Source organism: Juglans microcarpa x Juglans regia, chromosome 3D (assembly GCF_004785595.1).
Source record: "Juglans microcarpa x Juglans regia isolate MS1-56 chromosome 3D, Jm3101_v1.0, whole genome shotgun sequence".
Lineage (NCBI taxonomy): Eukaryota > Viridiplantae > Streptophyta > Magnoliopsida > Fagales > Juglandaceae > Juglans > Juglans microcarpa x Juglans regia.
Window position 1 is genome coordinate 4,928,060 of NC_054598.1, and position 139,663 is coordinate 5,067,722.

Sequence of the window (139,663 nt, forward strand, 5' to 3'; positions counted from 1 at the left end):
TGTTTAAAAATCATTTTCGTTGGATCATTTTCTGTGACCCAAGATGTGAGGATTGGACCTCATTTCTTTCCATCCATTTTTTCTTTCCCTCTTTTTCTTTCTTCTCCTTTTCTTTTCTCCCACTTCTCCCCCTGCTTCCCGCCCGCGCACGTCCCTCTCTCCCTCTTCCCGTGCATCGTTCACCAGCTCGCCGCCGTGTGCCACCGTCCAGCGTCACAGCCCACCACCATAGCTTTCCCTCCCGCCGGTCATCATCCCCCACCAAGCTCGGCCCCTATCTCGCCGGCGTTCTCCTCTACGCACGGCTTGAAGCCGCGGCATTCCTTGAGCTTGCGCGCCGCCGTCGCGCCACCTCCGGCCACCATTTCTTCACCACTTCATCCTCGACCTCATAACAACCCAAAGCACCCATCCTTAACTCTGATCCGCCACTTGTGAAGTACATCCATCAATATCTCTGTTTTGGATATTTTTAGCCTAAAACCGCCTCCTACGCCGCCACCCACGACAAACCACCACCACCACTAGCTTCACCGACATCCCTAAGCCCTATCCTATTAATTTCGGGTCTTAGTTTGTCTCCATTCAAAAATGAGTTTTTGAGACCCACGGCCACAGTGTATTTTACACTGTTACGTTGCTGTGTCGCCACCTTTTGCACCTCCGTGATCATTCAGAAATTATTATATAGCACTGTAAGTATTTTTTCAAAGAACTTTCATGATTTAAATGTATTTTTGCACTAACTCATTTTATCTGTGAACTGGTTGGTTATGCCGGACTGAGTCTGAGGAGTTCGGGAGTCGAATGGATTGTGGACTGAGTTGTTGTGTGTTTGGTTTGCATTGTTGGTTGTTGTTATGGCGTTGTTCATGTACATGACATATTGCACGCATGATCATGTTTGTAAATGAGACTGAGTTTTCGTGTATATATATTCATGTTCATGTGTTTATTGAAAATTGAGTTTTCATGTGTTTATTTGAAAATTAGATTTTCATGTAAAATGATTTGAGTATGTTTGAAATGATTGGATTGACTGATTTGAGAAAAAGGAAAAGAGACTGTAGAGATGGTGGTAAGCAGGAATGGTGGTAGAGTCCCGTCTGCGATTCCCGCCTACGGTGCACGCGGTAGGGATGGTGGTAAGCAGGGATGGTGGTTGTGTCCCGCCTATGATTTTCGCCTACAGTGCATGCGGTAGGGATGGTGGTAAGCAGGGATGGTGGTAGAATCCTGCCTACAGTGCTCTGACAAGTATTCACTGTATGTGATAAGTATTCATTGTGTAGAAAGGAACTGTAGGGATGGTGGTAAGCATGGATGGTGGTAGAGTTCCGCCTGCGATTCCCGCCTACGGTGCACGCGGTAGGGATGGTGGTATAGTCCCACCTGCGATTCCGCCTTCAATGTCCTATAAATGGTTGATTTTTGTGTGAATCATTTTCTGGGAAAATGACGGATTATATTTTTGGGCCAAATTGAGATTTTGGCGTGTGTTGCAAAATAATCATTTTCGGGAAAAATGAGGTTTTGGGATCTGTTTGTTAGTTGCATTAATGCGTTTTTATCCCGAGAGTTATTTGGATTATTACTTACCTGTGGTACTATTTTATAGTATTGCAGATTTCGATGCAGATGTGGATGACAAGCCTTAGCTTGGCTCCGTTGGAGGAGTGATCTGGGATTGCTCTCGTATATCGTGATTTATTTTATCAATTATTATTGTGCACTTTTACATGTTGCACACACTTGAGCACATTTCGTTGGGATGCGTGACCCTTGTTGTCATCATCCTGATGTCACGATTCCCGTGTTTTTGTACGTGGGAGTCAGGGCGTCACAGGTGGTATCAGAGCAGTTCGACTCTGGGTAAAACCACATGTCTTATACGTGTAGTACCAGAAAATTTTAAAGTTGTGATTTGAAATTATTTTGTTGGAAATATATTATTTTAATTGGTTTATTTATTTTATTGTACTTTACTTGTTTGTTTATTTATTTTATTTTATGTTATTTTATTTTATTTAGTTATTTTATTTTATGGCAGGCTATTTTACTTGTTTCAATTATTTTCTTGTGTACTACTTATTTGTTTTATTCATTTTGTCTTATGATATTTTATTTTGTTGGTTTTATTTTATTTTATTTTTTTTTTATATTGATGTATTTTAATTTATTTTACTATAATTATATTTTAGTTTGTTTTATGCTGATAGTGGGGTTAAGGGTTACGCTATGGCAGGAAGATGGTACAACCAAGAAGGCAAGCTAATGAGCCCGATGATGAATTACCGAGGGGTGATAGAAATTATGCCATGGTGAGGGCATTGAATAGGATGACGGAGTTCCTTCAACAGAATTTTCGTCTACCGCAAGGAGAGCAGATTAGGGTGGTGCAAGCCGGGTGTACCTATGAGCGTTTCTTGGCACATAGGACTCCTGCCTTCACGGGCGAAGAGGATCCACTTCAAGCTGGGAGGTGGATTGAAAACCTCAAAAGGACATTCGAAGTCTGTGGTTGTACAGAGGCCCAAAAGGTGTTGTATGAGAGTTACCTGTTGCAAGGTGAAGAAGCTAATTTGTGGAAGACTAAGCGGGAACTCCTAGAGATGGAGTTGGGATCTTTGGCGGCTGTGTCTTGGCAGCGCTTCAAGAAAGAGTTCGACGACCGCTTCTTCCTTATTTTTGCGAGACGGCAGAAGGCGCGGGAATTCAATAACTTGGTCCAAGGGGAGATGACTGTCGAGCAATATGCCAGGAAATTTATAGAGCTTGGGCGATTTGTGTCTCATTTGATAGCCACTGAAGAGTTGTGGGCCGAACGTTTCCAGAAAGGGTTGCGCCCTCGGATCCGCAGACAAGTCGCGTGCCTGCAAATCCAGAACTTTCAGAGGTTGGTTGAGGTGGCCTGTATTGCCGAGCGAGAGCGAGGTGCTGTGGTAGGCTCCCCTTCGGGTAAGAAGCGACTGAACGTTGATGATGAAAGGAGCAGCTCCGGGTCGCCGCAGAAGTTCGTGCAGAGGATCGGGTCTCGATCGCAGGCAGCCTTGGGTGTACGTATTGGGGGTCGAGCTCCAGTTTGTGGCAGATGTAATAGAACCCACGAGGGCGAGTGCCGTCAGGGTTGGAACCAGTTCTTTGAGTGCGGTCAGACGGGGCACTTTGCTCGTGAGTGCCCTAATTGGACCCAAGGGAATCAGAGTGGTCATCGCGGTGGTAGAAGTAATCAGAGGCAATTAGGTCAGGCTCGGATGTACGCGTTGACTCCTGGTAGTGCTGGCGACTAGGTTCCAGAGACTCAGGACGCTGGAGTTATGGCAGGTACGGGATGGTGGTTATGTCCCGCCTGTGATTCCCGCCTACGGTGCACGTGGTAGGGATGGTGGTAAGCAGGGATGGTGGTATAGTCCCGCCTATGATTCCCGCCTACAGTGTCCGATAAATGATTGATTTTTGTGTGAATCATTTTCTGGAAAAATGACAGATTATATCTTTAGGCCAAATTGGAATTTTGGCGTGTGTTGTAAAATAATCATTTTCAGGGAAAATGAGGTTTTGGGATCTGTTTTTTGGTTGCATTAATGCATTTTTATCCCGAGAGTTATTTGGATTATTACTTACCTGTGGTACCATTTTATGGTATCGCAGATTTTGATGCAGATGTGGATGACGAGCCTTAGCTTGGCTCAGTTGGAGGAGTGATCTGGGATTACTCCTGTATATCGCGATATTTTTTATCAATTATTTATGTATTTACCTTTGTAATATATTTTGGGATGACTGTATAAGTTTTTAAAGGTAATTTGTTTTGAATATTTGTATTTAAACTTCTGGTACTTAGATGACTTATTTATATTATCCGTTACGATTTTTATTGTGCACTTTTGCATGTTGCACACACTTGAGCACATTTCGTTGTGATACGTGACCCATGTTGTCATCATCCTGATGTCACGATTCCCGTGTTTTTGTACGTGGGAGTCGGGGCGTCACAGAGGAAGCATATTGTTAAGAGGCAGTCTATGAGACTTGGCTGTCCAATTTGGACCATCGGGACCAACAAATAGATTGCGCATTGCAGTCTTTGTTGGAGCCCCCATGCCTTTATATGGATATAAAGGTTTTTCCACCTCAAGTAGATCAAATAAGTCTCTTAAAACAGCAAGAGAAACATCAATTTGAGTTCCCCAAACAATAGACGTAATGCTATGCTCATCCAGTTTGAAGTGAGCAATGTTCGAATAGAACTCGCGGACAACTTCAATACAAGGAGTGGGAGATGGATAAGTAAGGTTCTCCCAGCCTCTCTCAGTAAATATTCTTTGGATGAGTTTAAAATCATCCGAAGGAAAATCATTAATACTTACCTTCCTCTCACCCAACACTGGTCTTTTAGAAAAAGTAGTGCGATATGCATTTTCAGCATCATTTGAAATAAAACGAGCAGTAGTGGCTTCAGTAGGTGCAGGCATGGGTGGAGAAGAATGAGTTGAGGTTTCTCTTGACTGATGTGGATCTGCCACAGGTTCATCCTTATTTGAGGAGGTGGAGTTCTTAGTTGGCACTGGGGGTGTGAGTTTTTGGCGCTTAGCACGTTCTTTGAATCTCATCTGAAGTATAAAATCAACTAAGTCAAAAATATAGCTCTAAATAGCAACTCTAGGTTGATTCAGAAATTTTCACAAACACGTGGTGTGCTCCCATGAAAATCAGAAATCAACAAGTTTGGAATCCCACACACAACAATCCTCAATACATGTAAAAAATACTCTCAAATGAGTAATCAGAGCAACAACTAGGTAGATTAAACAAAATATCCCAAACTACACAAATCCAAACTTCACAACCCAATCTCCAGAGATATATGTAGAACCGTAGGTTTAGAGAGATAAATGAATTCTAATTTTAGATAGAAATCTGACCTTGATACTAAAAGGAATTGACTGAGTCAAGAGGCACTAAACTGATAAGATGAGATGCCAAATTTCTACGTTTGTTAGAGAAGTGAGGGAGATGTCGTGAAGGAGTATGGTTTCGACGGAGAGAACTATGCCGTGTGTGAATATGCATTTGGCTGTTTGACTAAATATCTTAGTCACTTTAAGAGACTTGATGCTGAGCATGTGCTTTTTAAGTAAAAATGTTAAGACTCCAAGTAACTAACACAGAGTCCCCTGAAGCAGACCAGCACCCAAAACTCACCCAAGAGAAACTATTTTATTTTTATTCTTATTTAATATTTTTTTTAAAAGAAATCTAAAAACATAAAAACATAATATATAAACAAAATGACGGTTTCTTTTTTATTGTAAAAAAATGAATAATGAGATAAGTAACATGCTTAATATTACTCATAGTTTAACCATAGTGTGGTCCAAAAAAAATTAGCATTCGCACACACTCATTTGCAACAATTACTTATGAATGTTCACTCCTCATAAGATCATCAATTTCAAAGTTCAAGTGAGTGTGTGAGTGAGTAACCTTATATCATAGTACTTTTATAACTTCTTTCTTCAATATTCACTTAGATGCTCACAAGATTTTGTTATTCACCTCAAAAGTCAAACTTTATGCTAAGGCCTAGATACATGAGTAATCCCTCCAAACACTAGTTTGTACAATCACCTTTTTTGTGTTCATGTTTATTGCGCATCTTTTTCCATAATGATTAGAGCAATGATTCTTTTTATAAGAACTTAAGATGGTAAATCCGTGTAGGATGTTTGTCTTTTTCTGCAATGATTTATCACTGACTTTTTCTATATGGATCAACTCTTAGTGTTTGGCAAGAGGAGAGCTTTTTATTAATGTACTAGGTTCAACTAATATTAATCAATTTAGGGCATGAACTCCCTCTTTTATGAGCATCTCAATATCCAATGTATATTTTGATAAAAATATGCATACATACAAGTTTCTCACAGTGTTTTGTAAGTGAACTTTGTCAAGATGACTCATAGGGTTAGTATTCATGAAGTGTACTGCACAAAGAAGAAAGTGCATGAGTTCAAAAAATTTTCAAGTAATACTACACATGTTCAGACTTGGAGTTTATCAATCATGTTCCTTAAGAAATAAGAATACCTTAAAAAAATGTTTTTTTTTAAAAAAAAAAAAAAATCCTAAACTAATCTGATAAGATGTTACTTACTTGATATCACATACGCCAATGGCTTTCCTTAAGAACTCAAACTTTAGACTATCTAAAGGTTTAGTAAATAAGTCAGCCAATTGATGTCTGTAGACACATGTTCTAAGGATACTATTTTAGACTCAACTAAGTCTCTTATAAAATGATGTCTAATATCAATGTGCTTAGTTCTAGAGTGTTGGACATGATTTTTTGAAATATTTATAGCACTAGAGTTATCACAATAGATTGTCATGGTATCTTGAGGAAAATCATAGTCATCAAACATCTTTTTCATCCATAAAAGCTGTGTACAACAACTCCCTGCAGCTATATATTCGGCTTCAGCAGTGGATAAAGAAATTGAATTTTGTTTTTTACTCATCCAAGTTAAAAGGTTCTCACCTACATAAAAACATCCACCCGTAGTACTCTTCCTATCATCAGCATTCCCAGCCCAATTAGCATCCGAATAACCAACAAGTGTTAGATTAGTGTCTTTTGAATACCATATCCCATAATCAACCGTAGCATTAAGATATTTTATGATTCTTTTCACTGATGTAAGATGAGATTCTTTCAGATTAGTCTGAAATCTAGCACACACACCAACACTAAAAGCTATGTCGGGTCTACTTGCTGTGATATATAAAAGACTTCCTATCACGCTTCTATAAAGTGTGGAATCAATGTTTTTACCTGTAGAATCATTGCTGATTTTTATTGAAGTACTCATAGGCGTGTGAGCATTACTTTTTCCTTCCATTCCAAACTTCTTAACAAGATTTCTTGCATATTTAGATTGTGAGATAAAAATTCCTTCTTTACTTTGTTTTACTTGAATGCCCAAGAAAAAATTCAACTCACCAATCATGCTCATCTCAAATTCAAATTTCATTTCATTTGCAAAGTCATGCGCAAGAGACTCTAGTGTTGCTCCAAAGACAATATCATCAACATAAATTTGAGAAATTAAAAGTTGTTTACCTGATCTTCTTATGAAGAGTCCTATCAGCTTGTCCTCTAATGAAATTATTCTCAAGTAAGTAAGTTGTTAACCTTTCATACCAAGCACGAGGAGCTTGTTTCAATCCATAGAGAGCCTTTTTTAACCTGTACACATAATCAGGATAAAGATGATTAGTAAACCCTTTAGGTTGTTCAACATATACCTCTTCATGTAAAAGTCCATTTAGAAATGCATTTTTGACATCCATTTGATATAATTTGAAGTCTAGATGACATGCAAGTGCAAGTAAAATGCGAACAGATTCCAAACGAGCCACAGGAGCAAATGTTTCATCAAAATCAATTCTTTCTACTTGTGTGTAACCTTGTGCAACTAACCTTGCTTTATTCCTCACAATAGTGCCATGTTCATCAAATTTGTTCTTGAAAATTCACTTAGTCCTTATAATATTGCAATTTTCTGGTTTAAGAACTAACTTCCATACATCATTTCTAGTAAATTGATGAAGTTCTTCATGCATTGCATTGACCCAACTTTCATCATTCAATGCTTCCTCCTTCTTGGGTTCAACCTGTGACAAATAACACACAAAAGAAACTTGATTTAGTACTCTTTTTCTAAATCTCATACCTTCATCTAAATCACCAAGAATATTTTCATTTGAATGATTTTGAGTAATTCTAGAAGAAGGTTATTTTTTTGGTGAAATTTGTGGTGTTTCTTCTGCATCTTGCTCTTGAGAGTCTTCTTCAACAGCTTGTACCACTTCCTTCATATTTTCAAGTTCCTGCATGGTGGTTTCAGCTGAAATATCATCCACAACAACATTAATTGATTCCATAATAGTTTTTGTCCGTAAGTTGTAAACTCTATAAGCCTTACTATTTGAAGAATATCCTAAAAACACTCATTCATCACTTTTGCTTTCAAATTTATGAGTGTTTTCTCGATCTCTCAAAATATAACATGTGCTACCAAAAACCCTAAAATATTTTACCGTGGGCTTTTTATTTTTCCACAAACCATAAGGTGTATATTTGGTGCCTGGTCTTAGAACCACTCGATTCAGAATGTGATTTGCTGTATTTATAGCTTCTCCCCAAAAGTATAATGCCATCTTCTTGTTGCTCAACATGGTTCAAGCCATCTCTTGAATTACTCTATTTTTCCTTTCCACCACTCTATTTTGTTGTGGAGTAATGGGTGCAAAAAATTCTTAATGTATACCCTGTTCATCACAAAAATTAGTGAAATTAGTATTTTCAAACTCTCTACCATGATCACTACGTATTCTAGAGATAGAAACTTCCTTTTCAATTTGTAGTTTCTTGAACAACTTTTTGGCAAGATCAAAAGTTTCAGATTTTTCTCTCAATAAAATGGTCCATGTAAATCTTGAGAAGTCATCCACAATTACCATAATATATTTCTTTCCATCAAGACTATCGGTTTTTGTTGGACCCATCAAGTCCATATGCAATAATTCAAGTGGCCGAGAGGTAAGTATGTGAGTAATTTTCTGATGTTGAACTCTAGTTTGCTTTCCTTCTTGACATGCTCTACACACTATTTTCTTGGCTTTGATGGCTTTAGGTAGTCTATCTACAGCTTCTCTTTTTGAAATTTTAGATAGATCTCTAAAATTAATGTGTCCAAGACGTTGATGCCATAATTCAGTTTCATCAAGTAAGGTTCTATGCACTTCAACTTTGAACTTGAAAAGACTCTATAGCAATTATCTGAGGTTCTAGTATCCTTCAAAATCCATTCTCCAGCTTGATTGTATACATTACACTCATCCTTTGAAAACTGCACAGAAAGATTATCATCACAAAACTGACTAATGCTGAGTAAATTTTCTTTAAGACCATTAACAAATGAGACATTATGTAGAAAGGTAAACTAGATATTTCAATACTCCCTTTCCCTTCTAAAACATCTTTGCTCCTATCTCCAAAGATCACTGTGCCTCTAGCAGTTTGTTCAACTTTCTTGAATAAGGATTTGTCTCCATACATGTGTCTGGAACAAGCACTGTCAATGTACCATAGGCAGTCTTCCATTGATTTAAGTGTTGTGTGAGCAACAAAGCACATAGCATTTTCTTTAATTACCCATTTTAACTTTGGTGCTGACTTGTTCTTTTCATTCTTATTACTTTGAATGCTCTTGTTTTTTAAGCAAAAATCAGCTAATTCATCGAGTTTAATACTTAAAGAAGTTTATCTGTTGATTCATCCCATCAACTTGATCTTCTAGACTCTTCCCTCTCCCTTTTGTATTTATTTTACTTTTCATTTTCTGCATTTGATAAAAGTTAAAACAGTGTGGTCTTATATGACCAATAACTCCACAATTATGACAAAGTAGGAATAAATTAATCATCATATTTACCTTTCATCATTCTCGTGGCTGATTTATCATGTAGATTTGTTGAAAATACTGGTTTAGGTAAATGATGATTTTGAATATTTTTATCTTGATATCCTTTAACAAAAACTATACCTTTAGAGGTAGTGACAGCGGATGATGAGGCTAGTTTTTCTTTCCTTTTTGAAGTCGTATATCCTAGACCAATTCTGTCATTACTTACCTTCTAAAAACTCAACATCTCTTCTAATTTCTGTGTTGCTGACTTTTGCTTGCTCTCTTGAAATTTTTCAACTTCTTTTTCCAGCGCATCCTTTTGATCATTTAATCTAGATATCTCAACATCAGCAATTTTTAGTGCCTCCGAGAGATTTCTTTTCTCATTCTCCACAGTAGTAAGTCTATTGTACAGCTTCTTGTTGAGTTTCTTCAGTTTGACTACTTCTTCACATACATCATTATATGCTTCTTGTATGCTCAAATCCTGATCAGTTTCGACAAGTGCTACATCTGAATCACTAAACACACTTTCACTTTTAGATTTTGTTAGTTCAACCTCAATCAAATCCTTCACAATAGTGAAAAAAGACATAAAAGATTTTTCATTATCAAATGATGAATTTTCAGACTTAGAACTGTCACTTAGTGTGACATTCAATGCTTTTCCTTTACTTTTTCTGAAATTTGGGCATTCAATTTTTATATGACCATACCCCGAACATTCATGACACTTCACTTTGTCCTTTTTTTCAATTTTATTTTTTTCCAATTTTCAGATTCATTTTTTTTTTATCAAAAAACTATTTTCCTCGTTTTAGTTTACTACTATCTTTTTTATTAAACATGAATTTTCTGAACTTCCTTGCAATGAGGGCTATTTCCTCATTATTTAGACTTTCTTCATCTGAAGAATCCTCATGATTTTCTTTTATAGTTTTTAAGGCAATATACTTACATTTTCTTGCTTGAGGAAGTGAAGACTCATATGTTTGTAAAGACCCGACCAGCTCTTATACCTTTATTACATCCAAGTCTTTACTCTCTTCAATAACAGTGACTTTAGGCCAAAATCTTTTAGGTAAGGACCTCAGAATCTTCCTTACAATTCTTGAATCTTCAACTTTTTCTCCGAGATTAAATCTGGAATTAACAATGTCATTTAATTTAGCATAAAACTCATAAAAACTTTCATCTTCCAGCATCTTAATCTCTTCAAACTTAAAGGTTAATCATTGTAGTTTTGAATTTTTCACAATTTTTGTTCCTTCATGCGTAACCTCCAGAATATCCCATGCTATTTTAGCAACCTCACACATGGATATTCTCTTAAATTCTTTAGGAGATACAGCCATGAATATAGCATTCAGTCCGTTGTTGTTCCAGTTCCAGTTGCTGATTTCATCTTTTGTCCAAGCGTCAATACTTGTTGGTTTAGTCCATCCTTTTTCAACAGAACGCCACGCTCGTTCATCCAATGATTTGAGAAAAGCTCGCATATGTACTTTCCAATATGCATAATTTTCACCATTGACGTGCGGTGGGGCAGTCAAGGATGACATATTGCAGGGGCAATCACACTCGAATGAATGAACCACGCTCTGATGCCAATTGAAATTCCCAAAGTACTCCTAAATCACCTATCAAATTACTTGAACAAATTGGTTAGATCTCAATAGTATGAATGTTGAAATAAATCAAATATTGTGATCAGCACAATGATTGGTTTCGAAGGGAAACCCTTTAAAGAACTCTTTAAAGGTAAAACCCTACGGGATAGCCAAACCCAGGAAAGTCAATTTTATTATTTGAAAATCAATTATAAGTATTCATCAATTACAAAATCTTTGCAACTTGATTCTCTTACTTGTCAAGACAAACGACCCGTTTGTCTTCTACCGCGATAGCAGCCAGAACCTCTGGAGATCTTCAAATATTGCCTTTCCTCCTAGAACTCTAGAGGCTGAAATCCAATCACTTGATCCTCTACACTTGAAGCACGATCACACTAAAGGAGAGATGAAAAAAATCAAAGTGAAAATTATCAAGATAATTTTCCCTTCATAAGCACACGAACATGTATCTGAATGATCCTTAATCCAACTCCTTAAATGAGTTATAAAACCGAATCCCTTTAAATATTAGATCTGGAAAGAGTCCCAGTTGAAGTAGGATTCTGCTGACACGTAAATTCAGTTGTGAGAACGTTTCTTGACGGATTGCTAACACTTCACAATAATTCTTCTCTGTAGTTACTGATCTGTGTTCAGCTTCTGTTCTGGATAATTTCAGATCTTTTTGAATTCAAATTTCACATTATTGACTTATCTAACCAACCTTAAAGACTTCTAGATAAATTTAATATTGTTCAAGATAAAGTCAACAATTATTTTACATTCATTCAAATTCAAACTTATAATGATAAGGTAAACCTTATCATTTAGTCATGTAATCTAGCCAACTTTAGCATTTACAATTTGGATGATTTTATTGCTTAATTTATCATTCTCAGATCACTTTCCCAGAGTGGGAACTCGGATGATTTTAATGACTGATTTCCTAAACGCCATCTAATCAGATGTAAATCTCAACTGGTTCATAGATCATCACACTGCAAACTGTAGATTATATATATATATATATATTATATATTACATGAAATGATCACCTTGGCCTTCATAGATTAACATTATTCTACTAGCTAGGCTCATGCGTCCCAGTATTGTTTATTAGGACTAAAACAACCACACATCAGATACATAATAAATTCTAAATCGACATGGGTTTTGGAACCCAGACAAGATTATCTGCAGGGAAGAAATGGCACACGTTGGGCGTCCCTGGCTTAATCCCAAGCACGCGAAATGACGCATGATCATGGCTCCAGCGAGAGGTGTCCGTGTGGCAAACAGTAACAGCTTCCACCATGTCTCCATTCTCACCACCAAGGGCAACCTTAAACACCTTGGTCTCTTTTGCTTGGCTGTGGCAATAGAAAACTGCGTACGGGTAGGGCATATTATGACATGCTACCATCTTGGGAGCTGGGATTTCCTCGGGCATTTTCAGGAAAGTGTAGTTTTGGAAAAGGGTGTTTGATTTGGTGAGGTGGGAAGTGGTCAGAACTTGGAAATGGGAATTCGACCCCAGTATCCCACGTGTAAAATCAAGTAGGGATTCCATGGAAGTGGCACAGATTTTGGTCTCTCCTTTGATGGGTTCAGTCTCACATTGTCGGAGGGTATATTCCATGGATTTGGCTTGGGGAGAGTCTGGAGAGAATGAAAAGAACTCAAGAATGTTTGGAAGTTGTTTTAATGAGAAGGGAATGGAGTCGGCTTCTTCTCTAGGCAGCAAGCGAGGAGAAGTTGAAAAATCTCGCTTACGGAAATATATAGGCATTGTTTCTCCAACCATTTGATCCTTCATGGTGAAGAAGACCTTTGAGGAAGGGTCCATGTCATCCATGTGGGAAGAAGGATGAGCATGAACATGCTCTCTCTGTGTTCCTTGATCTTGATCATGAATATCATGGTCTTGCTTAACGGGATGATCATCCATTGCATGAATCTCTTCTGAGTGTTTTCTGGTTAATTCCCGGACACCACTTCCATGAACACACTGCAGAAAATTTAGTGACATAAAACTGAAGTGCTCAACTATATACCAAACTTCTAATCAAAGATCTACTACAAATTAATATTGTGACTATCAATCAGTCATCTTTTTTATTGTAAAAAGAATCAAGCCTAATGTTCTAGATTACCATAAAGATTAGTAGATGGATCAAGAAGAGGCTCCAAGATGCAAACCCAATACCCATCTTTCTTCTTTGCTGAAAAATCTGAAATTTTTGCTTCTCTTTTTCCTATGGAAGAGAGATAATTAATTAGAACCATCAATGCTTATTTTAAGAGCAGAACAGAAGCTTCACATAATAAAACGTAAAACACAGTTAGCATAATTCTTGAAAAATTCAGATAATCCTCTTACCTTCTCAGAAACCAGCAATTAAAGTAATCAAGGAACAAATGAAAGAAGGACGAGTTGGGGTGAAAGTGAAACCTTTGTTAAAGAAATATTGTCCTCTTTTGCTAGCCAGGATACAATATTTAATATGAATTCGAAAACGTGATTTTAGTTGAGCATAGCTCGAGATCCTTTACACAAAGTTGCTGAAAAAGTGTAAAAAAAAATTATTTCATTTTTAGTAGGATCCACATTTTACAAATGATTTTGTAGGATTTGTATTTTTAAAAATTGTACCTAACATTAATCTTAGTTAAAGATTCAAAAACAAATTTGAAAAAGCGGAAAATGGCAAATAAGAGTGGGAGATATTGGCTCATGACTTGTCTTTTCAAAATGAGAAATAATTTATATAAAAGAAATTATAGTTGCAATTGTGACTGCGTAAACGTCGTGTAATCATTTTAAAAAAAATGAATAAATACGGGATTTACATGAAAAGAAATTAAATTTTTAATAGTAGACCCCTCTTTTTTAACGTGACTGTATGTCGTTTGTACACTTTATAACTATATATAGTATTAATCTAAAAAAAACTATTTTCTCTAATGAAACTCACAGAAAAAAAATCAGAAAATACTCCTTCCAAAATTAAAGTGTGATAAGGATGATGATAACAAAGTTGGGTGCTCGCTTTAGTCAAACTTCATTCATTCTTATCCCAAAGTCCATCAAATTTACCAAGCGAGCACCCAACTTTGTTGCCATGGGTTTTGTTATCGAATTGGACCCAGTGATTACCAAGTGGTGTTTTGGGTAATCAGTGCAATATTGACCATGACGAGAATGTTATGGAATAAAAAGAGGACATCAAGAATTATAATGGAGGAAATTACCAAGTGATAGAATTAAAGGAGCATGATAAAGGTATATTGACTGATTGGTTTCTTACTAATCGTCTTATTTATTAACCATTTTAGAGAGGTTACAACTTTCGAGTCACCTGCATTTGTGTGTTATAACCTCATCTTTCAGATCCATCCTTAATTGGGAGAAATCATCCATCCATCAAAAGAACTCTTAATTCATAATTGAATCCCATGATTAAAAAAAAAAATCCAATGATTAATATTTATATTGATTTTTTTTTTTGTTGCTTGGTGTCCCTTGGGAAAATTCTAACAACAGATAATTTGAGGAAGTGCAGTATAATTTGCTTGGACTAGTGTTATTTGTGCGAGAAAGATAATGGATAGTTTGTTTTTGCATTTCAAAGACACTTTAAGATGAGATTTTCAGCAAGTCAAACTTGAGTGATGCCCAAGGTAGGGGTGTGCAACCGAATCCAGATATTCTGCCATAACTAAATCCAGATCCAGATTCTAAAAACTAGGTGGTTATCCGCCTAGATTAATCAGGAAATAATCCGGGCGGATAACCGGATTCACTCCGGATTTGAATCCGAATATTCGGATTTTTTTCCTTTTTTTGGCTATAAATTCATATATCCAGATTGTAACCAAATTTAATCCAGATTTATTCATATTTTTTTAAATAAAAAAACTGTTTAAAATTTAAAAAATATTTCTATAGCACTTTTTTTTTAAAAAAAAAAAAATTATGATATCATGTTTAAATTGTACAGATTTTTTTTAAAAATAATTTAAACACTTTTAAAAGTTTTTTAAAATAAATAAATAAAAATGTAAAATAAATAATATTGTTGTTACATCACAATACAAAATATTAATTTACAAATAATAAAATAAATAATAATATATCATAACTAATTAGACTAATACAGAAAATAAATAATTTTAAAATTTGAAAAAATTAAATTATTTTTTGTGTGTTTTTTTTTAAATAAGACCTGGTTACGAATAACCGGTTACATAACCAGATCTGTAATCGGGCCCATACCGGATCCGAGTTCATCTTACCCACATGGGTCCAATTCGGACAGATTACTGCCTAGAAAAAAATGGGGCCCAATTGCACACCCCTAGCCTAAGAGAGTGGTAGAACTCTTGGTAATAATTGCATTGCTAACATTTAGAAGATGATTTCTCTATGCTTAATGTGGTGTCAATAGCCAGAAAGGAATAGATACTATGTGATGATAGAGATCGCTCATTGAGAGAGAGTTTGACTTTCCCTCTAAAATTATTGTATTGAAAGGAGATAATTTAAAACATTTTTCTTTCAGACTACTAATTCTTAGTTCATAGGCCATAGCTTGTATTTAAGTGTTTCCACTTATATACTTCCTATATACTTGGACTATGCCTATTTACTTTGCATTAATAAAATCTCTTATTAGTTATAAAGAAAAAGATTAATATTTAAATCTTATAAAGACAGTTATATCCCTATTGTATTACTCGAGATGAAGATAATACTACCCGCTGAACCGACTTGGCACCTTGAAATCATTCCAAGATTTAAAAGATCCAAGACACCCCTTTTTCTCTTGGGATGGGGAGGGGAGGAGGGGGTGCATTCAGATGATTGCTTTTTATTAGATAAAATGCAGACATCAATACAATGTTTGAGCATTCTGTGGGAAGCCATAGACTAGCTGACGAATGGTAATAACCTTCAGAGTTTTTACTGCCAAGAATAACCACCATAAATAATGTAACTTGATGAAATAAAGCAGTACTTGCACAAAGGCAACAAACAACCACATCCAACTAACATTAGTGGACCAATTTGTTTCACACAAACTATTGTACAGCATATATAACCTCATACATGCCAACAAGGATGGCTTAATGGAACCAAATTGTTTCCAGAACTTCTAAAGATAATTTATTTTTACTGGAAAAAAATTGGGCCATGTATTTAGCATTCACAACCAGTTGACCGCTGCTGACTGCTGCTTGCAACATCGATGGTGTCTGGCAAGTATCTAATTCACAGTGTGGAAAATCCCCACCGGAAGAACAAGGATCCAAAGAGAAATTAGTATCCTATGTAATTGTCTAGAAAAATATGTTACGATCTAAACAACAGCAGAATAAGTACAATTTGAAGTGTTCAATGTTGGTAATCATGTGATCCTTGAAATAAGTACAATTTGAAGTGTTCAATGTTGGTAATCATGTGATCCTTGAAATAAGTACAATTTGCAAAGGTACCATTCTGATTGCAACAAATTGAAACTATAACGACTGAATTAAAATCACCATTTGGAATGAAGATATCATTTGTCCATATAGATTTCCTTTATTGATTTCTGATAGCTGATCTGCTATGTTTTGTTAGTCGTGTTTTATTGGCAGCTAGTTTCACTGCTTGTGATACTGTTACTACCGATTTGCAGATCTTTGGCATTTACAGTTTGGTTGAATGAAAATTCTTAATACTGCAAAGAAAATGGGTGTCATGCAAAACCAGTTTTGACCATTTAGGAGGTCCTTGAAGTTTTTATTTGAAATTTTATAATGGTAAAGGAACAACTAAAGTACTAAACCGAGGGTGACTAATAGGATGGATCTGCAAGTGCCCACCATAATAAAAAATGACCAAACAATGAGAAAACTGTTGTAAATAATTTTTAAGGGATGTTTTCTGGAGGCCACATAATCACTATGCAGCAAATATCTTAACCCCAAAAATATGTAGCAAATAAATGTTCCGACCAATTCTCACAAACTAATTTTGTCAGCATATCGAATCTAAGAGGAAACAGAGAGGCCAATGATATGATAAAAGAACATTTCTAAATAATATGAAGGACAAAAACTGGAGAATGTGCAAGTGAATATAGAGAGCTTGTTTTTTATGCTTACATCTCTTCCTCTTCACCACTCTTCAGGGCATTCTTAGCTATGCACTGGAAGGCTTCTTCCACATTAATACCCTCCTTGGCAGATGTCTCAAAGTATGGAATATTTCCTTTTGATGCACACCAGGCTCGAGCCTTTTTCTCTGAAACCTGGAAAATTAACAAAAGGCTACATGTTGAATTCGAGCAAAGGTATCAAAATCACATGAGAGAGAAAAACGGAAAGGGAAAACAAAATTTCCAGGAAATACATACCACTCTACTATTGCCACCATCTACATCAACCTTGTTTCCTAGAACAACAAATGGGAAATTTTCCGGATCTGAAGGACTTGCCTGCAGAAGGTTTCTCATATGATTTCAACTTTGTCTTTCATTTAAGAAACCGCAGGACAGTTTGTGAAGGACATAAATTTTCAAAAAATTTACTCCAACAAATGGATACCTGAATAAGGAATTCTTCCCTCCAGTTGTTAAGGTTGTCAAACGACTTCATTGAATTAACATCATACACAAGAACACAGCAATCAGCACCCCGATAGAAAGCAACACCAAGGCTTTGAAATCTTTCCTGCCCAGCTGTATCCCAGATCTGTCAATGACAAAAGAATGCACAGTAAATCCTCTCATTGAAGAAGCACCTAAAGATTAACCAAGCGATATCTATGCTGGAAGCCAAACTACGAACATATTTGCACTCTGGAGAAAGTATATTATTGAATGTGATACAAAATTTCTTTCTGTTTGCATCAAATTATCATTTATAAAATTGGAATTTATGTATTGACCTATTGTACCATAAATGAGTGAAAAATGAACTCAGAAATTGCAGTCATAATCAGAAAATACTAGAAAACTAACCGTATTTTCAATTGATTGGAAAGTTTTTTAGTTATTTGTCACCAAACAAGTTTAAAAAGCATATTCAAAGCAACAGTATCAGTTCACACAGAAATGGTTTTTTTTTTTTTTTTTTTTTTATAAGTGTTCACACAGAAATGTACAGGTGATGAATCCAGTTTTTACACCAATAAGTAGAAACAATAGATACATGATGTAGATACATAATGTGATACCCCATATGATATGGATAAGAGTAGGTGGTGTATGGGATCCCACATTGCTTGGTAAGGAGAAGTTCTTGCTCTTTGTAACGCCCGGGGACTTCCGATAAAATTGGAACAATACAAAGAAGATTAGCATGACCCCTACGCAAGGATGACACGCACAAATCGAGAAATTGTCCAAATTTTTTAATTGTGATACCCCATATGATATGGATAAGAGTAGGTGGTGTATGAGATCCCACATTGCTTGGGAAGGAGAAGTTCTTGTTCTTTATAAGGTTCCAATGAGGCTCCAATTGTATCATTAACTAGTCCTTTTGGAGTATAGACCATGTGGTTTGGGCCTTCCATTGGGGCGTTACAAATGGTATCAAAGCCTATCCCAACCAGAAATGTGGGACTTGAGCTGTGCCACCTATAATGGACAGGCCCTACGAGGACATCGGGAATTTAAGGGGGGTAGATTGTGATACCCTATATGATATGGATAAGAGTAGTTAGTGTATGGGATCCCACATTACTTGGGAATAAGAAGTTTTTGCTCTTTATAAAGTTCCAATGGGGCTCTAATTGTATCATTGACTAGTCTTTTTGGAGTATAAGTCATGGGATTTGGGCCTTCCATTGGAGCGTCACACATAACCAACCACTATTCATCTTTTCTTTCTCCAAGTTATTTTTGCTTTTAGTCAGACATTTTTTTATAAGTAGAGCTTAGTCACCCAAGTGAGAAGCAAAATATTGAACAAATGACAAAGAACGGCAATGCAGACATAATCATGATAAATAATTAGGAATTCCCAAAATTAAGACGTTAAAACTAAACAAATCCAACTCAAAAAAATATACAAGAACAAAAATGAGCGTGTAGGAAAATAGAGACTTCCTCCTATTTAAAAAAGTTAATGACATAATCAGTATATCTGGAACCTGTAAGGTGAAAAGCCTATCTTCAAAGTGCACTTCTTTTGTCAAAAAATCGGCTCCAATTGTTGCCTTGTATTGATTGCTAAACTTCCTATTTACATATCTGTTAGAAATATGTCAAGGAAAAAAAACAGCACTAAAATCCCGTAGAAGAGACAGCTTTTCTCTAAGCTATAACACATTATCTATATGAAATGTGAAACGCAAAAGAAAATCTCAAATAGCTGATTTAATTTTCCAGCGCACAAGGATACTGATTCATCAAGGAGGTCTTTCCTACCCTGTCAAACACAGATTAAAGAAACTCTATTAAGTTAATTGTCGTAAACAACTTGAACGAGAGATCCAAGTTTGAATAACAAAGCTTATAGAGTCCATTGAAGCTGACTAAAAATACAAGACTAAACTAAAAATTGCTCAATTCGAATTTCCATAACTAATAAAAAAGGATAAATAGATTTACTTTGGCCTCAAAATGCCATAAGAACAGTATTTAAAACCTCCAACTAGATCGAACTTAATTTAAGCAAGCAATCGAATTCGTCAGCAGAGTACCAAAAAATTCCTACTGTTCCAGATCAGTCCGTGCAAAATAAGCAAGATCTCGACAAAGATCAGACAAACATCTCCGTCTAAAACCCTAGAATAGAAAAAATCAAAGCTCGCACGCACACGAATATATAGATGCATATAAATTGTGTGTGTGTGTGTGTGTGTGTGTGTGTGTGTGAGAGAGAGAGAGAGAGAGAGAGGGAGGGAGACCCGCTGTCGCCGAGGATGATGACCTTCAAGAGGGTTCTTCTACGGGAAGGCATCGTGCGTTTATGGGATCGGATTCGATCAGAGAAAGAGAGTTTAGGGGGCTTTTACGAAGAAGACTGAAGGTCGGTCTCTCTCTCTCTCTCTGTGCGAGCGTCTGGACGCTATAATTCTCGGCTGGTCGGAGCTTATTCGGCTCTCCCTTCGAATAATTCCTATTTTCTTAATTAATTAATTTATTGTTAGCTTTGTTTTAGTTTCATTTTAGAACAGAAGATTACACAAACCCCCATCATGTGCAGCACAATGCAAGACCAGTGCCTCATGCCAGCTCATTTCTACAAGTACTCACTGTATCAAAGTTGTATAATATTAATAATAGTATTAATTTCATAAATTACTCTATCTCTTAAACAAAAAACCTGACTTCTTCCCATTTTTTCTAGCTAATAATAGCGTATAATTGTCGATAGAGATTCCCTAAAATTATCAACGCTGTATTCTTTTCATTATTAAGATTCAATATGAACACAATCATTTACAACTCCGCAATAAAATATTAAATCTTTATTTTAATGTACTAAAATGTAAGTAATAGTCAACAATTTTTTTTAAAATATAATATTTTACGATATTGATGTTGTTTGAAATGGTATATTAGATTATGAGATTAATAATCAATAATTTCATAAAATTAAATTTATAAACTAATGTGGTACGTTTTTGTATTCAATTTATTTATTTTTTAAGATGTTTTTTCATTTTGTAGTGATTTGCAAATAAAATGCTTAACTCATCCTCTTTTTGTACATGTTTAAAAAAAAATTTGAGTTTATTCTTTTTAAATTATTTCAAATTTGCTATTTATTATTCATATAATAAATATTTGATAAAAGAAAAAAATAATAAAAATTAAAAAAACAAATGTAGAATGTGGAATGTAAAGAAGTTGTGAAGATTTATTCATATATATATTACCATTTCTTTTCTTTTTTTTTGAACTCCCTCGTTAATGATAAATTTTAAATCACCACCCCTCTCTACAAATCTCTTTAATTGCAAGCATTTCCGGGTCTACAGATCATTGGTTACTAACCGATCAATAAAAAGGAAAACCACCTTAAAAACAACGAAATTTGGTTTTAAAAAAGGAATATAATTAGTTAAAGAACAAAGTAAATTATAGTTAACGATGATTCCTATTTCCTACAACACAACGCTCGTTAACACATATATGACGCATTATAACAACCTTTGTCAATTCCCTTAAGCTCACATGAGAAGCATCATTGCATTTTATTTTTATTTTTTATAAAAAATGTTAGTCCTACCGAGAATACTCGCTGTGAATGGTTACCGAGAATACTCAAAAATAATTTTATGAATATTTTTAATATTTAAGAAATTTAATAATATGTTTACAAAAAATTACAGGTTCGGTTAGATGAGAATTATCGGTGGACATATATACCTATTTCGTTTTTATTAAGTAATGCTACTCATCATTTCAACTTCTATCATCTTTTTATCATATTATGATGTTGTATTAAGTAATTGAAAATTATTTATTATAATTTATTTATAAATTTATCATCTAATATTATATTATAGAATAATATGAATTGAGATGATAAATAAATTTTTTCTTTAAAAAATGGATCGAAATTATAAAGATGTTAGAATTGGTCATGGCATAATTTGTTAGGCCATTTGCAGGTATAGAGCAGGAAAATGTTCAAACGAATACAGTAATTCACCGGTTTTGAATGGGTCAAATTAAATATTGTCCTAATTAATTAACTCTTAACCGGATAATAAACAAATACATCAAACAACTGATCTTGACCAGGAACGACAGCTGGTCCTGACAGTACAGCAACAAAAAAAGTTTAAGCTTTTGTTTTTTTGTTTGTTTTAACAGAAGAGGAAGGTAATTTCTTTCCAAGATTGACCATGACATGACATTTTTACTAGCAATAGATAAATAAAGAAATAAATAATCATTTGTTTTAGATGCAAATAGCGTGCATATATTGGTAACATATCAATCCGGTCTAGTAATTTGTTTTGTTTTTTTATTTTTTAATAACAAATAATATTTTCAGCCATAAAATATTTAAACTTCACATATTCTTTTGAGAGGGGTGAGTAAATATAGAACTTATATAAAAATATTAATTTTTTATTAATAAATCTTATTTAAAAAAAAATATGTGACACTTACCCGATCCATATATCTAGCATTACTCTAATTTCTCCGAGATCAACGAATTTATTAATCCTTATCCCAAAAACAATAATTCGGCACAAAAATAGCAAAGACAAGAATCCTTAATTTGCTTAAAAATAGAAACCAGTACAGAAGGTTCCCTAGTCAGTAGGAGGCCGTGATCAGGGGAGGAATGGAACTATTACCATGCAACGTCATTTTTCTATCCTCCCTTCGATCAGAATGCTCCTGCCCTTCTCCCTCAGGTACGTGGCCTCCTTCTTCTTTTTTCTCTCTCCATCTTTCTTTTTGTGGAAAACATAACCTAAGTTGCTGGAAGTAAATTATATTCATGACCAATGACTTCGATTAAATTATATATCGTTGTTTCTTCCAAGGCTAGGATGATGCTGTTTTATGTTATTCAGGGTATTGGAGTACTTTCATATAATTGGCTTCGTTAATCAATTTTCTTTTGTTTTCTTCGCTAATGAATATTTGATTCAGAGGTCATCCATCGTTTGGAGGAGCGGTGGGGTTTAACAGGCACCTTTTGAGGATAATTTAGGTTGAAGACTCAAAACAAATGGCTTCTGAATCCTTGCCAGCGCCAACAAATTCTCCACCTGCACCAGATACTCCTCCTCCTTCGTTATCATCACCCCCACCAGCTTCATCACCCCCACCACCAACGTCGACGTCGTCGCCGCCACCATCTTTACCAGTACCTCCAGTACCACCAGCCTCGTCACCGCCGCCGTCTAAGGAATCTCCACCACCACCAACAGCAACATCCCCACCACCTCAGAATTCACCTTCGCCACCACCCCCTCAAGATTCCAACTCTTCTCCTCCTCCCCCTTCCTCTTCTGGAACACCTTCACCTCCTCCTCCTTCGTCCAATGGAGGAGGTGGTAATGATGATTTGCCTTCTCCACCGCCACCGCACAACGCATCTAGTCATTCATCGCCCTCACCTCCCTTGCAACAACTCTCACCACCAAGTCGATCGTCACCAAACTCCTCGTCTGGTTCTGATACGTCGACATCTACAGCTGGTTCATCTTCACAGTCGACGACACTTCCTTTAATAATTGGAGTTGCGGCTGGGGCAGGGTTGTTAATGCTTCTCATCATAATTGCTCTATACTTTTCATGCACTAGAAAGAAGAAGAAACGAGATCAACATCAATACTACCCTTCCCATCCAACCAAAGGTATGTATTTGATGTTATAATTCTTTTTAAGTCATTTTCTGCTAAATTTTTTATGAGCTAGGAATGATATTCCTAACAACTCTTTTATAATCTAATCTATTTCACAACCAATTAATTAGGTAAGCATATGTTACATTGTTACTTCAATTTATTTTCAATTTTATAAAACTACCCTTATCTAATATAAAGCTGTAATCGAAATAGTCGATTCTTAAAACTAAAGACATATTTTTGCGGTTATGGCTAAAACTAGGTTTTTTATAATTTGATCAGCTAGCTGTTTGCCATCTCAATTCTCTTTCGAGTGATGCTATGAACAAGTCCCAAATGTATAAGTTTTGAACAAGTCTTTTGTAAAAAAGAAAATCTAACCAAGAAAAAGTGAGTTTTTTCACACTTTTTTTTATGGTAGAATCCACTTTTTTTATAAAAAAACTCATGCAAGACTTGTATATTTGGGACGTGTATATATTATTATTCTTCCCTTTAACTTGAAGTCTCGCGATTTTAGTGTTTATAAATAAAAGGTAGAAGATAAAATAAGGTAATGAACAAATATTCATGTTCTCTTGCGATTATATTTTTATGTGCAGTAGTGAAAACTGATAAGAAAGGCATGTAATATAGAAAAGAGTGTAAAACTAAGGTATTAGTTGATCATGAATTGTAGCTTAACTAGTATATCTCCCCCTATAGTAATAAAGGTGACGGTGGGGTTGAAGGGGTTTAATTCCCACATAGATGCCCTTTATTTGTAAATTAAACACTAACGCGGTTTTTTAGTACGGTCAGTGATCTTGAGAATGCAGGGAGGATTATCGATTTATCCATTACATGCTTTTCTTTTCTATTTATTGTTTATGCTATTATTTATTTATTAAAAGAAAAAAGTAAAGCACTCGAGAGGGATAATCACTTGCGAAAATGAAATTAATAGACTAGCCAGATCATACATATTAAATCATGTAATGTCTTCTTTAATTTATATGATATTTTTATATTCTAATCAATGACGACTCGTCTAAGCTTTCATCAGAATTTTACGTCAAAAACCAAGTCAAAAAACTCAAGAAAAAGAACTTCTGGAATATCATGTGCAGGCGGCGAATATTACACGGATTCCAGATGGAACAACGGACCTGAACCCAATAATGGTCATATTAATGTTAATATACCTCCACCAGTTTCACCTTCACAGCCGCAGCCGCCGGTCAATAGTGGTGACCTTAGCTCCAACTCTGGTGGTACTACTGCCTTGCCACCCCCACACCCTAACGTGGCTCTTGGGTTCGGAAAGAGCACCTTCACCTATGAAGAGCTAGCTGCTGCAACTGCGGGCTTCTCTCAAGCTAACATATTGGGTCAAGGAGGGTTCGGTTACGTGCATAAAGGGGTGTTGCCAAACGGAAAGGAAATTGCGGTGAAAAGTCTCAAAGCCGGCAGCGGGCAAGGAGAGCGCGAGTTCCAAGCCGAGGTTGAGATTATTAGTCGTGTCCATCATCGCCACCTTGTGTCACTTGTTGGGTATTGTATTGCAGGAGGAGGGAGAAGGATGTTGGTCTATGAATATCTTCCCAATAAAACCCTTGAATTCCACCTTCATGGTATGTTTTGTACTCTCATGATTGTCCCATGTTGCTTAAAATATCATAAGCAGAATTTTATTATTAGAAATACAATGTGCTCACGAGTGCATTGATGAGTTTTTGAGATTTTACACACAATTAATCTATATTTGATGCATTGCCCAGGAAACACAATGTGCACCTTGTCATTTCAAATGACTTGATCGTACTTTGTTGAAATAATTTGCAGGAAAAGATCGTCCAACCATGGACTGGTCTACCAGGCTAAAGATCGCAATGGGATCAGCCAAAGGGCTTGCATACCTGCATGAAGACTGTTAGTGATTTTTAAATAAATTTCTCTCTCTCTCTCTCACTCACTCACACTCGACTTATAATAATTTGTTTGATATTTGTAGGTCACCCTCGCATCATTCATCGGGATATTAAAGGTGCAAATATTCTACTTGACTGCAGTTTTGAAGCCAAGGTATGTGCAATATTATTATTATATATCATAAGATGCATGCAATTATACCTTATAATATGTATAAAATTCGTCTGCAAACAAATAAGAAAAGGCTTATAATGAAGATTGTTCATGTTAATTACATCTTCAATTTCTTCTGCGTATTTAGGTGGCTGATTTCGGGTTGGCAAAGCTAAATCAAGACAACTTCACTCATGTGTCTACTCGCGTCATGGGAACATTTGGGTACGTAATAAGAACTAATTATAAGTTTCCTTTCGTGCTAGCTATCAATATAAGAAAATAATTTATTAAAGATCTACATATTCATTTTAATTGGAAAATGAAATTTGATGGGAAGTGTTTATTTGGGTTAACATTTATTTAATAAATGCAGGTACTTGGCTCCTGAGTATGCATCAAGCGGCAAGCTAACCGAAAAATCTGATGTTTTCTCATTTGGTGTTATGCTTTTGGAACTGATAACTGGACGGCGTCCTGTGGATCCCTCTGGTGACTTGGAGGACAGCTTAGTAGATTGGGTTTGAATACTCGCTTTGAACACTCCATTTAATTTCATTTTCATTTGCTCTTTATACAAGACGTACGTACGTTATATTGTAATGGAATGACAAATCTAATTAATCGCTTGATTCGTGAATCAACAGGCTAGACCTCTTTGTGCGCGGGCAATAGAGGAGGGGAACTACGACAAGCTGGTGGATCCACGCTTGGATAACAATTATGCCCCCCATGAGATGGCACGAATGGTGGCATGTGCTGGTGCAAGTGTTAGGCATTCTGCTGGAAGGCGACCCAAAATGAGCCAGGTATAGGAATATTGCCAATTACGATGGTCCATTATAACAAATATCACCTAATAAAAAGAGCAAAAGTGTAACGAGTAGAAGATATTTCGTACTTGATGTGGTATAGTTTTGAAATTAACTTTTATTAAAAGGAATACTGGGATGGATCATGAGGTATTTTATATATGGAACAGATTGTACGTGCCTTGGAAGGTGATGTCTCACTGGATGACTTGAACGAGGTGATGAAACCTGGCCAAAGTTCCAACTTTGGCTCTAGTAGCTCCGAGTATGATGCCAGCTTGTACAGCGCTAACATGAAGAAGTTTAGGAAGATGGCATTGGATAGCCAGGAATATGGAAGCAGTGAATATGGAGCCACAAGCGAATATGGGCTCAACCCATCGTCCACGAGCAGTAGTGATAACTCTCAGGAGTTGAGCAGGAAAGCGAGCCGGAAGTAAGGTCACTCATGAGCAAACTCATACTACCTCTCCAAAACAAGAGATCATGAGAACTTATCCTTTTTCGGAGCAGGAACTTATGATCTTTAGGTTACAAGTATATGCCACTCGACCTGTTAAGACGATCGTAAAGTGGCAAAACTGTGCTCGCAGTCGCGTTACGGCATTTAACATTGTCGTCCAATATATCTTGAGTGGTGCTCATGAGTGGTACGGTAAAGTCGTTTAATTAGGATGTCAACTTGTATTGCAACTTGTATTGCAACTAGCATTGCTGTGTTTTCTTAATTAATTGAGACGATCCTTGATCGATTTATGCTGTATAGTGCTTTTGGGATTTGAGAGTATATATTATTAATATATGTGTTCTAGTACTAATGTTTATATATATGTTATATGTTTGGATGTAGCTTATTAATTTCAAAAATTCTACATTAAGTCATTTTTGCATGTTCTTTATAGACTCCACTAATATGATTAGTTGTGTCATTTTTTTTTAATATAAATAACTGTTTTGGTCAATAATATTAGTTGAGTATATAAAGAATACATAAAAGTAACTATATATAGTAAAACTCAATTAATTTATCTACAAAGATATATAAAATCTTTGCACGCCATAAATGTGGTTCCAAATTTAACATAATGAGAGCAATATTAATCTTTATCCATTTGAATTAATATATGTAGATATAGATATATCACACAAGTTACTCTATTTGTAGAGAAAATTCTTTTCATCGGCTATTATTTACTATCTTACACCCCACACTCTATGGAAAAAAAATTATAGGTATCAAATGTAAAAATAAATAGTGACTGATGTATAGAATTTTTCATTTGTGGATCTATATAGAAATACTCACAGTGAGAGAAGAGTGTTCATGCTAGCCATCATCAAGGTATCTCACATGACACGACCACGCAATAGAGAATTACAACTCTAACCATGAGCTTAACGAATGATGACATTTTAAAAGCAAAATGTAAATCTTTTTATAATTTTGTTTATGTAAAGTCTTTATTAACATTTATGTACTGAATTAAAAATATGTGAAAAAAAAATTACCTTGATATGTCATATTGAAAGGTCATTAATTATTTTAATTAGGTAAGATCACATGCTAAGATAATATCCTAGTTAGCCAAAAGGTAGATCAGTAATACTTCTCGTAACACCATCAACATAATACCTACCCACGTAATATTATTGATATAACATATATCTTTAATCATTACTCGCATGTAAATGTCAAAAAATGAACTACCCAAAATGTTGATTTCTTGTAAGAATAATTCTATTTATCATTCTCACACATCATACATCATATTTTTTTTAATTTTTTTTTAATTTTTCCTATAAAAAATATGCAGTGTATGAATGATAAGTAGAACAATTCAATTATTTTAACAAGAATAAAATAAATTAAAAAATAATTTTAAAATATGTAAAATATGTGGTATGAGATGATTAATAGCATCTCTTCTTGTAAAATGACACCATGAGACATTTTCAGACTTTGGATAAATATGGGCCGGTCTATCAAAGGAGGACAATACAGTCATTTCAATTCTAGAAACATTGTGCTCTTCCATGCTGTTGGATCTTCGAAGGTATTTTCTCCCATGGCCCATGGGATTGCCGCATGGGTTCTCCGTTTTTTCGAAATTAAGGGTTTGTTTGTTTTTAGAGATGAAATGAGATGAGATGAATTGAAATTAAAATTAAAAAATTAAATAAAATATTGTTAGAATATATTTTTTAATATTATTTTTGTTTTGGGATTTGAAAAAATTGAATTGTTTATTTTATTTTGTGTGGAGATTTAAAAAAATTCTAATAATGAGGTGAGATGAGATGAAATATTTTCTGAAAACAAACGAGACCTAAACTATTATCCATGACGTGCAACACTTCAATTAGGTGAGTACATTATACTTTAAGTACTCTATTGCCCGCAGGAGATCCTCGCCCAATAATAGCAGTCTCGCCTTTGTGCGTTAGACAACATCGTCTTCTCGTTCACCTCCGAGCCCTCTTCAAAAACTAATATCAGTGCTCTCGTGTGTGTGGTGTATATATATATAGAGAGAGAGAGACAGAGGGAGAGGGAGAGGGAGAGAGAGTAGAGCTCTGATTGTTCCTTCAATATCTCAGAAATTCATAAAATTCAGTGATGGCCCAGCCGCTAGTGAAGAAGGACGATGATCGTGACGACGAAGGTATTTCTTGCACTGCTTCAAATACATGTTCTCCCCAATTGATAATCAAGTTTAATTTTTCTGTATTTTTTTATAAAAATTCTTTCAATTTTGTATGCTATAACGGCCAGATCAGTATTTAGGTTCCAGATCCGTTCGTACATTGCTACTTTGTTTCAATCACAAATCTGTTTTGTGTGTAGTTTTTTCGATCTGGCTTAGTCTTAGTTGATCTGATTACTTTCATTTGGTTTTAGATTTTGTTGATTTATCGCCTCGCTTAAATCGCGATTTGCGTCGTGAAAATTTACCATTGTTACGTTCGTTCACTCTGATGCTGATGGTTTAGTAATTTAGATCTTGTAACTTCACCATTAATTGGGTGCGATTCAATTCCAAATGCGTTCGTTCTTGTAAATTACAAGTTCATAAAGGAACCATTGATGCTTATTCTGTAATACATTGGTTGCAGCGGACTACTCTCCGTTTCTGGGGATTGAGAAGGGTGCCGTTCTACAGGAAGCTAGGGTTTTCAATGACCCTCAGCTAGATCCTAGGAGATGCTCTCAGGTTTTTCCTTTGCACGGCCAACCTCTTTATCTACATTTTTAAATTTCTTCTTTTTGGGTCAGGAAATGATTCTAAATAGTTTTGGGTTGTATGGTTTTCAGGTTATAACAAAGCTTTTGTACCTGCTTAATCAGGGGGAGACATTCACAAAGGTCCCGTTTCTTCTTTTTATAATTGTTTCTTGGTTTTTATTCCTCTGAAGTCCGTGCTTCTTTTACACGTGGGCAATTTAGAATATCTGTATCTTTTCACCGACTTTTTTTGGGGGTTGAATATATAGATTGAATTGAATTATACAATTGTGTGCTTGAACCTTTTCTGACGATTTGTACATAGAATTTATAGATTGAAGCCACAGAAGTCTTCTTTGCTGTGACGAAGCTTTTCCAATCAAGAGATATAGGGTTAAGGAGAATGGTGTATTTGATGATAAAGGAGCTTTCTCCTTCTGCAGATGAGGTTACTCTCCCTACAGATTTATTTCAGTTACTTCATGTTACACCCTTGTGTTTAAGAATAGGCACTAACAGGTTTATCACTTTTCTATGAAAAGGTGATTATTGTCACAAGCTCCCTTATGAAGGACATGACTAGCAAGACCGACATGTATCGGGCAAATGCTATTCGTGTGCTTTGCCGGATAACAGAAGGAACCCTTCTGACCCAAATTGAGCGTTACTTGAAACAAGCAATTGTTGATAAAAATCCAGTTGTTGCAAGTGCAGCCTTAGTTAGTGGGATTCATTTGCTCCAGGTATCATTGCATTTTTCCTAGCCTTCATTTTTATATGGATTTTTTTATCCTACATTGTACTCCAAATTTTATTTTGGACAGACAAACCCAGAAATTGTGAAGAGGTGGAGTAATGAGGTTCAAGAAGCAGTTCAATCAAGGGCAGCCCTTGTACAATTTCATGCTTTGGCCTTGCTCCATCAGGTATGCTGGATTTTTTTGTTTGATTAAAACCAAATTTTAATGATTTGTTCACAATTTTATCAGAGGAAATACTTGCTTTATAGTTGTGCAAGATGTGTATCATATACTGCCTATTTACGAGAATCGTTCGTTTTCCTATTAGCTTTTTGTTTTTTTTCCGTCGAAATTTAAGTTCATTTGATAAATGGTTGGAGTTATGAATTTTTAGATTTTTATTTGTTTGTGCATGTCTAGAGCAGATATGTGCCAGTGTTAAATGCTTTTTTCATTGTTGTCTTTGGACTCTATAGGCATGGCCTTTTTCATGATTACTATTTCTGACCTTTAAGACCCAATAGGTGTTGATAACCATTCAAACTTGCAGATCAGACAGAATGATCGGCTAGCTGTAAGCAAGTTGGTTACCAGCTTGACAAAAGGAACCGTTCGTTCTCCTTTGGCCCAAAGCCTTTTGATTCGTTATACTAGTCAGGTGTGTATCTGCTCTATCATATAGTTCACTGTAAGGGTTACTTTTTTTGTGTTTCATCTTTGTTAAGTGTTCTGTGTCTAGGTTATTCGTGAGTCAGCCACAAACATACAGACAGGGGATCGTCCTTTCTATGATTTTCTTGAGGGTTGTTTGCGCCACAAGGCAGAAATGGTGATTTTTGAGGCTGCCAGAGCAATCACAGAACTCAGTGGAGTTACAACTAGAGAACTAACTCCTGCAATTACCGTTCTTCAGCTCTTTTTAAGCTCTTCCAAGCCAGTGTTGAGATTTGCTGCTGTCCGGACTTTGAATAAGGTTAACTGCTTTTCTATACTACTACAAATTGTTCTTCTGCACTATTAAAATATTATGCTTTTTCTCTAATTTATTTTTGTTTATTGTTTCGATAAGTAATATATTTTTGTTGATAAAGTGAATGCAAAAATACTGACTTGCTGCATTGGGAGGCGGTGGTGTTTTTATGTGTGGTTTTATTGGTGGAATACCATAGTATCTGTAAAAGATACTTGAACCTCCATTCTGATATTAATCAGCTGGAAGAGACGTAGATATTTGATAATGAGACATACCAATCTTGCTTTTCTCATCATGTATAACATTTCTATGGTGTTAAACCTGTTGGATCCCTTTCCTCAATGCAAGATTTTAAGCTTACTTATCAAAAAAATATTTTAAGCTTGAAATTTTCTCAGGTGGCAATGACACATCCAATGGCTGTCACTAACTGCAACATTGATATGGAGAGTTTAATTTCTGATCAGAACAGAAGCATTGCCACACTTGCCATCACCACACTTTTGAAGACAGGAAATGAGTCAAGTGTGGATCGTCTGATGAAGCAGATAACAAATTTCATGTCAGATATTGCCGATGAGTTCAAAATTGTTGTTGTTGAAGCCATAAGATCTCTGTGTTTGAAGTTTCCGCTGAAGTACAGATCTCTGTGGGTGATATGTTAACTTGCTTTATGTTACTTTTGGGAAATTTGTGTTTTATTTTATGCATCTTTTCTATGGACATTCCGCTCTGCCTCTTTCTTCAGTAATATGGACCTTTTCTTTTTCTTAAAGGATGAACTTCCTAAGCAATATTCTTAGAGAGGAGGGTGGGTTTGAATACAAAAAGGCAATCATAGATTCGATTGTTATCCTCATAAGAGATATCCCTGAAGCAAAAGAGAGTGGGTTGCTTCATCTCTGCGAATTTATTGAAGATTGTGAATTCACCTATCTTTCCACACAGGTGGCGTTTTACTCCAGTTTTCATCTGCTGCACAATGTGCTCTTGACTTTTCTTTGTTCGTCCTCTCACTTAAGAAAATTATGTTTGATCTTACATTTATTAGATTCTCCACTTCCTGGGGATTGAAGGGCCAAAAACCTCAGATCCTAGCAAATATATACGGTACGTATACAACCGAGTGCATCTTGAAAATGCAACTGTTCGGGCGAGTGCTGTGAGCACATTGGCAAAGTTTGGTGCTATGGTTGATTCATTGAAGGTAACGTTCAACTTTTCTTTTGCTCATAAACAACTTTTTTATTTTTTTTTTATGTCGGGGAACCTCTCCAAGGTAGGGAGGGCCCTTCGGATCCACCCCTGCAGAGTAAATCCTGGTCCTGTGTAACACACCCTCGAAAGTTTCCCTACACGGAACTGGTTAAATCGCTGGTTTTTCACTAGTGGGTGTGGCCCCAAAGGATTGTTTGCACCCATGAGGTGTTGAACCTTGGACCTTGAAGGGAGTGATACCCCAAGACCAAGGCCTTCACCACTTGGGCCAACCCCTTGGGGTTGCTCATAAACAACTTATATTGGTTGGAATGTTACATATGTTTTTTTTATAAGGAATGTTACAGACGTATGTTTGAAATATTCATTTCGGTCTTTGTTTCAGCCTCGCATTTTTGTGCTGTTGAGACGATGTCTTTTTGACAGCGATGATGAGGTGAGTTATCTAATATATTTTAATTCCCTAGGTTTTGCTTTATTGTGGTCATCTCCAACTTGTTTGTATGAACATTCATAGGTGTTTTATCAGTCTTGTTTTCTTCATTCGTTATTTGTGCTAATAAATATCAATATAGTCTCTATGTCAATTTCTTCGTCCCTTTTTACCTCGCCAAAAATTAAAGTCTGTTCTATCTCATTTCGTACCATATCAACTCTTTCAAAACTTTTATCAAGCGTCTATGTATGTTGCTTTTTCTGCAGGTTCGTGATAGGGCAACACTCTATCTGAATACTCTTGGTGGTGATGGTTCAGTTGTTGAAACCGACAAAGATGTGAAGGAATTCCTCTTTGGATCACTGGATCTCCCACTTGTCAATTTGGAGACAAGTTTGAAAAATTATGTATGACTTCTCCAGTTGCTTTTTGCTTTCTGTGCTGATAAATTTCACCATAATATCAAAATTTAATGCGTTTAATATGTATACAGGAGCCTTCAGAAGAACCTTTTGACATTAGTTCTGTGCCCAGGGAAGTTAAGACCCAGCCACTTGCCGAGAAGAAGGGCCCAAGTAAAAAGCCAACAGGGCTGGCTGCTCCACCGACTGCCCCTGTATCCACTGTTGATGCTTATGAAAAGCTGCTTTCCTCTATTCCGGAGTTTGCGGACTTTGGGAAGCTTTTCAAGGTACCATGACCTGATGTTTTTTTTATCAATTATTTACAGTATTTGTTCCAGGGTTTCTGGTTGGCAATTATGCGCTTTTATTGTTCTTACCAGTCTTCAGCACCTGTGGAGCTTACAGAAGCTGAAACAGAATACTCAGTGAATGCCGTAAAGCATATCTTTGATGGGCATGTTGTGTTCCAGTACAACTGCACCAATACAATTCCTGAGCAATTACTAGAACACGTAATGGCCATTTTATTGAAAGCAGAAGTTCATATCAATCCTACTTGAGACTTCCTTTGTAATTATTTCTGCTCGTGCCAGGTCACTGTTGTTGTGGATGCTTCAGAAGCAGAGGAATTCTCTCAAGTTATATCCAAGCCTCTCAAATCCCTCCCTTATGACACACCTGGACAGATCTTTGTGGCATTTGAGAAGCCTGAAGGTGTCCCAGCTGTGGGAAAATTTTCAAACATGTTGAGGTTCACTGTTAAAGAGGTACTAGTATTCCCTTTATCTTCATGAAAATGCTCTCTCTCTCTCTCTCTCTCTAGCCCTCCATCCATTTCTTGTTGCTTTTTGGCAGCTGTTACTGTTGATCTCTACTCTCAATATCTGACTTAAGTTTGTTTTAAACAGAACCACTTGCACATTATCTAAGTTTGTTTTCATCCATATATTCTTAAATGGCATCTTCCGAAAGATAAAAACACAAAGTTTATTGCATGTCTCAGAGAAATGGAATAACTTCTAAGCAAGTGTGAAAGATAAGGGGTATCTGGAGTTTATGCTAATCATTAGCATATCCTACTTGGCTTTCATATCTTACATATTTGATGATCCTACCAGGTTGATCCAACCACTGGTGAGGCAGAGGATGATGGAGTTGAAGATGAATACCAGCTAGAGGACCTGGAGGTTGTAGCAGCTGATTACATGTTGAAAGTGGGGGTCTCAAATTTCCGAAATGCGTGGGAAAGCATGGGTGCAGATTGTGAGAGGGTAGATGAATATGGCCTTGGTCCAAGGGAGAGCTTGGCTGAAGCTGCAAGTGCTGTGATCAGCCTTCTTGGCCTGCAGCCCTGTGAGGTATGTAAATTGTTTGGATTTTGTACTTGCAAAACTTGCCAATGGTGGTATACTTTAAGTATGCAGATATAGTCATTATTATGAGATTACTTGATTATATGAGTTTAGACTGATAGGCTGAAACTTCTGTTTTTGGGAGCTTGCTAGAGGACATATATGTACCCTACTAATGGATCAAATGACAACTTCATGTTCATGTGAAAGTTCTTTGTTTATTTTTGGTTCTTAATTTGCATTTGGTTTATTAGACAGCATCATGATGAAGTTGCGAGTTTTACCCACTTATGGTGGTGCCACATCTTCAGAACATGGGTAGGCAAATAATAAAATCTAATGGCCATCCAGCTTTAACTAGCTTGTCTTAAAGTTGGCTAAAATTTTGCTTTCCCTGCAGTCCCATCAGGGTGTAAGTCTGCCCCTTAAGAAAGGAAAAGTTTGTACTAAAGCGTGTTATATTATGAGCTTAGTTGACTGCAATTTCTCTGGAAGCTGATTTAATAATCTTCCATTTATTTCTGGTGTTGTTCAGGGCACGGAGGTTGTCCCAAGCAATTCGAGATCACACACTTGTCTGTTATCCGGTGTATATATAGGCAATGTGAGGGTTCTTGTGCGCATATCTTTTGGTATTGATGGTCCGAAGGAAGTCGCAATGAAACTGGCTGTCAGATCTGAGGATGAAACCGTCAGTGATGCCATTCACGAGATTGTGGCAAGCGGCTAGAATGGTATTGAGGAATGCTTCACTCGACGCTTCCTTGTAGTTTTTTTTTTTATCCTCCCGGGAATTGAGATTAGAGGTGGATTGTTGCAAACAGATTACTTGTAGAGGAGAATTTGAAGAAACACTAGGTTTTAAAGTTAAGCTTGCTGGGATATTCATTTGCACCATTTTGAGCATTTTCCGCGATTATCATGTCAGGCTCATTGGATGAAGAATTTTGAGGCACTGTATACGTTTAATCTCTGCGTGTAATACTTAAATTCTTTGAATGTTGTACTCAAACCGAATGCTGCAAATTGAATTTTTTGTGTTGAGATGGAAATTCTGAGCCTCTTATTCTCTTTACACGTCTATATAGGGAGGGGGGCCAGATTCCTCAGGCCGTATTGAATGTATTTCTCAGCAAGAGTGATCCTTGCACTTCTTTGTTAATTCAATTCTCTTCGCCCTCTGCGTCACCCACTTCGATGAATGTATTAGGAACTTCAACCATATTTTCTTCATGATCATCCGTGCCGCGGGCACGGCTATCATCATATAACCACGTCTTCGTTACTCCAACCGATCTCGGTCTGACTTGAGCGCCCCTTCGAATTCAGTTTCTGCAAGATTCGTTCCTCCACCCGATCCACTTTGATGCACGTACTCTTTCATTTTTCAAAAAAATTCTTTTAGAATTCTCCATTTGGATTGAGAAACCATTTCAAATCATTTTATCTCATCATTAGAACTTTCTCAAATTTTCACACAAAACAAAATAAACAATTCAACTTTTTTAAATCTTAATTCATCTTACTAAAACTATCTCAACTCATCTTATTATCCAAACGAGAACTTAGGGATCGTATCCCATGCAAAACTAAACATTGACGTTTCTTGTAATGCATGGATTTATAGAAGTTCTATGCAGGTTCCCTCAGACAATAACAATTTATGAATAACAATTTGGTATTTATCTACACAAGAACCAGGACCACATCAAGTACAAATTGTTATTTGCCTGAAGCGGTTTTGACGGATTTTCAGACTGCCAAAATTGGCAGCGAGATTTCACATATTGCTTCCCAGCATCCAAAGGAAAGAACATATATAAATGATTGAATGTACGGTACACCACCCATCAGCAATTATGGTTTAATGAATTGTCAGTTTTATGCAGCCTGCAGATAAAAATATGTACCTCCAGCTCAAGTTCTCAAGCCAAATATTTTTCTTTTTTCTCCAATATTCCAACTGTCAGTTTTTATGAATTACAATGAACATTACAGGATTATGGTTTCTCAAACCCTACCAACATACTGGAAATACAAACGCATTTTAGCAAAAAGATGCAATGCTAAGACGGCTATGAAAACCGTATGGAAGTTAACCTTTTCTCTTCAATCAGATTACCCTCCTATGCCCTCCAAAAGCCCATATCTGACACAGTGTAACGAAAAATGACTCAAATTTTATTTAATCACAGCCAAGACAAATGAATATAAGTGAAGGAAAACTATCCTCACTAAATAAAATGTAAAATACTCCCTACTTAAAGAAAGGAACGCACTAGAACAACCATTGAAAACAGGAATGATCAAATTTTAGTACATGGCAAGAGTAGACTGCATGAGATCATCATTACTTATTGTTTAAATTATTTAATTTCATGTAGCATAGAACTAGAGCAAGTATACACAAGCTTGTAGAATTTTCTTTACCTTGTTTTTAACATGTTTATGGATTAGATATAGAAAGTAGAAAATGAAGTATTAAACCATCTACTAGTCAATATTAGTTAGCAAACATGGTTCTTGAATTATATCCAGGAAATCTAGAGGTCCAACATGTAAAAAATAAACAATTCCACGTGGCATCGAACAGCAGATCAAAAGGGATGGCTTTGTAGATTCGATTCCAGAATCAAAAGAGAAACTTTGAATCGCATGCTTCATTTTTTTCCCTTTTTCATTTGCATGTATTTATGGAGTACAAGGTGAGCTGAGCCAAAAAGATTAACAATACATTGGAAACAAAGGATAAGTTCTCTCATGCTGTCCTGCACATTATGCAGTCAAAATAAAAGATAACACAAGCCAGGTTTAGATGCAGACTAACCTTTAGGTTTGTGTCCAAACTTCCAGTACATAAGGCACTTCCATCAGCTGATAAACCCAAACAGCTTATCCGGGCCTCATGTGAGTTTTGCAGAGATCCCAAGTTCAAAACCACCTACCGCAAAATGAGTGATTAGATCCAATTAATTATTCAATTATTGAGCCCTGCCATATCATTTCACACTCCCATACACAAACCTGCACGCTTACAAATTTTTGTTTGTTGCGTGTTGTTTTAGGCTTTTGTGGGGGGGGGGGGGGGGGGGGGGGGGCAGGTCTAGTCAATTCTTAAGCACCACTAAAGTAATTTATTTTTTAGTACTTATTAAAAAAAAGTAATTTATTTTTAGTTTCTGCTGGACAGGTAACTTTGTAAAAAGGGCTAAAGTAGAAAACTCAGATCCTACATTCTTAGCAATTCTGAACACACATGGCCAAGGTTGAAATATGACCAGCCAAAAGAAAACAAATACCTTTGCCAATAAGGTGTCCCACACATAGCAATCACCATTCGAATATCCGGCAAAGAGAAGTCTTCCTGATATGGAGAATACAATGGAGGTCACATGTGGGACATCATTATCACCATGCTGCTGATAGTATACTTGGAGTTGGTGCCCAGTTCTGATATCAAATAACCTGCAAGTTCCATCATCTGAGCCAGTTCCAAATCTGTTGCCATCTGGAAAGAATCTTACAGTGTTCACATCCCCCTCATGTCCATGAAATGTCCGTACTGCTCGACTTGCAACACGAGTGTCCCACAATCGGGCAGTTGCATCACAGGAACCAGATACAAACATTCTTGAGTTTGATCCATTAATTGAGACGCTGAGAATCCAAAAGACTAACGAATTTAAAGAAAACTGACAGTGGATCATTTTTGGTAGGTAAATATAACTCAGTACCGAGACACATGGCAAATTCACATGAAGCATTTTTTTTTAGAAGTACATGAAGCAAATTCTTAGAGCTCAGTTTACAGAGTAATCGACTTACACAGATGCATCAAGTTTCGAAGCTTTGAAAATTATTTTAAAATATTATCTCATTCTATAATAGGATGAGAACAAAATCCTTTCTTTACCATTGTTTATACCTATAAAAAAAAGGATAGGGTGAGAACACAAATTAGCTTGACTGCATTTGCAAAATCACCTATACCTTAGTACATCTGCAGTGTGTCCAGACTGAAATTCACCTCCAAAAACAGAAGTTCTAAGCCCTGTAGTAATATCCCATAAAATGCATGTGTGATCGCCAGAACTGGTGATTAAGTGAGTGTCCTCGTCTGGTACATACTGACAGGACGAAACATACCCCTTATGCCCACTAAGCATTCTCGACACCGGTAGATTTCCATCCTTGTCCATGGGGGAATTAAGGTTAAAGATAGAGCAGACACTATCAAGACCACCACAGGCCACAGACTGACCAGTCGGTGAGAAAGCACAAGTCATCACCCATGCACAAGGTAGTTTTATTGCATGAGTCTTCTGGCTTGTTAAGGCATTCCACACTATCAACCGACCATCTTGAGATGCACTGACGATTCGATTCTTCTCAGGAGTCCAATCCAATGAATACACCTGCAAGTTTTTTAATCAGATTTATAGAAGTCGTGATTATAAATTCTGATCAACCCCATCTTCTTGAAGTGGCATCACAACATAGCAATCTATACATAAAACATGTATTCTTACTCAGAAAGGCCAAATATAATGTCACTAGAAATTAACCAATTGTAACTAGCAAAAAAGCATTGTGGGTAGCAGTTCGAAACTGGACAAAGGGTCATAAACGAAAAACCAATAGCAGAACTCTGAGTCACCAGAAAAATAAAAAGAATCATTAAATTGTCAAAGGACAGAAGCTACTACCATGCAGCTTCAAGGGTTGACATGTATGCATTACAGCCTATGTTATCACTATTATTGCATCATATCTTCTATATGAAAATACCAAATGCCCATCTCTTGTACCATGGTATCTCGCAACGCCCTCTCTAAGAAACCAACCAATGTCCGTGTGTGTGTGGGCCTAGGCTCGAGGGCTTTTCAATTTCTTGGCTTTCCAAGGGCCACTGTTAACATCCCACTTTGATGTCCATCAAGGAGCTCCAGACTTTCCTCTTTAATACATTCTACCACAGGATGACAGCCACTTTATCTCTCTAACTTTAGTTTCCAGGATTTTATTGCTCCTCTCTTACACACTTACTGATGTGCCCCCATTCTGCTTGTTGATAAAACTTATCTTACTTATCAAAATAAATAGATAAGTGTATTAGTTGACTGATGTCGTGTCTGGTGGTAGAACTGTTAGCATGCTGGAAGGGGCGTGGTAGTAATTATCATGGTGGGGCATTGTGGAAATGATCTCGTTTTGCTTGATGTAGGATCACAGTTCCAAAAATAATACAAGGACCTTCAAGGATCTCAAGAATTTCTTTTTTTTTATGCACTATTCCATTGGATGCTGGCCAATTTGTGTCTTTCTAGTTTCAGTTTTCAGGATTTTCTTCGTCTCCTCTTTCTCTGACTAACGCCAGCTGTATATACCCCCATGTTACCACATACCTCTTTTTGTCGATCGTTAATCAAATATATCTTACCTATAAAAAAAGTTACATTTTTTATTTGAACATGTAAGCAAGCATCACAAAATGCGAGTATGATACAGCAACGCACCATCTTTCATTGGATTCAATTACAAGTCACAAAAACGTTCAAATTATATTTGTTTATAAGTAAAATTCTCAAATAACAATATGCGCTTGCCACAATTTAAAGATTAATTTTCCAAATCATAATTATCAAACATTGAGAATATAAGTATCTTACCGACTTCCCATCAATGAGCTAACACAATCCCGTTTTGAACACCTATTTTCATTCTCATAACACTTTTAGAAACAAAAAGTCACGATGAAGAAGTTCTAGCAATCAGATGTCTACTATTATGACCCAAAATCATTTCCTTTACTAGACATATTTGCCCATTTACCAAATAGCTTGAACTTCTTTTGATAGATATACTCATCATTTTCAGCAAAAAAGTAGACCAAAATAAATAAATAAATAAAACGAGTATATAAATACACACTTGAAAAACCTAGAATACCTTGCCTGTATGACCCTGCAGTGTTCTACAGCAAACCAGATCCGTGGGTCCGAAGCTGACCGGGGTCCTACCCTGCGACCTCGCGTACCCCGCAACTGCGAAATTCGCCACCAAAACCAAACAGATCCGAGAAATACCGAACTCCGAAAAATCCGAACCCCAAAAACTAAAGAATAAAAAAAAAACAAATTTTGCAAGATTCCACATACCGTCCGTGTCAAGCAGAGAGAGCCGCTTCTGCTTAAGGCGCTCTCTGAGAGAGTTCACCGTCTCCATGGCCGCCACGTGGCGCTCTTTGAGCTCCGCAACGGACATTCTTTCAGTTAAAAAAGAAAAACTTACTAACAAAAAAAAGCCATTTTAAGATTACCCGATTTGAGCCCTAGCGTTCGTTGGGTGTTGAGAAAATGGAATTTTGGGAAATTCAGGAAAGGTTCGGAGGGAGACTGAGACTGTATTAGGGCTTTGATTGGGGAAGATTTTAGAACACAGAAAGTATGTCGAACAACGTTGGAGTAGATCTGTACCAGAGAGAGAGAGAGAGAGAGAGAGAGAGAGTTGATGGAGTCTGAAGAATTCTCAGATGGCAGGAGAAGCTGACTGACGTAAGGCCGCCGGACCCATTTGGGTTCCACGTGTCGTTCACCTTAGACGTGGTGGGCACTTGGATAGTTGGATGTGGACACGCTGTCACTTGTGCCTTGTATGGGTCGTATAGGTCATATCTGGGACTTCTTCCTTTTTCTTTTTCGTTTTTTATACGCTATCTATTTTTATAGAACACAATTGGACAGCAATTAAAAAATAATAATTGTGTATTGTGAATTCATTTATACGGATAAAAGATTATTGTATAAAAGAAGAAAACTTGATGAAATTAAAAAGCTAATATAAGAAGGATAAATCATTTTACTTATTAAAGTCATTGCATTACGTGGAATATCAGAGTATTATAATACTTAAAACTGGTTGTGTGAACGCTGTTGCGTGATTTTTTTTTCCTTACGTTTTTGTATTTTTTTTATATATTTAATGATGTAATTGATCAAAATAATTATTTTATATTAAAAAGTGATATAATTAATTACATTAATAAAATACACAAAAAACACATAAAATTGACTGCATATAAATTTTCTTTTCTTTATTTGTTAATACGGTAGTTATTGACGAATTTTTCTGGAATTGAGATATTTTATACTGTCTAATTCAGCTAATCTTACACGAGTATTAAATTATTATTTCATGCAATACCATATTATTATTTCATGCAATATCATATTATTATATGTATCAAGCTGCTCACTTTTTAAATTTTTATAAATGTAGGAATACAAAAGGAAGAGACGGATTCCAAAAACCCTTTACATATATTTGACTAATATTAAATACAGTCATGTTTTATATATCAAGTATTCTTTTTTTAAAAGAGTAAGATTCATTGTTACAAAATTAATTTTTATATATATAGATTTTATATTTACTCATTTTTTTAAAATAAATATATAATATTAACATACTTTGTAATTAAAAATATCATTTATCTACAAAGATATGGTGTGGTAATAAAAACAAATAACCGAGCAACGTATCTAATAAATTGAATCGAATCCATATTTTTTAATGGAGTCAAGGAGGAGACTGCTAAAGAAACAATCTTATATTCTGATTGATAAGACATTTCAAACATGGTAGTTGGCCGCAATCGAAGAGGATACACTACGTTTAACTATTCCAAAGTTGTTGAAGGAGATTTTTATACCAAGAGTACTCTCATTCAAAAATTAAATTTATTGAGTATTTAATTATTAGAGAGTAAAATATATTTATAATAGATTAGTTAAAACCCACTTTGTAAGTTGGGTAGCCATAAAGACAACGTTCCTTTCAGATTCGAAACCCATCATATTTTGTTATTGACGCGGATCAGCAAATGGGATGGACAGAATCAATATTTGATTCCACACGCTTATTATTGCTTTGGCCTTGCAAGCCGAGATATAATAATTAGAGCAATGTTAAATACAGTTACGGATTCATTTCTTTTAAAAAAAATTCTGAATTTTAATATTAAATAATTAATTTTCTAATGTAATTCATTTTTCTAGAAAACAGAATGCGGACTGTAAATATAATTTCACTGATAAATATTGGTTTACACAGCCTCCAGATTACTCCATAGGACCCAGTCCACTGGCATGTTTCAACAAGATTGGAAGCCCAGTTTTCTTAAGATATTGTCTTTTAGTAGTATAATTTCGATTATTAAGTAACTATATATCAATTTTGTTTGGGTAGAGGTAGACCTATCCAATCAACGGCTTAATTTATAGATTCCAACATTTCTGAGTTGATATTGTATGTGTTATCAGAGCCATTCAGAGATCGCGCAAAGATGATGGCTCTCATAGTTGGCAACTAGTTATTTATTTCATTCGAATAAAAATGGGAAAAATTCCGTTGCCGGGAATCGAACCCGGGTCTCCTGGGTGAAAGCCAGATATCCTAACCGCTGGACGACAACGGATTACGAGCTATTTTGTTAAATATGTATTATTTACTAAAACTTGTCTGTGATAACGACACCTTCTTTCCGACGCCTTTCTTGGGCCGTTCAGATCCAGAAGGCTTTTTGACGGATTCTTTTCCACGAAAGAAGGCTGCATTTGGAACCCAAATCGAGCAACTCGATTAATACCCAAAAGCGAATACAACCCGATTAGACCAACCGAACCCAATCACAAATCCTCCATAGAAAGCAACAGAGATGGGGATAAGAAAAATGTTATTTATTATCTTCACACTACACATCAATATGTAATTTATCATTTTTATTATTCTATTTAAATGCACATATTAAACTATTAATATGCGTGTGTTTAAATAGAAGAATAAAAAATGACAAATCACGTATTAATATGTGGTATAAAGGATGATCAGTAGAAATCTTCGTCGATGAATTAATAATGACTCCCGTGAAAAATACTCATGTTAAGAAACGCAATAAAATCATTGGATTTTTTAAGCATAGTTCTCATATAAGTGTGTGTAGATGGACTTGGACTTGGATGTGTAAAGTCGTTGAAGATTGGGAAAAATTGAGCTCATGGGAGTAATCATGGACTATAATACGATACGAATTTATCCAACCAAACATAAGTTATATATGATATTAAGCACTACTTCATAATAAGATGATGAAGATTAAAACTTACAAGTACGATAAGAAAGATCAGAATTACAACTCCATGATCACAGTAGGAAATAGATCAAAATAAGTAGTAATAGTAGCACACTGACATATCATTCGCAAACATTTTACGTTTATTTTCTTGGTATCTAGGATTCTAACTCGTGAGATCATTACGCTGCTTTTCAGGTACATGCATCAACCAGGATAATTGCAAGCATTGTAACCTACAGTCAGAGAGAGAGAGAGAGATTAAAAATAACAAAGCTTGGTAATAGATGCACGATTAATGAATATTGGAAACGAGCTTACTAGGACTAATGGATGTGAGGGTTGCCGTCTGTGAGAAATCGCAGTTCCATGGATTCTTCCCAGCAGTTTGGTAATAGAGATTCATGGCATAGGAAGCATGTGAAAATAATGTGTTCGGTTCAAAGCAGGCGCCTCCTGGTTGGATCGGCCTGCAATCAATACCTTGGCTACAGGAATAGTCAAGATTTGCCTTCAGTTGAGCATCAGAAACGCCAGCCTTGGGAACGCACCAGAAGCTTGTTCCTGTTGTTTTTGGTGATGGAATCACTTGGGTTGGCGATGGAGTCTGATGATGATGATCAGGACATGAGACAAGAACTCGAACCAATATTAATATTGTTACTATATATATATATAGTCTCACCTCGCTACTTTTCTTTGAAAGGCCAACATCATAGATCATGGTAAGATCAGGCAGCTTGTAAAGTCCAAAAGATCGTTCAGAGGGCGGTCCTGGTTTTAAATTCTCATCATACAGAGCAAAGATATATGTATCCACTGATTTTCCAGGCATTAAAGGAGTCCCAGCCATTGATCTTAGGTGGGCAATCAAATTCCCATTGTAGGTCTTGGCATTCTCAACACTGGGTCCTGCTTCATTACTGTCCCCACTGTACGGCCAACCGGTCTCAGCAATCGTAATCTCAGTATCCTTGAAGCCCATCGCATTCAAAGCAGACCGTACAGCATCTAACTGCACATTTGTCATATTACCTATGATATAAAACAATATGCTTTCCAGGACAAGTTAAGAACAGAGAGAAATGATATTTTTAATTTTAAAATTTATAAATTTTGTGCTTTTTTTTTTTTGTAAAATTTATAAATATGAGTTTTACATTAAATTTTTTTTTTAACGATGAATTCTATTATTTTTTCAAAAACAGTGAGCAGATCTTTGACACTTGAGGATTGTATTTAACATTAATCTTTTAATAAATAAAAAAACAAACTAACCATAAGTGCACACAAAACCAAATTAAAAAGAGAGAGTACTATTTCAGTCGCAACAAAATTTTATAAAAATAAATTTATAAATTGACTTAATTTTAAATCTAAACAGTATATTAATAAATCTACTTAATAATAAAAATAATTTTATAATTTAATATATCGCATCAAATTAATTATATCATAAATATAACTTTACAGGATCTATACGTGGGAATTTCTGAAACTAAAAAAATAACATACAATATCTTTATCAAGTTGATGAAGCACTGTTTGTTCAGAATCATGTCAGGTTCCGAACAAATTTGCCACATTAATTATTAATTATTAACAAGAAAAATGACGTACCGAGTATCACATTAAGTACTAATACGACCTAGAGGCAAAATCTAATAAAGTCGGACTAATTTAGATTTAGTTTGGTTTCACATGAAATCTTTAATTAAAATCATTTCATTTTAATATCTAAACACTATTAATTTAAAATTTTTAACTTTTTCATCTAATCATTATAATTTTACTAAACTTTCAAATAAAACATAAAAAATAATTTAAAATTTTTAAATTTCAAAACAAAAATAATAATTTGAAAAAAAAGACGACTAATTAATGTATATATCATGGGGTATAGTCAAAAGATTGAGACGATTGGTGGAAAGAAAATGAGAACCACTACGAGGCTACGTTGGAGCAAATTACCCTCGTGTGTGGATAGGCATACGGGCAAGGACAAAAAGGTTACCATGTGTCCCATGATTGATTCAGAGGTCGACCTTACTACTGTGTAAAATTATACAATATATTATACAATAATATATTAAATAAAAAATATTTTTATAAAACATTTTATAAAAATAATATAATTTTACAAAAATATTCCACTTCTATAATATTGTTGTATAATATATTATATAATTTATTGTGTGTATATCATTATTCTACTGCTAAAACTCAGCTAGCACAGTAAAACTCACCTGAGCATCGAACATATTCACGTACGTGATTCCAGTTCCCGAGTCGGTCTGTCCTGAGTTGGGCTGGAACAGGCAGAACGCAAGCATTTCAGGCCTGGGATCGCTCTTGTAGGCGAAGAAAGGGTAGGGGTTGATGGCGAAGGGGGAGCCATTCTCCCTCTGGAACTCCAACAAGCCCCTCATGGTGTCCTGGTAGACGGGATTGAAAGAACCGGACGAGGGAGGGTAGGACCGAGACAACGCGGACATGGAGTGAACCGTCGATACCTTCACCTTACCGCCGAGTAAGACCGAGTTGAGGGCGTTCTGGACATTCTTCATGGCAGGAAGGAGCTGAGAGATCAAGTCCTGATCCGTGGAGGTTATGACCTCATTGCCCACGGTGATGAGGATGATGTTGCTGGCAGGGTAGTAGGGGAGGACGTACGAGTTAACCCACCGCATCGCTGCGTCGGGATTGGAGGCCAGCGCTGGAATCTCGCCGTTGGTGGCCCCGATAACTATACCGATGCCAGTGTTGGAGAGGGCCTTGATGATGGCGGGGTCGGCGCCGTAGAGCCTGATTTTTCCGACGGTGGTGGAGTTGAGGAGGTTCGCGGTGGCCGTAGGTGGTGGAAGGTTGTTGGCGACTTGGCCGTAGTTGATGCCAATGAATGGCTGGGACTCTGAAACACACACACACACACACACACACACGGAGGTGAATTAGAGGTTAAGAAGGATTCAGCACTTTGCCAGCAATAATAATTCTGAAATAAACCAAAAATTGTAGAAAATATGATAGTGTATGCGTGAGAGATCAGAGAACTAACCTGCGAAGTTGAAAGCGGAGAGGATGAAGAGGGAGAGATAGATCAGAAACAATGAAAGCAGTAAGAGCGTTGGCATGGCGGCACACAGTAATTCGTTATTATGACGACGAATGATAAGATTTGTTAGAAAGACGAAGATCAAGAGAAAGGGATTAGCCAATAATGAATTAGGGAGGAAGGTGGTGGAATGGGGTATAAATAGCGGTAGGATCGTCTGAGCAGAGGCCAATATCTTATATCAATATATAATTTTAATTCATAGTATTAAAAGTTTTAGAAAATCAATCTAATAAGTATTAAAATGATATGATGTAATAATAAAATTCTTCTTTTAACAAAATATTTCCTGTAAAAGCAGAATAAAGGAATTAAAGAAGCTGGGAGACCAAGGATAAGAAATGCATCACGCCAAGATTTTTATTCTAAATTAAATTAGTGAGAATAAAACGGCAGGTAAAGGTCACGGAAGTAGAAGGCCACATTTTTTCTTGTTAATTGTCAAAAGGAAAATGATAGGATTTATACCCTTTTACTATCTATTTATTATTATTTATTATTTGATTTTTTTTAATTATTTATTTTACTTAAATAATAAATTATAAATAATAAAAAAATAAATACACTATAAATAATAAATTAATAGATAATAAAACGATAGTAACCATATCACTATCATTGTCAAAATCCAGTCTCTTTACTGAAAAGTCCAAAACCCAACGTTGATCTTGACCAAGACCTAGTCGTCTCTACACTGAAATGTCCATAACCCACACAAATGAAGTCCAAATTTCGTGTATAACTAACAAGTGTTCGCCGTGAGCCAACTGCTGGAGGTAAGATTTGGAAATATGGAAAATGGAGTTTACATTCCCTTTACCAGAAGGCTCCTGATCAAGAAGATGATCATGATAATATTAATCATTATTATTAGTACTAGTAGGACGTTGCATCGATTGTCTCCAAAATCACCATGCATGCAATGCATATATGCACATTCGTTCTCGTTGCACTTCTCCTGCCGTTTATAAGTTCATCATGAATTGATCGATGTGATTTTCATTATCCTAAGTACTCTTTAATATATATATATATATATATATATATATATATATATATATAATAGGAGAAAAAGAAAAACCAAAAGGTAATATATATAGTAAATATAAACTGAGTTTAACCCAATGTTTTGAATACCGTACCGGATGTCGTACCGGTCAAGGCACTGGAATAAAATATTTCGGTACCAATACCATTTCGGGATAGTCGATATATGAATAAATTATATATATAAATATATATAAAAATTATATTCCAAAATAATAGTCTATATATAAATAAATTATATATAAATACATATATATAAATTATAAATAGTTTAGTCTGAATTGAGAGTTAAAAAATAAGCTTGTAGTTTGAAAAAAAAAAAAAAAAAAACACAGGCCGAAATATCGGCCGGTACCAGCCGAAATATAGGCCGGTACAGGCCGAAATTCAGCCCGGTACGACCGGTACCGGCCAGTACGGCCGGTATTTTAGCTGGTACGGAACATGTATAGTACCTGTACCGGCCGGACGGCTGAAACGAAAAATTTTGATCGAAGAATTCATATTCAATGTGACTTGAAGAATATATATTACGAAATATTGGTAATGGTATACATTAATTTATATTCCATTCCAGTGTGTGTATATAAAATATTTATGTGTGTATATATATATATATATATAATCACAATCCATTTTTTTTATTTTTTAAAATAATTAATTATATGTAAACGGTGTTGTTTTGTCAATAGATAAAATAAGAATTGTTCAAATTTTCTTATAGTGTATTAAAGAAAATATGAATACATTTTGACCCAGTCTATTTATAAGTTGTAGCCGTTCCATCCCTCAGGCTTCGTGACTGATCAAACTCATCTAGAAAGTCGAAGGTCTAACTAATTTTATTTTATTTTTAGCAAAAGAACAGAATGCAGAGTAGAAATTTCTGCAAATTTCTGCATCTGAACTTTTTACTCTACGTGCAGTTATTTTATTTTATTTTACGTGATGTTATTTTTACGTATTATTTGTGTACTTTATTAATATGATTGATTGCGTCATTTTTTTTAATATAAAATAATTATTTTATCTAATTACATCAGTAAAATATACAAAAAAGAAGTAAAAATAATTATATATCGTAGAACTCATTATAAAATATTGTTGAATCGAGAAAATAATTATTCTATATTTGTCAATATATACAAGGGCTCCCAGAATAGTTAATGTACACTATAAAACAAATGCTTCACCGGCCATTAATCTTTATGAACTAATTAGGAGTTCCCTTGAATCAGACAGATTCAAAACACGAAGAAACCTAGCTAAGAAATTACTAGAGCTAGCTAGCTAGCTAGCTAAAAACCGTGGAGATAGATGGTTGAGATCACTAGAAATTATTAAAAGTAGGGAAGTTTCCAGCAACGACGACCTCATGTAGGGCATTGCTAATTCAATGGTAACAAGTTTCCAACACCATTTGGCATAAACGACGAATTAAGGGTGAAGAAGACTCGGGCTAGATTCTTCTAATTGCATGGGTCTCTCTTTTATCTCAAATAAAATGGCCCGATTATTTAATAAAAGTCCTGGTCGTCTTCTGGAAAATGCATTAAAAATTACTTGTATCTCACAATCAACCATCGTAATCCAATATCGAATCAATATTTAATTTATCATTTTTTTCGCATTTACTACCAATCTGCCCTGCCCACTATGCGTTGGGAAAATGGTTAGTAACAAACGTCGGACGGGAGTGTGAATAATAAATAATGCATACCTACTAAAGAAGACTTCATTTTTGAATCAACGACCGACCCCGTGTACGAACAAGACTTCCAATTTCTAAGTCACCGCCCACCCTCGTTATTTCCAGATGAAAAATGACCGAATTAAATAAAATAAAAACAACAAGTTGGGCAATTACTTTTGAGATAAATGGAATAAATAAAAGTACTGGAAAATGTTTGGTAATTAAGTCTGAACAATCTTTGCTGAATTCAATAAAGTCCATATAGATATATTACTTTAAGATTCTTGTCCAAATTTTAAGATCTTATAATAAGAGAAACACAATCAAATGAGTCATAATATTTATTAACTATAAAATTTGTTCGGACAGCCATAAATACTGTAGTCTGGACAGAACTCCAAAGTCTAGAGAATTTAAATCCACTTATTACTGTAATAAATCATAGAAAATCCAAAACATGTGTAACACGCCGCTCTATCAGGGAGAAGAACAAGGCAAGGAAGTATGAGTTACGGGAGTTTGGAGTTAAAGAGTGTTGGCAGCAAGGGTTCTTCCAGAAGATACCTTTCTTAGTTATGAGATGGGTTTGCGTGGGCTGATATAAGAACATGCGCTAGAAGCAGTAAACATGGTCTGAGAAGAGAAGTAGAGATGATGGGCTTCGAATGAACCAAGGGCCCGATCCATATCTTACTTATAGCATTTTATTTTTTTAAGTCTATAACTGAACCCTCTAAGGGTAATCTTGTCTTTACACATTACTAGTATAACTCGAGTAGCAACGGCCTAAGAAAGCATCCAGAACCTGTTATTCAATTTGTTAGTCTGCCCATCTAAGATGCATGTCATTATCAATAATGAGAAATGTTATTATAATTTATAAGGACTTTACAGTATACACCATTCACATGGATTAATTTGATTTGTAAAATGTAAAATTTAAAATGTCTTCTATTTTTAAATTATGTCATATGAATGATATACGGTATAAAAGCAGTTATTAATCATTAATATGTTTGGTATATAAATAAAACGTACAAATTTTATGTCAAGCAAGCCTAATGGTACGAAAAAATGGTCAACTCAAGTCAATATAATATGTCCTTATATCTGCATGCAGCGAGATGTAAAATCAATATTGCGGAGGAACAATCCACCATGAATTCGTTGGAACATGCACCTCCGGTATTAATTTAGAAGAGTAACAGCTGCAATCGTGAATATGTAAGTACCGCATAATCACTTTAAAAAAAATGAATAAATACGAAATTTATATGAAAAAAAAATTAATTTTTTAATAGTATATTTAATTATTTTTCAAAATAACTACACGGCACTTGCGTACTCTATGGTTGTATGTAAGTAAGTTTACTCATTAATTTAACTCTCGCGATTACAGAAGGCAAAAAGAAATTTCGTTCGTATAAATTAAAGCAAATGACTACGAATAATTCCAATTAAAATACGTGTGCATCTGGCTACGTTGGATGTGAAGCGCTAGCTTTCTATATATCCATTTTACGTAACCAATATGTTTACATCCCCACAGTTTTAACGCTTCTTCAAATTCCAGGACAACGTACTCAGACAAATACAACATAAATGATTAAGAAATTCTGGCAAAGCAAAACCTTACAGCACAAAGGCAGGTTTGGAAACCTCAGAAAGAAACTCATTCAGATACAAACTTCGCAAAAGAATCTGGCAGAAATTAGTGGTTTGATGACCCAACAGCTTAGCAAACAGATCACGAATGTGTAAAACTATATACCAACTGCAATTAAATCAAGAGAACAAGAAATAGAAGCCGCCTGTCCATCCAAGGAAAAAAAATATAAGACATTGGGTCCCGAATTCGCAACTCAAACTGTTTCAATTAACCTCCAGAGTGAGAGACTGGAGTAGTTTCGAAGTGACCGTCTTTGAACACATGAATGAACTGTTGTGGCAACGCATGCTCTCCCTGTAACAGAACACAGGATAAGCCATTCAAAGTTAATTCGAGGAACTCAAAACTACTTTTTACTTCCCTTTCAGTTTTATTGAGACACTTAAAGTAGCATAGATGCCTCCTTTTCACTAGATGGTGTATTGAAAAGATACAAGGTGCTAGCAGACTACACAGTAATTAGTAACATAGTTCAGATACATTTCTATTTATGTTTTTTTTGCAGGCTATATAATATTTAGGCAAATAAAGCAAACATAGATTGTGAAGGATGTGTAGTAACTACTAATTTTAGTGCATCATAGCCTAGACTGATGGATACCAAGTTAATTAGACCCGGTGCTTAAGAGCAGTGTTTTTTCTCTAATGCCAGTTGACACCATACAAATATATACCGACTCTAGCATCCTATTACCTAACCTACATTCCAGTAATCCACACCGGCACCAGGGGGAAGGATGAAAAACTAGTGATTTTTTTAACATAATCAAGTCACCATTATTACTCATACCTCCTCTGCCTAGCATTAGTTCACCATGTATGAAAAGTCCTTTAGCAGGACCATCTCAAGAAATTTACTCCTATTAATTAATCATTCTGCTAACTACTTCTCAACCCTTAAACACCACCAATTTGACAACTAAACTCCTTAACAACGAGCCTATATTGACCAACAACCAATGCACCAGTGTCATTTCCCAGCACACTTGTGAAAAAGATTGGACAGTCTTTGGCAGAATATGTCAGATTTCAGATTTATTACATCATTCTAACTTTTCAAAATGTGAATTTGTGAGGTCAGACCAATTGATTGTTGGCCTTTGCCTTCATATTCAAAAGTCATCAGTGAACAGATAATACAAAATAAAAAATTAAATTTCTAAAAACTAGTGTCAGCACTACTCCAGGAGGCATGCATGGAGCAACGCATGCTTAATGTTAAATTCTTTTTGATTCATATAGAAGAATGCTTAATGTGCAATTTCACCATTCAAATAATGAAACCATGAAAGCACAGATCAATGCCAATCCTCAGCAGTCCAACAAACAGACAAACATCCACTTTAAAAACCAAATATCAAATACACACCAGCAATAGGCCAGTTCTACCAAACTCAGTCAAAATGAGAGAATAACTGCAGAGTCAAAAGCGAATAAGATTATGGGCCTGTTTGGGGTTGGGGTAGGAGTCTTAAAAAGTGTTTAAATAGCCTTAAAAGCTCTTAAATTAGTTGTTTGGGTATTACATATTAAAGCATTTTTTAATCTCAAATAAGCTAAAAAGTAAGTTTGAGAAAAAACATCTCAAATAAGCTAAAATGATGTTTTTTCTCAAACGTGCTTTTCCGGATAATGCGGAACATAATTCGAATTTTAAAAAGACTGTCAATGGGCGAAAATACCTATACAACTTTCAGATAATTAGAACTTTCAATACTTATAAAAAAAAAAAAAAAAAAAAAAAAAAAAAGAAAAAAAAAAGATAATTAAAACTTTCAAAGATATGGTCATAATTTTTAAAAAATAATTTTTACCTCATAAAGCACTTTTTAAATTTATTTTCAAACAAATGTAACATGTTTGAAAGTGCTTTAAACATATGGTTACCATACAGTAAATAACTTTTTAATAGTAGAACTTATTACTTAAGCTATAAGCTATATTTCCCACCACAATCCCAAACATGCACTATGTCTTAGGCATGGTATTCAACTAATAGATCACGAACCATGAACACCACCCCCCTTCAAGAATAAAAAAAGTATATCTATAAGCACATTGATAAGAAGAGTGAAAAGGGAGAAGAACAACCAAGCATACATTTAAGAAGTCACACACAAGCACAAACTCACACACGAGAAAAGAAACAAGGAAACATACCCAATCACCATCAGGCTCAGCACCTGGTACCAATACATTTATCTCACTTGACTTTGCTGTTGTTATAGATGCCCCAAGAGATTCCTTGCTTAAATACAATTGGCAGCCTGCTGTATTGTCAACTGAAATTGTTGGAGCTGAACCCTGTAATAGCCACAAGTAGGTAAAAAAAATCAGACCACATTACAAGTTTATGAATAAGGTATTGAGATCATCCTCAATCAAATTCTATTTTCTATGCCTAATTAGCATGAAATCTGGGACAATAACATCATCGGATTTTTCAATGAGACATCATAGAATCCTTTGTTTATTTTGGGCGTTTTATGGGGTGGGGATAAGAATACCTGGCATTGCACCTCAACACCATTGCAATTTACAATCTCACAAGCAGCTACGACATCCTGCATTTTCAAGAAACTTAACAATTTAATCAATAAACCTGATACACATTGCTTCCGTTACCCAAAAAGCTGTTTTTTTTTTTTTAAAATATCGTACTAACCGCAAATACAACTCCCATCTTAGTGCACTTGTCAACTGTTATATTGTTGACTTTCCCTGAAAATTGCCCAAATTATAATAAGTTCCCTTGTGACTTTCTAAATAGGTAATAAAAGGCATAAACATATTTCACAAGCCTGTAAGTCATAAAACTACCTTGAATCTGCAAGACAGAATCTTTGCATCCATACACATATACAGATTGTTTTGCATCACAGTCATCAATAATCAACTGTTTTTTCCCAATTTGATTCTCAACAACCCACCTGCCAGGAGATGCAAAATTGGTGAAAACAGAGAAATCACAGACTGGCACCAATTCCTTATATAAAGTGAAACGCTATTCTGAGGATGGGAACACTCACTTACGACCCATTTGAAGCTCTAACTTTGGTGGACCAGCTTTAGAAAAAGTAGGCGAGCTTGTACGACCTTTCTCACTAGCACCAACAACACCAGTTCTATCAGATCGGTTCTTTGTCTTCATATCATTGGTGACCTTTCTCAGACCTAGGATATCAAGAATCTAAATCATAACTTCCTTGAGTGGAGAGAGAGAGAGGGCCAAGAGAGGGGTTAAAATACACACCCGAAGTCACAGGCTTCCCTGAGCTAATTTCTTGAAAAACAGCAGCCATTCCTTCTTTTGGGCGTGATGATGAAGCCTGAGAAGATTCTGAACTGAAGAGAGAAGCTGGTGGAGGAGGAGGGGCAGGGGCTGCTGCTGTAGGAGCTTTTGGTGGAGCAGCAACAGGTTTTCCAGTAGGACTCCAAACTGGGCCCAAAGGATAGTTACTCTTAACATAATCTCTCAAGCCAGGTAAATACAGTTCCTTAATGGCTTTGGCCCACTCAACGTGATTTGGGTCTTTGCTTCTGTACTCTACAAGAATCTGACTTTCACAATGAGAAGTGTCAGCACCTAGCCACTGGTAACTTTAGCTCATAAATCCATTACATAACTTGCAATTCGATACCACAGGGAAGAATGTGTGCGGTTGGTTCATATAATTTTGGACCACGATGCATTACCCACAGTGCAATGGAAGTATAAGACAAATGAATGAAATAAAAAAAATTTACATGTTATATTTCTGTTCTTAATTCCTTTCCTCTGTAATGAAACAGTATATATCACTCGACACAGCAAAGATAATGTAAGAAACTAAAGAAGGATGGACTAATAATTTTCCTTCTGAGCATTATTTTGCTTACATGGCAGTTTATTATCCGTCCCCATCTGTTTCTACTTGACGAATAACATAATTAAGTAGTTCATGGTGGCACAAATTACTGGCTTCCCAAAAACATTAGATTACCTTGTTGTTGTAAAATTCAGCCATTTGCCAACTTTCTTCCACATGTGCAATCGGCATGCTCATACCTTAAAAGAAATCAGAGAGAGAATCGATGAACATTTCCATGAAATGAAATCATCTGCTTCTGGAAAACAAAAATAATCAAAATTTTCCATTACCACACTCTTTGCCAGAATATGCAATCCATGCCAAAGCCGAAAGACTGTCGGCAGCAGACTTCAAGTGGTTGAAGAAATCGGATCGCCTTCCTTCGGTTAATGCATTTGCTTTCATGATCACTTCATTCAATGGATGGAGAAATTCAGCCAACCCCTTAAGATCAGGTTTCTACAAAACGAGATGAAATCCATAAAACCGTGGCTGTTAACTCGTCAGCTGTAACGCTGAGAGGATATGAAAACTATAGAGCCACCTATCATTTTCTCCACAATTGTGAGGAGATATTAGTCTGAAATCAACACGGGAATCAAGCACTCACATCACCATAAGATTTCTACTTGTGTTCCTAGAAGGAAATGACCATATATATATCAACTATCAAATTACTGAACAAGATGGTAATATTCCACCGTGACCAACCATTAATCTCAAAAATTGATTTAGCTTTTCTAGATTAATATAAAAAGAAATCGCTGTGACTTTGCTTATGCTAATGTGGTTATTCTCAATGGGGTTTCTGGCCAGGTCACTGGCGTTCTAAAACTGATCGTGGTTTCACCCTGGACTTGGAGCCAATCAACTAGATTCATCAATGGTTTTATGAACACTCAACGAACCAGATCCGAGTATGAAAGATCTATACAACTATTTGCTTTTTACTAACCCGCTTGGTTAGAATATCAGAACTGTAGCGATTATGCCATCAGAGAGCACGAAGCAAAATCAAGTTCACTCATCTTGACCATCTCATTCTCGAGTATCAAAGCCGAGTGATTGAGCCGGTAATTCCATCAATGCTATAGGCTGATAATGATACAATTTGCAAAATACTGCCATTTCGTATGTACAAATCACGCACACCCATCCAATTATTTTCAGCGCCAAAAGCAACTAATCCAGATTGAAAATTTTGCATAATTCGTAATTCGTGGAGCAATACAGCCTTAGAAATGCATCAATAAAATTTCTCATTTATTAACAAGATAACGGACCTGAGTTTGTTTGGCCTTGATGAGAAGCTCCCTCTGAACATTAAAAGCTTCTTGCAGTACCTTGGTGACCTCCAACACCTGTCCCCCAATCTTCTCAGCAGCGCTCGAAACCCTACCCAAATACTGCCCAATCAGATCATCGAAAGCCACAATCGACGGATCCAACGGCGTTTCTCCGCCAATTTCAGTTGCACCTCTCGAGGTGAACCCGGTCGATAGCGCCTCCAGCCGAGCCACCGCAGACTCCAGCCGAGCTATCAGTTTATCCTCCATCACTCTCCCTCTATCTCTATTTCTCCCTTAGATTTTCTGTTCTAAACACAGACACAGTCTGCGTGAGGTAGAGCAAATATGGTGCGTGTGGTGGCTGTCAATTATGCTCCTTCTATTTGTCCCCCCCTTTTTTTTTTTTTGATAACCCCTTTTTTTAATATATATAATATATATATGAGACGCCGAAAGGAGAGAGAGAAATTGATATGGCGGTAGCGATCTGAGACTTCGGCGCGGGGGTTTAGGTTTAAAGGGAGACAGATTTAAGGTAGTGCAGGAGACACGTGTCGGTACGAGAGGGAATCTGGGAGATTCGTGCGCTGTGGAGCACGTCTAACACAGAAAACGGGACGGGGTTAAAGAGCGTAAGGGTTCCAATGATTTGGCGTGGAACCTAAGCTACAACCGTTTGATTTCTTTTCTTTCTTTTCTTTTTTTTTCTTTTGGTTGTGAATAGTTTTTTTTTTTTTTTTTTTATATTGTGAATAGTTAAATAAAAAAATGGCAAATGCTACCTCTTTGTATCAAATAAATAAATAAAAAATCCCATCGAGTACAGTTCAATGTAAAAATTTACACCAATCAGCAAAACTTGGAATTAAGATGCACGAATTGAGTTTATTGATGATAATTAGTGAATGGGAGGGAGATTTAAGTTTCGTTTAGAAGTTAAACTCATCATTATAACTTTTTCACATCTCAATATAAAATATAATAAATAATTTAATTTTTTAAATTTTAAAATAATAATAATATTAAAAAATAATATTTTAATAATAATTTATTAACTAAATTCAATTCAACATCTAAATGCAACCTTACTATTTAGTTATGGTGTAAACTGTAAAGTAACAAAATTCCCACTTTCATCATAAAGCTTGTTGTGCCGATGGATTATGCTCATCATGATTGCGATCGATGCTCTTTTGATGCCAATTGCTATGAGATTGTCGGTCGGTCGGTCGGTCCTCGGGCGTGAGACTTTTTCAATAAAAATGAGGCATGAACAATAGCGTATATGTGATGGAGAGATCCAATTAACACCAAGCTGTAGTTCACTTTTTTAAGAAATGCTCATTTCCTACATCATATATCAACTATATCAATATGTGTATTTAAATAAAATGATAAAAATAACAAATAATATATTGTATATTGATATATGATGTAGAGAATAATAAATATAATTTTTTTACTCGTTTCAAAAAGTTGCTTATGGCAGCCTGAAAGTTTTGGGGCCCAAACGAATCTCCATGGGCCTGACTATAGAGTTCTAGGCGGGCTCGGGCTTAGACCCCAACCATTGAAGACCCAGTCCGATCAATCCCACGAATTTGGTCCGCAATCACTGCCAGAGAAGCAAAACATGTGGGCGAGGAGAAGCACGCATGGCAGTTACTACGGTTGCATAGAGGTGGTTGCTTCAGCAAGAGGAATGAGCTACTTCAACAAACACCGACGCAAGAATAGCCAGGACAACAACAATGGTCTTGAGTCATTTTAAGGTAGTCGGTGACTGTACACCAATTTTCAGAGCATTTTGTGTTCATGGAAAAAGCAGCTACAAAAAAAAAAAAAAAAAAAAACTGTAAAAAAAAAAACTAAAAGGAATATTGTGTTTACGTTGCTTTTAGATTTTAAAAACACGGGAAAATTAACCTTTGAAGTTTGGGCAGACAGGCTTGTACAATGTACATATTTACCAGTGTCAGTGTAAAATTTCTACCATTCATCACTTGGAGGTTACCAGATTGAGCATAACAGAAATTCGGGTAAAAATAGATATCTATGCACATCCAAGACTTATCTTCGCTGTGAATTACTGTAAAATTTATAGTACAAAATAATCGGATCTCGGGCTAACATGACCATATCTTATATAGACAACGATCACCACCCCCACCATCCTTGGAAGGATGTGCAGTTTCAGTAGACACATCTCTGCAAGGAGGGGAAGGAAGGGGGTCTTTTTTTCTTAGCTCCTGCAGAAGATGAAACAAATAACTAATTAAGGTGAGCTGAAAAGGAAAATAATTAGAGTGGATGTATAACTCACACACCTCAGAGACTAAAAGATGTGTAGTGTAGAAAATGATCATCTCCATCTTGATTTATCTATATCACCAACCCGCCATTCTTGTATGTATGCTCAGTTTTAGTGGACAAATCTGCACCGGATGGGATGGGGTCTTTCTCCCGTGCCGATCGAATTTCCTTCAAAACAAGAAACAAACCAACTAGAGTCGATGCAAAGAAATATTCTTATCAAATATACAGGTTGCACATGCACTTGTATACAGAACAAGTCACATATTTTTATTAGCATGCCTAGTGGCACATTACAAGCTATTGGTTAGTTTAGTAATAAGCCTTGGTATGCGCGCTGTCTCTACCCCAAGTGCTGTGGTCCTCTAATACATGCACACCAATTCTATACTACTACTGAAATAAAGGAATCAGCGTCATAACTACGATGGTCATTGCACTAGTGTGGTCTTGTCATCTTGCTCGTGAAAGTAACACAAATAGCTTAATAAAATGGATGAACGATGTCCATCATCAATTCAACATAAAATTGTAAAATTAGGTGAAGATTGTAGATCTAGCACAAGGCTTACCGAACGAAAAGGGAAGTCATCTGCCTCGAGCATATGAACAATTTGCCCCATCTTGGGACGCTTGTTGATATCCAAGTCTATACACCGGAGACAAACCAGCAATGCCCGCTTTAAACCTCTGGGAGGGGGCTGAACCTCAATCAAGGGGTCCACAAGCTCTTCTCCACGACGACTTGCTACCATCCCTTTAAACCAATCAACCAAGTTCATCTGAAACAAATTTAGTAGAAACATGGTCATGACTTTTGACTGATGAAAATGTTAGACAAGGTTGCTGTAAGGATATCTTGGTTCACCTCTCCAGCTGGTCTTGAATAATCAATCGGGCTTCTTCCTGTAATTATCTCCATGAGTAAAACCCCAAAGCTATACACATCACTCCCTCACTAAGCATACCCGTGCTTGCATACTCGGGAGATACGTATCTGCAGAAAAAGTATGGTAACTTAGCCAATATTACAGGGTAAAATCCGGAACTGGTTCACGTCAAAATTTGATTCAGGAAGTATGACAGAGAACAAACCCAAAGGTCCCCATTACACGAGTAGTCACATAGCTTGCCTCTGATCCCAAGAGCTTGGCCAGTCCAAAATCCGACACTTTGGGGTTCCATTTTCTATCTAGAAGAATGTTACTGGATTTTACATCGCGATGTACGACTTTGGGTTCTAATCCTTCGTGCAAATAGGATAGCCTGAACGGAAATAAGCACCATAAAAAAGTTGATCCGTCATGGAAGAAACGAAATTAGTGAATAACATTGAACTAATTTGGATAACAGAACAGAAGTAGCATGATAGCGCATTAAATTCCATATTCTGTAAAATAACTGTCTTTGGTACACTGTCCCGAGCATTGGTATAAGGCCAATTGAAAGCCCACAGCTTTTTATGTTCGCTTTTGACCAGTTATAAGGAAATTCAACAGGAGAGCGGAGTATATACCCTTTTGCTGTGCCAATGGCAATCCTCATTCGAATATCCCAGGTCAGTGGGCTAACTGAGCCAACATCACCATGCAACCACTGCTCCAAATTGCCATTATCAACGTACTCGTACACAAGCATCCTGAATGGCCATTAGAAGTTCCCACAGAAAATCTTAGAGGGAAAATAACGGACTTTCCATCTCTTTTTCTTTTCAAAATAAGAGGATAGGGTCAAGTGGGCACATGGAAAGTACCTTTGCGCACCTTCAGCACAATAGCCGATTAGACCCACCAAGTTCTTATGCCTTACTTTCCCTATGGCTTCAACTTCCACCTTGAACTCCTTCTCTGCCTGACCCCTAAAACACATAACTCAGTGTCAATGACAACAATCCATATTTAAAGAATTTTCCAGTGCTGAGAAAAAAAGAAATTCATCGCCGAAATATAGGAAACAACGCTCAGCTACATTCATAAATGAACCAGCTTGCACCTGGTTTACACCAAATCGTAAAATCCTTTGTCACCTGGAAGCAACTAAAGAATTCAACAAAGCCTTCATATCAGTGTACTGTTTCACATTCTCGATTTTCTTTCAATTAAGTGAACAATTCAAAATTTCAAAGTGCAAAATTCGCTCGACGGTATCATTTCTTAGCTGCATGTTAATTATTATGTAATACGTATCAAATAGAAAGGAAAGTTCATTCCTTACACGAGTATTAACAATGAAAATAATAGAACTTTAAGAAAGTGACATTTTTTTAATAAGAAAGTAGCAATTATTGATAGTAAAATATAGATGAGAAAGAACAAAGCGGATAAAGAAATAAAGAACAAAGTAACCATTTACTTTTCCTAGCACTCCGCAACGAAGACAGCCTAGTACCGACACAGAACAAAACAGTCCAGATCGGAGGTGAACTGGTCGTAATTCATTTCCACTTGTTCTTTGTGCAAGCAAAGAAATTTGACTTCGACAAACAAAAAAAATATACTTATTTTAACAAAATGGTAAAAAACAAGAACGAGACAAAACGTACAGCTGGAACAATACTAAAATTTGGATCTAAGAAAAATAAAATAAACATGGAAGTTAAAAACCACGTTTTAGTAAAAAATAATTGAGAACGGGAACTTTAGCGATATAACTTGGATCTAAAACGCATAATAGAGCAGGGAGATGTGAGATTTTTTTCATGGAAAATTGATACAGAGAAAAAGAAAATAACTTCAACTACGGAAACATTAACTAATTTCCTATGAAACCAATAGGGCCTAAAAATCTAAGATTATACATACTTGTTGTTAAGAAGGTTCTTCACGGCCACCACCGACCCGTCCTGCAAGATTCCTCTGTAAACAATACCATAACCTCCCTCTCCGATCACGTTCTCCACGGCGAATCCACGTGTAGCCATCTCCAGCTCCTTCAAGCTGTACCAGCGGCCCCACCCGATGTTCTCAGGATCCACCGAAACGTCACTCCGGCTTCCCCCGGACACCTCACTCTCTCCACTCCTTTTTCCTCCTTTAATCTCAACCTCAACCTCCGGCTCTTTCAAATCCGCATTACTAATTTTGACCTCCGCCTTCTCATAATTGACTTCGCGATTCAAGGACTTGATCTCCACGATCTCCTTGGAGACCAGCGGTATTAGCCCCGAGCTATGCTTCACACGCATTTTGCGCTTCCGATATTTTTTGTTCAGAGAAAAATAGATAAAGATCACTAGGAAAACTGCGATCGCACAAAGCAAGAGAATTCCGATCACGAAGTACAGTTTCAGGCCGAGAAATGAGGTCTTGGAGTTGAGCTTGTGGGGGAGAGAGTCATCGGAGGCTTGGACTTCACCGGAAACCGACATTGTACCCTGCGAGGTGAAGCGTGTGCGTGGGCCTTGAAACTTTTCTCTGGAACGTGGGAGAAAAACTGCGAGATAACAGAGAGACGTTGATGTTTAAGAATGTTTGGTAGAAGGGAAATCATTCGATTTCTTCAGTTCTAAAATACTAGGCTTTAAGCGTTGAAAGGTTTCGAAGAGAGGGGTTTAACGGATACAAACTCCTAAGTAAAAGGTAGGCAAAAGAGTGACGGGAGACGTCGTTATTTTTTGGGTTTGCTCTGTTTGTACATTTACGTAAATGCCAGTGTGCGGTGGGTGACAGATGATATGGCCGTTTGATACTAAATTGACCAAAATAACCTGGAAGAATCAAGATTAGTGGAAAGCCGGCAATGTTAACGGTTAATGTTACTCGGTAGTCAAGCTGTGCAGATTAAGTAAGGGATTAATGCTAATACAAGTTTGAAAGATGAGCTGCTCCATTCATTAACTGTGAAGATGTTTGTTTAACAAAATTATCTTATTATTTATTTATAGGCATTGAAAAGCAAATATATATATATATGGGACTAAATATTAATTAATTATATGTATTTGCTACATTAAAAATATATGGGACAAAATTATCTTATTATTTATTTATAGGTATTTATTTATCGCTAAAAATAAGGCCACGAATTCGAGAAGAAGTCGATTAGAAATTAGTATCTTTTGAATATCTAGACAATGGGATCTTGCCAAGCGTGAATAGGTAGCAACAGCTAACATCTCATTGTCATCAAGTTCCCTAATTTGCAAGACAAAAAAATTCTTTGAGCATTGGAACGAGACATGTTCGAGGTTTAAAATTCTAGGATTGGAGTCTTAACTACCACTTTTTTTTTCAAGGTTAAATTTGTTTTGGGGTTGGGAGGAGTCAATGAGCCATTACTTAGAACACAATCTATCCAATATAAATCACTTCATATTTGAAGGAATCCATCTGTCTTGACCAGGTTGCACGTGCATGGCTCCCTCACTCGTGTATTTAGGTACATCGACATTGCTTAAATAGCCATAAGAAAGTGGGTAATAAGAGAAAACGAGGGAGGTTGAGTCCAAATATTATATCAGGAAGAGCTAATGAAATAAAATGAATACAGAATCAGAACTCGAGTTGACGTATGCTATAATTCCAAAACCGAACTCATTTTTGAATTTGGGATATGTCTGTTTGGATATAAAAATACTCTCAATTTATATATCTTATCTTATCATTATAATTTTTTCAAATTTTCATATAATAATTTAACATTTTCTAATCACAAAATAATATTAATATTAAAAAATAATATTTTATTCAATTCATCTAAAATTATTTCATCTCATCTTATTACCGATCCAATGATCTCCAATCTACAAATAATCCCACCAAAAATAGAAAAATATTTGGCTTTAGCTGGCAGTATCACTCGAGGGCTAATAGTAATTTACATAAAAAAAAAAAAAAAAAGGAGGTGACGTGTTGTTGGAATGGGACAAGGAGTGGGGACATCGACATTTATGAAAAATTTGAAAGATTCGTGAGTCTGCGTTCACTGAAATTATTGAAACATTCTGAATCTTGATGGAGAAGGAGCCTCTTGACGTGGATGCCTTTGTTTTTTGAGTTGGAAAAAATACTAGCAATGATCCTGACTCGTCTTGGCAATAAATATTTCAATCCAATCAGATTTTTAGGTTACGTGTATACCCACCACCCGGGTTCTTTCTATTTTCCCTCCCGTAATAGACACGAGGAACAGGGACAGTGATTAACCCCAAAAAAATCTGGTACGATCGGAAGTTACGTTGATATTGCCAGACTGATAGGAGTGATGTGTTCTTGGCGTGAACCGCTGGGCATTGGTATCTGGGACCCCAAAACGGTGGATATTTGGGACCATGCTCTATTTTTTGGTGCCATCGTGCACTCATAGCTGCTTCGACGTGGGAGACATCTTGATGCCCACCAGTGCTATTTGCTTTTTGGTTCTTTTCTCATTTCCTTAATTTTCTAAATTCAAGGTTTTTGTCTGTCTAGCTCATCATTTTCGGTTTTTGATTGACCATTGTTCCGTATTAATTTGTTTGTTGGCAGACCCAGAACGTGGCTTCATCATTCCACGTTGATTTTCTTGGTTTATCAACTATAACTTTCTGGCTTGACACGATCGTTGCAAGTAGTTTTCAAGATTATTATTAGCATGCGAATGATCAAGAGGGGGTCATATTCCCCTAAATCATGCATTGTTGGTGGACATTCAAGTAAGCGAAGTTCGCTTTGTGCGAGATTTGCCATCTTTTTGGTTCCCATGGACGAGGATTGCGCCTTTCATTTGGATCAATTGCTGGCCATAGAGATAAACCGCATCTTTTAGCCATGATTATGCTTTAATAAATAGTTCAAGAAACACCTTTCCTTAATATTTATTGTGGTCAAATGTAGATATTATCAACATCAAAACACTTTGTCGAACTAAGATCGTGTTTCAATTTTTACATATATAAGTTGTTTGGTAATTTCATAATTTAAGACTTTCTATAATCTAAAAAGAGATAAACACAATTCGTGAATATCTCCTAATCAACACTATCTGACAATACATGTGGATAATATGATGAGGATAGAATCCGCATATTGTATGTATATTGTCTCCAAATTGTTGAATTTGTCTAACGTGTATGATCTAGACTTCGCCTACTAGTTTGACCAAAAAGGGGTAAAAAAAAAAATTCAACGTATACACGTGTAATAAACACTAGTTTTTATAAATTTGTTGGATTTGAATGTTGAAGTGAGTTGAATTGAAATGATAAAATATTGTTAGAATATTATTTTTTAATATTATTTTTATTTTGAGATTTTAAAAAGTTGAATTGTTTATTATATTTTGTGTTGAAATTTGAAAATGTTGTAATGATGAGTTGAGAGGAATTAAGCATCCAAACGAAGCCCTAGAGAAATGTTTTAGCCACAATAAAAAATCTACACAACCTCCTACTATTCACACAACCTTCACGCACCACATTTTTTTTTTAATTTTTTTTCATCAAATATTTAATATATGAATAATGAATAGAAGAATTGAATTAATCTAAAAAGAATAAACTCAAAAAAAATATTAAAAATTTTAAAAAATGTAATGTGTAAAGGTTGGAGAGGTTGTATAGCATTGCTCACGTTCTTACATTCTGTAAATAAACTATCTTTGTCAAACTCGGCACTGTATATATTTTATGCTATAGCCCAGGCCCACCTACAAGCATTATTAGACTCAAGTCGGGCCTGGATAGTCTGTATTATATTTAAAGAAATTTTATTTACAATTTTAAAGGGGAGTCTGTATGGGCAATCTAATTGATGAATGAGAGTAAAAGAAAAAAATTATCATTTTAAAAGAAATATTATTATAATTTAAATTTTTTTAAAATATAATTATATAAATTTACATTAATAATTCTCAAATGAAAACTGTATATAAACTAAATCATTTATTTATTATGGGTGCATGTTAGTGGTATGTATCATGGGTTCGCACACAATCACGTTTTCAAGAATTTTCAAACCTTTCTTTCAAGAAAATGTACAATAGATTGTATATTCTCGTGAATAATTAAATGGTAGGACTACAGTTACCTACCGAGAATTCCTTCCTTGATCAGTGCATTTTTTTTTTTATGTATTTTTTTAATCTCCTTCAATATTTAAAAAAAATTACAATATCATTAAAAATACTAATTTAATCATTAAATAAAAAATAATTTGTCAGGACCGATCCCCAAAGTCCTTTATCGAGATATATAACATTTTTCATAATTAAATAATTCCTATAATATTTACAAATCCATAATAAATAGTGGTACAGTTATTATCTTCTTACTTATTTATTATTTATAATTTGTTTGAACTTTTTATTATTTTATTATTTTATTTTAATTATTTTTTAACATCTTTAATCATTAAAAAAATTAAAAAAATATATAATTTTATTAATAATTATTTTCTTAATTCAAAAATTAAATAAAATAATAATAATAAATGAGCAGAGGATAGTAACCTATCTTTATCCAACCTATAATAGTGTTTTCAAAGGGTTGGTCCACGTGATGGGTGGGCTGCTGAGGGCGATATCGTGTCAAATCATCAATTTCGATAATCAATGAAGGATTATCTTAACGAACAACTGTCCAGTGTCTAGACTGATCCATGCATGTCTAAATCCATAAACCTTATCCATCTGGCTGCCCAAAAGTCATACATTTCTATCGTAACCAAAGTTTCGAAGCATCACCTTATCAAGATAAGATTTCGTAAAAAAGAAATAAAGGAAAATCTCTGTAGTTGTTCATATGTTACAAAATACAATTATTCTCAGAGAAATACTTTGGTCCCGAATTCGGGACCCAAAAAATGTCCCAAATTGGATTTTTTTTTTTTTTTTTATCGAATGATTAAAAAAATATTTTTTAATGATATTAAAAATTTTTTATTTTTTTTAAATATTTATGATGATTAAAAAAATACATGAAAAATAAAAAAAAATTATACTATTCAAAACACTTTTTAGATCCCGAATTGAGAACATGTAACAGTACACTTATTCTTATGTTATTTAAATAGTTTATTATTATTCATAAATAATTTATTACTATTTATTATTTTTCACAAATTATTTTAGATATTTTTACATTTAAATAGAACGTTGGTGGAGTTTACACAATGACAAATATTATAAAAAGTTATTTGCTTCTTTTACTTGCGTTTGTGGTACACGAAAACGTTAAAAACGTTAGCAAGATGATAGATTAAGATTATTAACCTAGACAATTCTGTTGTACATTCACTAGGGTCATAATAATACATTTAGAATAGTTTTTAATTTTCTTTTTATTTCATATCATAATAGAAAAGATTTTGTTACTTGTGTATAAAAGGAAACCTTCCCATGCAATACAATTAGAATGAAATTCATGAAAAGTGCCTCTGTCAACATGGTATCAGAACTGCTCGACTAACGGTCTCCTTGATCCATGGCCATGCACACAGATACCTCTCCTTCTCTTCCTCTTCCAAGTTCCTCTGTCATTTCCTCTTTCTCACATGTTGTCACTACCAAGTTATTTACAGATAATTTTCTCTTATGAAAGGTTCAAATTTTAGCATACCTTAGAGGACAAAATCTCTATGGATACATTGATGGCTCACTTCCATGCCCTCCCAAAACTCTATTCTCTTCTTCAGATAGTTCATCCAAGCCAAATTAAGATTTTCTCATCTGGACTCGCACTGACCAATGGATTCTTAGTGTTCTTTTTTTTATCTATGTCGAACCTTGTTAAATGTCTTATCTGCTATAATCGCTCGAGAGCTATAGTTATCCCTTACTTCTATGTTTGACTCACATTCCCAAGCTAAAGAGTTTCAGATTCATTTTCAGCTCACTAATCTTTCCAGCGGAGACCAGTCTATCTCCAATTACTTTGGAAAGGTTCGATCCTCAGCTTATACACTAGCTTCCACTGGAAATCCTCTTCCAGATAAAGAAATTGTTACTTATTAACCTAGACAATTTTGTTATACATACACTAGGGTCATAATAGTACATTTTAGAATAGTTTTTATTTTTCCTTTCATTTCATACCATAGTAGAAAAGATTTTGTTACTTGTGTATAAAAGGGAACCTTCCCATGCAATACAATTAGGATGAAATTCATGAAAAAGTGCCTCAGTCAACAAAGATCTCCATATATGTTAAACATTCGGACGAACAATCGAATATTTAAATGCATTACTATTAATAAATGAGGGTTTTAGACAATTTGGACCTATACATTCTATTTATCCTAAATATTTAAATTAGGACAATGTTAGGGTGCACACCAAATGTGCATCATAAATATGCAATAAATGAATTTTTTGTTTTTCTTTTCTTTTTTTAAGCATTTTTTAAACATTCTTAATCGTTAAGAAAAAATAAAATATAAATATAAAGTCACCTATAGTCACTTCATTAACCATTCAGAAAAATAAAAAAATATAAGTGGACATATTTAAAAGTCATACTATTATTTTCCCTTAAATTATGCACCCTTTTTTTCCCAATTTCCATGGATGCAACATTTCTTTCTCCCTTATTTCTCTTTTATGGCCCATACATGTTTTTTTTTTTTTTTTTTTTTTTATGGTTTCATCACTGATTTTTTTTTTTTTTTGTAATGCTCTTCTCTTTAGCTCTTAATGAGAGTAGTCTCTATCTAGGAAAAAGAAATGGAAAATAGAAAATGTTTGTTGTCATCCAAATGTGTCCTCCAAAAATACTCCATGGTGTATTTTTATAATGTTTGAAAAAGTTATCGCTAGTAAATTTTGTATTTTTTTCTAACATTAAAAAAATAAAAAATAAAATCAAAATATACTAAGAATATTTTTGGAGGATATAGTTAGAGCATCACCCTTTTCAAGATAAATTCTTAATACAGTCTCAAATAGTGGTCTGCAAGTGCAAGCCCCGGCGTGGATGAAATGGATCGTTTCATTTAAGCCAAACACTACATCATCTCGCTATGGCAAAAACAAAAATCGATTTCTTCCTCCCCTTTCCCCTTTCCCCTTCCTCCTGAGCAACTAAACCCCCCCCCCCCCCCCCCCTTCCTCTCGAGATTGACAATCAGACTTCTCTCTTGACTAAAACTCACCATTCCTCTTGAGGATGACACATTCGTACCCGCCAATGGTGATTGTTCCCTTCGTCTGTCTCCAATATTAAACCCCGTCTGAGCCCTAACCAAGTCCCCTTCATGCGCTGTCCCCTTCCTTTATGCTAAAGATCCACCTTTTATCCCTTTCTCTGTGTCGTGAATAAAATCTGTAAGAGGTCGTCCCCTTCCTTTCTATTTTTGACTTGTTGAATATCTGAATCTTTGCACAGTTGTTCTTTTACTTTTTATTGTTTATTTCATTGGCACCCATTCTTTTTGGTAGCCAAAAATTGCACTTTCACATTCCTTTTTCTATTGTTTATGATTTTGGAATATTGATGCTTGTTGGTTGGGAGGGATGCCTTGTGCGACTTGGTAGTCAATAAATTTGTTCTCACTGTTCTACTACCAGATGTGAGAAAAAAAAAATGAATGTTTGATTATCTCTCTGGCTCTCTTTTATAATAGCCATTAATTTGATTTTCTATTCTTAATCACATTGATTCTTGTCTCTTGTGAAGATTAGTGCTTATGATTTCAAGTTGGGACTTGATATAGCCATTAATTTCCTTTTCTATTCTTAATCGCATTGATTCTTGTCTCTTGTGAAGATTAGTGCTTATGATCTCAAGTTGGGACTTGATATAGCCATTAATTTGATTTTCTCTTCTTATTTTCGATTGATTCTTGTCTCTTGTATAAATTTGTGGGTTGATTTTCAAAGATTATTGCTTATGATTTCAAGTTGGGACTTGATATAGCCATTAATTTCATTTTCTATTTTTACTTTGAATTGATTCTGGTCTCTCTTGTATAAATCTGTTGGATGATAATTGAGGAAAGCAAGCATGTTTCCTTTTCGCTAGCAACCATAAAGCTACACTACCCTCACAAGGCATATATCTGAAGTAATGTTACAGTGCCAATAAATTTGGTTGACAAGTTTTTGCTGATTAACAAACTTCCTGCTATTGATCATATGCTTTATCTTAAATTCTTTTAGTTTTAATTAACTAGATACCTGAGTAGTATGCTGCATAGGGGTCTTTTACTTTTGCTACTTAAAGGATATATCTTTTACTTTTGCTATATAGGGGTCTTTTACTTTTGTTATTTTAGTTTTGAGGGTATACTAATCGTTTACTAATTACTTGTTTCAATGGTGTTTGTATTTAATAAAGTGTAATGTCTTCATCGCAATCACATTCATCATCTTCTTTAGTTGATCATTATTTGAAAAAAGCTCCAATATGTTTATGTGAGTCGATTACATTATCAAAGTCTCGAACACATCAAGAAATCCAAAAAGACCTTTTTTTACTTGTCCAAAGTATAATAAAAAGGTCATCACTAACAACTTTTGCTTGTATACATTTAGTCTCTTACACTGTTAAAGTAATCTAGTAATTTTTTACAGCTGATTTTTACAAGTTGTTTGTTGCAGGAAAAGCCATACTGCAACTACTTTATATGGGCAAATTTTGAGAAGGAATTGAAAGTCCAGTTGCTAGAGAAAGAGAACTCTAGCAAAGAGATGAAAAACTGGAAAAGAGAGAGATTAAAGTCCAAATGAGAGAGAAAGAACTCCAATATGCAAGGGAATAGATCTGTAAAAGAGATGAGGACATCCAAAAGAGAGTGTTGATTCTTCTTAATGAACAAGAAGAGCTTCAAAGTCAAGTTAAAGATATTAGTTATGTATGCATGCTACTCTGCGTGTAGTGAGGACTTTCAATTATAATATCATGTTGTTTGTTACGATCAAGATCAATAGAAGATTAAATTTGTGTTAGAGACTTTTTGTATGTTAGTGTTTCAGTGTAGCTAGACTACTGACTTTTTGTATGTTGTTAAGTTTGCTAGTGTTTCAGTGTAGCCAGACTGGTGACTTGTAAACATTCTGCATTAATATGCAGTCTTATCAAAGTTGTAATATGCATTGTAACCAGACTTGTGATCCCTTCAATATAATGTGTAAAACTGAAGTATATATCTAACACTTCCAATTACTAATAAATTTGTATTTTTCATTAAAAAGCACAAAATAAGTACATTGCTTGTATAGTTATACAATTGATCCATTTGTCTGAAAATAAATAGAGTGTCAAATACAAACAACGACCACACATAGCGACCACAAATAACCGCCTTCAATACTGCCAACTTCTGATTGTCAATTGTTAAAAGAGGTATGATGTTCAAGATCCACCTGTAACTGGGTAAAAAAAAAATACACTTAAAATTATAAATAAAAATTGTCATACTTAAGTAAAAAAATTCATATATATGAACTATTGCATACTTCTGTAAGGACACTTTGTTGTGTGTTAGGAAGTAAGACCTCATTTGTTGATTCTGCAGTGCCACTCATGTTCAAGATCTCATATGTTGTTTTTGCAGCGCCCTTGTGTTCAAGACCTCTTCTATTGTTGCTGCAGTGCCACTTGTGTTCAATACATCTTCCAAAAGTTTGGTTGCCAACATTTCAACCACACAAAAAAGAATTAAATATAATTGGAAAACAAACTAAAAAAATTGTATGAGAAATAATGAGAATACGTTTTTTCTTTTCCTCTTGGCACTGGTTTTGGACTGTTTATTTTTAGTTTGTGACTTCCTTTTAACCTTTTCTATTGTAGGTGCCATCCTCTTCGATGGGGCTTCACTTTACCCCCACAATGCGAGAACTTTACTCTTTTTTGAAACTTCTAACTTCAACTTTATTGACCAAAGTAGGGCTATAGAGAAACCGACGGCACCGGCCGCCACCGACGCGAACCGACCAGCTGCGTCAGGAACCAGTCGGAGTGCAGTAGAAATTTCAAGAAACTGATGTTCAGCTTTTCGGTCACAGTTTGAAGCTGGACCGGACCGCTGAACCGACCGATATAATAAAATCTTTTTTTTTAATATACCTTTATCGAAACGACGTCGTTCCACTTAAGTTTAAGTGGAACAACGTTGTTTTAGTTAATAAGTATTATAACAGATGCTAGAAACGACGCCGTTTGGCATTAAATCAAACGGCGTCGTTTTATTAAGGACGTAAAAAAAAATAATAAGTCTGAAACGACGCCGTTCTACTTATTATTCTTCTTCTTCCTAAATTTTCTCCTGCAACTCTCTCTCTCCTCTGTAACTCTCTCTCTCTCCTATGCATCTCTCTCTCTCTCATTATTCTCTTAGTAGAACCTCCAAGGACCGACGCCGACCGAGAACCGTCAGAGAACTGCCTCAATCGGTGTCCTCCTCCACATCGACCGGTTACGGTCGGCGCCTCTCCCATTTTTCCAGACGTTGGTCGGCGTCGGTTTTGCCCAAAAACCGCGCCGACGATGTCGGTTTTCACCCTTAGACCAAAGTACTAGTATTCTCTAGTGCAGTTTAGGCCTTAGTTTTTGTGTAAAGCAAATTCATTGCTTATAACTTCTGCACCATATCCATTAAATCATCTTCATCTTCTGTTATATTTGTGGTGACTTCATAGCATAGCTTAATCAAAGCAGAGCACCTACCGACAACTGATTTACCACTCAAATCATCATAACTACTTCGAATTAAAGCATACCTACGTTTAATGTTTTTCCTCCACCGGTCCATAATGTACTTCAAAGGCACCAATTGGACATCCTTCATTGAGAAAATAATAAGAATATGTGTACATAAAATGCCTCTCATCTCAAATAGTTCACATATGCACTTCGTCCCACACTCATTTTCATTGAAGTATGCCCGGTATATAACTCGTTTGATGCATTCTTCAACTTGCAACTGATCATTAACTTGATATATCGAAATTGCTCATTCTGTCTTGGTGAGAATACAATAAGAATAAATAATCCTCATTACTTCGGATCGTACTTCCTTAAACTTAGTATTAATGTATAATTCCTAAAATTGCTTCTCCACGGGTAAATTGGTTATACATGAAATTAAGCAGTTGAATGAGTGAAAGTCCGCTGCAATCTCATTCTCTACTTTCTTCTTCAATGCATTGTCAAAATGATCGACGAACTCTTTTAATGTCATCCCTGAATGCACAAAACCATAAAAAAAATACATTAATGAGAACCCAATGCTCTCTCTCACTATATAGACTGTGAAGTCATGCATTATCATGCAAATTATACGTACCAATAAACACCTCCCAACACTTCTCAAGCTCTTTAGAAGTTTGGTAATCATAAACATATTTATGCAATGCACTCTTTAAACCACAACTATATTGTGAATGAGAATCCAACTTCTATGATAGTTTTCGCATGATGTGCCATAAACAAAATCTGTCTAGTATTCGGGAAAACTATTGCTATCACATTTTTCATGGCCCTGTCCTGGTCAGAGATGATAACTTTTGGAGCTCTCACATCCGTACATTTTAACTAAGTCTCAAATAACCCAATAAATGTGTCAGTATCTTCGCTTGAAATCAGACCTGCTCCAAAAAGTATAGATTGTCCATGGTGGTTCACTCCTACAAAAGGGGCAAATGACATGCCATATCTATTTGTTAGATATGTTGTATCAAATGTCACAACATGCTCAAAATATCCATATGTTGCTCTGCTACGTGCATCGGCCTAGAAAACATTATTTAATCTACCATTGTCATCCAAATCCATCAAGGAATAAAACCCATCATTCTTATACTGCATTCTCTCAACGTATTGACAAAGTGCATCAGCACTTCCTTTACCAAGCCCAAGGTGTCAGGACTTGTCAATATAATTCCGTGCATCTTTCTCAACAAATGAAAGCTTATCAAATCCACATGCCTCGACAATCAATGCACTGAAGCTTTTAGCCATACTTATGCCTACTTTGTCATTGATATCTAACTGTCTTTTTATAGACTCATCAATCTATCGAATACATCTAAAGAATCTTATCTTTCATGGACTCAGCCCATGGTTGTGTGCATTTTCAACAATTATTATACGCAATACTCCATCAAGCAAAATAGCATTAATCTTTGCTTTACCATCTGTCTTCGTAGTCGGACGTGGTTTAGAAACATTCATAGTGTAGTTTTTTGCCTTACCACCACGAGCACAGCCAAGTGTTAAATAACTAACACTCTCATCCTCTTTTCTCTTATTTCTCTGGGTCATTACACCAAACTCAATCTATTTTCCATATTGCTTATAGAAGTCCAACAATTCTTTCTCAATTTTAAATGAAATCTCTAGCCTTGGCTCCATAACACCATCATCATCATTTCCATGACTGCTCGGTGCTACTTCCTCAACCAGTGCATTATCAGCTTCCTGCAATATACCATAACACAGATCAGGACAAGGAAGGTATAAACCTAATGCACTAATTTGTGGTATACTTGTTGTTGTTCAATGAACTCATCTCCCACATTTGAGCTATCTTGACAAGTATTGATTTTAGAATAAAACAACGATCGCCCAATAGACAATATGGGTTCTATCATCTCCTTAGGATTACTTAAGCATCCCAGATAGAGAATTGGAGGAGCAAAAGGATATGGAATTGGTGGTCTAAATGGTACTCTCGTTGGCTGCTGTAATTTACAATAAAAAGTCATAAATGTAGCATTCACAAAGTGGATTTAAGCATATGAACTTCCGAATCATAAAGTTTATCACCTCGTTTCTCCATGGATAAGGGTCAGCATTTGGATAAGGAGCAAATGTGGGAAAAATGTAGGTGGCATCATTCTATAGTAACCATGCATATAACTATATGCTGACCAATTTGGATAAAATGGTCTTGGTATTTTCTGAAATAATATTGAATAATGATTTATCATCAAATTATAAATTACGCCAATAACATGACTTTTGGATGGGAAAAGAATACCTGAATGAATGTAGTAGTGATGGTTGGCCTTATAGCACTGCTGGTAGGCCTTGTAGCACTGCTAGTAGGCCTTGTACTTTCTTCTCCTTTCTCCATTGATTTTTTCACCAAAAATGGACACACCACTATTTAATATTTAATAATATTTAATAAGCGATGATCCAATCTCAAAAAAATAAATAATTGTGGATTTCAATCTACTAGAACTCGTGTTCTAATTTCTGTGGCACTTTGCATGTAATGTACTATTTGTTTCCTTATGGACCCATATGAATGAAAAAATGGTTGTTCTGGTTTTATGAGAACATGAATGTACATGTATGTTTATTTGTCATCCTCATTTCTGACCAAAGTCGTAGATTCAAAAGTTTCAATGTGCATATCACTGACTATTACTCAAGAAGCATATAACACTGCACTACTATGCTAAATCAACCTATTTTTGTGAGAGGGGACTCACATTTATCATCTAATATTATCATTATATAAATAAATATTGACCCGAAAAATTTGGATCCACACACATTGAGGTGTTTATTAAACATTTAGCAAAGTTTAATATTAAGCACATATAAATTTCAAACTTGGGCAAAAAAATATTCTTTAAGATTTGGGTCTATGTTATCTCTGATAGAAGTGGAGGAGCTGAGGACGATACAGATGGTAGAGGAGTTGAGCACGATGCCGATGTGGAGAAGCTAACCAAGACGCTGGAACTCGAACAATACTCCCCGTTGAAAAGAACCTCGCGTGGGCTGGGTTGGGTTGGTTCTACGTTAAAGATGGTAGTTGTGGAAGAGTTGAGGACAACGTTGGATTTCGATCGGCACAGAGTACAAGAGGTCACGCAAGCTGGGTGAGCGGCAAAATAAAATCGAATGGGTCCTTTCTCATATACGATTTGGGCAAATCAAATGGCTCATTCCCATATATGATTTCCAGACATTTTGGTCATTTGACATATGTTGATACGGACTAAAAGACAAACGATAGAGTATACTAGGCCTCCTTATAGGGACTATACCTGACACCTCTCCCATTTTCAAATGCTTTGTTGTAAGTGATATAAAGAAGGCTTAAACGAAAGGATACCATAAACTTGTCTCATTAAAATTATTAGAATTTTAAAAATTATATTAAGTTTTGATTTTTCATCTTTATTTACCTTTCCCATTAATAATATTTCTCTAAACACTTTTAAAAAAAAAAATAAAAAAATAGTATAATTGAGAAGAAAAAAGCTATTTTATCTCTCCACTTTATCCATTTCATTTGATTACTGATTAATTTTTTTTTTTTTACTTAATGATTAAAGAAATAATTTTAAATATATTAATATATATTTTTTTAAATATTTAAAAAAAAAAAAAAAAAAAAAAAAAGGTTACCTAGCGGTCAAGTTGGGGCGGCATAGATAGCCGCACCCAATTGAAAATAGAATCAATCGAACCCGCTTCGCCAAGACTGATCCACAACCCACCTGCCCATGACCCCACCATCCATCCCCCGCAATCAGTTTTTCCAATTCAAGATAACGCCGTTCCTCGTCTTTCCCTCTCTCCTTTCTCCTCTCCCGTAAATAACATCTTCACCGCCCAGAAACAGAAACTCCATTTTTACATCCCATTTTCTTAGAGGTCCCGAACCTAACCCAATCCTCCTCTACTCTGGATAAAAATGATAGTTGCCGGACTCAAGAAAAGGCAGCGGGTGGCCACCACCTCCGCCTCCTCAGTATTCTTTAACGATCCCTCCACCGCAGACGTCATACTCCGCCTCTTCATTACACCCTCCCCATTCGAATCCTCCGCCACCGCCACTCCAGATTCCGACGACACCTCTTCCAACCACAAATACGACGACGTTCAGATCCACCTCCACTCACACATCCTCCACCGCTCCAAATACTTCTCCGCCCTCTTATCCGACAGATGGCAGCCAACCCACAACCTTAAGAACAACAGTTCCAATCTCAAACCCTTAAATCTCAACCTTGGAATCTCTTCCTCCTCTGGGTCCCTCCAGTCCCACCTCACCGTTCTCCAACTCCTCTACAGTTCCGATCTCTCCGGTTCCATCGATAGCGCCTCCACCGCCCTCGATCTCCTCCCCGTCGCCCTCGAGCTCCTCTTCGAGGACTGCGTCAGGTCCTGCGTCCAGTTCCTCGAGGTTGTGCCATGGACCGAGGACGAAGAGAAGCGAGTTTTAAATATAATCCCATTTCTGAAGGAGGAAGAGAGCAAGGAACTCCTTGCTAGGGTCTTGCCCGGTCGGAACGATTCGTGCGACGAAATGCTCCGAGGCCTGGTGTTGTCCGCCATTCACAATTATCCGAACGTGGCGTTCGTGAAGGCCTTCGTGGCGAAGATTCTGAGGGATTTCTCGTCGATGGAATCGGCCAAGAGGGTATTGGAGAGTGCGTTCGAGACGAGCTTGAAGGTCGTGAAGGAGTCGCTGGAGGAGTACTCGAGCCCGGACTTCAGAGGGGATCATAACGAGACCGAGGCGATTCAGAGGCTCAATCTGCACACGGCGATGACCAACGGCAGACATTTGCTGTGGTTGGTGGAGAGGATGATCGAACTGAGGGTGGCCGATACAGCGGTCAATGAGTGGAGCAACCAGGCGGCCTTCACGGCCGATTTGCAGAGGGCGTTTCGGGACGATGCGTGGAGGAATATCGTGCCAGGGTTACCGGCTGTTGTGCTGAGATGCACCTCTAAGCTCGCTAATGCTGTCGCTGCGGGCAACATTTTGGCCACCAGACAGGTATTGCTAATGGAATAACTTTATTGTTTTATTGGTTTTACTTGCTGGTAATTTGCAATTAGCCTAGTTTGAAGTCGTTTAATATAATTTAGTGGGTCTACGTAGTTGGTTCTGGATCTTGAGCACTTAGATTTGGGCGAAACACGGACCAGTTGGTAATAGGACCGGACCTTATTGTTCTATTGGAATTTGGAATTGCATTGAACACACAAGGATTATTTTCTAGAGGATAGACTGCAGTGGATGCCAGATTAGATGGGTTAATGACTCATTCCATATGATGAGTGTTCAGTGCGTTATTTTCTGATTGAATTTCTACGATATCTCGACCACCAATATCATAGGCTTTGTTGATGACGGGAATGCATTTTGCCTGGTGAGTTGACTGATTGTGGAACTAGTTCTATTTTCACTGTGGATTTGGTTCCCATCTATTTTTTCGTGTTTCTGGAGGAAAAATAACAGCAAACAAGGGGGCTACATGTAAATGCTAAAGAGTTATTTGGAACGGAGGGAAATGTTTGAGGAGCTAAAATTTGCAAAGACATGTGAGAAGTTGTTTCCCTTTTGCCTCCTGGCCTCCAACTTGATTACTGATCATTTGAGCCCTCATGATCAAAATAGGGCCATTCTGTAGTCTTGGTGGTCGGTGGACCTCTAACCACTTTCATGGCCATTGGCTGAGGTTTTTTTATTTCTGTTTGTCATTCTTTTTAAGACCATGTCATGTGTTCTTACACCAGTTTCTCTACTTGAATGAAAAACGACACCTTAACCTTAAATATTTCAAACTCCAAGATAGCAGGTGGATGGATTAACTATACTAAACTAATGTAGTTTGATCTTTTATTTTTCAGGTTAGAAAGAAGCTTGTGAAAGATTGGCTTCCTGTTCTTATCGCGTGCAAGGACAATGTGTCGCCCATGTCGCCTGGTAACAAATCACTGTACCTGGAATTGGAAGAGACATTTCTGAGAATAATCTCCACACTGCCCATGTCAGATGCGCAGGAATTGTTGCAGCAGTGCCTCAGCTTTTCGACGCGAAATGTCGAAGATTGCCCTCACTTGTTCACAGCATTCAACACCTGGTTCCGCCGGGCGGCTCGACCTCCAGGAACAGGAACAGACGGCCTCTGTTAGAGGTACTGCTGTTTTAAGTTGTGATTGTAGATAGATGTTGTGCCATCGTGCTGCTGTCGCAACCGGGGGTTCAGCCTTTTCTGTCAATTACTGTGCATATATTATCAGTGTTATAGATAGTTAGAGCTTTGTATTGGACAGTGTATATAAAACTGTATCTATCCCGCGTCTGCAATGCAACACAAGCAAGCTTGAGTGCTTTTGATAGTCTCTTGAATCTTTTTTGCCCATCTTCAGATTTTACTTCTCGGAACACGTTGGTGACATAAATCTCGGTTATTGCCAGTGTCTGTTTGGTCTTTCAGGGGACTGTTTCAGGTTTTAGTGCATATTAGTTCTGTGAATGCGACATCGATTCAGCCGTATTGCCAACTACTGTGTACTGGCTGGTTGGGGTACAATCTCATGCATTCCATTTTATTCGAACTAAAGTTAAAGAGTAAAGTAATCCAATTTTTTTACCCATGTTCTCCGAATCAGCTTGACGGTAATATCTCTCGCCAAAGGACGGCTGTTGATTCGAGTCCCTCGGGCTCTCCTTGCCTGTCCCGCTTGCCTACGATCAAGGGGTATTAACTAAGGGGGATTCAGAACTATGGCATTGCGAGGCCACCTGCATCTTTTTCCGTATCAATGAAGTCCTGAGTGTTTATGGTTAAGATTTAACTTAATACAGAGATTTTGAAAACTTTCGAATTATCTGACTTCAAGACATACTATTTCACTTACAAGAAATACATACATATATATATATATATATATATATATATTTGAAATAATGCTCAGCGACCTTCAAAAGCGGTGCAGGGTCTCAAATCAGGTTTATTAGGATTTAAAAACCTTTTAAAAGTCAGGTTCGGACTGAATGAGAGTCTCGCGTTTATCTTAGAAGTTTACTGTATCGCTAATCTTACATATGTCCAGTGAACACAAGTCGCTCAAGTAATTGTCGACGAAAATGAAACACAGTTCGCAATTATATATTCTGCCACATTTCACATTAAGTAAGAAAATGAAAAACAAAATTCATATATTTCAACTTATAATGCTTATATATTCGTCGTATAATGATTGTAAATATATTTTTTCTATTTTTTTTGGCTAAGATTTTTGGTTTCGACACATTGTCTTGTCTTGTCATCCAATGACTACGATCAGACAAGCTACTGACATTAACGTCACATCCATACGTATTCACGACACAACATGAATCCCATCTACTCTCGTTCTTTCGCCTACTGTTTAACATCATGCTCCTATCATAGCCGCGCCATATTAAGATTCCATACCATTTGAAAAGACAGACATAAATACAACTTGTAAACTTTGTAACAATCAATGTTGTCCACAAATAAATAGTGTGGACCTATATGTTGTATTTATATCTCTCTAAATTATATAAAATGTTCGAATCAGAAAATTATTAGAAATCATGATCTGTTTAAATCGAACTCATTGAATATACACGCAGTTACATACATATGATATCGTCCCTCTCCGAAAATAGTGCCTTCTCTCTACTTCCGAGTATCTGTGACAGAAACTAGAATAACTATAACACAGTCATCAAGCAAGGCGGACAAACAAAATTAAGTACAAAGACAAGTTGAGTCGCGAGCCGTCGAAGGGTTCTATCTTTAGTTCCATTACCAAAACTTCACTGCTATCAACACTCTACAAAACAAAAGCAGCAGAACCTCACATATGTAGAAAGCCACTGCAGACAGCACCAAGTTGGAGATGCTGAGAGATTTCCTTCTTGTGTGGTTGTGCATTTGGAACCAACGATCCTTTTATATCAGATAAAAGGCTTAGCCCCAGAAGAGACCAAGGTGGGTCGAAGCATGCATTGCATGAACTTGATTGCGGAACAAGCCAACTTACTGACAACAAGGACATGCCAGAAGTACAACCAAGTTAACTGACTTGGGACCGTTAATCATTTAAATTGATGGAATTTGGTCAGAAGCCTGCAAAACAGGGAAAGTCTGGATTACGGTAGCCGCCTTCGAAAGTTGCGGGTGGTGCCTTGGTAGGTTCGGGCTAGCAAGCCCACACCAATTCCAACTCCAAGACAAATGCTAAGGCCAATCCCAACACCCACTCTTACACCAGCATTGAACCATGAAAGCTCTCCATCTTCACCTTCAAAATATGCTGTCCCAGAGTACCGGCTGTTGTAATCATCTTCGCTTCCTGGTTTGTCATATGGAAATTCTGACACCTGCAAAGTCAAAAAAATAAAATAAAAATAAAGGAAAACATGATGCCAGGTTATGGAAAGGAAATCCAGAGGCAATCTAGACTATAACTCAATATAAAACATACTCGGTGAATAAATGTTCTTTAGTTTCCCAAGAAAAAATAACAACCATATAAGACAAGTATTACCAGTATGCTAACGGGAATCATGAAAACCACATGAACGGAAATCAATCAAATCCTAGGTGCAATAACAATATCAATTACCATTGCTCTTGGGCTATTGCACCAACTAGGCACTAAAGAGCCCCTGCAGTTGAATTCAGCTAATCAAAATAAGCAGAGAAATTGCATACAAGGTTATCACTTTGAAGATAAAGTTCTTATAGGGCTAAAATATTTTGTACCTACTCAAGAACCATTTAGTTTTATGAGGTGCTCCAAAGAAGTGCGTGTGTTTAAGAGGAACATATATCCAAACCCATCTATTTGAAGACCAACTGATATACAAATGAAATTTACAATTGCAGCAACACAGGCAATTCAGCACAGAGAAGGTCAACAAGATGCTGGATCAGCAGATGGTGGAAAACGTTAGTGGGACTTATGTTCCATATAGGTATATGTTGTAACTATGAATAATGTCGTATGAACTAAAAGCTAAGTTCATCAGAGGAAGTTTGTAAGACTCCATAAAACTTCTTTGGGGGGTTACCATCATCAGAATCCTTACCACAGTAGGTTCTCTCTCTCTCTCTCTCTCTCTCTATCAGTAGGTAACAGTAGGCTCTCTCTCTATTACATTTTAATGAAGTGTGGGCAAGCTTTAGCAGGTGCTGGTAGAAATAAAGCAACACAAGGGATACTTTAAATCTACAGCACACTCAAAATCTAACCCACGATTGAATTCAATATGATATATAATAATAAAGAAAGAATTATCCACTCCTTCCAAGTAAATAGTTATGTCAGGTACACCTCTAGGCCTTAAGAGTAGGCAATTGCATGATTGTTTTTGCCAGCATAAATTACATTGAAAAAACCCATGAAAGATTGACAAAACAGGATGAAAAGTTATTCTAGTAATGTAGCATCAAGCATGGGCAGGGCTAATGCAACAGAACAACCAAAACTCAAAAAAAGCAAATCCCATCAAAACCTTCAACTTACAAAATTAGATTGGCAAAGGGGTACCTGCAAAGCAAGCCTGGAAGGATCATCTTTCTGTCCTTCAGCTGCCTCATACTCGGGTATTGAATCCAACCTGCCCTTCCTCACATGCTTTTTTCGATGACCCAGTTGCAGAGTTTTTGTTAAGATAATTGGAGTGCCCAAACAGGACCCTGCAATGTAGACCTCAATTATTGGTGAAGCCAATTCTGGCCCCAACACTGGTTTTCCCTTAAAGAAACCAGTACCCCCAGTCACGTCAGATTCACAGTTCATGCTCCATTCCTGGCCCTGATGATTTGATTCACTGACAAAACCATTACTAGTACACAATTCCAAAACCCCAGATAACAAGAGAAGATCTTGATCAAAGACCTCAAATTTCACACTTCCTGTCATCCTGATACTATCAGTGCTCACAAAAGTAGCTTCTTCAGACCTCTTATCCAATCGATCCCTTCTAAGAAGGGTTGACACCCCATCAGAATATATGCTTGTTCTAACACCATTGACTTCAAGAAGAGTATCACGGTTGAGTGGAACATGGTTTAGTGTGAGGTACTCAGGAGTGGAATCATCAATCTCGCATTTGCTAACTCGAACATAAAAAACTCTCAAATCAAGCCAAGGTAGAGAAACCTTTACGCAGGGTTTACAAGAAGGGTTCCTCATGACCATGTGGCCATTGTCAGTCAGCCCATTCCCATTAGACGTCTCATAAGAATTCTCCATGGCCCTGAAGCGTTTAATCCTCAGAGAAATGCGTCCACTTCTATTGAGTTGATGATTTACGAAAACTCATACAAATGAGACTCGAGCGAGGAAAGAAAACCCAAGGCATAATTTGGACTCTGGAAAACCAAGAAACCGCAGCAAGCAGAAACCCAATTAGTATGTAAGATATAGCGAATTGGGGGTGTGGATTTTTAAGAGAACAGATATGAAAAGAAAAGTCTACATGAAGAAAAATAAATGAATAAAATAACACTCAATTTATAACAGAAACCCAATAGACAGGCAGCACAACTATCAGAAGCAGAAGAAGACGACGACGGAGAGAGAGGTCTAAACTCAATTAAGTATGAAACTCATCAAGAAGGAGGGCACGAACACAGGAACAGAACTTTAGATGAAAAACTATTACTTTCCGTAGGAATTCCGAAGACACTAACCATAATTCATTTAACAGGACAGAGGCCAACAGAGGAACCAGAAGCAGAAAGGAAAGATAAAGAAGGGATAAGAAGATGGAAGAATACAAGAGAAAAATCCAAAGAACAGGAAGCATGAAACCAAACAAATAATGGGAGCAAAAACTGAACAAAATCAGAATGGGTCTCTTTCCAAACAGATTCACAGCCGATTTGAGGTGAAGTAAAAATACATCAAAGTCGACTAAAGAAAATCCAGAAATGCAAACGAAAAGGAAAATAAATATGTTACATTAGCAAAATCATAGGAACCACCTACGGATAAACATACCATCACCACCGAGCAACCAAATGCTACGGAATGAAATTAATTGTCGCTGAAATTTTCAATTCAATTGAAGATCAAACAAAACAAATTGTGCTTCTAAACATATGATCAGACATCGGAAAAAAATACCCCACCGACTCCAACAAAATTGCCGTCGATTAACGACAAATAGCCCACGTCATATAAGCAGACAACGCATCCCCCTCCTCTCTCTCTCTCTCTCTCTCTCTCTCAATTACCATATAAACGTACAAAACCACAGCAATTTATCTAATTCCAGAGAAAACTTACCGGAAATATCTTTCATCATCTCTTTGCAGCCTCAATATTCCCCAGTAATCGAATTTGAGCCTCAAAACAAAGCTGTTGATCCCCTGCAGAAAATCGTGGCCACGCAAAGTTTTACAATCACCAAACGAAGACAAATCCAAATCTTTGAATTGACTAGCAAAATTGGGTTTGCCTGGAATTAATTCAAAGTCAATTAAGCGGAGAGAGAGAGAGAGAGAGAGAGAGAACTCAGAACAACGCGCAACTCCTCAAAAAAAAAAAAAAAAGTTAATGTTTTTTTGAAAGGTGTCAATTATTATATGGTAGATGTAGTAGGGCCTAGGGTCCCTCTGCATCTGAATTAGATCTTATCCAAGATGGGAGAGAGGCAGGTTCACGGATCACAAGCCGACGTTTGAAAAGGATGGGTAAGCTGTTTATATAGGATTTTTATTCGATAACCTTTTTTAAGGATTTACGAACCTACGATACTCTTCATTCGCGAATCAAAATGTACTTTAGGATTTATGTAATTTAATAAGAGTGGTATTACTCTGCCACTCATAATAGATCGCTCAAATATACCGTTAATTATAAATTTTTTTTTTAATTTATATTTTTTTATCATTTAAAAAACTTTTTAAAAACTATAAATACATTAATAATCACTTCATTAACTATTAAATACAAAAATTAAAATAAATAAAATAAAATACACGAGGTCTCAAAATATGAAGACAAATAAAGTAAACAAAGTAGCATTTTTAATTTAATAATTACATCAGAGTTTACAAGAAGAAAAATGATAGTTGCAGTCGTGAGTATGTAAATACCGTACAATCATTTTAAAAAAATGAATAAATATGAGATCCACATAAAAAAAAAATTAATAGTATACCTTACTTTTTTTTAAAGTGACTACACGACACTTATACATTTTATGATTGCATGTAACATTACTCTTCTAACAATATTTTATTTAACTTTTAACTCTCATTTCAACTCACCTCATCTCAACTCACTATCTAAACAACACCTAATTGTATCTTTTTTTTATTGGCGTTGGCACATATTTTTCAAATTTGATAAATACACGTTTAATTATTTGTTTATTAGCTAATAAACTAGTTAAATGAATTGGATTCTTTTTTCTCCTTTTTTTTTTTTTTTTTGTATTTTTCTTGCACTATCATAAATGGGGAAATATACAATATGAAAAAAAATAAATTATAATCTTCCTAATTCTAGTCTAACTTCCTATGGGAAAATTATTGTGAGTTTTACGATGATATGAAATCTATCTTGAGAATGCTTAAGCTATAAAAAATCTTACTAAAATAAATTTACAAACTCTCATATCTAGCTGTGGTACTTTAAATTATAAAATTATTTTTATTATAAAATAAATATAACATCTCATATGAAACTATATTAGTTTGTAAATTTATTTTTATAAAATTTATTTGTGACTATAAAATTTTTTTACAATATATAAGCCATTCAATATTTTACTTTTAAATAAAACTTTATAGGACACTGCTAACATGCCGCCTTGGTTTGACCGCTGGTGTGCCCTCTAATGTAAATTATATTTTTTTTATTTTTTTATTTTCCATATTTTTTAAACATCTTTAAATATTTTTTTAAAAAATAAAAAAAAAACACCAATATACTAATAGTCAATTTCTTAACAATTAAGCAAAAAGAAAAATTAAAAAAAATTAAATACATAAACAGTCAAAATAAGAGGACAAATCTATGGGACAAACTATCATTTTACAACCTTATGATGTTGGTGCTCAAATAACTTTGATCAAGTCGCCATTGAGTCATTTTTTCTTCTTTCTTAGAAAAAAATAGTATTTATTATCTTTTTAACAATCATAATTTCATTATTCTCTGATAAAATATCAAAGGATTGGTAGATAAGTAAAAAATAATAAATGATTAAAAATCAAAAAAATTATAGATAAGTAAAAAATAACAAGTAATTGGTATCACATTAAGAAATCATGAAAGAGTAATAAGATAATGAATAAAATTTCTCTTTTCTTAAAATCCTTTTTCAATTAGCTATTTGCACCGTCGACTCGTGCACTTTTTTCTGATCAATTGCCCTAGCAATTTCCAATTCTTTAACTACAATTTCCGACCATTCATGCAGGAAAACGTGGAAGTAGATCCTTTGCCGCTGCATTTCACGTGAAACACGCATGGACTTGACGGACACAAGACTACAAAGACCCCATTGGATAGAACCTGCATGAACTCCAACCTGCTCTACGTAACTTCGTTTTAAAGCCTAACTATAGGAAATTTCTATCTTTTTAGCCCCTTTGCACCCAACAGACCAACTTATTTTGACCAGTCTAGTAATTAAAGACTGCTAAGAATTTTAAGACTCGTTTACACAAAAACAGAATCTGCCCGAGGCCCTGAACTAATCGTCTAATTTCCCCTCTGCAGTCTGCACCGCATAGCCCCACCAATCCAGAAGCAATAAAAAAAAAAAGGCACAAACATGAACGGCATCACTTGTTTTCTATAGTCTGTTCATTGAGATACACTTCTAGAGGACCCAGTGGAAACCCTTTTAAGTGGAGAAAGGAGACTGGCAATGATTCAAAAGCCCTTCTACTCGTCATCCCCACACCATAGTAATTCTTTTATTTTTATTTTATTTTTTAATCAGAGAAAAAATATATAAAAAAATAAAAAAATTATGTGTAATTTGTTATATAGGATGATGAATAGAATTTTTCATAATTCAATGCTCGGCAAGCATCCAGTAGTTAGAAAATCTATGCAGGTTCCTTTCATAGAGAACACAAACATGTAAGGTCGGGAACTAGAACACTTAGGAGAAAACTATTCGATGGGAGTGGCAAAACACATCTGTAAATCCTAAAAACCTAATGTCATCCACATAACATTCAGAACTTAATTGCGGTTTTAAATGCTCATTTCCTACACAGAGCAAAGCATCTTAAAAGATACATGCGAGGAGACTCGGAGTGACCCAACTGAAAAGAAACTCGTCAAAGAGCTTTAAAAAGATTTTTGGGTGCAAGGTCTACGCTCAGTGTCAGGCCTTACAGAATTCAAATGCGACATAAAGGCACATCAGCACCATAAAGACTCAAGTTAAGGAGAACTGGGAACGGGAAACCAGAACAAAAGTTTCATCACACACTTAATGTATACGTTAACACCAATATATTAAAAATGTCTAATTGGTTTTTTTTTTATATTTTAAATCAAGAAAAAAATAGAAAAAATAAAATGTCAACATATGGTACACGATTTTCTTGGCCATATGATGCTTACACCACCGCAAAAACCATAGATGGAAAGGAAAATCAAAGTAGACCCAACAAACATAGCATAAAAACCACCTAAATGCAGGCCACTTAGTTTGAAAGACTGAAGCCTTTAGTCTGTCACCGAGGAACTGCAAATTCTAGGAAATGCCAACGGAAAAAACACATATGGAAGAGAATCAGTGGATGAGTGATATCATTTATATGCATATAGTGAAAACTTTGTTGAATACACACGAAATATAAAACACTTTCAAGAAAAAAGGTGCATCGTAGAAGAAAACAAATTAATCAGTCAAAATCTGGACAGGAAATCACAAGAAGACAGAATCATATCCTAGATTGAGGGCTAAAAATAACTTGCACCATATTTAGACATGATTTGAGTTAAAGTTCGAATTGATCAATTTCTAATGATATTTCTCTTCTGGCTTAACAAGAGTCATTTATCTAATTGTGTGAAATTTTAAGCACCCAAATTCCCCAAGAAATGCGTCATTATACAAACTTTACACACACTATTATTCCAATATCCCCACCATCATTTGTCACACCAAGACCCCCACTGGTCATTTTGTAATAAAGACAATCTAGATCAGGCTAGAGAACATATCGATCACTGAAACCGTTTTATAATTTACTTAATTTCCAAGAAGCAAGCACTGAAAAGAATCATCTTGTTGTCGGGTGGCTCTCTAACAATGGTAGCATGTTTGTGGGCATCTAGCTTGTGATTAGATTAGCATAGAGCAACAAACTTTAGGGGTTTCCTTAACAAGGATTTAAGCTATCAAATCTCATAAAATTTTAGTGCTCTATGTCTTTCTCATCCCTATCTTAATTATTCTTGGATGAAGACCCTAGTTACCACTGCAGTTCAGGATGGACATACAATCCTAAGTTACGTACTAAACACACAAGAGCTGGTCTCAAACCTGCCAGTCACTAACTATTTCCACCATAAGCAAATTCTAATTTTTTTTGAAAAAATGCTCACTTGCAACTAATATCAGAAACCAAGTAATTGTGACTGCATCAAAAGGCTTTCGAAAAAACACCCAAGGAAGAATCTTTAATAGAAAGATCATGTTGCCAGTCCCCCCAACAAAAATAAGTAATCAAAGATTTTAGTAAAAAATACAAAAGGCATAGCCTAGGCACACAGAATGTACAGAAGAGGAACACCTAATTAGAAATAGAAAAAGAGATGAGAAAATCATGGAAGTTCAGCCCATTAAAATCTATAGAAGCTATCCAAAGAAAAAAATTATTAAAAAAAGTTTTACGCCTTGTTTGGCAACAAAGATGATGTTCTCATCTCATCTCAAAACTTCTTACAATTTTATTCTCAAACAGTACTCAAATACAAAAAACTTCTTGTGATACCCCATATGATAATGATAAGGGTAGGTGATGTATAAGATCTCACATTGTTTGGGAATGAGAACTTCTTACTCTTTATAAGGTTCCAATAGGGCTCCAATTGTATCATTGATTAGTTATTTTGGAGTATAGGCCATGTGATTTGGGTCTTCCCTTGGGGCATTACAACTTTTCAATTTCAACTTTTCAATTTTTTCATCTAATCATTATCCAAACACAAAACCCTATACAATTTTCCAAACTTCCAAACAAAATACAAAAAATAATATAACTTTTTCAAATTTCAAAACAAAAATATTATTAAAAAATTATATTCAAACAATTTTTTAACTTTATAATATTTGTATTTTTTATTTAATTTTTTTACTTATAAAAAAATAATATTTTTATTCAACTTTTTCTCTCCCATTTCCTAAAATCCAATAAAACATCTTAACTCAAATCATTTTACTGTTATTCACAAACAATTTCACTACTATTCACAGAATTCTCACAATTTCTCATCTCATCTCATTACCCAAACATGCCCTTAAGCTCCTCCAGAGCGCTTGTGATCCTCAAAATTTCTATCAGTCATTTCTCTCCAAATATACCACACTAAAAAAAAATTCTAGTCCCCTTCAACATACTGCACTGAAAATTGAATTAAAAAAAACATTGATATTTCTTAAAAAATCAAGCAGGCTGTGTAGAAATACAATACTTGAGTTTTTTTCCCATTACAGAATGACATGCAAATATATCCTAGCAATTGTTGTCCCACATGGATAGAGCAGGTCCTTGCTCCATTGTGTCACAGGTCCTATTCCATGAAGTAGACAGACAAGTCACCATATGTATCTTTTACGAAGAAAGAGGAAACAGTCACTGCTGGCTACCTGGCTAATGGGATTCATTTTACGAATGACCATTCAAAGAGGATCAAGTAACCAAATCTTAGGACCAGGTGTAGAAAAATCAAGTGAATGTGTGAAAAACATAAATATTTAGTTTAATTAAGTTTAAAACCAACAGTAACTCTTGTTTTGGTGCTTGAAAATTTAGAAGTATTTTTTATTAGCATCTCTTATTCCTTTCCAACAGTCTACTCCACGACAAGACTGAGACATAATCATAACTGGGCAAAAGTAAAATGCTGAACATAAGTGCTTTTTAAGTCTCCAAGAAAATAGATTGGTTGGACTTGCATGACACCAACACATTCAGGTTTAAATTTAGCAAATTAATGACTAGTCCTCCAAAACACACCACATTAACGGTTAAAGGAAAGATTATTATAACTAAGAGTCTCGGATCCATTTGAACCAGTGCCAACCACTAGCATATCCAAATAATCCATTCTCTTGAAATTTATAAAAGAAGAAGAAGAAGAAGAAGAAGAAGAAGAAGAAGACTTCAGCATTCATAAGTTGGTTAAACAAGCTTGCAACTGTTGCACAATACAAATTGAAAAAAAAAACATTCGTAGGTTTTCTTCCCTTCCACGGAGTGAATTAAAAATAAATCCTAGCATTTATTGTCCCACAATATCCAGCAAGCCCTTCACAATGGCATTGCAAGCCCTATATCACGAAGTAGGAGAACAGGTCAGAATACACATAATTACAATAATCAAGTGGCAGACATCCTCGCTGCTACATGGCTTATACGGTTATTTGGTCCAAGCAACCCTTTATGTGAATATTAATGAGTGATTACAGCTGTGACTGTAAAGATAAGATTCTACATAAAGAGATCAAACGAAAAATAACTTTTAAGGATTCTCCATGACTATCCTACAATCAGATCGAGAACCACATCATCTAGTTCGGTGAGTAGATTACTATGCTAATAAATACACTATTCAAATTCAAATGCAAACTCACTTTGAATTTGATATTAAAAGTCATAAACCACCCTAGTTGTCATCGTATTTGATAGGGTAAAGTGCTGAATTCATACCATCCTTAAACATTCGAGAGAAACATGAGATGAATGAAGATAAAACGAAGTACCTTGAGAGAGACAACTCCAGCAGGAGGAATCGACGGCGAGGATGGCTTTGAGCCGAGCAGAAGCAATGGCGCTGTGAAGTGGCATCATTGACTCAACGCCCCCCAACACCGAAACAATCCTTAAAAATAAGAAGTTAATATTACGCAGACACGAAGCACAAATATGAGATAAGCATGGGTCTGAAAGAGAAGTTTAAACCTTGAAGCGCGAGGGACGGCTCTAGTCGATGAAGAAACCGCGGGCGAGGGTATTGCTTTTGGGCTTATGGATTTTTGGGTTAGGGTTTTGGAACGAGCGACAAGGGACCTGGAACCAGGCGCTAGAGCTGATCTGCAGAACGTAGCCATTTCTGGTTCAGAGGTTTAGGTGAACGGATCGGGAGGGCTGAGGACGGGCGCTTAAACCCTACCTGCTCGTATGTAATAAAAACAGGGAGAAACGACGCCGTTAAAGAGCTTAACAAAACAATGGCAGTGTGTTATATTTTTTAGTAATACTACACAACCTCCCAACCTCTACGTATCATATTTTTTTTAAATATTTTAATATATTTTTTAAAAGTTTTTTTGAGTTTATTCTTTTTAAACTAATTCAATTATTTTATTTATTATTCGTATATTAAATATTTGATAAAATAAAAAAATAATAAAAATTAAAAAAAGTACGGTGTGGGGAAGTTGTATGAATAGTACGAGATTGTGTAGATTTTTTTTTAGAAGGATAAGGATAAACTCTTTTACTATGACTTCAAATTGACTATCTTAATTGTACCACTTTATTAAAAACTAATTTTTAAATCTATACAATTGTCTTTCATTTTAAATAGAGTTGAAAAATAGTTATAGGTTTATTATTTTACTTTTTATAAATGATATTTATAGTTTTAAAGTGTTCAAACGTCATACATTCTGTTTAAAAAATAGATAAATTTAAGATCCACATGAAAATTATATTTTTTAATGACAAATCTACTTTTGTTCAAATAAAATGCGCAAGACTTACTAACCCTATAATTATATCTATAAAGTATTCACTAATCTCGAAAATGTTGTCTTCAATAAGGAATTTTTTACAGATACATCTCTGATAATCTCAAAAAAAGCTTGTTCAGTCTTATAGACCTAAAAATGTAAATGATCCATTTCATACAATTCGATCTCATAAGCTATGCCATCCCTTCGTTATGTATACTTAGGATATGGCATTGACTGTCGTTTCTTTACCTAGGATGCAGTTGATGTCCTTTTATCGATTTTCTTTACCCCCTGTGCAACTGTATTATTTCATGGTTGAGGATATGGAAATTCTGTAATTGTTAGTCCTTGGATTAATGTATCCACTTATTTTTTGCTTTGAAAGAAAAATTGTATCGAAACTTGATGATATAATTTTTGAAAAATTCACGAAAGTAGAACATTTCGAATCGAACAAAAATCATCTGAACTGCGTAATAAAACGAGTCCTAAAACCTTGAATACATGACCCTACCGATATCTGTGCTTGGAACCAAAGAGGCGTTACAGAAAGTTAATAAAACGAAGTTGTAATTTGTAAAGGCAACAAACAAATAAGCCGACACGCCAACAGAGGTATATTACTTACTAGGTATTTATAGCCGCGACTTTTCTCCCGCAATAAACAAGCTGACATTATACAGTTTTGTCGCGACGGATTTGTAAGAAAGAGCGCGCCGTATTTGCTGTGTAAAAGAAACGCACCGTCTTTCCCAGACGCTGCGTTTTAGGAACCGGCTCTAGCATCTGCTACAAACTGACCTCAACGATTCGAATCTCCTCGCTTAATACATCGTTCATTTGGCGTCAGTTGGCTGTTCCTCTCCTCCAATTCCATTCGCGGGCGACCTGCAGGCGAAGCAGAAGCTATTCGACTTGGATATTTCTCCCCAATGGCCGCGTTCCTAGCTCGCAAATCTCTTCAGGCTCTTCGCGCTCGACAGCTTGTAAGAACTTTTCTGCCCTAACCATTTTCGTTCACCTTTCGTGCTCTGTTTGGTAGCTGAAAAAATTTCAGAATTCAGATCAATCTAGAAGTTTGAATTTCATCCCATCGATTGATTAGCTTACGCTGAATCAAAACCCTCCTTCTACTGAGAATAACAGGATGTCTACTTTTACCGGTTTCTCATTTTTTAACCAGGAGCTTAATACTGTCAGTTGACTTGAACTAGTGAATTTGTTCATTTTTTGTTGTGATTTAATAATTTAATGGAGTCCTGAAGCACGGGTTATAATTTTATACTCATTTTTTGATGGGAAATCAATGAGTGATATTTTTTCCTAATATTTTGGTTTGACGACTTAGATTTTGATATGTTGGGTCATTGTTTAAATCTCATTATTGTTCTGGGAATCTGAGTGACGAGTTTCTTTTAAGAAGGTTGTCTCAGTTCCCTATAGGCAAGCCTTGGTATGAAACAGTCCAAAGAGGGAGAAGCTAAAGGTCTCTTAATCTCATTAGTCTAGCAACAAGATCATTGTGGTATGATGATGGGTACCCATCAATAAATGACAGTGTCCTAAGCTTTTGCTATAAGGAGGTGGACATTGAGAGACATTTATGAAAATATATTGAAGTGCCGCACTTTGAGCAGATGTTCCATTAGTGCACCGAGCTTGCTATAAATTTTTTTTGATAAGTAAAAATATATTAATATCAATAGGCGTAACCAAGTACACTGGGTGTATACAAGAGAGAACACCTAGCGCATAATAGAGAGCCCCTAATGAACATCGCCCAAGAGGGAGAATCTATCCGATATACACCAAGCCCTATTGGGACAAAACACGCCTCCCCAAAGCAAAGCAAGTCACTGTAACTACCCCAACCCCTTGTTTTCCACACTATTAATACTTCACCCGAATGATCCTACGAGGACGGAGGAAGGCTTTATGCCCTCCCTCTAGTCCTCCCTTTACTTGTACTATCTCCCTTTGCGTCGTAGTTGATTGCCCAAGTAAGACGCTTTAACTCCATGCTCTTCTTAAATCTGGATTTTTTTTTTGAAGCGAGTGACCCGCCTCAATTGCAGTGAGAAGTGTTGTGAATTGGTCGTCAAATCCTCCACATGTAATCCCCACACACTACTATATCTCATTAACCTTTTGCAAAACCCAATCCAATGATGATCCAGCTATATTGTTTAATGGAGGAAGAGATAACAAGGGGACGACATCTTCCCTAGACACAACTCCCAACTTTACACCAGGTCCTAAACATTCATCTTCGCAAGCTACCAATGACAAACCCATATTCCCCCCCCCCCCCCCCCCCCCAACATTTCCTGCATTCAAATCCCATACCTTCTCAACAACTCCATTGGTTCTCTCCAACGGTGAGGTCATGGTCACCATTGGAGGTTTTGGGTTGGCAACAAGTCTCAACAGTACATCAAGTTCCTTCACCTCCGGCGACTCTTTATATGCCATATTATCTGATATGCTAAAAGTTGTATAAACTACAACAAAAATAATAAGATTATAGAAAGGAAAGTGGTGTAGAAATTTAACTGTTATGTTGAGGAGCTATGTATTCAGATAACTTAGTCCCAAATTCTGTTGGAAAATGTCCTGAACTCTCGATTGAAGCTTTAAGATAGCTGTTGTTATTTTGATTTAATGAAGTTTGGTTACTTTTTTGACATTCAGTTTTGCAGATGAACTTATCAAAAAAAAGTTTTGCAGATGAGAATCCTATTTTTGTTATTTATCAATGTTCTCATCATTTTCACAACATCCAGTCATAGTTACTACGAGATGTTGGATTTACATTGTCTAATGTGTGTTTCCTCTAATCCTTCATTGGTTAGGCTGTTCCTGGACAAGCATTGCTGGGTTTGCACAACTATGGGATGCGTTTCAGTGCTCACCCATACAGCACCGTAAAAGGTTTGCTTTGCTCTTCAAGTCATATATATGATTTAGGATATATTTAGATATTTTGAAGAGAAAATCCAGGAGAATTGTATCAAGGATGAGTTCAACACTAAATATGTGAGCTATATGATATGGATAACCTTATATGGGTCACATTGCAGGCTTGAAAACAGTGCTCATGATTTATTGTTTTGTAGTTTTTAACCTTTATGCCGTAGCCAGTTCAGATAGCATAGAAGATTTTTTTTTTGGGGGGTTTTTGTTTTGGTCGTCAATTTTAAAAGAGTAATGCTACATGCAGTCGCGAAGTGCGCAAGCGCTGTGTAGTCGCTTTGATAAAGAGTGAGATCCACTATTAAAAAATTATTATTTTTTCATGTGGGTCCCATATTTATTCACTTTTTTCAAAGTGATTGCACGGCGCTTGCGCACTCACGACTGCAATTATGATTTCTCATTTTAAAAAAATTTCCCGTAGAGGGGATAAAAGAGATAATTTTTTCCCTGGAATAAATAACCAGCACAACTCCTGTTTGCAAACCTCAGTAAACGGCTTTATTGTTTGTACTTTTCCTGCTGTCTTGTTTGAGGGAGCTTCATCTGTTGCCATAAGCATAAAATATGTACTTTGGTTTTTATGGTTCTTACATGTTTCTACTACCCCAACCGCAGAGGATGAAGAAAGAGAGCAGCTTGCTAAGGAGATTTCAAAGGACTGGAGTTCTGGTACATAGAGTACTTATTGGAAAAGTTTATGATCTCTATTGGTTTAACTAATTTTTCCACAATGGGCAAGGAATAGTTACTGATGTTTTCTGAGTGGTTGCAGTTTTTGAAAGAAGCATAAACACATTATTTCTCACTGAAATGGTTCGGGGTCTGATGCTGACACTCAAATACTTCTTTGATAAAAAAGTTACTGTGAGTGTCTTCCTACACCCATCTTCCAGCTTGGATTGCATATGCTATGATATAAATTCCGTAACTTTTATCATGCAGATCAATTATCCATTTGAGAAGGGCCCTTTGAGCCCTCGTTTTCGTGGTGAACATGCCCTTCGTCGATACCCAACTGGAGAGGAACGTTGCATTGCATGCAAACTCTGTGAGGCAGTAAGAGTTCTGTTTTATCTTAGTAACTAATCTAAGTTAAGTCACTGCTTTTTGAGCCAAAACTTGAAGAAGTGAATATGGGATTGCATGATTTCATCTCCACCGCCCAACTGCCAAAAAAAATTCTTGTAATTTTTGGCCACTGGCTGAATTACTCTGAGTTTGTGGGTAATGGATTCCTGTGCTGGCAATGGGCAGTGCTAGCCTGTTTATCGTGGAAAGCGCTTAGAGCTGAGTCCTATGGTTGCAAATTACCATTCAATTGGTATTCAAAGACTTATGTGGATTTTCTGCCAGTTTTGACACCTGCATCTCATTCAAAGTTTTTGACTTAATTATGATATGCATACTAAGTTGCACCCGATCTCAGTATGTGCATGCTTCCTTAGATTGAGAACTCAAGAAGTTGGAGGTATAAATATGATCAATTGCTGATCAATGACATCTTTATGCTTGCATCCTGATTTATTTTTCTGACTACATCCAAAAACTTGTTCAAATCATTACAATTTGCTGAGCTATCTTCTAGATGTGTATTTGCCTGATACATTTTTCTGTAAGTGTGCATTTTCCTGATACATAGAGATATTATGATGTTAATCCACTCCAGACTTTGATAAATTTTATTTAACCCACCTGAAATATAAGAGATGCCATTTTCTCTCACTTTCAATAGATTTTAATAACATGAATTATCTTTAAATTATTTTTTGCATGACTGATACATTTTATTGTTAAACCCTCAGATTTTTTCTAGGCTTATGATGTGTGGGTGTCATTAACTAATACTTAGCAACCTAAATCAATTCGATGGTTGAGTTTACGTTTAAATTTCTCTCAATGATGCATTTCTAATCTAGCCATTACAGTGGAATCCAACTAGTGGTCAGGTTGGTATTATCTTGAATTTAATGTGGCTTGGCAGCTGTGTGTGGCATTTTAACCTTACAAGACTATTGCCATTTATTAGATATGTCCTGCACAAGCAATCACCATTGAAGCAGAGGAGCGAGAAGATGGTAGCCGTAGGACTACTAGGTATGATATTGACATGACAAAGTGTATCTATTGTGGATTCTGCCAAGAGGCTTGCCCTGTAGATGCCATTGTTGAAGGACCCAACTTTGAGTTTGCAACGGAAACTCACGAGGTTAGTATGCATAATTTTTGCAGAATCATAGGCAGTTAATGCCAAGTGAATTAAACTGATTCTGATATTCCTCCATGGGTGCAGGAACTTCTGTATGACAAAGAAAAGCTGCTTGAGAATGGGGACCGTTGGGAAACCGAGATTGCGGAGAACCTCAGGTCTGAAAGCCTCTATCGCTGAATGTTTCATCCGATGTTTCTACCTGGCTGATGCATCATCTTTACTTTTAAACGACGTGAACAATAAATAGACCTATACATGGGTCTTGGATTTAATGTGTAATATCCTTGGTTTGCATTCTTCTTTTTGGTTAAATACATTCTGATGCGAGGGATTAAAGTTTTTTTTCGGAGCGGAAATGATAAAGAGGATAGGCCAAGGATTGGCGTCCGTGATATGAATGTGACTATGATAGCATCATATACTTCTTGGGGAGTCACTCGTGTAAGGGGTCTAGACAGACCTTACCTTAAGATGAGCTAGCCATAGTTTGATCTCAATCCTCCAAAAGTGAAGTGGTACCAAGTTGGTTGACAAATAATGCATATGATTCCTTGACATCGTGCTCATAGAAACGATGGCTTAATTATTAAAATAGTAGCGATATTTGATCCCTTCTATAAAATTCTGACATTTGTGAAATCTTTCTCGACAAGCATGGAAAAGAAAAAAGTCGACACGGAGAATCATATTCAGATGAACTAGACTTTTGGTATTGCTATATGTGTTTTAGATTCCTCGGATAAATTCCTAAGAGAACCTCGTAGGACTGAAAGCAAAAGCAGTTCTCTTTGGCTTGCTTTGAAGATAGATTAATATGACACTCTTCCTTTGAATAAAGCTTGATTTAATAAAAGGAAAAAAAAAAAAGAAAAAAGAAAAAAGCGCTTTATATCCAAATGGAAGATGTTAGGTAGATTCGTTCATCCCTTGGTGGACGACTGTATATAGTAGGCAACATCACAAATCACAAATGTTTTCAAAAAAAAAAAAAAAGCAACATCACAAATCACACTTTTTTTTTTTTTTTTTGGTTTTATTCTTCCTAAAATAATTGATTTCTTCTATTCATCATCCTTACATCACACATTTAGTAAGAGAAAAAAAAAAATTATGTATGGTGTGTAGTAAGAAGATGATGAGTATAATTTTTTATATTTTTATAGTTTTGCCCCTATATTAAATTTCTTGATTATGCGATGTGTCTTTTCTTTAGGTTATGGTAAGAATATATCCAAAAACGTTTTCCACCCAAAATCGCAGCTCCAAGGGGTTAGACCTAAGGGTGGGTTAGACCTAAGGGTGTAAATTAGTTGGTCTGTTTGGTCTGGCCTAATTATTTTTTTTTCTTTTTTTTTTAAATCAATTAATAAAAATATTTATTAAAAATATTAAATTAAAATTAAGTGACTTATTAATGTGGATTATGTAATTAACTCAATAAAAATGGTTAATGATAATAAATTAGATAGAAATTATATTATTAATTTATATAATTACTATATAATTAGCTAATTGATACTATATATTAGTTAATTAATAGAATATTAATAAGTGTTAATAACATATTTAGAATTTTATATTGTTAATAGTGATAGGTTAGATGAAAATTATATAATAAATTGTACAATTATTATATAAATAATATATAATATTTTTTTATTTTTATTTTTCATTAAGTCCGATCCGGGATGGAAAAATCCTGGATTGGGACTGGACCGAAACTTTTCGGAATCTCGGTCCGGTCCGAACCGAAATGACCGGTCTGGTTGATTTCTCCAATCCAAACCGACCGTTTATCACCCCTAATTAGACCTCCAAAATCCAAATATCCTTTAAAAAAAAAAAGGTTGTTATTACGAGAACGAGAACTAAGGACATTATTAGAAAAAAAAAAAAGAAAAAAAAAGAAAGAAAAATAGTTATCGATATCAGCAGGAACGTAATGACACTTATCGATATCAAATATTAAAAAAAAATATATGAAAAATAACTTTTTTAAATTTTTTTAATGACATATTCGAAGATGATAAAAAGGTAATTGCAAAACTTATAAAATGACATTTGTAGAGTTTAAAGGTGTGTTTGGATGTTGAAGTGAGTAGAGTTGAGTTGAGTTCAGATAATAAAATATTATTTTTTAATATTATTATTATTTTGAGATTTGAAAAAGTTGAATTATTTATTATATTTTGTATTGAAATTTGAAAAAGTTGTAATGATGAGTTGAGATGAGTTGGGAGGAGTTGGAGTTTAAGGCTTCGTTTGGTTCCTTAACTACTCTTAACTCATCATTACAACTTTTTCAAATTCCAATACAAAATATAATAAACAATTCAACTTTTTCAAATTCTAAAATAATAATAATATTAAAAAATAATATTCTAATAATATTTTATCATCTCAACTCAACTCAACTCAACTCATTTCAACATTCAAACACACTCTAAATCTTTTTTCCGAAATTCGATTCCAACATTGTAAAAAAAATAAAAATAAAAAATCCAGGCCGGGCCCATTTAGGAATTTGCCCTACCTTTCATCTGCACGATTTACGCACATAACCAACAGCAGTCGTCTTTCGTCCATGGTGCTTAGAGAGAAGAGAATAAATTTCCCGATTATATAGGGTAAAGAGAGCTTAGCAGAAACGCAGTTGTGGAGTAGGAATGGCGGAGGAAACGATTCTCGGGTATCTGGCGAAGAACCAAGAAATTGCAGACTCGGGAGAGTTCGCAGCCCAACATGGACTTAATCATGACGACGTCGTCAACGTCATCAAGAGCCTCCACGGTTTCAGATACGTTGATGCTCAGGTTCTAGTGCTCCTCCTTTCCACTCTCCTCTTCATCACTATCTCTTCTGCCTTTCGCTACTCATCGTGATTTTTATGTCAATGTGATTGATGCATGCTATGGACTCCAGTCTTTTTTATACTGTCTTCAGGGAGAGAACAGGAAAAGTTAAAAGTAACTCTCGTTTCCTTTTGGCCAAACCACGAAAATGCGAATCAAGTCCTAAATTTTTATGTTAGCCACGGCTTTTATTTTTTGTTTTCCTAGAAAAATTCCCGTTGGCTCTGATTTGTAATTCATTTTATAAATCTATGTTTATGCTTGGAGCATCATGGAATTTATGTTTGGGACTGTTTTCGTGTATAGAATGTATGGGGTTTGCAATTACAAACCCGTAACTGCAAATATGAATTCATGGACCCGTTCATCGGGTTAACTTAAGAGAATTAGTCGGTACTGATAATTCAAATATGTGTGTCAACATAACTAATTTCGGGAAAAATAAGATTAATTAATTACACTAGGGACGGGAAGAGGATAATTTTGATGCATAGAACTAAAATCTCGTGAATAGCCGGATGATTCGGTGTGGTCATTCTGTTGTATAGAATCTATGGATGTTTTGTGGAATCACGCTCTTTCACATGATTGACCCGTGTTATTTGGTGTAGTCTCACATTATCATCTCCAAAATCTCCCATGGAGTTTTAGTGGATGTTAATCAATTTTCCCTGCTTCTGTGGCTTGAGAATCATACAGGACATAAAGAGAGAGACGTGGGTGCTAACTGATGAGGGGAAGACGTATGCTGCCTCAGGATCACCTGAAGTGCAACTGTTCTTGGCAATACCTCCAGAGGGTATCCCGTTGGAAGAGTTGCAGGTGAGTACTGTTCTCTTATACTGAAAAGTGCTTCGGAAATTGTGAAGTATACTATGACAGCTGCTCTGTCTTCAGAGCACTGAGTTCATAGGCATAATGTAGCGATTAATTCATTTTAATGAAGTTTAAAAGGGGAAGGGGGATATACCGTGACTGGAGTGTGAACTCCATGCCACTTTACAATATATTTTTTTTCTAATTTATAGTAACTTGTGTTTCTAATCAATCTTGGGTCTAGTCTTTACTTATTAAAAAAAATTGTTTTTGTGAAGATTCATATTGCGACTGTTAGTTATTCGTCTCTTGAAACTGATTTTTGGATGCAGAAAAAGCTTGACCCGCTGCTTTTCAAGATAGGTCGTGCCCAAGCGGCAAAGAATAAGTGGGTGGAGATGGGAAAGCAACTAGTATCCAGAAAGGTATCATACACAGAGTTTTTGAGTTACTTAAATATGCTAGATTCTTTGTTGTTTTTCTTTCCAGGGGGTGGGGTGGGGGGATGGGGTTCCTGGATATGTCTTATGAAGTCCTGAACTGGTGACTATAATACAAAACCTGCAGGTTCCTTTTTTAATTTTGTTTTTATCTCGTATTATATAATGTTATTTTTTAGGGTTTCCTTGTTGAGCTTTTGTACCCTATCCACTATTTCTTCAATTGATTTTTTGTTTTTTTGACAAGTAAATGGCAAAAGAATAGTTCGCTTTGTGGCCAACGTGCGGCTGTGTATTTTTGTTATAAAGCTACTAATCATAATTCACTGACATGTTGAGGTCTAATAAAGATCCACTAGTATACAACCATATCATGCCCAAATCTCCTTGCTTTCATTTTCATGACTTTACTTACTTGTTTGCATAATTATCATTCTTGTATCTGAGGAAAGGGTAGAGGTAACTTACATAACCTAGATCGGTATTGTTGTTTGTGGACAAATTATGTGAACTTGGAATAGCCATAAATACATGCAATGTGTACTTCATGGCCGGACAATTTCTCTGATGGTGGAGGTTATTGAATATATGGTTTACTGATTAAAAAAAAAAAGGGTTTGTCAATGGTGTTTTTCTGGCTTCCTTTTGTTATATAAGCTTGAAAGTTTCGTTTTCAAGTATGGGTCCAGGGAAGCTTGTTTATTTAAGATGCTCAATCTTGTATTCTGTCGTTACTCACTCATACTGCACATTGTTTTACCGTTTTCTATATAAGAATCACTGTAAGGTTTTACTTATATATAAAAATAAAAATTACTGTAAGCTGTTATGTGCTGTAGGTCCAGCATGTGGATGATACGGTCAAAGATTTGCTTCTACAGATAGAACGTGGAAAGGTGCATAAGAAATGCAATGAATTTTCTATCATTGATATAATTTGTGCATCTCATGTTAATTGGTTTATGCCTTTATTGCTTGTACTTAGTATATTTAAAATAAAAAATGTATCAACCCATTTCTTCTTCTTCTTCTTCTTCTTCTTCTTCCCCCCCCCCCCCCCCTCCCCCACAAAAAAAAGAAAAAGATCATTTAATGAGTAGTAATAGTGATTGAAAGGGCTTCAGGTATTTATTTTTCTTCTGATAAGTTGAAACTGCCAGTCAATTATTGAGATGATAGTACTTATAAAAAATATATATATATTGAGATGATAGTTTGGCAATGTACGAATGGGCTATGGCAAGGGGGGAGATGGAATTTGATGTATTATGAAGCCTTTCATGTAGGGGGCCTTGGTTAAAAGTGAGAGAGGCATTGGTATAACATTAAGTAAAGATGGTGTTGCAGCGCGTGCATTTTGGAGCACTTTGATTGTGGTGGAATTGAACCACTATTTCAGAGATATTGGCTGTCAGGTTTCACAGGTAGAAAGATGCCTGAAGGTGGGGGTTTTGATGGGATTACTCCCTCCACTTCGTTAATTTGAAGCGAAGTTGAGATAGGAGATAGGTTTTTTGGAATTTTTAATCTCTCTTTCTCCCCCAACCCACCCCCTGGGGGGGGGGGGGGGGGGGGAACTATTACTAGTTCATATTTATGCCTTGATAATTTTTCCATGTCCACTTAGGCCCCTTGGATATGGGACTAGGACACCAAAATAAGTGAAATAAGTGTTGCCTTTCTATCCGATCCGATGTCCCTAGCAATTTCACTCTGTTACCAATACACCATTTTAAATTATAAAAAAAATGGTTTTCCATCCCTAAGAGTTGGCGGGTCCTCGACTTCCTTTCCCTCTGTAATATGATAGTTCTTATTCATTATCTTTTTTGCCTTTTTGGAAAAAAACTCATCAGAACATTTTCACTTTCTGTGATTCCAGGTTATTGACCAAGATGATATCAAGGCTCTCAAAGGAAGAAAGCTTATTGCTACACAGTAATAATCATTTTTCCTTGTGTTTAATCATACTTTATTGGGGCTCTGGAACACCCCCCCCCCCCCTCCCCTCCCCCAAAAATTGTTTCTTTGGTACTCCATTTAATAAAACACGTTTCTAATTTTTAACTACTTGTGTGTAGGACATGGAATGGATACTCAGTGAGAAAGGGTCCTGAATATGCTCCACAAAGAAAGAAATTTGCTGCTGATTTGACTCGTGAGATGCTTCAGAGGTATAACTTGCTCAGGCTAATCATGTATACTCTATAGATGATACGAGCATTTTACAATATATATAGTGGCAAACAGTTGTTATGATAATCTTATCTTGGACATCTTGCGTGGTTTTGTGTTACTTAGTGGTGAATGGAAGAACTTAGAGTTCAAAGAGTATAACTTCAATGCAAAAGGTCAGCCTATTGAAGGTGGTCATCTTCACCCACTGAACAAGGTAAGAATATGATTTTCTTTTTGTATCATCTCTTCTCTTTCTTTTATTCTATTTATAATGAGTACCAAACTGATCACAGTAAATACGTCCTGAGAAGCAACTCCGTCAATTTTCATGTAACTATATAACAGAATTCAAGAGAACAAAAATATGCAAAATCTGTGAGTAATGTCATCAGTGATGCAAAATGATCCCTTGGTGCAACGGAAATTCTTGATGCCATATGGATACAGATTAGGACCTCTTTTTATAAATTTAGGGCTCTGCCGTGGGTTGGTTCCCTTGTCATAAAAAAAAAAGGATACTTAGTTATTAATTTGGTTCAAAAGATAAGATAAGCAATAAGCATCAAGAAGTTTAAAGAGACATGTAAAACTTGTTGAGAAGAAATAATAGTTAGCAAAGAACCACATGCATCCCCATAATATTATGGTGTATGAATCAACACTACAATCTACCGTGTTTAAAGAATATGGCAACTCTTGAAAAATTTGAATAAGATGCAGCAGGGACATCCTAATTATAGTTTTATTTTATTTTATTTTATTTTTATTTAGATGTTGGGGAACCTCTCCAAGGCAGAGGGCCCTTCGGACCCACCCCAGCAGAGTAAACCCCGGTCTCGTGCACCGTACCCTTGGAATTTTCCTTACACGGAACTGATTAAATCGCTGGCTTTTCATCAGGGGGTGTGGTCCCAAAGGATTGTTTACATCTATGAGGTGTTGAACCTTGGACCTTAAAGAGATTGATATCCCAAAACCAAGGCCTTCACCACTTGGGCCAACCCTTTGGGGTTCTAATTATAGATATAAATCGATCTTTGGTTTAAGAGATAAATAAGAAGCATCAAGAGACTTGAAACGACTTCTAAGACTAATTCAGAAGCGATGTAGATATCAAAGGAGCACATTCATACCCCACAAAATGATGTTGAGAGTATGGGTCAATTGCAATTTACCATGTTTATGATTCATAAACATCCTCAAAATGCCATCAATGTCACAAATTAATCATCTCTCCTTAGAAAAAGAAAACCAAGAACCCCTTTTCAGATTCTTTTTTTTTTTTTTTTTTTTTTTTTCATTTCAACTTTGACCTTAGACTATTTTCAAATAGGAAAATGATCTTTGCGGGCCTAGGATGTGCAAACCCTTTGAAAAAAGTGGGGACCCACCTGAAAAACCCACTTTTTACAACCCCTAGGAGTTGGGTCAAGGGGTAAAGGCCTTGGGCTTGGAGGTATGCTCCCCCTAGATCTAAGGTTCAAATCCCCTTGGTTGCAAAAATCTCTAGGAGTCATTAGACTGGGGGATTTTCCCTTGAATTACCTGAGGTGCATTGGGGAAAACTCCTTGCCGAGGGCCTATGCACCTTAGGATTAGTCGGGATGCTGTTCCTGGTGCCAATAATTAAAAAAAAAAAAACCCCACTTTTTATGGCGGGCCCCACATTTTTTTCAAATGGCTTGCACGGGTCTTCGATGCCCGACTTGTATCTAGCATTACTCTTTAAAATAATATCAGAAAAATGAATTTATTGTAACTTTAAACATGTCCCAGCAATTTCCTGTACCAGCAATTTTAGTTAATTTACATTTATTGGACACATCTTATTGTCTCCTAGCTGTACATGTGTCAGATATGTATCATACATGGATGTCTCATCACTTTTGAAGTATCTGTGCCTTAAATCTGGATCTATTATGTGTACTTGGAGTGCACCTTTGCACTTTTTAATGAAATTTTAATTGCTCATAGAAAAAATGGTTAGGTCTGGACCTCTCTTGGTTGACTGAAGCCTTTACTTTTCTTCCCAAGCTCTTGGACTTGATTCTTGTGAATGCCATATAAACTTTGATATAGTTTTGGACATTGAGGTCCCTGTTGTTATTGTTAATATGATAATGCTTCTGCATGGCTCCCAATTTGCAGGTTCGACATCAACTTAGGATGATTTTTCTTCAGATGGGGTAAGATGTGAGCTTTGTAACATCCCGCACATTTGTGTTTTGGCATCATACCTATTTTTAAGTTTGATAATTTTTTTTTAGCTCCGTCTGCTCCTTGCTGCAGGTTTGAGGAGATGCCTACAGACAGATTCGTTGAGAGCAGGTGGCTTTTCTTTCCTTCTTTTCTTGGAAAATTAGCTTATCTCTATGTGTAACTATTTATTTTCACTTGTGATAGGAGGTTCCACAGTTTTACTTTTATCTGGTCTCAGATCCCTAAGTGGATGCTTTGTCAGAAAAGATATTCAAATGTATTCTAATATGAAATGGTGAATAGAGAGCATTAATTGCTCTATGATGCTTTCTTAAATGTAAAGAACAATTTTTATTTGAACAGAATTTTGAGAAGCCTTCATAATCTCTTAGAAATATTATTTTCCTAATGTCATAAGACCCAATATATGTTCGATTCTATTGTTTTAAACAGCTGGTCTCACTTAGAAAGCTCCAATGCATTTAGTGCTTGGTAGAGCAATGAACTTAGATTACAAAATATGCATACCGGCTCATTATTTTTTTATTTTATACTTCTGGGGGCAAATTTTGATATATTTCCAAATCTTTTGTTATGTTTTCTTCTTTTGGATTCTAATTATTGCATCCCTCTGTTTAATAAAGATTTCTTACTTCTCAAAAAAAAAAAAATATTATTGCATCCCTCTGCTTTAAGAGTCCAGTTTTGCAACGCTCTTATTTCCTGTTTCTGTTTCACTTGCAGTTTCTGGAACTTTGATGCACTGTTCCAGCCTCAACAACACCCTGCCCGTGATTCACACGATACATTCTACATGAAAGGTTTGTGTCACTTGATTGCTTGACCTGCTCCATCCTTTTTCCTTCTGATATTTACTTGTCATTCACATATAGTTCCTGCCATCACAAAGGAACTACCTGAAGATTATGTTGAGCGGGTGAAGCGTGTTCATGAGTCTGGTGGTTATGGGTCCAGAGGGTATGACATTTTCTTTCATATTTATTCAGTTATTTGTTCTGGATGTCTCTGCATTATTACTCCATCATTATCCTCCCCTGCAGATATGAATATGATTGGAACAGAGACGAAGCAAACAAAAACCTTCTGCGAACACACACAACAGCCATTTCAACCAGGATGCTTTACTTGCTCGCCCAGGTGCTGTACTGTTTTAATGTGTCCGTTCAATTTACTATTTCATTTCAATCATAAACTATTGTCACTAAGATAAGTTTTAAGGGGGAGGGAGAGGAGGAATTGTCTTCTTATATGCTAATTATTTTTTTAAGCTGGTATCCTTATTTGTAATGCCTTAGGTTGTATTTGTCTTGAGGAAAATCAAGGCAAACTGAGAAATTCTGCAAAAGATTTAGTTTTTATCCTTTCTGGTGATAGGAATTTCTTGACAATCTTAAAAAGAAAGTCCTATATAGTAGGTGACGAAGGAAAGTGGCTTTCTGGATTTTCTTTCAAAGAACAGATTTTTTTCCTGTAAAGGCACAAACAGAGAGTTTGGGGCTTACAATTTGACTTGGGACATTCTATGATGCAAATTGTTGAGAATGCAGATTGTCAGTACCTTTATTATTCAGCTCACTGCAAACAAACTGGGAAATTAAAAAACAAATAGTGAGAAATATTTTAGTAGTCTTTTCGGTATTGTTTTCTTTCCTGGTGAAACACAGCCTTTGGGCGATCATAGTTCTGAGTCGTTACCTTATTAGTGTTGGTAATTTGCTACAGCATGTAAAATTATCATCCCTAGAGCCTGGGCTCCTTTGTCTTCCTGAGTCTACCTCCTTTTTCTTTGTTAATATACGAGAGTTGGATTATAAGGCTTTAAATAAGTCAGTCAAATTACCGATTAAATAAAAAAAGTACAGTCAAATTAAATAAATCCCAATAAACTGTTCATAATTTTTTTTCCTCTACTGATTATGTATGCAGAAACCGTTTACTCCCAAAAGATACTTCTCTATTGATCGTGTTTTCAGAAATGAAGCGGTAGATCGAACTCATCTTGCTGAGTTCCACCAGATAGAAGGTATTTACAAGCTATTAAATATGTGATTGTGTAACCTACACATCAATATACATTATTTTTTTATAGGTAGGATAAAAAATTTATTAATCTGAAGAAAGGGTATTACCCCAATTCATTATACAGGAGATCCAACTAGCTAGGAAAAGGGAAAAGTGCAAGTTAATCTTAAAAAGAAGAAATAGAAAATGAACACTGTTTTGGATCACTATCCAATGAAAGAGGGTTATGAGGAATGAGGACTTGAGCTCCGACACCCTTTTTTCACCCTCCTCAAAGCTACACCCATTTCTTTCACATCAAATCCTCCACAAGAAAGAAATATTGGGATTAGAATGTCCTTGGATGTTCACTGGTAGTATAATATTTATTATGTCGGGACAGTCTATCATTATACTTTAAGACTTGTTAGTTCAAAGCATTGGTATATGATGTGAGTGTTCTAGTTCCTGCAACTGTCACCATTCGTCAAATGTCCGATTGAAGCCAAACCTGTGTTTCTATTTTCGGGTTATACTGGGTTACCTACCTTGCAAAAAATGGTCGGTATACTAATATTCTCAAGTTAGGTCGAGTACCACCCGACTTTACTGACCACCTTATTCTGAAAACAACTTGACATTATTACTGTAATAGAAGGGGACGAACTGCCCGTGTTCACCTCAGCCTGTCATAGTACTCTAGATTGGATTGAGGGTTTGTAGGTGATCATTTTTGTATCCAACGTCTGGATCCTTGAATTGGCACACCAAACATTCTAGTTTCAGGTTTGGCTGGATTATTTGTGGCTATTTACAGAATGCTAGGCTTAGCTGGTATTTTCTGGTGGGCTAATTTTCACGCAAGTTGCCTAGCACGCTTAGGCATTGCTCTTGTATATGCCTCGTATACTTGGGCTGTTGCCTATTCTTATGATCAATAAAATCTTGTTTACCTATCAATTTTTTTTCTTTCCACTCAAGTTGCAAACCTCCAGGCTAAGTGCTAGTTGCTTTTCATGTTGACCTGATGAACAGCCTCTGTTCATTGTTAGCACTGCTGGGACTCAGTCTGGACTCGGTTGCAGTGTTAGTGGTAACTAGTGTTAAAACCTAATGGAAATTATGATATTCTGCTTTTCATTAATTTATGACCTATCTGGTTTCAGGTCTGATATGCGATAGAGGACTTACTCTTGGTGACTTAATAGGAGTCCTGCACGACTTCTTCTCTCGTCTGGGTAATATGCGAACATTTGCTGAAAATTCATTATGTGCACTTCATCAAAGAAGTTAGCACTTGCATTTCTTCTATAATGAAGATTGATGATGGTTTTGTTGGGTATAAACTATTGCTATAGTGGACATGGAGAATTAATTATTAATGACGGTATTGTATATTTGAGGCAGTGCTATAATAAAAAAAGTTTTTGACATTTTTAATCCCGTCTCTTGTTTTCAGGCATGTCCAAGCTGCGTTTCAAGCCTGCTTATAACCCATATACAGAACCTAGCATGGAGATTTTCAGGTACTGAATTATTAGTTTATCTAGCAAGGCTGTTTCAACCTTGGCTTTGAGAACTTTCATGTATTATCCTTTATGCTATCAGTTATCATGAAGGCTTTGGGAAATGGGTAGAGGTTGGAAATTCTGGAATGTTTAGACCTGAGATGTTGCTTCCTATGGGATTACCAGAAGATGTTCGTGTTATTGCCTGGGGCCTTTCCCTTGAAAGGTAAGATAAATTTGTTGTTAGTTCAAGAGAGAGAACGAAGAGTTGAATAGATTTCAGTAGGAAAGGGAATGTCTAATACAAGCTTCCGTTTAGACAATGCTAAAAATTTGACAGATTCTTTTTCCTCTCTTAAAACCAGACCGACTATGATCCTTTATGGCATTAATAACATCAGGGACCTGTTTGGGCACAAGGTAATTACTTTATGCTCTTACTGTCTTGATGGGATTTTGTCCAATCATGGATTTAGTTCATTCATTTTTGCCTCTTGTTTTTTTTTTGCAGGTGGATCTTGGTCTCATCAAGGCAAACCCCATATGTCGACTAGGAGTTGATTGAGGGATGGTGCTTTTGTATTTCTGTTGCAAAAGTTTTCCTTTTATTTATAATCCCTTGCTTTTCTGAAAACATTGGATCGATATTATTAGCTAAAGTAACGGGGAAACACTTGTTCTTCATCCCCTTATAATAATTATTTGCTTGATTAGATTCATCTCAACGCCCCTTTTAAGTATTTGTTGACTTTACATGCACTATGTGAGTTTTTCTAAGTGGTGTAATTAGTTGAAGGCTATGATTATGTTGAGGCACCTCACACTGTAGTAGAGCATATCGCCCCTGAATATATAGCTAAAACGGGGAGCGATCTTGCAGTTTCAAAATTTAACTACTATTATATTTTCGTTGATCTTATTTAAGGGATGTGTGGATTCAATGCGGAAAAGATTATATGTATCTCTTTTTTTTTTTTTTTTTGAGTGGCACCGGGTGTCTAGGAATAGTGTCCCAATTAATCTCGGGAGTGAACAAGTCCTCGGTAAGAAGTTTTCCTCAAATGTATCTCGGATAATTTAAAGAGAAAATCTCTCAGTCCGATGACTTCTAGAGATTGTTTGCACTCCATAGGATTTGAACATTAGACCTAGGGAGAGCATATCCAAAGTCCAAGCCTTTACCACTTGAACCAATTCTTAAGGATTTATATATCTCTTTTTAATGACCATTATTGCATCATCTCATCTCTTGATGTGTTGGTATTAATTGATTAAATAAATTACTTCTATTTATATAGCAATCATTTGATACTACCGACAGGAAGTGATAGTTAAAAGGATGGTAAATAAACCTTAAATTTTGTGAATGATACAAGCCATAGGTCAGTGAGATACCAACTGTTATCCTTCGTTATCATAGGCCACGGAGAAGCCATATATGGTGGCAATGTTTATACGGCGAGATCCATCTGAAAGGAGCAAACCCCATTGATTGTTAATCAATTCGCGTTCTTCTGCATTGGCATATCTACGAGATGGTCAGATATAAAATTCAAACCCTAGTCATCGATTTGATGTTGAACATAGGAGAAGAAGAACTATGTTATTAGCACTACATTTCTTCTTCTTTTCTAACATCAAAGTAAAGGAAATGCCAGAGGGGCGTCTGCAGAAACATGGCGCTGCCACTACGGAAGGTAATACCAGCTGTGATGGAGCTTGAACCTCGAGTAGAGCGTGCTGACCCGCATATAGGAGTCGTGACTATTTCCGGCTCGCAGGACGAGTTCTGATCCTCGTAAAGGAAGTTGTTTTTCCTTTCCCAAGAAGACTACCGTCGTCTTTCCATACCAATGCATCTCTCTCTCTCTCTCTCTCTCTCTCTCTCTCTCAAAGGGTTTGCCAATTTTTATCGCAGAATGCACGTCATTCTGCATTCCTGAAGCACGTCTATTGCCTTCCAAGAACACCCAAAATTCTGGGATCCGCTGGTTTTGACCTCAAAACACAAATTATTAGTATGCCACCGCCCTTAGATGGATTGAGTTTCATAATTACTCTCTTGCCTCGCTACCACAGAGGTGTTAACGTTCTCTGCAGGATCGTCAGTTGCCTGAGAAGCAGGGAGATCGTCATAGATAAGACCAGCTTCAAACCTTCTACGCTTCTCCACAATAGCCTCAACCTTTTTCTCAAACTCTTCATCAGTGCTAGCCAACATGTAGCGCAGCTTTAAGTTTATCTGCTTCTCCACCAAAATCTTGTGCCTTGGAATTATTCGGCCATCAAGAGAATAGCTAAAAAACCTGCAGAAATTTCATTATAACATAAAGCAAAGAAGATCACAGGTAGTAAGAAAAAATTTAAAAACAAAGCAAAAACTAGAACCAACACTTGATTCTGTCGCCCAAAAGCTTGAAATGCTGTGCCATGTTTCTGAGCCAAACAAGGATCATTTCTGAATTTTCAAATTTTAAGACTAGGACCTTGATCTCATTCAATTATGGAAGGTCCTTTACTTGACATTGAACATGATTGATCATCCAACTAATTTTAAGAAACAGCATGAAGAAACATAGGCAAGAGTTTAAAATTAACTCAAGGTCAACACAGTTCTGTGTTACCTGGGAAACTCGATGAGATCTTGCAGAGGGCGGACCATAGTTCTCCTCAAGTAACGATACTTGGGACGGAGGACATCTACGTTGTACCGGAGCAGCATGGGAAAATCAGCAATCATCTCACCCAGTTGTCGAGTATGTATGCCAAGTGACAGAAAATATTTCACATTACCCTCGAGCTTTTTCACTATGCTGCAACCTAAGAGTTCTGGTGCCAGAGCTATAACCTTCCCAATATCCCTCTCATTGACCCCAGCTTTAGTCATCAAGAAAATGACCTGAATTATACCCGAATTTCAGTAGGTCATGAGAGGTTGATATTATATATAATTGTCCTGGACAGGTAGTACAAGACAGCAGAAACAAATATAACCAACTAGCATTTTCATGCAAGCATTAATCGTGAAAAGTCAGAAAAGGTCCCAATCTTCTTAAATTCGTCTGCTTTTCATTTTTTTTTTCCTTAGCTTTTTTTTTTTTTTTTCTTTGGTGTGGGGGGATTGTAAGAAAGAAACAAACCACAGGCCGGATCTTCTTGTGGAGACTGTATGTTAGTAATGCAGGAAACTTTACAAGCATGTTGCCAATTGCATCACCTCGAACGCCTATGTCCTGAAAAAATTGCACCTTCACGATGAAAGAAAAGTGAATATCAGTTTACAATTTAGTTTGTGAACGGCAACACAATCTGATATAAAATGTGTCCGCTTCATTCTTCAAAGAATTCATTAAGCATGTATGTCAAGAATAATTACTGGGAAATTAATATAAGGAGAGAAAGTCTCAAGGAATGTGACCAGAATTATTAAGAGGAACTCCAAACAAAAGAATTCCACAAGTTTGCAAGTCAACCCAAGTAATAATATGTTATTTACAACAATTTCGAAACACATGCACAACATAACTAGCAAGGGGCATACCTTTGGCACAATGGTCGCCTCCAAATCTACACAGAAAATTATTGGCTTAACCATAAGCATTCTCTTCATACCATCCCGGGAAATCCCGTGGTAGTACAGATACTTAACAAGAGGCTTCCATCTTTCTTCAATGCTACAGCCCATCAAATATGGTTTAAATGCTAGTAATTTGCCAACCTCCTCGGTACAAAGTCCAAATTCCTTTAGATAACGAACCTGGAAAACATGAGCAGGGTCTCACTCAATGTCTATACAAAGTGGTTAGCACAGTGGCAAAGAGACTCCAAAATCATGAATGAGCATTGAGGGACTCGGATACCTTTTCAATCATCTCTTCCAGAGTATAGTAGCCAAGTACCCTGGGATAATCGAAGACCATCGTTCCAAAATCCTTGTCATTCATACCCATATCCAAGAATAACTGGACACGTGATCGCAATTCTTCCATGCTGTAAGACAGCAACTGGGGACACCGGCTCACAACATAACCCATCCAAACCCTCCTAACTCCATTGCTCTCTAGATAATCAACGATCTCATCCAATTCATCATTGCTGAGCTCCAAAAGATTCTCTCCGGCTTTGGTGAGCGTAACCCCAAGAAATTCCCCCTTGACATGAATCGACTTCAACCACTCAACTACACGTCTTATGGACTCAATCTTCCCCCTTGACATCGAAATTAGCTTCCCGATTTTCGGATACGACACTGAATTATGTTTCAACCACCTGTAGAGAATTCAGGAAACAAAATCAGCATAATAAGCCTTTTAAACCCCTTCTTTCACATCGAATCGCCAGCTTCAATCCAACCAAAATGACAACTTGGGGTATCAAATCGAAACATATATATAACTTCATCGCAAACAAAATAGGCTAGATAGTCCATTCATGAAGTACGAAAACTCAACAAATTTAGGCTGCAATACCGTAATAAATAAATTAAAAAAAAAAAAAAAAAAAAAAAAAAGGCCGTTTCGACGCCGGAGTAAACCAAAACTACAACAAAATGTAACCAGTTTAGCTCTTTTTCCTTCCTACCTTATAAGGGGCACTACGTTAGAGTCCTGAATGACGGTCTTGGCCCGGAAGTTGAATGTGGATTCGGAGAACTCAGGCAAGCGCTTCATGGCCGCGGCCTCGACCATGACATAATCAATGAAAGCAGCGAGCCTATTAGTCAAATTGGTTATGTATGTGATTCCAAACTTGCCCTTTCGCATGGCTTCCTTGAAAATCTCAGCGGTGACCTTGCGGCGAATGTCTAGGGCCCGAGCTATAACCTTGTGGTCGTCTTCCTCCTCACCGCCAGCTTCGCCTTGTAATAGGGTCCGCAGAGGCGGCAGAGAAGTATGGACGTCGGGGTCGCTGGGGGACTGGACGTAGATGGAGCCGGGGAACTGTGGGGTGCGTTTGGTTGCGAGAGAGAGTTGTAGAAGCTGGGATTGGTCATCTTCTTGTTGTTCAGGAATAGAGTGGTCATGGTGTCGGTATTGGGGAGGTGGCTCGGGGGAGGGGTCTTGGGAAGGGGAGAGGTGGCGGAGGAGAAGGACGGTGGATTTGGAGTTGTGCCTGCGGAGGAGAAGGCGGTCTTGGTTCGGATGGTTGAGAGAGGAGGAGATGATGGTTGAGTTAGGATATGGAGGGAGGGAAGGGCAGTGAGTGTGGGGTGGACAATACAGCATTCTTGCTTGGGCATGCCTATACGCTGATTCTGTCGCTCAAGTGCCAATGGTAATAATGGAATTGGATAGAGGAAGTGGAAAAATGAGAGAATACATAAACTATTTTTTTAATCAAATAAAATGTTTTGCACTCGACAAACAACAAGGTCCCATGGTCTAGTGGTCAGGACATTGGACTCTGAATCCAGTAACCCGAGTTCAAATCTCGGTGGGACCTTATCTCTCTTTTTTCCCCTTTTTATCTTTTGTTAATTGCGTCGTTTCTATTAATGCCTTAATGGGGCTAGTTTGGTCATCCAAAATCAAATTATTTCATTTATCTAATTATTATAATTTTTTTAATTTTATATACAAAATATAATAAAAATTTTAACTTTTTTAAATCCTAAAATAAAAATTATATTATAATAATATTTTATTTAAATTTCAACAAAACATCTCATATAATCTTATCTAAATTGCGTAACCAAGCAAATGCTTAAGTATAATAAATGATTAGAGATCGATATATACTTTATCAAGCCATTATTTACATTCTTCCAATCCAATTTGTTTCCATTTCCCTTTCTTCTTGTTTCTACTCTGAAGAACCAAATATTCTAGCAAAACCAAAAACTGCAGAACCATGTTTTCTTTTTTGTTTAAATTCAATTGAGGACCTGAGCTGAGATTTTTAACTGTAGCCATTAGCTGCCATGGTAAACAATTCTCTAAATTAAAACGTTATAAGAACTATTATTTCAATTGGTAGTATAGTCAAGAAAATATGAAAATTTTAGATCTTATTTGTTTTCACAAATAAGATGAGGTGTTATAAAAATTGAAAGTTGAATAAAATATTATTAGATTATATTTTTTTTAATATTATGTTGTTTGGAAATTTCAAAAAGTTGAATTATTTATTTTATTGTATGTGAAAATTTAAAAAAGTTGTAATGATTAGATAAAATGAAATAAAAAATTTTGTGAAAGTAAACAAAGCCCAAGTATAATCTTTCATCTGAGTTTTCCTTTTTCCTTCGCCCTTCCCTCATTTTGCACCAAACTAAGAATCCAATTCGAATCTAACAACCTTTGACAATTACAATTTACATCCCACGAGAGGACAAAAAAGAAAAAGAAAAAAATAAATTCCAGCTAAAAATTGTAGCTTGTTCCATCCAAGAAGAACATGCTGTCAGAACATATAAGAATCCTATTTATCATTGGCACCCATTAAACCCTCCTTTGAAAATTCTTTCTATCCAGACCCATCCACTAGATAAATGCACCCTCCGAAGATGATAATTTTCATGAAACCTCTGTATCTGTCTCCATTGACAGGCTCGAAATCCCACTTATCTCCACGATAAGAAAGGCATGCAGGGTACCAGCAAACAAGCACTCAAATGGGAAGCCTGCTGTATTATTGACAAAGAATCAAGACCACTCGTTCCTCCAATGCCCTATTCCTGATCTGGTCTTTCTATATCAACAGATGGTTCGGGGAATATCTCCTTGGAATGTCTGTGCGAGGATGAGAGTTCACCCCCACCATGTTGGTCACTGCCTTGTGACCGCGTGGTTCCTGAATGTTTCAAGCTACTCGTTCCTTCTGCTCTATGAGTTGAGGCTGCTGGAATTACTGTAACATCAGATGAGCTCTGGCGCCAGCTACCAAACAGAGTAGCAGCATTCCAAGACCTTCTGGAAGAGGTAGTTCTAAGCCTTGCAGAGCTGGAATTTTCTTCCCTGACTACCTTCAAAGGATTTTCCAAAGCTCTAAGGATGTACATCATTTGGGGTCGTCTTGAAGGCTTTGGATTTAGGCAAGACCTGGCAACAACAGCAATGGCCCAAACTTCCTCTAATAGATCCTCATCTATGATCAAGGATGGATCCACAATTTTTGTCACAAGTTCCTTATCATTTATACTGATGTATGGTAGTGTATTGTCTAACCATTCCTTAACTTGGGAATCACTAGTGGCACTGATTCCAAGTTTACCGGTTACTAGTTCGAGTAACACCTTGCCAAAACAGTAAACATCATAGGAGCATATTGCTGTCAGTGGACCTAGACATTCAAGAAAAAAGCAATTTTAGTACTCAACTACAGGGGTAATCTAAATGACATAAAGCACTCCAGCAAATGTAAGTCTTAAACTTTAAAGCTTAACGGGAAAATAATAATAATAATAATAATAATAATAATAAAAGTCTTTAAACTTTTAAGCATTCCAGTTTTTTTTCTCTCTTTTTGTTTGGGTCACTGCAGGTCAGGCAAACTATGAGAGTCTTCAGAAACAAACAATTAAAGAAAGTATGAGCTAGGAAGTTATCTATAAAAAAATTGACTCATCTTGAATCAATTATGATTCAACGATTGCTTGATTCAATTTAAAATATCCAATGACCTCATTCAAACAAAGACAAGCATAGACCACCCAACCTCTCAAGATTTTGACGACCAACCAACTACCACTTAATCATGAGACGTGTTTCCCTCTTACAACCAAAGCCCATGTAAACACTTGTACACTTATCGGTGAAGGATATCCAAGTTCTTGAACCTACTGCTATGCCGAGTATAACTCCAGATGAAATGACCAGGACTAGTAAACTTGGAATATAAACATGAATGGTTAAGTTTTTTAGACAACGAGGATCATCTATGATGCAAGGAATATGATTTATGCTCCAAGTCCAAAGCTTGAATAGTTCAAAGCATTAAATAACACAAGCCAGATAAAAGGTTATACAGAGGATATAAGCAAATGGCTATTTCTACTCAAATAGATAAAAATCTATGAAGCAAACTAGGAAGCAAAACCGATCTGGAGACTTGATATGAGGGTACAATTAAAAATGTACTTACCAGAAGCACCATGGTCCGATGACCTGCACATAGAGAAGAGGAAAATATCATGAAAATGTTTTTTCTTTGGGGGTGGGGGTGGGGGGCATATAGGCATCATCAATACAAAAAATCTACATCAAAGTTGAAGGCTGATAATAAGGGGGTATGATTTAGTACGTAATAAGCAAGCAATACAGCAACTATACAATGTCTAATATATTTTTGTGATAGCTGTATGGAATGTCTAAATGCAGGTGTATATATGTCTAATATATACATGTGCATTTATGGTGTCATATCAAAATAAAAATTATACTTTTCATTAGCAAGCATGTCACTGCTTTTCTGCAACAAGCATTGTTGACACACCATTTCAAACATTAACCCCCTTCATCAAGTGAATAGGTGAAAAAAAAGGTTCAAGAGGTATGTCATAATTGCATTTTAAAGGCAAAAGAAAACACTATTAAAGCAAGTTAAAAAGAACCCGCACATAATGGTCCAACGGATACAGAAGAAACTACAGGCTGGTTTCCCATTAGTGGCCAACAAGAATGTAGAAAGTAAAATACAACAAGGACCTTAACAAGTGAGTAAATAAGAATTTATATGGCATTCATATCTAAGGTTCTTTTAATCTCATTTCCATGCGCACCTGGTTGATATTAGACCCAAGATTTCAACCTCCACCTCATTCATGCAAGGGGAGGAGGAGATGCAACAAAGCACATCCAGGTATAGTCAAAGTTTTGAAAATTATCAACCATCAACATATGGATCAATCAATAGACTACTTACTGTGGCAACCGCAGCAATCTGGTTATTCTGTTTTGATGAGTATCCCCTTCCTGAGCAACGACCTCACTCAGGCTGCCTAGCCGCACCTCAAATTTATCATCAAGAAGTATACTGCTTGCTTGAACATCTCTTCAATAACCAAAAGAAAGCTATGTCACTACTTCCCCCAATAGAAAGGAACTGTCCTACTGGAAAACTAGTTAGCTGTATTTTCATTCATATTAGGGTACATTCATTTATTAGCATGCCACCAGATAGCCACTGACTTTCAACAAAATTTAAATGCATGTCAAATTTGCTTGCGAATTACAGGTGGACATGAGATATGATATTCTAATCGTACAGACAAACATAAGGGAATAATGGGACGGAAAGAATGGAATGTAACAAGAGTCTTGAAAGACCTGTGCACAAGTGGAGGAGTACATTCATGATGCAGATAACATAGACCCTCCGCAGCTCCTGTTGCAATTTTCAGTCTTGTTATCCAATCCAATGACTGTAAACCATCATCCTCTGAATTGCTTTTCCTGTACAAGGAATTGGACAAATCTCTATTTGGCATATACTTGTAAACCAGGAACTTCTCCTGCTCATTCTCTAGGCAGTGTCCAAAAAAGGGAACCAATCTTGCATGTGAAGTTTTACTAAAGAAATCCAATTCCGAAAGGTACGTTTCCTTTTTAATTGTACGAAGATCGATCCTTTTGATGACCACATTGATCCCATTCTCCAAAACACCCTGGAAGAGATCGCCTGAATGGCCATGTTTGATGAGGCTTGTTTCGCTGAATTCATCTGTAGCTTGAAGCAGTTGCTGATATGTAAATGTCTCTCCTAGACTAGAAAAGTTAATCACCAATCCATGAGGTGGTTCACTACCCTCAGGAGGAACTGGCCCCACACCAACCCCTCTTTGATTTGTAGCACCCCTCTTACGGGTGCATAATAGCAAAAATACGACGAACATGACCAAAAGCACAAAACCAAGTCCACCCAAAACTGCGGCCAATATGATTGTCTTTCTATTGCTCTTTCCCGAATTTCCTGCTGCAGGAGTTTGTGTGGAATTTGGACGTCCAAAATTATCGAAAGTCAGACCCTTCTCTGCATAGAATGATGAGCATTCTACCAAAGTCCTTTGGCTCGACACATTTTGGAGGCAGTTGTTGTCAAGAGATGCATTACTACGTGCATAGTCTGGAACACTGCCTTCAAAGTAATTTCCAGACAGATCAATGATACTGAATCTTCTCAGTGAAGGCGTAAGACCTCCATAGAACATATTGTGAGAAATGTTGAGTATAGAAGCAATGGTATTCAAGTTCGAGCTAGAATTGGTCAACATGCCAGTGAAATTGTTGTTAGAGATATCAAGTAAACGCAACTCAGGCATTGACCACAAGAAGTCAGGGAGACCACCAGTAAAACCATTGTGTCTCAGAACTATTGACTGCAACTGCGTTAAGGGAGCAAACAAATCATCCAGCAACAATCCATCAAGAAAATTTTTCCCAATTATCATATTTTGCAAATTCCTCAACCCTCTCAGATCCATAGGCAACGACCCGGACAAAGTATTGAAGCTGAGGTCAAGGTCAACCAAGTTTTGAAGGTCCCCTAATTGAGGAGGAATCAAAGATGACAAATTATTGCTAGAAAGATTCAAATACTGAAGCTTTACTAGGGTCCCAATGCCTGGGGGAATCGACCCAGATAAGTTATTCGAAGACATATCAAGAAATGAAAGATTTCCTAAAGATGCAATGGGCGCAGGAATCGATCCGGTAAGAAAATTCCCCCAAATATCAAGAACAGAGAGGCGTAACAATTGACCAAAAGTAACAGGAATTTGTCCAGTGAGGTTATTCTTAGATAGGTACAGACTAGTTAAGTTGGTCAAATTTCCAAGACTCGAAGGTAGATCACCATTAACAGAACAAGAACGAAGATCAAGTACTTGGAGGGCCGCCATTCGAAACCCAAACCAATCTGGAATCGGCCCGGGGAGCCAGAAATTCGAAGCATTAAAGGACGACAAGAGCGTCAAATTGACCAAGGCATTAACAGCAAACTGTGGATTTTGCCTACCAATCCGGGTTCTTCGAAAACCAGAAATGTTCAACCCAATGACTCTACCATTCTGGCAAGTCACACCGCGCCAGCCTGAGCAAGGGTCGACCTTTCGGGGCCAGTCCTTGCTTCTTAACCCTAACGACGATCTGAGTTCGAGCAGAGCAGCTCGCTCAGTGTGTGAACTCAGAGGCTCGGTCTGTTCTAATGTGGACTCGAATAGCAACAATAACAAGAACCCAAACGATACTATGCTTCGCCGATCCACCATGGCTTATGAATGCTAACCCAAAGATCCAAACTCACCCATCTCTCTCCCTCTCACACACATATGCATGTTCAACAAGCGTATGTATCCTTGACTACAAGAATCACAAGCAAAGATACCCAATACACCAAAATGCATTTTTAATCTTTCTCGCTCTCTCTCTCTCTCTCTCTCTCTATAAAGGAGAAAAAACAAAAAAACTTACCTCAAACTTTGGCCTCTCTTAGCTTTCCCCTTCTCTCTGCTTTGTAGGTCTCTCTCCCTCTCACTCTTTCTGTCTCTTTATCTCTCTACCTACCCTGTCAATTGTGCAGTTTCTTCGGTTGACAAAAGAGAGGCGGTGGGAGAGAGATCGGGAAGAGAGACAAAATTCTTTAAAAATGGGAAATAGAATAAGAACAATAATTTAGAGAGAGAAAGTTGGCAAAAAACAGAAGCCTGGTCTAGTCAAGATTCAGGAATAGCTTTGGACTCTCGAACTCTCTTGCTCTAATGTAGAACAAGACGCCCCCCCCCCCCCCCCCCCCCCCCCCCCCCCCCCCCCCCCAAAAAAAAAAAAAAAAACCAAAACACAACAAAAACGACAGAGATTAGAGAAATTATTTTGTTTATGATTCTATGAAGAGATGAAGTCTGAGCTGCAGAGTTAAAGTGGTCGACGAGCGCGAGGCAGGGGCTAGACCGCTGGCTAGATGATTGGGCTGACTCTCAAGACACTGAACGAAAACCAGAACCAGAACCAGAAACAGGTCCGCTGCCGGGTGTGTGCCATCAGCGGTTTGACCTCCGTTATTCCGCCCAATCCAAATCTACCAGGGGTTTTTTTTGTTGGCTATAGTTTTTCTTCTCTCTCTGTCTCTGTTTTTTGGAGGGAGGAAGGAAGGAAACTATTTTCTCTCTCAACGGCTTAATAAAGTTGCTAAAGATGACTTTTTTATATTTCTGCACTGTAATTTGCAAAGCAAATGAAAGTCTGTCATTTTCACCTATACTTTTCCGTATCTTTTTCCTTTTCTTTTTATTTTTTTGAAGAATACTTTTCCGTATCTGATTCTCAAGCGAAGCACCAGTCATTAAAGAACTAGTTTGATACTGTACAATTATTTATTATTTTTTATTATTTACTAATATTTATAAAATATATGACATCATCTCATTATACAAATGTAATATAAGTAATTTCGTAGATTAGAGATACCTCAATCCACTTTTTTTTAAGAGAAGAGGCATTGCTACTAATAGTATAGCAAATATTAATTTTTTTAAAAAAAATAATAAGTTAGATTGAACAAGAATGTTTAAAATTAATTAATTAATTTTTAAAAAATACAATGTGTAATAACTAAGATTGTGTGCGTAAAGATGGTTAATATAATCATGTATTGCGTGGGAGATAGATAGGAGTTCAAGACTTTATAGTGATTATAATAAATTCCATTGTGATATTAAAATACATGGCCATATTCTTCCTTTAATTGTTGCATATGTCTCTTGAATGTACAAGGCAATTGAGTGTTGTAATATAAGTTTTTATGTTATCTTTGAATTGCTTATAGTCACCAACTTTATCATTGTTGTTATTTTATTTCTAATTTTTTAAATATTATTTATTAGAATATAATATATATTTTTTAAAATAAAAATAAGTGTTTCTTGACTTTCTTAATTATTGACCATAGACAATTTATAAGGTTTCTTATATATATATATATATATATATATATATATATATATATACACTAACGAAACAACCCTAAATAGATCAAGCTTTTATCAAACTATGAAATAACATCAGTTGTGAAAACAACAACGATGGCAAATAAGTGAAAGTAAATACATACAGATCGATCACCTGACACAAAATTAATATTGTTCGGCAATATGCCTACGTCTATATAACTGTAGATGATTTTATTACTCTGAGAATTTACAAAATACAAATTGAGGCAAAATCTCACTATTCAAAATACTTGTGACGTATTAAATTGTTTATTAAGTACATATTTAAAGTGTCATACGACAGAAACTCTAATTTTTAATTTTCTACATTATTCGCTTGAATAGAGTGTCGATCACGCCTCAAGCAATATCTATATTTGATTCTCGCTCGAGCTACATGTCGAGTGAGGCTCGAGCGAACTCTCTACTTAAGCTTCAATAAAACCACCTATCGCACGAACGTCAAGTAAACTTTTTGCCAGACGCTTTTTCTGACTGTAAACAATGCCAAAAAAAAAATTCCTTGCTCTCGAACCCCTATATTGGCCCAAGCTTGCGCTCCATAGCTCAAACCTTCTAAAAAATCCACCAAAATATCGTAACATATTCTTGTCGAGTCAAATCATCATATGACACTCCAACAAAACCAAAATTCACAAATCCAACAAACAAAACCAAGATCCACAAAACCAACAACAGCATCTATCACTATTCAATTAATCCCACTCATAGCGTAATTGGTATTGAGGATGAAGAAATGTATGAAGTAGATTTCTCAAGTCCTTCATGGCGAATAATTGTGAAAAAAAATCTATTTACGAGCTTATTTATCAATACATCGAACATATCGCCTATTCAAAAACTTACTATATAAGCTAGCATTAAAAAATATTTATATTTTTTTTAACTATAATGGATCATACAGTAGCGTATCTAAACACGAATTTTGAATAGAATAATTGTTCCTTTGTATGCTTTGTTTTTTTCCTTCCGGAAGGTCCTATGAATTTGTGAACATCTTTACAACTCCAAAATCGTAATAATGATGATTCAAAAAAAAAAAAAATAGTAATAATGAGTAAGGCATGGGTGCCGTTTTCAGATATGAATTTGCGAGGATGACATTTATATCCATTATCATTTATCTGTATAGAGAATTAAATGATACGTGAAGCTTCATGGTTTTGAGCTGGCTTTGCAATATCTATTCAATTCTAATATCTGGTTTCATTCATTTTGACTGTTGAGTGCTGTGAATAAGACCAAAGTCCCTTAAATATGGACTTTTCCTCTATTAATTAACCACGAAGAAATAAATCATTTACCTCTCGTCTTCCCACAAAACTCTACTTTTTTAAAATGCAAAGTTAGAATTATTATTGGGGATATACATTTATACAGTTTTTTTTTTTTTCCTGCACAAACCACGTAAAATGATTAATTAAATTAGAATATATTAAAAATAAACTACTTAAAATATACTATTGGAAACTTTATATAAAAAGATAGAATGAAAGCAACAATCTTTTTGTGTGATATAAAGCATATTAGGTTCCCAACCGTTACCAAACGCTATGTTCTTCGATTTTGACAGCTTTGAGTTTTAATACTCAAACTTGAAAACAGCTGGGTCCGCACGTCTGTCTGCTTTTTTTTTTTTTTTTTCCCTTCTTTTGAGGTAGAATAAATTCTATTAATTCATAAAAAAATATTATAATTTTGACACGAGACATATAAAACGTAAGCTAATTACTGCTCTTAAGACTTCTTAATATGTAAATTTTTTTGTGATTGACATGATCTAGTCTATTATTGTATCTCTTTATAGACAAACTGTCTGAGAGACAACATTTTATCCTAATATAGTTTTAACAAACCTCATAGTCTGTCCTAAAATAGAATTAAATAACCACACATTCTGTTAAAGACGGAGTATAGGACACACTCTATAGACAAAATCCAAGAGATTATATATTTTTTTTTTAACCTAAAAATAAAGGAAATAACAGAAAACGAAAAGATACATGAGAAAATAGCGACTTACAGCTTAGAAAGTTATAGATCCGATTTTCAACCTTAGAGGAAATAAAAAATACAAACACTGATAATGTGGTGGCGCGTGAGGGACTGCCTCCTGCAAGTATGGCAGAATGTCAAGTTTAAAGAAACAAATGGTCATGGTCCCAAAAAAGTCGTGCGTAGTGGCGATAGAGCTTCTTTTATGGTAACGCATGGATGTCACGTGCGTACTTTGAGTCGAGCGTGTGGCTCATGCGCTGCTCTGTCTATTCAACAAGATTCTTCGTCTGTTTGAAGGATCAATGCTTTGAGAATCTTATAGTGGGGCGTGTGGTAGAAGGGATGAGAGATGAACATCTGCATTTCTCCCTATTGTGAACAAAAAATAAATAAGATTAACAAAATTAAAAAAAAAAATTAAAAAAAAAAAAAAAAAAAAAAAAAAAAAAAAAAAAAAAAAACAAAACAAAACAAAACTAGAGAGGAGGGATGAGGGAGGAAAGGACGAGGTAAGGAGAACTAAAGCCAAACCCTTTTGAGGGAGGCGACTTATTGAGGGAAAAGGGAGAGATAGCGATAATAGGACTTAGGGATATGGTTGATCCGCACACCTGTCTTTTCATTCACCTTAATTAGGCCTTCAATTGCAATAAATAAATTTTCTTAGCTGCTAGTTCCCTGCTCCATCTAGCTTGGCCAAATTATGATATACGATAAAATACATACAATAATATTAAACGATGAGATGTGATATTTTTTGTGAGTTGAATAAAATTTTATATATTATTTTTAATATTATTATTTTAAAATTTAAAAAATTAAATTATTTATTATATTTTATATAAAAATTTAAAAAAATTATAATTATGAGATGAGATAAGATGATATTATTTCTCTATCTAAATAAGTCTAATAGTGTATAAATTTAGTGCACTTTCTTTACAAAAATAAGATTTATTATTAAAAAAATATATAAATTTCAGATTTATCCATCATTTTTAAAATGAATGCACAAAATTTAAACAAGTTATAAATATCATTTTTTAAATATATTTATTTTAAAATGAGTTTTTTTTTTTAAAACCTAAAAAGATGAGTTTAATATTTGAAATACTGCTAGTGTAAAAAATAATTAAAATTGGTCAAAGTAGGGAACAAAAAATTTAAAATCTGATTCACTGGGCTCTTGTCACTGTCAAAATACTGTCAGTGTCAATCTAAATTGTGTTTCTTTGCGAGCACATTTAAGACTTTATTTGAATTTTTAATTACTCTCAATTCATCTCAATTTATTATTATAATTTTTTTAAATTTTAATATAAAATATAATAAATAATTCAACTTTTTCAAATTTTAAAATAATAATAATATTAAAAATAATATTTTAATAATATTTTATCATCTCAACTCAACTCAATCCATTTCAATATCCAAACACACTCTTAACTCTTATGCGTTCCCCCCATTCGAGGCTCGAAAGTAACACGCAAGCGAGATTCTGAATTTGTCTGCTGCATTAATTTTATAAAAAATAATAATAAACTTATTACTTCTTAAGAAAATGATAGCACTACTACATTTTTATTATTTATTTACTATTTTATTTGTATTTAATTTTTTTTAATTTTACTTAATAATTAAGAAAGTAAATATTAATAAAATTATATATTTTTTAATCTTTTCTTAACAATTAAGGATGTTAAAAAAATATTTAAAAAATAATAATAAAAAAATACATTATAAGTAATAAATAAGTAGTAAAAATGTAGTAACTCTATCACTACCTTACTTTTTATTATTTATTTGGATGAGCGGTGCTACTCTGCATCGCTTCTTGTTTTTAGTTTTTTTTTTCATATTTTTTAATATATTTAAATATTTTTAAAAAATAAGAAAAATATACCAATACACTTAAAATCAATTTCTTAATCACTAAATAAAAATATATATATTTTTTGCAGCAACACACTAGAGCGGTACATTTTAGACGGCATACAAGCTTTTCTCTTATTTGGATAGTGAGATGATTACTATCATCTTACTACCTATTTATTACTTATATTATATTTTATATTTTATATTTTTTATCATTTTCTTTTAAGTATTTTTTTACCATTTTTAATCTTTAAGAAAAAATTAAAAAATATACAATTTTATTAATAACTACTTTCTTAATCATTAAATAAAATAAAAAATACAAATACAAGTAAAATACAAAAAAAGTATTAAATGAGTTGTAGAAATGTAGTAACTTTATCATTATCCTACTTATTTACTATTTATTTTATTTTATTTTTTATTTTTTAAAATTTGTTACTTAATGGTTGAAGAGTGACTATTAGTGAAGTTGTATAATTTTTTTAATTTTTTCTTAATGATTAAGGATGTTAAAAAAATATTTAAAATAAAATAATAAAATAAAAATTTTAAATATACTGTAGAGTAATAAAATGGTAGTAAAAGAGTAGTAAATCTATCATTATCCTTTTATTTCACCATCACTTTTGTTGAACATTTTTTTTATAAAAAAAAACAAAAAGGAAAATTACTACTGCTGTTTTCAGAGAGTTAGGCTTCGTTTGGATCCTCAACTCATCTCAACTCATCATTACAACTTTTTCAAATTTCAGCACAAAATATAATAAATAATTCAACTTTTTTAAATCTTAAAATAATAATAATAATAATAAATAATATTCTAACAATATTTTATCATCTCAATTCAACTCAACTCACTTCAACATCCAAAACAACCTTAGAGGTTAAAGAGACAGAAAGGTGGCTTGATTAATGTGGTCCTGGTTCAGCCTCTTTCTTATAAGTGAGGGGAAATTTTTAAATATGTCTATCAAATGTGATCATTCCTATACATGTATATATTTATAATTTTTATAATTTTTTTAATGATTAAAAAATTATTATTAGTGAATTTATTTTTGTAATGAGTAAGGATGTTTAAATCTATGTCATTTTGGAAGTGCTGACAAGATAATTACCATACTAAAAGCAGGCCAAAAAAATTTCAAAATCTAATAAGATCTAAGATTTGGTTCTTCTGAAAAAAACTTTATGAAATTATTTAATATATATTTATGAAAAACCTGCCTTGGTGTCTCCTGAAGAAAATAGAAGAGAAGAGGATTGTGGTGGAGGAGAGTCAACTGCATTTAGTGGTCAAAGACTCAAAACACTGTGTCTGTGTCTGGAACAATGCATCACTCCCCCTTCTTCTGGTGAAGGTTCCAACAACGTTAACAAATAAAACATTAATAAAAGGTCGCAACAACATTACAAGTGGGCACTACTGTTGCCACGTGTTTATTTTTCCCATCTTTTTCAAAGTATCTAAAAGTATTTATGATTGCAAAACGATATCCTAATAATTCCTTTTCAGAGATCGGAAAAAAAAATGCAACTACTTTGAAAAATACTAGCAAGAGGTTCTTTATTGTGAATGATGCTATTTACCATAGAATTTGATGCTTTTATTCACATTTGTCACTCAACATATTTCAAGTGATTGCGTATTTAAGTAATAAATATATAAAGTCAGTTAAAATATTTCATATAATATGCATGATTAAAAATAATAAAATTTAGTAGAAATTAAAATATTTCAAACTGTCTTATTTTTGATCTATTATGTTAGATATGACATTTTTATCATTTTTAGATTATCTTTTAATTTTTAAAAATTAAATTTAAAGATTGATGGGTGGTGTCGATTTTTCTTCCAAATTTTGTCTAACTCAAATTCAAATGGAGCATTGACATTTTGTCTGTTTTTAATTTTTGTGGTTTGAATATTGATTGGGAAATGAGAAAAACAGTAGCGCTGCTTGTGACTTTTGAAGATGAATAATCATACTCTTATATCTCATTTAATGCTATTTTATTATTCAGCTATTTTTATTTCCTTTTGCTATTTGAATATGAGTTACAAATCTCAGAATATGATCATAATTTAAAAGAAAATAAATTCAATCAACTAACTAATTATGTAATTTAATTAAAAAATAAATTCAATTTTTAAAAATTGATTCAAATAGTTAAAGAATGTCAATTTTTATAAAATTTAATTTATTCTTAATCAAATTATGTAATTACGTTAGTTAATTCAATTTATTTATTTTTAAATTATACAACAATGTATGTTATGAGATTTTTAATCTAAATTCAAACAAATAAAAGAAAAAAAATAAATAATAAAATAATAAAAAATAAAGGGTAATATATCATTATCCTTTGCAGATTAGTGCAAAAATAAGTAAAATAAATGACGCGTTATATGAAGTGGGCGTGGATCGAGGTGGACCGAGTCCTTCTCTATCCGTCGGAGGTGCATTTCTTCTTCTCCTCCTCCTCCTCCTCCTCCTTCTCCTTCATCTTTTTTTTTTTTTTTTTTTTCCTCTCTAAATTATAAATAAGTCATTCAACCACCACTTGCTGCGGATCGTAGCGTGGCGTATGTTTACCATTCTCTCTCTCTCTCTCTCTCGGGGTCTGAATGTCGGCTGCATTGTCGGCTACCACCCCATAAAATAATTATAGAAAATTTAAACATTATTTTGTTGTGTTAAATTTTTATATTTTTTGCTTGTTTTCCCACGGAAAATACGAGGTGTGCTTTAAAAAGATTCGGCTGCTCCAACTGCCTCCAAACTTATTTTTTTTCAATGTTAGCCATAATTTTAAGAGAACTAATACCTTAAAACGGAATTACCATCCATTTATTATTCTTAATAATATTTAAATCCATCAAATCAAAACGAAAGTCAAACTGAAATTTCAAAAAATATACTATTTTAATCTATAGTTTTGTAAACAAATTGTTAAGCAGTAGTTACTCTTATCATTTTTCTAATTGTATTGTGTTTGAGTATTGTTTATTGAAAAAAAAATATTTATTATTAAAAAGTGATTTTTAAATTTTTTTTAGTTGAATTCTATATTAATTTGTTTTTTTAACAATTATGTTTAAAACTGCAATTTGGAACAAATCAGGGACAGAAGCAACTGCAAGTAAAGTTGTAGTTAAAATATTTGAAAAGTGGGAAAGACATTAAGTACAATATAAATATTAAATGATAGATGTATGTTTTTCTTACGTACCCTCCTTGCTTGAGCAAGATAAATACTATTTTTAATAACATAAAGACTGATCATAAAAAGACACTAACCACCACAAAAAATTCAGGGGCCAAAGGAGGGATCTATGATTTACTACTCTTGGTCCTAATAGCATCTACTATTAATTTAAGAATAATTCTTCTTATCAGTTACTATTCACTACCACACATCCCAAGCCCTATAAAAAAAAAAAAAAAACTATCAGGTGTAGAATATGAGGATGAATAGTGACTGATGTATAGCAAAATCCTTAATTTAATATTTTTGAGGAATTGGGCCTTACAACTTTTACTATTATGATATAATACAAAAGTTCGTGGGATGCAGTGAATATAATTATTGGAAACGAGTTATGGAAATACTGATCATGTTGGTGTTTTTATTCAGAGAACTTTATATGGAGAAGTACAATATTTTTCTTCTATTTTCTTTTCGTGAGACCCCAATATTCCTTAACTGCGAAGTGTCATAGATATGTCATATGTGTGAATTACTCATTCATTCAACAAACATGATCAAGAGGACAAAGAGACAACGACTGATACAAATGGCAATAACCACGAGCTAGTTCTGGATCAATCAAAAGGATTGGGTTAGGCGTAGAAGGTCTGCAAAGTTGGCACGAATCATGAGTCTTGTCGTGGGAACATGTCGGATGACACAATACAGCTAACATAACACATCAAAAAAAATAATGTCTGTATGAATATGTTTTAGAAAGGGTAGAACTCTGGTGGGATATTATATTGATACCGTGCAATCAATTTCATGCTTTTGGTGGACGACTTATTTTTTAAGAAAGAATTATTGTTAGCTTGCTTATGTGAATGGATCTCCATGTACCGTCTTAGTCAATTATTTGGAATAATCCAAGAAGTATATATTTATTTGAGAGAGAGAGAGAGAGAGAGAGAGAAGAAATTATCCAATTTGGCAGTGGAGTTTAAAAAACCTATTTTAGAGTAGACTAGAAAATTAGTTTATCAACCAATAAATGGTTTCTCAGTTGCGTGAATTTTAATGATACAACTGTTGAAAAAGTATGTCCCTTGAAGACATATTCCATACAGATCTTTATAAACCCAAGTAGTTTGGGCCATATAATTTATTGCAAACTCATACCAACACTTTTTTTTTTTTTTTTTTTTATATATTATAATAAAAACACTATTTATCATAAAAATCGAACTGATAACATAAGATATACATTTCAATAACATCAATAATAATAAAAAAATATTTTCTACAATGCTATGTAAAATAATAATAATAATAATAATAATAATGGGGAAAAAGATATATATATATATATATATTTTTTTTTTCTAAGAGGGAAAATATATGGATGGCTTGCTATGTTGAATTGATGTAGAGATGTTTGTCAACAAAAGAAGATAACAGTGAGGCGCCACTATGTTTGAGATGCATTCTAAAAAGATGTAATCATACTTGGTCAAATTTGTCGATGATGCAAACCCTTGGAAAGTTCCTAATTTTTTTTTCTACCTTCTGGCTTCTGCTGTACTGTTGCAATCGTTCTGACTTCCCTTATGTATAAATTTATCAAATAAATACTTTTAAATACGCACATGATAATATGACTTTCCTTATTGGCAAAAACTTACCATTTTATTTGACTTTGACGAGATTAGAGATCTGATCAAGCGAGCACGCTTAAAAGGATAATAGGATAAAGGCATGAGAGAGAGAGAGAGAGATTGATTTCCCATCAAACCAAATGTGTGTTTTTTTTTTATAAAATTGTGGTGACCAATGGCCCATAGCCAGCAATCCAGTTGAAATTGGGCTGAGACCTATCCAATCTTATACAGTTGGAGACGGGCTTTATTAACCTATCTATTTTAATAAGCTAATTGTACACCTATGATTCTATGAAGGGAAGCGCTAGAAACCGGACGGGTGACTTTCACTATTTTACACCAAACCAATAATAAAAAAACACGTAGGGATTCTAACCAAATTAATGATACAATTGCATGCAGAGCATTAATTTTTAATTACTTTCGTCTTCTTCTCCCGCCCAACCCAATCTCCTCTCCCCCCTTGTCTCCCTCCTCGTCAAGCAGAGACTCGAACCTTTCTCCCTCCACTCTCTCTCTCTCACACACTAAAATACTATATCTCTCTGCCTCGAAAGTCTGCATCGAAGCCCCCTCGTCACACCCTCTCTCTCACTAAAATACTCCATCAACAAGTGAAGACAAGAAAATACTTTCCATATGGTGTCCGCTCTTACTGAATAGTTTAAAATATTCACTATAAGTGAAGATGATAAAATTTCAATATGGATTACAATGAAGAAACTTTTATGAAGAGTTTCATCCTGGCAGAAAATTTCAATGAAGATAAAAGAGGTACTTGCTAAAATATCTTGAGTGGTTCCAATCCAGATGAGGAAGATGGGTTTGTTCGAAATCTCTGTTAGAAATCTGCTTAAATGAGTTCAAAATCTTTTGAAAGAGATGAGTTCAAAATCTATTGACAGAGATGGGTTTGAAATGTGTTCGACAGAGGAGAAGAGAGGAGAGGAGAGAGAGACTCTGGAAGACGGGGGAGAGAGAGGAGAGAGAGGAGAGAAAGGACAAGGGAGAGGGAGGGGAGGACTGGGGAAGAAGGAAGAAGGAAACGTTCGCACCTACCATAAGTCTTATGAGTCTCTTACGTGAGTCTCTTACGTGTCCACATTTTATTGAAGGCTGTAAAACGAGAACAACACCCGACCGGTTTAAAGTTAATCTCTTCTATGAACAGTGCTGCAGAGAGAGAGAGAGAGTGAGTGAACAGCATCTTGGCGTCTTCCACAAAGAGCAATTTCCAACTTTAGTTTCTTGAAAAAACCAAAATGTGACTTAATAATTCCTTTCCCAAAACTACACTTGCAAGAGAGACATCGTTTCACAAAATGGATTTATCCAACTCAGTCATTTATTCCCTCAAATGATTTAATGACGTTATAATTGAAAGCAACAGGAAAAAACACAGATGCACTCATGAAAGTTGTATCAGATTTATCATATAGCAAAGTGGGGAGAATTTCAGGAAACAGCTCCATGTTTGCTATTTTCAGTAAAAGAACGTTAAAAAGCATGTTTGGCAATTAAGCCTGGAAGACCGAAACTCCAACTCTGGAAAAGAACTGATCAGGCAATGATAAAAATCAGAACAAACTTTGATCTGGGCATCCACTCAGTACTAGATGGGACTGAGATAGTTCACAAATCTACCTGTCATCAAGACAGGGAAGAAAACAAATGTTACGAATTTGCTTCTAATGGCAACAATCAATACTTTTTTTACGAACCTAAAAATACAAATATTTCAATCTTTACTTAATGCTACATATCCCTTTTCCCATTAGAAGGAGAGGGAGAGGGAGAGGGAACAAGGAAGAAATGAATACCCTTTTTTTCTTTTTTACCACGCAAAGATTTTATCTGTTAGTTCCTAGTTCCCACTCTTTTCATCTTTGCTCTTTTCCAGGCAATGTTACACAGCAATAAATTATAATTCAAGCCACATTTTTTTATGCCCCCTAAACAAAGAAAAGGAAAAAAGACGATGAAACATCCTACTCATTGGAAACTGGACAAGAGGGGGCTAGATGGCAGGAAGCCACAGGCACTCTCTCAAGTTGGGTAGTGAATCCATATTCGGATTGGAACCTAGAACTTAGTACATGTCAAACACTTGGAAGTAACCCAAGAACCATCAAGCCACCACCCTTGGAGGTCCTTAATGTAACAATCTACTATTTGTCGTGAGGGCCATATGCAGTTCTTCCTTCAGCATATGGGCTCCAGGGTCTATCTGTAGATCACTGAAACGTAGCATTGTGCCATATTCACTTTGATATTTGATGACAAGGGATTTGACGATCAAGGTGTTATTTGAGAACTTTTCTTCCCTCATCGGGCTTTCTAAAACCCAATGCTGTCCGGCTCTTGGAGTGTATAAGGACAACAGAAAAAGAAAATTGAACTGGCTTCCTTCTTAAGGTTTCATTAGATATTAGCACTTTTATTTCCCTCACATCCATAGAAGCTCGACTTTGGATCTCTAAATGAGATACATGGAGATGTAAAAACAATGAACACTAACTTGCCTGCAGATGCTATATTGCCATGGCAGCTGAAATTATGAGGAACGACCCTTGATTTCCATATAATTATTTAGCCGCCGCCACCCAAAAGTTAATTGACAAAGTAGAGATACTTAGCAAGATAGATGCTTATTGCAACTAATTACGTTTATGATAAATTACTGATCATCTTGAAGTATTAATATTATTAAGTATCATAACTGTCTTCTGAATGACTTGGTTAAAGCACTGTCATTGAACACTACCCTATAGTGTGTGCTGATACATCAATCAAGTTCTATCTACCCTATAGTGTGTGCTGATACATCAATCAAGTTCTATCATTACCGGATTGTAGACAATGCTCACCACCAAAAAAACCTATAGTGTGTGCTGATACATCAATCAAGTTCTATCATTACCGGATTGTAGACAATGCTCACCACCAAAAAAAGTTGCAGAGCAGTCGAAGAGCTCACTAGCAACAGGATAATTGCCAGATACGAAACGCATATACATTAACATAATGCTTTTAAAGAGACAGAGGGAGCGAGATACCTTCAGTAGAGGTGATGGCTTCGCTTGGGAGCTTCGAGACCAGGCAGGCGGAAGCGATTGCGGAGTGGACGGGTTGAAGAGAGCTCAGCTCTCGTCGGACCAACCTTTCAAAGCCAGTCGAATTCAGAGCGGATTAAACACTAGTATCAGATCACAGAGAAGAGATAGAAGAAGAAGATCCAGGACAAGAGTAGAACCTTGGATGAAGAGGAGGGGAGATTGGAGTCCGAAGAGGGACGAAACTGGAAGGACGCAGTGGCACTGAAAATCTTCTCGTCGACGAAGAAAACGAATAATTCTTCGATGCTGCTCTGCACAACGCAAACAGTCGTGAGGACCTTCCAATAGCCATGGAAGTAGCCATATCTCTCTCTTTCTGAGTCTCACTTCGAATCGAACCCTAAAATGCTAAAACCCCTGTAAAAACCCACAGATGGCGTCAGATACGCACGTTGAAATGGACTTTGCAGTCTTGTTGTTGGACTGGACTGGATCGGCCGCCTCAAATATTCAGGCCCATCAGATTTTTATTTTTTTCTATAATTTAAAGAGATACAAATGAAATATATGAATCTCACTGTGTATCATATTATGTACATATTGTCTACAAGAAACATTTAATATCATAAGTTTCATAGATTATTTCTATCTCTCTAAATTATAAAAAATATTTAAGATTAAAAATTTATAAAGATCTTAATCTAAGGTAGGCTCTCTGCTAACCATGGTCTCATTGGGAACATATAATTAAAGGCCTTTCTAAAAGAGAAAAAACTAAATAATTACAGTCTCAAAAGATGTTTGCTTGGAAGGTTATGAGATCTAGAATTAGGGTTCGTTTGGATTCAGAAATCATCTCACTTCATCTCATCTCATCATTATAACTTTTACAAATTTTTATATAGAATATAATGACCAATTTAATTTTTTCAAATCTCAAAATAATAATATATTAAAAAATAATATTATAATAATATTTTATTCAATTCATATAAAATTATCTTATCTTATCTCATCTCATTTCATCTCACTATTCAAACGAACCCTAAGTTGTTCAATCTAAAACTAGAGAATGAAAAAGCACATATACCGGATTTTTTTTTTTCTAATGAATTTCCTAAAGGAAAAAAGAGAGAATATTATGTATGGATTAGAGAAATGATATTTTTACTATAGAATGTGCAAGTACGATATACTTTTTTTGAAAATAAAATAAATATAAAAATCACATAAAAAATTAATTTTTTAATAATAAATTTCATTTAAAAAAAATTACACCACGCATATATCCAACTGTATCTAATATTACCATCCGGCCCAAGACCAAGACTACCAACAATTTCTTATTCGTTTGAAGCAAGCCCACGATGACTAATCTCTACTGGCGGTCCATTCATATCACATTCCGAAAGCGGTAATTGCTCCCATATCAAACGAAAGGGTATCTTACATAGAATATTTCTGAGGTATGATGAGGGGCAGAGATGTACTTTTACAGACGTCAGATATTTTTAACACATTTATGTGAGATATTTTCAGGGACAGATATGGGTCCTACTCAATAAAGTCACGGGAAGGGACCGATGTGGACCCTACTACATAACCTTCTTGGTCGCTTCCTTTTTTTTTTTTTTTTTTTCTTTTTTTGTTAACTACGGTTTGTCCACGACAGATTGCCCGCTGCAGCACTGCATTGACTCTCTCTCCAACCCGTGTTTGGTTACAGATACAATACTATCCTTAACGCACTCTTGCTCCCATTATCCGGTCCTAATTCCCCGATAGGGAAATTTCTTTTTCTCCCGTACTTAAGGTTCGGTTTGTATTTGTAATTCATCTCAATTCATCTTAACTTATTTTACTATTATTTATTAATTTTAACTCATAAATTTTATTATTATTCATAACTTATTTTATTACTATTTACAATCCATCTCAATTCATATCTGAATCTAAACGACACCTCTCAAACTGTTGAGGAATTACAAGTCTTGGAAATTTTTTTTTTTCCCTCAACAAACAGTTATCCGTTCCGAGTTATATTAAGCTCTTGTAAGCTCGTGATTATCATGAAGTCACTCTAACACGAGGACACTAATTATTATATGGTGGTTAAATAGTCATCATCATTTTATGGAGTGAAAAGGATGATTGATATATTCAAAGGCATTATTTTTTGAAGAAGCATTTGAATGTTAAGAAGAGTCAAGTTAAAATAAGTTAAATTTTATATAAATAGTAGTGAATTGAGATGGTAGAGTGAGTTTTATGAGACTCACTTAAAATGAATTTAAATGTGTTTGAATGTTAATATAGGTTTAGATATATTTATAAAAAATTAAAAAAAGTTATAGATTTCGCGTATAAAGATGTGTTGAGTTGAAAAATATTGTAAATATCTCATATAAAAATATCTTAAGTTTAGTGATGTTTACTAATTTAGAAATTGTGTATTTAGATGTTAGCTTAAGCTTAAATTTAAAATCCACTCAAATAAGCTCAGTTGCTTCTAATATTTCTTTTTTTATTATGATTGTTCTATTGTTGTTGGGATTTAGAATAATGTTGTAAAGTCCGAAAGATATTAGATAGTTTACTATCGTCGTATCATTTAAAAAATTGTTGAGTGGCTGAAAATTTAATATTTTGTGAACGGATTTATAATTAAGTCGATGACTCTCACAAAAATTAAAACATTTCTATTTGAGGATAAATATTCTATTCTTTTTTTTATTTTTTATTTTTTTATTATTTTTTAAAGTTTTGACTTCCATCATTCGGGTGAACAAAGTTTTTCTTGAAATTAAGTTGAAGAAAATTTCTTTCAACCCATTTTAAAATTGACATATGTCATTTGAGGATGTGACAAATATATACTTTTTAAGTTATAATTTTTTCTTTAAAGAAAATATGCTTATTTCATGTTTAATAGACATTTATCATATTTATAAATTAATTGTATAAAGGACGTGTCCCATCATCGGTCTTGATTGTTAACTTGTAAATCGTTACATATGCAGCACGGTGTGTCTGTAACACCTTCGATACTTAAGTCAGCAATAAGTGATGGATAATAACTCAAGAATGTTTAATCAGATCATTCAAGGGTTATCTATTGCTCCTGTATATAGGCGTGAAGAATGTTGGATGAGTAGCATAAATTGATCAACTTTGCACAATACTTGGCCGTTATAAGGCTTATCCCTGACGTATCAGAATGATTAGTTATGGGTATAGATGATGGGAACCAAAATGAGCCTAGTTTTAAAGATCATTTGTAAGTTCCAGATGAGTCAATTACAAGATCAAAAGCTAAGAAAATAAAGAAGTAAAATAAAGATTGGTGCAATCCACTTTGGATGAAACTAGCAAGAGCCCAACTCACAAAATGGACGTTAAAGAAAAAGAACTAGTTTTGATCCACTTGATACATGCTGTGGGAGACATAACTTAGAGTTATTGTTTGGATCTATTGTTATTGAATGCTTTCAATTTATTAAAATCATTTAAATGATTTATTTTATTAGTTTAGAATAAGTGGGTTTGAGGGTGCTTGGTCCACATGTGTCTTATTTCTTATGAACTAGGATTTTTAGAAAGACCTTGTATTTTGGCCAATAGCTTATTTAGAAAATTACTTTTTAAGAACTAGAGTTTAATGAGGTACTGTTACGAGTTACAGTAGCCGTGGTACTATTCATCCAGGATTATTTTTGGAAGAAAAAACTTTATTTTGGTTAGGGTTTTAATTAGGTTTAGGTTTAAATACTTTTTGTAGCCTCTTTTGAAGTTTTTAGACAATATTGAATCTTATTTGTGAGTTAAGTTTATTCCTCTTGTTCTTGATTGAACTTTTGAACTTAGCAAAGGTAAATCACAACCTTTGTGGTGTTCCTCTTTGTAATCTGAGTTCTTGAGACGGGTTCTTCAACGGATCTAGATTTTAATATAATCTAGGTTTTTCAAACGAGTTCTCATCGGGTCTAGATTCTCCATCCATTGACTTGATTTTGACTTTTTTGAGTGTGTTTTCATATTGATTGTGAGTTCAAGAGATTCTATTCCTACGAGTTCATATCAATAGAGCTAGCGTGTTGCGGCTTAGATCGCACTTGTTAATCCCTGTACTGATTTGAGGTGCTTAGACTTTGAGATGTTTAAGCCTGATGCATCCTCACGTCAGTTTGTTGACTCATTTGGTTTGGACACCATGCCCGATGCTTTTGACGGTTATTGCCCATCTCCACCTTTTGGCGGTCCTAGCACTTAGCCAGTTTTGACTTTTTATCATGTTATACTTTGCTTTGATTTCGCAATACTCATTCTTTTTACTTTGCGAGTGGCTTATCTTTGTATTTATCATTGTTGTTTAAGGATCGCGTGGTTTGTTGTCTTCTACGCCCTTTTTCATTGGCACCACTAGTATTGAGACTCATCATTGGTATTTAAGGGTTGTGTGGTCTATTGACCTCCGCGCCATTTTTCCTTGGCATTGCAAGTTTTGGGACTCGTAATTGGTATTTAAGAGTTGCATAGACCGTCAACTTTCACACTAATATTTTTTTTGCACCGCGAGTCTTTTGACTTGTAAATAATGTTTAACTTTTAAAGATCGTGTGGTTTGTTGACCTCTACTCATTTTTTCCTTAGCATCGTGAATTTTTAGATTCGTCATTAATGTTTAAGGATTGTGTGGTCTGTTAATATCTCTGTCTTTTTTTCTTGGATGGGTCGGAACGGACGCTTTATTTATTGTGAAATATAACGAGGATGAAACTTTTTTCAATTCAGTTCGAAAGAAAACTTTGTCGTATTTGGATAATAACATCAATATCTTTACAAAATTATTAATAGACCGGAGAAATTTTATAACCGCTTGGGAGATATTCTGACTAGACGTTTTGATATAAAATGATAAAAGTCATATTTTATTTAACGGCGGATCTAATTTTTCTAAAGATTGGATTTTTGTACGGGAATAGGCAACTCCGCATTCGTAATACAACTGCGAACATACTGGTATCTGTAACCAAACACGCCAGAACAATCACCGTTCTGGATCTAACTAGAGTTAGTAAATATACTGGGCAAAGGGCCCAAACTAACCCTAGTTACACCTCCACGGATCTATATAAAGCTAGGGTAAGGCACTCTTCATTTCTCGTGCTCTCCCATTCTTTCTCTGTATTTCCCTTCTCGTCCCTGTTCTAGGGTTTCATTGTCTATTATGTCTGCAGAAGTCGAATACAGATGCTTCGTCGGCGGGCTCGCCTGGGCCACCGACGACCAGTCCCTGGAGCGGGCTTTCTCTTCCTATGGCGATATCGTCGAATCGAAGGTCCGTTTGACGTTGCAGAGATATCGGATCTGACTCGATTCGGCTTTGCGATCCAAATCTGATCTGATCTGCTCTGTTTGTGTTACTTGATTCTCTCTGTGTTACTATCTCTATGAACTGATTCTTTTATTACTCACACGAATCGGTACGTTCATCTTCCGCTTTGTTACAATAAGGCGAAGATCGATCGATTTCTGTAAATTGTAATTGATTAATTCGTCGTACATGCGGTGGATCTGATTAGATTTGGTTGTTTTTGTTTCTTAGATTATCAACGACCGTGAGACGGGGAGATCTAGGGGCTTCGGATTCGTAACCTTCAGCAACGAGAAGTCCATGAGGGACGCTATCGAGGGGATGAACGGTCAGAACCTCGACGGCCGTAACATCACAGTCAACGAGGCGCAGTCCCGCGGAAACGGCGGTGGTGGAGGCGGTGGCTACAGCCGCGGAGGTGGAGGTTATGGTGGTGGTGGTGGTGGACGCCGTGAAGGCGGCGGAGGATATAGCCGTGGCGGCGGAGGCTACGGTAGCGGTGGCGGAGGCTATGGTAGTGGAGGTGGAGGTGGCTATGGTGGTGCCCGTGAACGTGGGTACGGCGACGGTGGGTCTAAGTACTCGAGGGGAGGTGGTGGTGATGGTGGTAGCTGGAGGAGCTAAGAAGCTCAGGCTTAGGTGGATCGGGCTGTGTGTGTTTGTTGTTTTGAGTGGTTCTTTAGATAGTGAATCTGGTTTATGGATCTGAATGTGGTTATGTTATTGCTTTCAGTTTGGTGCTCTCCTTTTTGACCGATGGTTCCCGTGTTCTTTACCCAAAAAAGAAAAAAAGAAATGAAATCGAAAGAAGTGTATATCTTCCTTCACATTTTATGCTGTGTCTTCTTAATTTTCCTAAGATTCGAGTCACTAAACTTTGAATCAACATAATTCGATGTGGGCATTGATCTTTCTCAATTCCTAAGGAACAAAGCGAATTAAATACTAGACAGTTCTACATTAAGCATCATTTTGATTCTTTTCTTTCGAAAGTCAAATATTGGGTTTTGACATGCTGGGAATGTTCTCT

The 139,663-nt window shown here is 35.6% G+C and overlaps 17 protein-coding genes, 1 long non-coding RNA gene and 3 other non-coding genes across 30 annotated transcripts; 8 read left to right on the plus strand and 13 right to left on the minus strand.

Annotated features, from left to right (window-relative positions):
* Positions 1–12,079: 12,079 nt before the first annotated feature.
* On the minus strand, positions 12,080–13,578 carry LOC121256616 (BURP domain-containing protein BNM2A-like). 2 transcript variants are annotated; one of them, XM_041157456.1, is made up of 3 exons: positions 13,467–13,578; positions 13,240–13,341; positions 12,080–13,094 (listed from the first exon to the last, which is right to left on the minus strand). In XM_041157456.1, the coding sequence occupies exons 2-3, from the start codon at positions 13,294–13,296 to the stop codon at positions 12,243–12,245; spliced, it is 909 nt and encodes a 302-aa protein (XP_041013390.1). In that variant the 5' UTR covers positions 13,297–13,341; positions 13,467–13,578; the 3' UTR covers positions 12,080–12,242. The 2 variants fall into 2 exon arrangements, with proteins under 2 accessions (XP_041013390.1, XP_041013391.1); XM_041157457.1 differs by having other exon boundaries at positions 13,539–13,572.
* A 2,484-nt stretch (positions 13,579–16,062) lies between these two features.
* LOC121256164 (ras-related protein Rab7) lies at positions 16,063–20,190 on the minus strand. The gene is made up of 8 exons (XM_041156833.1): positions 20,156–20,190; positions 19,989–20,116; positions 19,481–19,507; positions 19,230–19,329; positions 17,678–17,824; positions 17,488–17,568; positions 17,237–17,382; positions 16,063–16,353 (listed from the first exon to the last, which is right to left on the minus strand). The coding sequence occupies exons 2-8, from the start codon at positions 20,039–20,041 to the stop codon at positions 16,287–16,289; spliced, it is 621 nt and encodes a 206-aa protein (XP_041012767.1). The 5' UTR covers positions 20,042–20,116; positions 20,156–20,190; the 3' UTR covers positions 16,063–16,286.
* On the plus strand, positions 18,383–18,486 carry LOC121256793. The gene has a single exon (XR_005939084.1). It is a non-coding gene; the product is annotated as a U6 spliceosomal RNA (small nuclear RNA).
* A 2,509-nt stretch (positions 20,191–22,699) lies between the features above and the next one.
* On the plus strand, positions 22,700–27,160 carry LOC121254154 (proline-rich receptor-like protein kinase PERK7). Its single transcript, XM_041154111.1, has 8 exons — positions 22,700–23,411; positions 24,512–25,015; positions 25,227–25,313; positions 25,396–25,466; positions 25,615–25,691; positions 25,843–25,987; positions 26,114–26,275; positions 26,449–27,160. The coding sequence occupies exons 1-8, from the start codon at positions 22,781–22,783 to the stop codon at positions 26,716–26,718; spliced, it is 1,947 nt and encodes a 648-aa protein (XP_041010045.1). The 5' UTR covers positions 22,700–22,780; the 3' UTR covers positions 26,719–27,160.
* A 1,570-nt stretch (positions 27,161–28,730) lies between these two features.
* LOC121254965 (coatomer subunit gamma-2) lies at positions 28,731–35,636 on the plus strand. Its single transcript, XM_041155218.1, has 18 exons — positions 28,731–28,941; positions 29,393–29,490; positions 29,592–29,642; positions 29,836–29,949; positions 30,044–30,244; positions 30,326–30,427; positions 30,792–30,899; positions 30,981–31,214; positions 31,613–31,863; positions 31,991–32,162; positions 32,266–32,421; positions 32,818–32,868; positions 33,135–33,275; positions 33,362–33,559; positions 33,653–33,784; positions 33,866–34,039; positions 34,391–34,630; positions 35,160–35,636. The coding sequence occupies exons 1-18, from the start codon at positions 28,896–28,898 to the stop codon at positions 35,352–35,354; spliced, it is 2,664 nt and encodes an 887-aa protein (XP_041011152.1). The 5' UTR covers positions 28,731–28,895; the 3' UTR covers positions 35,355–35,636.
* Positions 35,637–36,474: 838 nt separating this feature from the next.
* LOC121254975 (guanine nucleotide-binding protein subunit beta-2) lies at positions 36,475–41,166 on the minus strand. The gene is made up of 6 exons (XM_041155237.1): positions 40,783–41,166; positions 40,574–40,668; positions 38,615–39,039; positions 37,924–38,281; positions 37,452–37,565; positions 36,475–36,773 (listed from the first exon to the last, which is right to left on the minus strand). The coding sequence occupies exons 1-6, from the start codon at positions 40,886–40,888 to the stop codon at positions 36,738–36,740; spliced, it is 1,134 nt and encodes a 377-aa protein (XP_041011171.1). The 5' UTR covers positions 40,889–41,166; the 3' UTR covers positions 36,475–36,737.
* A 1,862-nt stretch (positions 41,167–43,028) lies between these two features.
* On the minus strand, positions 43,029–43,100 carry TRNAE-UUC. The gene has a single exon. It is a non-coding gene; the product is annotated as a tRNA-Glu (tRNA).
* Positions 43,101–43,713: 613 nt separating this feature from the next.
* Positions 43,714–47,021, minus strand: LOC121254973 (glucan endo-1,3-beta-D-glucosidase-like). Of its 2 annotated transcripts, XM_041155236.1 has the most exons (5): positions 46,813–47,016; positions 46,001–46,665; positions 44,440–44,769; positions 44,076–44,361; positions 43,714–43,990 (listed from the first exon to the last, which is right to left on the minus strand). In XM_041155236.1, the coding sequence occupies exons 1-5, from the start codon at positions 46,886–46,888 to the stop codon at positions 43,962–43,964; spliced, it is 1,386 nt and encodes a 461-aa protein (XP_041011170.1). In that variant the 5' UTR covers positions 46,889–47,016; the 3' UTR covers positions 43,714–43,961. The 2 variants fall into 2 exon arrangements, with proteins under 2 accessions (XP_041011170.1, XP_041011169.1); XM_041155235.1 differs by having other exon boundaries at positions 44,076–44,769; positions 46,813–47,021.
* A 4,173-nt stretch (positions 47,022–51,194) lies between these two features.
* On the minus strand, positions 51,195–56,894 carry LOC121255695 (cyclase-associated protein 1-like). Its single transcript, XM_041156178.1, has 10 exons — positions 56,413–56,894; positions 55,420–55,588; positions 55,262–55,326; positions 54,532–54,835; positions 54,308–54,452; positions 54,099–54,208; positions 53,944–53,999; positions 53,786–53,842; positions 53,439–53,582; positions 51,195–51,572 (listed from the first exon to the last, which is right to left on the minus strand). Exons 1-10 carry the CDS (start codon positions 56,683–56,685, stop codon positions 51,486–51,488), a joined length of 1,410 nt encoding a protein of 469 aa, XP_041012112.1. The 5' UTR covers positions 56,686–56,894; the 3' UTR covers positions 51,195–51,485.
* Positions 56,895–58,719: 1,825 nt separating this feature from the next.
* On the minus strand, positions 58,720–62,311 carry LOC121256254 (probable receptor-like serine/threonine-protein kinase At4g34500). The gene is given in 8 exon segments (XM_041156979.1): positions 58,720–58,899; positions 59,304–59,513; positions 59,600–59,685; positions 59,688–59,728; positions 59,827–59,997; positions 60,248–60,370; positions 60,485–60,589; positions 61,533–62,311. Coding segments are annotated over 8 exon segments (1,401 nt in total). The 5' UTR covers positions 62,099–62,311; the 3' UTR covers positions 58,720–58,800.
* Positions 62,312–76,114: 13,803 nt separating this feature from the next.
* LOC121255636 (BTB/POZ domain-containing protein At1g63850-like) lies at positions 76,115–78,745 on the plus strand. Of its 2 annotated transcripts, XR_005938820.1 has the most exons (3): positions 76,153–77,396; positions 77,502–77,772; positions 78,254–78,392. XR_005938820.1 is itself a non-coding variant. In XM_041156053.1 (2 exons), the coding sequence occupies exons 1-2, from the start codon at positions 76,305–76,307 to the stop codon at positions 78,536–78,538; spliced, it is 1,377 nt and encodes a 458-aa protein (XP_041011987.1). In that variant the 5' UTR covers positions 76,115–76,304; the 3' UTR covers positions 78,539–78,745. The 2 variants fall into 2 exon arrangements, 1 of the variants encoding a protein (XP_041011987.1); XM_041156053.1 differs by lacking the exon at positions 77,502–77,772 and having other exon boundaries at positions 76,115–77,396; positions 78,254–78,745.
* A 1,231-nt stretch (positions 78,746–79,976) lies between these two features.
* On the minus strand, positions 79,977–84,064 carry LOC121255650 (uncharacterized protein At1g01500-like). Of its 3 annotated transcripts, none has more exons than XM_041156080.1 (3): positions 83,681–84,064; positions 81,935–82,761; positions 79,977–80,762 (listed from the first exon to the last, which is right to left on the minus strand). In XM_041156080.1, exons 2-3 carry the CDS (start codon positions 82,640–82,642, stop codon positions 80,532–80,534), a joined length of 939 nt encoding a protein of 312 aa, XP_041012014.1. In that variant the 5' UTR covers positions 82,643–82,761; positions 83,681–84,064; the 3' UTR covers positions 79,977–80,531. The 3 variants fall into 3 exon arrangements, with proteins under 3 accessions (XP_041012014.1, XP_041012012.1, XP_041012013.1); XM_041156078.1 differs by having other exon boundaries at positions 81,911–82,761; positions 83,681–84,058; XM_041156079.1 differs by lacking the exon at positions 83,681–84,064 and adding an exon at positions 83,393–83,670 and having other exon boundaries at positions 81,911–82,761.
* A 2,758-nt stretch (positions 84,065–86,822) lies between these two features.
* LOC121256452 (protein NONRESPONDING TO OXYLIPINS 2, mitochondrial) lies at positions 86,823–90,847 on the minus strand. Of its 5 annotated transcripts, XM_041157254.1 has the most exons (4): positions 90,556–90,847; positions 90,357–90,475; positions 89,066–89,164; positions 86,823–87,119 (listed from the first exon to the last, which is right to left on the minus strand). In XM_041157254.1, the coding sequence occupies exons 1-3, from the start codon at positions 90,702–90,704 to the stop codon at positions 89,082–89,084; spliced, it is 351 nt and encodes a 116-aa protein (XP_041013188.1). In that variant the 5' UTR covers positions 90,705–90,847; the 3' UTR covers positions 86,823–87,119; positions 89,066–89,081. The 5 variants fall into 5 exon arrangements, with proteins under 5 accessions (XP_041013188.1, XP_041013191.1, XP_041013187.1 ...); XM_041157257.1 differs by lacking the exon at positions 89,066–89,164; XM_041157253.1 differs by lacking the exon at positions 86,823–87,119 and having other exon boundaries at positions 89,003–89,164.
* A 1,244-nt stretch (positions 90,848–92,091) lies between these two features.
* On the plus strand, positions 92,092–96,911 carry LOC121256190 (NADH dehydrogenase [ubiquinone] iron-sulfur protein 8, mitochondrial). Its single transcript, XM_041156860.1, has 7 exons — positions 92,092–92,317; positions 94,184–94,262; positions 94,923–94,976; positions 95,080–95,171; positions 95,250–95,363; positions 96,334–96,513; positions 96,598–96,911. The coding sequence occupies exons 1-7, from the start codon at positions 92,264–92,266 to the stop codon at positions 96,691–96,693; spliced, it is 669 nt and encodes a 222-aa protein (XP_041012794.1). The 5' UTR covers positions 92,092–92,263; the 3' UTR covers positions 96,694–96,911.
* A 2,141-nt stretch (positions 96,912–99,052) lies between these two features.
* Positions 99,053–109,250, plus strand: LOC121256332 (phenylalanine--tRNA ligase alpha subunit, cytoplasmic). The gene is made up of 18 exons (XM_041157100.1): positions 99,053–99,329; positions 100,068–100,190; positions 100,517–100,609; positions 101,464–101,520; positions 102,507–102,562; positions 102,706–102,798; positions 102,926–103,016; positions 104,951–104,988; positions 105,092–105,130; positions 105,746–105,822; positions 105,895–105,979; positions 106,063–106,159; positions 106,949–107,045; positions 108,190–108,261; positions 108,483–108,549; positions 108,632–108,757; positions 108,897–108,951; positions 109,043–109,250. The coding sequence occupies exons 1-18, from the start codon at positions 99,183–99,185 to the stop codon at positions 109,094–109,096; spliced, it is 1,467 nt and encodes a 488-aa protein (XP_041013034.1). The 5' UTR covers positions 99,053–99,182; the 3' UTR covers positions 109,097–109,250.
* A 776-nt stretch (positions 109,251–110,026) lies between these two features.
* LOC121256331 (transcription termination factor MTERF2, chloroplastic) lies at positions 110,027–113,839 on the minus strand. Its single transcript, XM_041157099.1, has 6 exons — positions 113,113–113,839; positions 112,392–112,800; positions 112,073–112,288; positions 111,672–111,779; positions 111,156–111,430; positions 110,027–110,837 (listed from the first exon to the last, which is right to left on the minus strand). The coding sequence occupies exons 1-6, from the start codon at positions 113,754–113,756 to the stop codon at positions 110,564–110,566; spliced, it is 1,926 nt and encodes a 641-aa protein (XP_041013033.1). The 5' UTR covers positions 113,757–113,839; the 3' UTR covers positions 110,027–110,563.
* Positions 113,840–113,901: 62 nt separating this feature from the next.
* Positions 113,902–113,973, plus strand: TRNAQ-CUG. Its single transcript has one exon. It is a non-coding gene; the product is annotated as a tRNA-Gln (tRNA).
* Positions 113,974–114,740: 767 nt separating this feature from the next.
* LOC121256330 (probable LRR receptor-like serine/threonine-protein kinase At2g16250) lies at positions 114,741–120,275 on the minus strand. Its single transcript, XM_041157098.1, has 4 exons — positions 117,798–120,275; positions 117,394–117,522; positions 116,614–116,636; positions 114,741–115,812 (listed from the first exon to the last, which is right to left on the minus strand). Exons 1-4 carry the CDS (start codon positions 119,735–119,737, stop codon positions 115,202–115,204), a joined length of 2,703 nt encoding a protein of 900 aa, XP_041013032.1. The 5' UTR covers positions 119,738–120,275; the 3' UTR covers positions 114,741–115,201.
* Positions 120,276–131,419: 11,144 nt separating this feature from the next.
* LOC121256609 lies at positions 131,420–133,730 on the minus strand. The gene is made up of 3 exons (XM_041157451.1): positions 133,457–133,730; positions 133,260–133,363; positions 131,420–131,847 (listed from the first exon to the last, which is right to left on the minus strand). The coding sequence occupies exons 1-3, from the start codon at positions 133,621–133,623 to the stop codon at positions 131,816–131,818; spliced, it is 303 nt and encodes a 100-aa protein (XP_041013385.1). The 5' UTR covers positions 133,624–133,730; the 3' UTR covers positions 131,420–131,815.
* Positions 132,924–133,253, minus strand: LOC121256610. The gene is made up of 2 exons (XR_005939033.1): positions 133,083–133,253; positions 132,924–132,968 (listed from the first exon to the last, which is right to left on the minus strand). It is a non-coding gene; the product is annotated as an uncharacterized LOC121256610 (long non-coding RNA).
* Positions 133,731–138,412: 4,682 nt separating the features above from the next.
* Positions 138,413–139,460, plus strand: LOC121255689 (glycine-rich RNA-binding protein-like). Its single transcript, XM_041156170.1, has 2 exons — positions 138,413–138,597; positions 138,865–139,460. The coding sequence occupies exons 1-2, from the start codon at positions 138,487–138,489 to the stop codon at positions 139,255–139,257; spliced, it is 504 nt and encodes a 167-aa protein (XP_041012104.1). The 5' UTR covers positions 138,413–138,486; the 3' UTR covers positions 139,258–139,460.
* Positions 139,461–139,663: the final 203 nt, after the last annotated feature.

Bases quoted from the DNA above. Each gene is read 5' to 3' on its own strand.
- LOC121256190 (XM_041156860.1), top strand. From the start codon at position 92,264: ATGGCCGCGTTCCTAGCTCGCAAATCTCTTCAGGCTCTTCGCGCTCGA. The intron at 92,318-94,183 runs GTAAGAACTTTT...TTCATTGGTTAG, and splicing joins CTCTTCGCGCTCGACAGCTT to GCTGTTCCTGGACAAGCATT. The intron at 95,364-96,333 runs GTAAGAGTTCTG...GCCATTTATTAG, and splicing joins CATGCAAACTCTGTGAGGCA to ATATGTCCTGCACAAGCAAT.
- LOC121254965 (XM_041155218.1), top strand. From the start codon at position 28,896: ATGGCCCAGCCGCTAGTGAAGAAGGACGATGATCGTGACGACGAAG. The intron at 32,163-32,265 runs GTGGCGTTTTAC...TACATTTATTAG, and splicing joins TCACCTATCTTTCCACACAG to ATTCTCCACTTCCTGGGGAT. The intron at 32,422-32,817 runs GTAACGTTCAAC...TCTTTGTTTCAG, and splicing joins CTATGGTTGATTCATTGAAG to CCTCGCATTTTTGTGCTGTT.
- LOC121256331 (XM_041157099.1), bottom strand. From the start codon at position 113,756: ATGCTGTATTGTCCACCCCACACTCACTGCCCTTCCCTCCCTCCATAT. The intron at 112,289-112,391 runs GTATCCGAGTCC...CATGTTTTCCAG, and splicing joins TGGAAGAGATGATTGAAAAG to GTTCGTTATCTAAAGGAATT. The intron at 111,431-111,671 runs GTTTGTTTCTTT...GGTATAATTCAG, and splicing joins ACAAGAAGATCCGGCCTGTG to GTCATTTTCTTGATGACTAA.
- LOC121256164 (XM_041156833.1), bottom strand. From the start codon at position 20,041: ATGCCTTCCCGTAGAAGAACCCTCTTGAAGGTCATCATCCTCGGCGAC. The intron at 19,330-19,480 runs GTATCCTTGTGC...TATTTCTAACAG, and splicing joins AAGACCTCCTTGATGAATCA to ATATGTAAATAGGAAGTTTA. The intron at 17,825-19,229 runs GTTCCAGATATA...TGTCATTGACAG, and splicing joins ATAGGCTTTTCACCTTACAG to ATCTGGGATACAGCTGGGCA.
- LOC121255689 (XM_041156170.1), top strand. From the start codon at position 138,487: ATGTCTGCAGAAGTCGAATACAGATGCTTCGTCGGCGGGCTCGCCTGG. The intron at 138,598-138,864 runs GTCCGTTTGACG...TTTGTTTCTTAG, and splicing joins GCGATATCGTCGAATCGAAG to ATTATCAACGACCGTGAGAC.
- LOC121254973 (XM_041155235.1), bottom strand. From the start codon at position 46,888: ATGCCAACGCTCTTACTGCTTTCATTGTTTCTGATCTATCTCTCCCTC. The intron at 46,666-46,812 runs GTTAGTTCTCTG...TGTGTGTTTCAG, and splicing joins CTCCGCTTTCAACTTCGCAG to AGTCCCAGCCATTCATTGGC. The intron at 44,770-46,000 runs GTGAGTTTTACT...ACAAATGTGCAG, and splicing joins TGAATATGTTCGATGCTCAG to TTAGATGCTGTACGGTCTGC.
- LOC121255695 (XM_041156178.1), bottom strand. From the start codon at position 56,685: ATGGAGGATAAACTGATAGCTCGGCTGGAGTCTGCGGTGGCTCGGCTG. The intron at 54,209-54,307 runs GTGAGTGTTCCC...ATCTCCTGGCAG, and splicing joins GAGCTTCAAATGGGTCGTAA to GTGGGTTGTTGAGAATCAAA. The intron at 53,583-53,785 runs GTATTCTTATCC...TGGCTATTACAG, and splicing joins GTGTTGAGGTGCAATGCCAG to GGTTCAGCTCCAACAATTTC.
- LOC121254154 (XM_041154111.1), top strand. From the start codon at position 22,781: ATGGCTTCTGAATCCTTGCCAGCGCCAACAAATTCTCCACCTGCACCA. The intron at 23,412-24,511 runs GTATGTATTTGA...TATCATGTGCAG, and splicing joins CCCTTCCCATCCAACCAAAG to GCGGCGAATATTACACGGAT. The intron at 25,692-25,842 runs GTACGTAATAAG...TAATAAATGCAG, and splicing joins CGCGTCATGGGAACATTTGG to GTACTTGGCTCCTGAGTATG.
- LOC121255650 (XM_041156078.1), bottom strand. From the start codon at position 82,642: ATGGAGAATTCTTATGAGACGTCTAATGGGAATGGGCTGACTGACAAT. The intron at 80,763-81,910 runs GTAAGTTGAAGG...TTGACTTTGCAG, and splicing joins CCCTTTGCCAATCTAATTTT to GTGTCAGAATTTCCATATGA.
- LOC121256616 (XM_041157456.1), bottom strand. From the start codon at position 13,296: ATGGGTATTGGGTTTGCATCTTGGAGCCTCTTCTTGATCCATCTACTA. The intron at 13,095-13,239 runs GTAATCTAGAAC...AATTTTCTGCAG, and splicing joins TCCATCTACTAATCTTTATG to TGTGTTCATGGAAGTGGTGT.
- LOC121256330 (XM_041157098.1), bottom strand. From the start codon at position 119,737: ATGGTGGATCGGCGAAGCATAGTATCGTTTGGGTTCTTGTTATTGTTG. The intron at 116,637-117,393 runs GTAAGTAGTCTA...CTCTATGTGCAG, and splicing joins AGATTGCTGCGGTTGCCACA to GTCATCGGACCATGGTGCTT. The intron at 115,813-116,613 runs GTAAGTACATTT...TTGAATGTCTAG, and splicing joins ATCGGACCATGGTGCTTCTG to GTCCACTGACAGCAATATGC.
- LOC121256452 (XM_041157254.1), bottom strand. From the start codon at position 90,704: ATGGCTACGTTCTGCAGATCAGCTCTAGCGCCTGGTTCCAGGTCCCTT. The intron at 90,476-90,555 runs GTTTAAACTTCT...CTTATTTTTAAG, and splicing joins GCCGTCCCTCGCGCTTCAAG to GATTGTTTCGGTGTTGGGGG. The intron at 89,165-90,356 runs GTACTTCGTTTT...TTCATGGAATAG, and splicing joins CTGGAGTTGTCTCTCTCAAG to GACCTGTGACACAATGGAGC.
- LOC121255636 (XM_041156053.1), top strand. From the start codon at position 76,305: ATGATAGTTGCCGGACTCAAGAAAAGGCAGCGGGTGGCCACCACCTCC. The intron at 77,397-78,253 runs GTATTGCTAATG...TTTATTTTTCAG, and splicing joins ACATTTTGGCCACCAGACAG to GTTAGAAAGAAGCTTGTGAA.
- LOC121256332 (XM_041157100.1), top strand. From the start codon at position 99,183: ATGGCGGAGGAAACGATTCTCGGGTATCTGGCGAAGAACCAAGAAATT. The intron at 106,160-106,948 runs GTGCTGTACTGT...TTATGTATGCAG, and splicing joins TGCTTTACTTGCTCGCCCAG to AAACCGTTTACTCCCAAAAG. The intron at 107,046-108,189 runs GTATTTACAAGC...ATCTGGTTTCAG, and splicing joins TGAGTTCCACCAGATAGAAG to GTCTGATATGCGATAGAGGA.
- LOC121254975 (XM_041155237.1), bottom strand. From the start codon at position 40,888: ATGTCCGTTGCGGAGCTCAAAGAGCGCCACGTGGCGGCCATGGAGACG. The intron at 39,040-40,573 runs GTATTCTAGGTT...AAAAACTTGCAG, and splicing joins TGCAGGGTCATACAGGCAAG to GTGTATTCATTGGATTGGAC. The intron at 36,774-37,451 runs GTTAGTCTGCAT...ACACTGTGTCAG, and splicing joins GTTTGGACACAAACCTAAAG to ATATGGGCTTTTGGAGGGCA.
- LOC121256609 (XM_041157451.1), bottom strand. From the start codon at position 133,623: ATGGCTACTTCCATGGCTATTGGAAGGTCCTCACGACTGTTTGCGTTG. The intron at 133,364-133,456 runs GTTCTACTCTTG...TGGCTTTGAAAG, and splicing joins TCCCCTCCTCTTCATCCAAG to GTTGGTCCGACGAGAGCTGA. The intron at 131,848-133,259 runs GTATCTCGCTCC...TCTTGATGACAG, and splicing joins AGCCATCACCTCTACTGAAG to GTAGATTTGTGAACTATCTC.